The sequence below is a fragment of the Hesperophylax consimilis genome, chromosome 23, assembly GCF_061612785.1.
Source record: "Hesperophylax consimilis isolate HC1 chromosome 23, BYU_Hcon_1.0, whole genome shotgun sequence".
Lineage (NCBI taxonomy): Eukaryota > Metazoa > Arthropoda > Insecta > Trichoptera > Limnephilidae > Hesperophylax > Hesperophylax consimilis.
In genome coordinates this window covers 20,781,503-20,925,681 of record NC_142858.1, presented here as the reverse complement: position 1 = coordinate 20,925,681, position 144,179 = coordinate 20,781,503, and the positions used below count along the sequence as shown (strand labels likewise).

The 144,179-nt window shown below is 34.0% G+C and overlaps 2 protein-coding genes across 5 annotated transcripts in view; both read right to left on the bottom strand.

The window, feature by feature from the left end:
• Positions 1–54,193, bottom strand: part of cu (NADP/NADPH phosphatase nocturnin) — a 62,802-nt gene extending 8,609 nt beyond the window's left edge. The window contains exons 1-3 of one of the 4 annotated variants that reach the window (XM_089645938.1): positions 54,023–54,193; positions 43,004–43,469; positions 300–502 (exon numbers count right to left, since the gene is read on the bottom strand). In XM_089645938.1, the coding sequence (XP_089502064.1) occupies positions 300–502; positions 43,004–43,236 (436 nt within the window). In that variant the 5' untranslated portion in view covers positions 43,237–43,469; positions 54,023–54,193. Of the gene's footprint in view, positions 1–299; positions 503–10,973; positions 11,141–13,109; positions 13,220–22,111; positions 22,504–43,003; positions 43,470–54,022 lie in introns of those variants that run through there. The other 3 variants (XM_089645939.1, XM_089645940.1, XM_089645941.1) reach the window with 3 other exon arrangements.
• A 26,612-nt stretch (positions 54,194–80,805) lies between these two features.
• Positions 80,806–124,215, bottom strand: Dhc1 (dynein axonemal heavy chain 1). The gene is made up of 48 exons (XM_089645712.1): positions 124,144–124,215; positions 123,160–123,297; positions 122,055–122,353; positions 121,606–121,787; positions 121,362–121,522; positions 121,168–121,284; positions 120,809–121,090; positions 120,376–120,700; positions 120,067–120,290; positions 119,818–119,965; positions 119,536–119,717; positions 119,009–119,215; positions 117,740–118,013; positions 114,208–114,262; positions 113,312–113,451; positions 112,579–112,727; positions 112,275–112,424; positions 111,597–111,767; positions 109,876–110,067; positions 104,178–104,406; positions 103,764–103,963; positions 101,530–101,811; positions 101,078–101,337; positions 100,779–100,998; positions 100,451–100,650; positions 99,886–100,361; positions 99,588–99,799; positions 99,210–99,434; positions 98,949–99,121; positions 98,690–98,845; positions 98,388–98,598; positions 98,085–98,279; positions 97,673–97,969; positions 97,469–97,587; positions 96,872–97,233; positions 95,803–96,780; positions 95,217–95,709; positions 94,370–95,012; positions 93,455–94,249; positions 92,993–93,241; positions 91,281–92,849; positions 90,910–91,078; positions 90,641–90,793; positions 89,552–90,527; positions 89,316–89,472; positions 89,041–89,193; positions 87,953–88,085; positions 80,806–81,059 (listed from the first exon to the last, which is right to left on the bottom strand). The coding sequence occupies exons 1-48, from the start codon at positions 124,213–124,215 to the stop codon at positions 80,806–80,808; spliced, it is 14,007 nt and encodes a 4,668-aa protein (XP_089501838.1).
• Positions 124,216–144,179: the final 19,964 nt, after the last annotated feature.

Genomic DNA, 144,179 nt, shown 5'->3' with positions numbered 1-144,179 from the left:
CAATTTTTTTAATACATCTATTTGAATTTAATTTTGTTTTCTTGAATGAATGAATGAATAAATGAATGCATGAAATGAAATCTTGGATGTGGAAATTGACCCATTTACCGACATTTTGGTTAATTCTCAGCACAGTTCACCCTATCATATTTTGTATGTACAATGTTTAAATAGTGGCTTTAATAAAAAAAAAATTCATACATAAAAAATGTAGTACAGTATTTGTTTGTTGGAGTGTAATGTTTATTGTAGTACCTGCAGTGTGAGTTTGTTAAAGCACAATGAGAGCATTATGTTACCTGAGAGGGACATGCGCCTGACGTGTTCGGTGAGGGGGGTCTCGCGGAGCAGGAAGGGGCGGCGCAGAAGCTGGAAGGAGTTACAACGCTCGCGCGTGCAGAAGTCCATGAACTCGAGACGCGACATGCTCGCTGGCACGCTCAGATTGCGGTCCTGGTGGTCATCGTTCAGGATCTTCGGGGCTGAGTTGAAGCTGCCCATCCTGAAAAATAAATGCACATCATTATTGCATTTTAAGTACACTTCTTCTTCTAGTCCCCTTTCGTATCAGAAATTGCCATCATACAGATGATGGCTATGTTACATGGGCGGCTTATAAGAAAGTAGATTGCATTGGAGATTTCAGTGGCAGTGCAATAGAGTTATTAATTCCTGCAACTGCCAGTGATGAGGATATAATTACACTACCAGGTACTTCAATAAGTATATTGACGCTGGAAAGGATAAACAGCATGTGCCGCATAGTGTTTTAGCCATTTATCATTTTCAGCATCCATATCATAATAAAACTAATAGTTATGAAAAAAGTACACTTTGCATAATGTTCATTACTCCAACATTATAGATTTATATACTATGCATAAAATAATTTTAATGTTATGAAAAAGATTGATAATTTTTTACAATAAATTTCAAGTAATAAATAGGAGGTGGAGGGGAGGTGTAGGGGAGGTGAAGGGGAGGTGGAGTGTTGGTGGAAGGGGGGTGGAGTGGAGGTGTAGGGGCGGTGGAGGGCTGGTGGAGGGGAGGTGGAGGGGAGGGTGAGTCTTTTCAAATGTCATATATACGATCATTATATAAAATTTGTATGGTAGTGGTTTTTTTATTTTCTTTTCCAACAGATTCCTACTGTAATTGTTGAATCTAATCCATTTACACTCTGTCCCAGAAAGTCGTAGTAAAAGCGAGAAACTGGTAAATGATAGTATATTATATTATGGTATAATTTTTTTTTCGTTTTTGAGTAAACAAATCTAAAGTTAGAATTTTTTAGGTCAAATTTGAAAAGAAAAGCGGTCGCTAGTAGCCAATAGCAGCTGTTTAATGTCTTTGAAAATGCGCGGAAGCGTAGAAAGGTTCCATTTTTTTTTTTTAAAATTTCAATTTTCAATTCTTATAGACTTCTGATCGAATTCTTCGATAAGTTATTGAGCATTTGAAAAACTATTTTCGTGGGTTTTTGAGATTACTGGAGGTTTGTATAGCAGCTGTAGAAAAAAATTTAATTCAGATAGATTTCTAGTCAAATTCTTGGTAAATTTCTGGTCAAATTATAGGTAAAAAAGTTTTTTTTTTTTCCAAAAGTTTTTATCCCTTTAAACTCTTTCCGAAAACAATGAAAAAATTAATAATAATAATCGAAAAGCTCAGAATAATTTTTTTTTGTTTTGGGTTCTCAATCCACAGTTTCAAATTTTCGGACAGAGTGTATAATTTAAAGAAAATACAACTTTTCTGGCTCTGCTATAGAGTCAAATTATATCCGGGTTTCTTCAATGTCATTTTAACAAACTTCTGCTATTTAATGACTTGGTTTTGCCCTTGACGCCTACTCCCAAATATACACTATTTAGATTATAAATGTATAGCAATTATACTTTGCCCTGAACCATAGTTTAATGCTATTTTTTGCAAACTCATTTATTTATTATGTAGGTTGGGGTCAACTGTGATTTTAAAATTTTATTTCTGGCAGCAAATTGCAACAAGTAATAATTTCTCGGAAGATTTTCAACATTGGATATACCCATAGACATATATACCAGTGACTTGGCGTTGTGTTTTATTCTATTATCTGGATTTTCCAGAACAAGTAAAAATAGGGAATTGCGTCATGAATACACCTCAACACAATAAGTTACCAAAGGGAAAATAAGCTACATTTTTGGGTAATAATAACTAAAATAAATGCTGTTGTTAAATTCAATGAAGAATACATGTTAACGTGATTTTTAAAATAAAAATAAATGAGTCGTTTGCGTCAAGGAAATGGGATTTAACTATGAGCAACACTGTTCATTTTGTCATGACACATAAAGATATTGACAAAGTTACTAGAAACTAAAAGTTAAAAAAAGATAATGTAAAGTTTTACAGGAAAGGGGGGTGATGATTAAAAATATTATAAAATTTTATAATTATATGTTATTGGCAAAGCATTTGCATGTGGGTTATGTAGTGGTCGAATGGGATGAACTTATTTTTCAACAATAAGTTAGCCGTTTGAAATATTTGGCACAAAATTTATGACTACCAACCAATGATTATGTAGGTCACGGGCAAGTCGTGTCTGTAATCAGATCTAAAAATGTGTACCTACGGTTATAATTATTTTAAAATTTGAGGAAATACTATTTTAAGTTTCTGTTATAACGATTACTATACAAAGATAACAAAACGTTTGAGTGATTACACAAGCATTAGCTACGTATACATTTGCGAGCCGAAACGCGACCCGAGCCTCGAATAAGAAATTTTAGTAAAAATATGTTGACTTAAAATTATTCATGTAAATCAAAAAACACCGATTCTGAATTAACTTATACATTTCAATATTTTTGCTCTTAGAATTAATAAATGGTTCCTTAAAAATATTTAAAAGCTTTACTGTGTATACGCTCCATGACTGGTCGAACGAAATCTGATGTCAAATGAGTATGTTTGTACAACTTAATAATTAAACATCTCTTTTTGTTACATGCGTACTTTGATAATAAGAGGGAGAGGTCGCTATACAGCTTTATATTGTGTAGTTAGGTATGTTGATCTGAATTTTTGAGATGATTTGTGGTTGCCATTTTAGTTTTATCGATTGTTTTAACTTACATCGTAGCATCTCCTGACATTTTAAAAGGTTTTGTTAAAAATGAAGCTATTCCATAATAAAATGCAACTAAACTCGTATAAAATAAATGTTAAAAGCTGGGTAAGAAAAAATTTGGAAGTGAGAGAATTTTTCTTTAATTTGCACTACGAATATGATACCTAAAATATGCCATTACCGTCTACATTTAAAAAAATAATTTCTACTTAACTTCAACTTTAACTGTTTATAGAAAAAATTTGGAAGTGAGAGAATTTTTCTTTAATTTGCACTACGAATATGATACCTAAAATATGCCATTACCGTCTACATTTAAAAAAATAATTTCTACTTAACTTCAACTTTAACTGTTTATAGAAAAAATTTGGAAGTGAGAGAATTTTTCTTTAATTTGCACTACGAATATGATACCTAAAATATGCCATTACCGTCTACATTTAAAAAAATAATTTCTACTTAACTTCAACTTTAACTGTTTATAGAAAAAATTTGGAAGTGAGAGAATTTTTCTTTAATTTGCACTACGAATATGATACCTAAAATATGCCATTACCGTCTACATTTAAAAAAATAATTTCTACTTAACTTCAACTTTAACTGTTTATAGAAAAAATTTGGAAGTGAGAGAATTTTTCTTTAATTTGCACTACGAATATGATACCTAAAATATGCCATTACCGTCTACATTTAAAAAAATAATTTCTACTTAACTTCAACTTTAACTGTTTATAGAAAAAATTTGGAAGTGAGAGAATTTTTCTTTAATTTGCACTACGAATATGATACCTAAAATATGCCATTACCGTCTACATTTAAAAAAATAATTTCTACTTAACTTCAACTTTAACTGTTTATTAAACTGTTTATTAAACAGTTAAAGTTGAAGTTAAGTAGAAATTATTTTTTTAAATGTAGACGGTAATGGCATATTTTAGGTATCATATTCGTAGTGCAAATTAAAGAAAAATTCTCTCACTTCCAAATTTTTTCTTACCCAGCTTTTAACATTTATTTTATACGAGTTATTTATTTATAGTTTATTAAATACGCAAAAAACTCCAGTAAAATCATATTAATCTAACTATAGGTACTATTTTTCTTTATAACCACCCCTGTTTTGAATTCATAACTTATAATGCCCACGCACAGGCTTCGCCTTTGTGGGATTTTTTTGTTTATGTCTTATGTTTTGTATAATTATACAGGGTGTATCGGCACGTACCCGACAAACTTTAACCAGCTTTTCCTTAGCACATTTGGAGTAAAAAATGTTATAGGCACTTTGCTGTCCGGTAACATTTTTTTTCAATTAATAACAAAATATGATAAAAAAATCCACACTCCGTCACTGTCATTGGCATTGTTTCTCGTGTTCAACAGCTGTTATTAGCAAGTGTGTCAAAAAGCGTGTTCGCTCTTTCATACACACTAAATAATAATAGCTAAAAATGAGACGAATGGTGCCATGCCATTTCGTTGTGATCGTAAAAGCGCGCTAATGTAGGTACGTACGTATATTATTCAACGAAACTAGAATAAAATATTGCCAGGTGGGTTTTCAAACTTTGACAAAGGATAAAACAGTGGTGGCATGTGGTGAAAATATGAATATTAAATTTTTTATTAAAAAAAATGTCACCGGACAGCAAAGTGCCATTAACATTTTTTACTCCAAATGTGCTAAGGAATAGCTGGTTAAAGTTTGTCGGGTACGTGCCGATACACCCTGTATATGTACCTGTATGTATCAAAAAATTTGCAAAAAAAAAACTAAAACAACTAGCGCGACTTCAGTGTACGGGCTTTTGTCTAACGATGTCTTGGCGGAAATAACAAATTCTAACGTTAACCATTAATTTCAGTATGAAATTTGAATATAAAAAAAAACTTCATTTAGTTAGACGGTAAACATTGATAAACAAAATATACTGAAATTCCTTACTAAATAATAATAAAAAAATCTCCAAACAAAATGCACTAACCACAGGACGTTCAGCTCACGAATGACGTCACACACCCTCCCGCTTCTTACCGATTGTTTTGGCGGGCTTAAAAATATTCAAACTTGGAGAATTAATTTAACCTTGAAAAAAAACTTAAAAAAAACAGTATTTATGTTTGAATGTGGATATTGATGAAAATTTAAAAAAAATCCTAATTATGGGAAAGGAAAGATACAAACGCAAGCGGCGTTTCGCGCCACTTGCTGTTACTTCATTCCTTTCCCATAATTCGAGGCTCGGTTCCCGTTTCGAGTCGCAAAATTTATTCGCGCCATAAGATAACATTTTGTGAAAGTGGATTGAAGTATTTTCCAACCTTTGAAAATGGTCTAAGCAATATTTAGGACTTTTGCTGTGCATCGCAGAACTGGCAATATAACACTATGGTAGAAACGATGTCTAATAAGAACAAACAGTCTCCCAGGTCACCAGTGAGACGACTACCGGAAAATGGACCAGGCGAACTATTTATCCGGAAGATGGATCCGATAACGCGACACATAAAAGTCAAATAAGTAACTTCTAAAGTAAAACACCTATTGTCTAATTGTTTGCTGTTCAACTCTTTGCCCTAAGATTTATCAGCTTTGGACCCAAGACCCAAGCTATTCAGCGAGTGTTGGAAACAATTTATGCTCATCCGCGAGTAATTTATAAATAAGTACGCAGTGAGGAACTCAGAAGCTCGCAGGGAATTACGTTATGCATCGAGGCTAAAATATTCATCTTTTGTCTAACGATGAGCTGGTGTAAGACGACCTGTCTGTTTTAATTATTAATAATGGTAAGTAGCAGTTATTCAAAAATCCGCCTGGACTTGAGTGCGGCCGCAAGCGGAGTAAGCGCAAGTATTCGAATAGAAATCCAACAATGTTAGAAGTATCTCCAATCATAAACTCTGAGGTATTCCTTAGAATCTTAGATCACTATATAATAGTTGAAATTAATTGATTAATTAAATTAATTGACAAAGACACTACCAATACCATGCTATAAAAGCTTTCAACAGTGTAAAACTTGAAATTAAAATTGAGGAAAGTAAAAATAAATTCACACACAAAATTACAAAATGGGTTAAAGAACAAAAAAGACAATATTACGAAAATGTCATAGCATAAAATAAAAACAAAACCTACACGTAACACACAAAACCAATATAAACACACATCACTCACAAACACACAAGATTATTTTCAATGTATTATTTTTTTAATTTTAAATATATTTTTATGTATTTTTAATTTTAAATGTATTATTTTCTCTTTAAATGAATTATGTAGATTATATTTTCATATTATAAAATGAAGGCCTCAGCACGGGCAAGCCACCCAGTGAGGCCTACATTACTGGAAATCTTAAAATGTAAAAAATATTGTAGAAATAAAAAAATAAAAAAATTTTAGACGTAGACGAGTTGAAATATATGTGTTACAATGTAGTTATAGTATAGCTGGATACGGGTAATTTTAAAAGAAGTTTTTTTTATTAAACTTTATTTATTACATTACTTTCGTGATGTACTGTGCCTATCTCACAATCACCTTGTAAAGAAATTTTCTTGGGACACTTCGGAATCTATCACTAAATACAGTAAATTTTAACATCGCTGCAGAATCATAATTTAAAACAAAGATGCAAATTAAAATAAAAACGCAATCATTAAGAGATGACTGTTAGTTATCTTGCAAATACAAGTCATATTTTTTAAAATTTCATATCTTAAATTTGTTTTTCTACGAATTATTTTCACCCGATTTGCGCAAATCAGGCTATATTGATGTTGTAAAAACATACGCCAAAATAGCTACGTAATTATACAATATATAAAAACGGTGCTAATTTCCATTGAAACATTTTTTAAATAACAGTTCAAGGTTGGTTAACAAAGTAAGAAATCCCTAAGAATGGGCTCCTCCCGTGACCCATTTAGTACACCTTAGTGTGCCAGGGGTAAAATTCCGTACGCCGATTGACATTTTTTTCGTAATAAGTAATAACTAACTTGTTTTTTGCGAAATGATGTTTTGTAATTTTTTTTATCCTACCAGATAATGTGTTCATATATTTAAAAAAAAAGTATAATTTGTCTTATGTATTTACTCCAGGATAACTAATAGCTTCAATTGTTATAAATGGTTTTTATTATATTTTTATAAATAAGTGGTCTTTACGATGAAATACTGTACTTGTACTTGGCGTTGAAAATTGTAGTTATTTTTCACTTTCGCAAACATCAAAATTCAAATACAAAAAATAATATATTTGCACTTGACGAAACGACAGTCTATAATAATATTATGTTACTTTATTTCCTTGTCAGGGGAATAAAACATATTTTTGTATGTAGTTACATCCAATAAAACCGGGGCAAATGTGGTTAACTTCTAGCAAATCCACGGTAGATTCTTCGGCACATTACGTACGGGTAAAAACTTACAAATCCACGATGGATTTCTTACTAAGCTAACGGTAAAAACTATATTTAAAGTAGGTACTTACCAAAGGTATTCATTTGGGAGCCGAACCATAAATCATGGGAACCACACTAGAACGCACAAAAATGGTTCGACTCGCAATATAAGAATTCATTAAAATATATATTTTTTTACCATTGAATTAACATAAATTTAACAATATGTTAAAAACATAAGAGAAGAACAAAAGAGAATAAAAGTCTGAAAACTACTTTTTTATTAATTTATCAAAATAAGCTTTTTAAATTGAGTAATTGATTAATACGAGGTGTTATAAAGAAAACATAAACTGGCATATTTACTACGGATGTCACTCGGTAAAGTAGATCATATTTATGTGACAAACTATCAAGATTGGAAGAGATAAAGAAGAACAATAGAATAAACAGAGGACATTATTATTATTATAGAAGACGCACCGTGAAAGAAAAAATAATAGTAGTATATTTTTATTCATGTTGGTGACACAGCTACCGATAAAACTCTGCATCCTACCAGGCAAGGATATACTAATCATAAAACTCATGATAACAGATTGTAAATTATTATGATTATTCCAGTGTGAATTTACATTGCAATATAAATAAAGAAGATAGTCGTTAGAAGAAATACATTTGAATAATGGGCTCGAGGACGGAATGGCGAAATGGTGTAAAGTGTGACTCGGATCTGTGTGACGGACAAAGTTATAGCTATGTGCACACGTTCGAGCATAAAACCATCGAACATGTCTCAACGTGTATACCTTCTCGCTCGATGCGTTTTTGTTCGATATTCAACGACCGTAATTCTTGCGCGATGTACAGCAAAAATTAACGATTTGACTGAGCATCTCGGTGGTATATCTGTGGCGTCTTGTGTCGAGCTGCCGGGCGTGAGGATTCACCAACGAGCATGGTTTCAATTCCAAGTCAACATGTTCGATCAAGCTAAACCGCCGAGCATAAACATACGTGTGTACACAGCTTATGGTTCTTCATAATATATTACCAATGTGGTTTGGTAAAACCCTTCAGTACTTTCATCTATTTTGTTCAGTTTGCAATGTTTTCTGTGTATTTCAAATGTGCTATACACATCTTATTTTTTTAAATTTTCCATAAAAACAAATACTGTTTTTGAAACTAAATAAAATTACCTTTCCGGTGTACGCATATAAAATAATTTATAAATAATAAGATTTAAAAATCAAACGTGAAAAATGTTAAAAACGCTAACCGCATTTTTATTTTTTTTTTTTACTCCAATCGTAGAAAAATTGAGAGAACTCGATATTTCTACGACACATTCGTTTTGTTTGGGGAATTTGTAAGAAAACTTCACTTTGATCTCGTTCATATAATAAAAATAAGAAATATTTTTTAGATTCAACCGATTATTACGATAGCGACGCGAAATATGAATTATTCATTTTGGATATTTTTAGGATTTTATTTGGTATCCGGTATAAATATTTGTAAACTGGAAAGAATTATTATTTCTCTTTCTTATATCAAAATAGTTACATATTTCAGCATTATAGAAAAAAGATAAAAAAATCTTTTATAAAATATGGACACCCGGTCATATATGACCCTCCAGCGCTGGAGAGGTTAAAGCCACAGAATGAAAATTTTACAGGTTACGATAAAAACGAATATTTAAAAATTCGTAAAATTAATCTTGAAGTTTATTTGAAAGTGGTAATCTGATTTTTACAAGTTTGATTTAAATAATTGTAAGTCAATTGTAAGTAATTTCATCTACGTTTTTTTTCGAAATAACCTTAAAAACAAACACGCAGAAAATTATTTTTTAGTGTGGAAAATGTCTTATTAAGCAACAATTTCTTTATTTGTTGTACTTCTAAGACCATTCTATATAAAACCACTGCAAAGTTATTTCCAAAATTTCCATTTCCAAAAATGTGGTTTGACGGGTTTTACCAAATCACAATAAAGATAATAAAGTTGGTTATTGTTTGCCTACTTACAACTAATTACAGTTAGTACTTGCCTGTCCTAGCGCCAGTTCATAAGTAGAATGTGGATAGATATTTAATATTAAATTATTTTTCATTTCGATTGATTGAATTATCTACAACAAATTTTACTAGTTAGCTATGAATATACCGATATTATTTATGTAAGTGAATCCAGTAAATGCACATATAATCACAAGACTTTCACAAAATGTACTATTATTGAGTGGAACTTTGGAAATTGTGATCAAAGAGGATAGGTGGAGGGACAACTTCCTGAATTATTGGTCCTTGAAACACACAGACCCGTGAAAAATAATAAATTGACATGTCTGAGAATCGAACAACTACGACCTGCTTGGAAGGCAATTATCTTAACCATTACAACACTAACTATTTTACGAGTTCACTAGCTTTTATTGACGAGTACCGCCATCTTTGCGTTGAGGTCGGAAACTTTTCAGACCACCCTCGTATGTACTGAAAGTATTTAGTAACAGTAGAAGTGCCTTCCGTACAAATTTGAATAGATACAATGTTCCATTTAGTCCAATAGCACAGCACTCCATCTCACTTAATTCCCTGACATCTTAGATCTCCATCCTATTTAAATGTAAACACAGTATTGTATTGGAAATTTAAGCCTCGATTAGGCAAACATTTGGATCACGAAACATGCCCACAAGCAACTGTGTTATTATTTATTCCATGAAAGAAAGCAATAAGATTGTTTAATAATATAACAAAGAGATTTTGAGTTATTCACTTCACTTACAAAATCCAATATAGGTAATTAGTAAAAAATAAAGTTCTAAAAAGCTGTTCGGGTTGTGGTGTGCTTGTATCCCGAACACTATCTACACGTATACCTACGTATAAACAGTAATAGAGAATACGTAATCTTACATTCTGTCATACATTGATAACTCACTGGCAATGTGATAACCTTTAAGATAGTAGAATATTATTAATCGCGGGAACAGCTTTTATCGCCCGAGAGAAAAAATGAACATTATATGATTTTCCGGTAACCAAGACAACGAACAATCTTCAATCGATTTATTTCATTCGTGACGAAGTAACCTTTCTACCTTCTCACGAGGCATTTGTGTAAACAATATTATTAAAACGCAATGCGACAAAATCCAAGGACGCGGTCAAACTATTGGAAGATTCGTGTTTATTTTGGAGATTACAGCTGATTTTGACAACGTATTTGACACATTGTTTCAATCACAGCATTATCTCTACAAACCTAACAAAAGTTGTTGATGAACTATATTTTTAAAAGTTGTTTAAAGTCACGTAATTGGTATGCTTACTTTTTATCACAATGCACAAATATTACAATATATTAGATAGAACTAAAAACTTTTAAACTACAGCGTAACCACTAAAACAACGCTACATACCCGGATTTTGACGAATACTGACTGTTTATCGCTTTTCCTGTATGTATTATAAATGCTGCAATTAAACTTCGATGTCATTAAACAAACAACATGACCACACACTATTAATTTCCTAGTAATTTTAGACACAATGCAAATTATGCTACAGGTGTTTGAAAAGTTATTTGGAGGTTATGTACCGCCGTGACGTCTTGTCTGATCGAAGTTCCCTGTTTATTCGGTGTTACCAACTTACGGAACTTTCATTTTGCCTACGCAGAAATGCGCCGAGGGGAACTCGCGATTCGCGGTCACGGCCTGATGGGGCAGTGACTACATCATTTATATTATATTTATATATAATATTTTGCTTATGTTTTGTATTATCGTACCGATTTACGAATTTAACTCTCGTTAAAAATACATATGAGGAATAGGTAACTATAGTAGCAAACATAGCATTCTTCACCAACATTACTAACTGATACATCATGTTTCACGCTCATACCGCGGAACTTTGGGACAATCACTCCAATTTAGCAAAAAAATTCGGACGTTTTTTTGTTTATTGATGCCAAGATAAAAAAATTATAAATTTCTTATTTTTGTGAGGTTTTCGAAGCGTTTGAATAAATTACTTATAATTGCTATTTCTTTTCACACGGTTAGCTATTAGATTTGTTTTGCTACGTATACATCTGCGAGCCGAACTGCCGAACTGAACCTCAACTTATGGGAAAGAAACGAAGCAACCGCAAATGGGGCGGAAAGCCGCTTGCAGTTATTATAGTGATATTTTTGGGGGTATTATGCCGTGTTGCTCTACCTCCTTCTTTAGCCAACGTTTCGAACAGCAGTGCAGTGTCTATCATCAGGGCAGATGTGTAATATTAATAAATTACACATCTGCCCGGAAGATGGACACTGCAATGCTGTCCGAAACGTTGGCTAAAGAAGGAGGTAGCGCAACACGGCATAATACCCCAAAAACAAATCAATGTAATACTTTTGGCCGTGAAGATCTTAAATCATACCTGCCGCTTGCAGTTGATTCGTTTCTTTCCCGTAATTCGTGGTACAGTTCGGGTTTCGGTTCGCACATGTATACGTATCCTTAGATGTGGGGTTTTTCATTTTGTTATCCAAACAATGCATTCTTTTGCATTGCTAAGTAAGCTGTAAAGCCAATTTTTATAACATTTTTTTTGGTAATTAGATTTTGCAATTGCAATTGCGGAACCAGACACAAAGTGGACCTTGCTACTTTAATGTCAAGTTCATAAAATTTAACATAAATTTTCTCGTCTTTTATATTATTACATGTATAACGTAATAAATTATTATTTCTTGTCGAATGTGCGTCCTACTGTGATTTGCCAAACACCAAAGTCAAAAGGACAAAAGTTTTCGTACACTGACTATTCAAAATGCATCGTTTGAATTAAAGGTACCTACGCAAGCGAATATCGGATCAAACAATAATAATAATAATGTTATCACAATACTATAAACAAGTGTAATAGTATTTAATTCAACGTATCTTTAAGTTTTGAATTGTCATCCAAAGAAAGATAACAAGGTAAAAGGTTGTTACTAACAACGATGCACCTATAAAAACCCTGGACGGAGCAATTCGAGAACAATTTTAGGTCGCATTGTAAGGGGGAAGATGTATGAAATATCCCATTCCTTGTCTCATCAAATACGTATAAGTTAGTCATACAAGATGGCTACCAGGCATTTTCTCATCACCCTAGATTTGGCTTAAAAGCAATTCAAACAAAATCCCACGAATGCTCTGTCCGGGGCTTTTTTATGTCCATGCTAACAACCCATCTCCAAATTTTTATCCCCAAACCCAGTGAAAAGGGCAGATGGGATAATTATCCAATTTTCTTGAAAATACTCGTAGGTCATGGAGAATCACTGTATTTTCATGATAAATGATAAATTGAGAAATAATTTTTTTATTTGGAAAATCGAAAACAAAACAAAAATAGGGCAAATGTGATTTCCCTAATTACGAAATATAACAGTATTTATTACTTAAGTATTTGCAAATGAACAAATTAAAAGTTTATTATATTTTAGTTTGTACATGTGTGGAAACATGATTAGCATGAGCGTGAGGCAGTTTAGATGGTGTTTTGAGCTCACCTAAGCATTTTGATGAACAATTTGTCAGAAGTGGGAGCCACTTGGCCGTCAGTGAGGACCCGGGCCGGCCGGGGCCTAGGCACTCGCATGGCCGCCTGGGACATTTCCACCTAAACAGAAGTCAGTTTAGCCAACAGTCAGTGCTGCATAGTAAGTACTCCTGTGTTCTTCAGTTAACTTATATATTGACGTTTGATGTTTGTATAAATAAACATATATAATAATAAGTACCCAATATTCGTGTTGACAGTTTTGTGTGCGAGTTTGTGTACTAGGTAACATAAGTTGCCATTATTGTATACCTCGAGGTACCCCATGTGTCCACCAGGTAACTTATAAGTTGGCAGGGTTGTGCTCATGTATGTACCCTACGTTTGCACCAGGCAAATTATAAGTTGGCAGTGTTGTGTACGAAAGTGTATCCACCGGGTAACTAAAAGCCGGCAGTATTATGTACGAGTATATACATTATGTATACATCGCTGCACGGACGTATATATAGCTTTGATAAGGGGGGGGTCCGCAAATTAAAAAAAAATATATAAGGTCATGTTTTCGTGAAAAAAATAGTCAGTCTTAATCAATCAGCCTTTATTTTTAAATATTATATATATAAATCATTCAGTCTCTGATATTTGAACTAAAAATAAACATAACATAATTATCGCTCCTTATTTAAATAAAATCGCTTCGTTTATAACATAAAAAAAGAAATAACATAAAATAAAAGGTGGAAAACAAAATAACTTTTTTTTATACCTAATTTGTTAAGGTACACTAAACAAAAATACTCTTTCATCTTAAGAACAAATAATTTGTTTTAAAATTGAAACACCTTTTATTTAATCACATAACCAAATAATTTATTCTAAACTTTGGTCATATTGTAAAGCACTCTTTTTAATGAACTACAATTATAAAATTAAAATCAAAAAGTATCATCCTACCTACAATAACAAAATATTTTTAATGCAAATAATACTTAATGTATGAAAAAAATAAGCGTTTTCTCTCAAGCTAAATGAAGAGCTTTCATCTTAAGAACAAAATAATTTCTTTTAAACTTTGGTCGTATTATTATGACACTCTTTTTAATGAACTACAATATAATTAAAATTAAAAATTACCTACCTACCTACAGTAACACTAACAAAATATTGTAAATTCAAGTTATACATGAAAATAAATGTAGTTTTCTCTCAAACAAAAAAAACTGACACGAGATTCATTGTTTTACAACTACTATTAATTAAAAATTATCATTCCTTATTTCAAATAAATGGTTGTGCTTTTTTAAATAAGTTATAACTTCTTCGTAAATAATATAAAAAAATAAACAGTATCTAGGTATTACCTGTGTGAACATTATTAACGAATAACATAAAATAAAAGGTAGAAAACAAAATTACTTTTTTAGGTGCACTAATTTCTTTAGGTACCTACCTACACTAAACAAAAAATACTCTTTCATTTTAAGAACAAAATAATTTCCTCTAAACTCTGGTCATTTTGTATGGCACTCTTTTTAATGAACTACAATATAATTAAAATTAAAAAGTACCATCCTACCTACAATGACAAAATATTTTTAATGCAATAATACTTATTTGAATATAATGAAAATAAAAAGTGTTTTCGTGGCTCGCAGTTCAGTGCACCGAACATGTCCGACCGCAGGACGAAATCTCCCGAATTCAGTTTCGGTTTCGGCCGTAGTTTCGGCTGGATGGCGGCCGAAACCGAAACTAAGCCGAAACTCGTTTTTTGGCCGAAACTAGGCCGAAACCGAAACCGAAAGTTCGGTCGGACACTACTTTAAAGTAATACATTTAGTCTTTTACGTTTAATTGCTAACTGATTAATAATTTCTTCGGAATCAAGTTGCACCGCCAGATCTCGGTGTACGCTCATTAAAGCCAGACCAGTAAGTCTTTCGTCGCCCATTTTATTTCTTAGGTAAGTTTTTAACCTCTTTAATGTAGAGAAAGATCTTTCAGGGGTTGCAGTGGACACTGGGAGTGTGGCTAAAATAATTAGAAGCTTTTTTATTAAAGGGAAAAACTGATCATCGCAGTTATCGATGGTGTCGATCACAGTTGCAGGTTTTTGTGCTACAGATTTCCAGTGATTGTGCCATATCTCATATTCACTCAGAAATATTGTGCCTTTATTTTTCCCACCCAGAAATGTTTGTGTAATCTTGTTAAGATTTTCTTTTCTCCTGGAGTCATTACTGGTTTTTTCAGGTAGCAGCATTTGAATTCCTTCGATCGTCGATTCATGTGGTTTAAAACGAGCGTCGAGTTCTGTAATAACATGATCAATGAAAGGGTAAAACACATTTCGTCGGTAGTATATTTCGGCAGTTTCTGCTGCAATATTATTGCGCAGGGTTTGCCTTCCAGTTATTCTTGGCATTACTATATCGCTTGAACTCATCTGCTGTGCTTGCTCAAAAAGAATTGCGAACTGACTTTCGTTCCGAACATTTAGTAAAGTCGTTTTTACATTTTTTGTATATTCGCAAATGTTGGTCAAATCGACATTGACTTTCTGCATTGCTTTGTTAAGGTTTGCTGTATATGAAAAAACTTTTCTCAGTATAACTAAAGAAACAATAAACTGGCTGTTATCCATAGCGATTTGAAGATGGTATGCTTGAGTAGCGACGTCGCTACTAGCAGCATCTTGAAGTGCCCCAAGTGTTTCGCATATAACGGGAACCATTTCTGCAAATCTTTCGACAGCCACGTGTTTCTCGGTCCATCGTGTCTCACAAAGAGAGATAAGCGTTGAATGAGATGAATTAATTTGATCCGCAATTTTCTTCAAAAGTCCGTCGCGAAGCGGTGATAGGCGAAAAAAGTTTATTACGCTCTTAATGGTTCCGATACAGTTACGTATTATTGGTATCTCACATGAATGCGCTAAAACTAAGTTGAGAACATGAGCAACACAGTGTACGAATTGCGCTCTCGGGTATTGCTCTGCGATTATTGTTCTTACGCCCCGTAACCGGCCGCTCATCACTGCAGCGCCATCATAGCCTTGACCAATCCATTTATCCATATCCAAATTATATGATAAGATATGTGATATAACAGTCGTTGCCAAAGCTTGAGCTGAAACATCTTCTACGTGGATGAATTCTAAAAAATCTTCCCGTATAACCGATTTCCCAGATGAGCAGTGTACGTATCGTAAACATAACGCTAATTTTTTTTTTATTAAAACACAAATAACATTGTTTACATCACTTTATTTCGATACAAAATCTCAACATGTTTCATGAACCAAGTTCACTTCATCAGGAGCACAAGTATACTAAAGTTATAATTAAAATTAGGTCTAGAAAGAAGAGGTAGAAGGAGCGGGGAGGGGTAAGAGTGGGGGAGGGTTATTCAAAGTAGGAATTAAAATGTCATTAGACGGGAAAGACCGGGTAATTGGGAAAATATTTAAAATGGGGTTTATAAAAATTTTTTGTTTATTAATAATATCTGCTTTCATATTCACGTGTTTTCTTATTTCTAGGATTTCAAAATTATTGATTTGAGATACCTTGTAACCAGAATGTAGTATTTTAAAACCTGAATTAATATCGAAAGTATGGTCGTTATTTAATAAATGATCCGCAAATTCTGATTCACAGTTTCCCTTTAAAGCCCTAAGATGTTCTTTAATTCTGATCTCAAAGTTTCTATTAGTTTTTCCTATATAAAAGGAATTACAATCATTACAGTTGAGTTTATAAACACCTGATTTTTTAGTTTGACTATCAATATCTTTATTATTAAGAATATATTTTTTTAATTTGTTATTCGTATAAAACGCCGGTTGAATAGTGAAGGGGATGTTTTTATTTATAATTTTGGAAGTATCATTATCTACAAATAGAATTCTACGCCATTGTTTGTTTGTATCTTTATAAATAGGATAAATATAAAGTTTAAAGAATTTATGTTTAATTTTTTTATTTAGTATTTCATCGATCAATTTATTAGGATAGCCGTTATTAGATGCTATTTGTTTTATGATATTTAATTCTGAGATATAATTAGGATCCGACAAAGGAATAGAAATTAATCTATTAAGCATAGAATGGAAAGCTGCGACTTTTTGAGAAAAGGGATGATTTGATGAATGCTCCTTCCCCCCTTCCCGCTCCTTCTACCTCTTCTTTCTAGACCTAATTTTAATTATAACTTTAGTATACTTGTGCTCCTGATGAAGTGAACTTGGTTCATGAAACACAAAGTGAAAAGCAGTTAGAAGAAGTTTTCTTCGAAAAATTATAACGCTAATTGTTCTCGCCGTGATATGTCTTGTGTTTCATCAGCAAGTACAGTAAAAAAAACCAGCCTCTTTGACCCTATTAAGTACTTGCGCTTGAATAGCACTACCACATAGTTCAATCACTTGATTTTGAATTCCTGGTGACGTATACATGGCTCTACTGTGAATGTTTTGTGTTAGTAAATGATTTTTAAGTGCTTCATCGCCAGATCGCGCACGAAAACGAAGAAGTGCTCTAAAACTACCATCATTATGTTCGGGTTCATTTATCCCAATTTCTCCAAAATCACGACTTCCTCTTAGTGCTATTTCTTGCCTTCCACAAAGAATAATTGTTTCAACAATGGCTTTCAATCTTTTTCTGTTCTCTTCGGCAATTTTACTGTTTTCTGCATTCATGCACTCTATAACATCAAACGTTTTTCCTTCCATGATCCTTGCAAAATTTGCTGCCTGCTCAACAGCAAATTTATGATACTTAGTATCTGCATGGTGATCAAAGCTCTCTAAAGCTTTCTTCCAGTAAGTAAATGGCTTACTAACCAAGGCTCCAAGTTCTTGCTGACCACGACCGCCATGCTTTTTTCAAAATAAAACACATACTTTGCAAAGTGCTCCCTGCATGACGTTTGAATATACAAGCCATGAGTACCTGGTAGTCCAATGGCGTTGAAAAGAAAGTTTCTTTTTACCAGTGATAGTGACTGGAAATTTAAATGTATCCGGAGGGGTCCAAAGCTCTTTTAATGCTCTCAGCTTTTCCTCGTCATTGCTTGGAGGATGACATACGTAGAGCGCAATATCATAACCCGTCCTGGCTGCGGCTGCGGACGTAGCCGAACACAAATCCATCCTGGCTGTAACAAAGACATATTTGACTAAAACAAAACAACAGCACATACCCATCTTCAAACAGCTTTTTGGTCATATTTAATTGTAAGAATAATAATAATAATTTGTGACTCTAATACTCTAATCCATACTATAATTAAATCGTAAGCGTTCCGTTTCTGTAAGTACATAAATATTTACAAAAAAAAACAATTCATACGCACTATAATTATGTTACTGAGGTCAATAAAATAGTTATTAAAATTTTTGTCTGTTTGTCTGTGCGTTTGACCACGCTAATCTCAGAAACGGCTTAATCGATTTGTATGCGGTTTTGTTTAACATTTTAGTCTATGTTTCATTCCAATCGGTTCATAAACTAAAAAGTTATGTTAAGAATAAGAATTTTCAACTAAAAATTAAGTCTACGCGAACAATGTCGCGGGCACCAGTTAGTTGTTAGTTAAATATAATTGTATTTCTTTCTGTTAAAAGGCGAAATGATTTTATAACACTTAGGTACACGTCGCATATACACTGAAATTACCACTTGTCAAATATTTTATGCTCACGGCAAAACATTTGTTTACAGAAATTCTCTGGGAATAAAAATAAGAGCAGGATAAAAGTTTTTAAAATTCTAGTAACTGGGTTCCTTCCTAATAAAATAAACAAGAGACTTACCTTTCTTCACTTCATCGTCATCAGTATCTGTGGATGGCCCCGCTCTATTTATTCCTACTTCTTCAATATGACAGGATTCCACATTGTCTTTTGATAAAAGTTCATTGGGATTTGGTCTCTCTTTCTTAGAAAAAAAAACTCAAAAGAGATACCTGATTTGATCGTTTCATACTTTTTAAATGCGACACTTCTTTCTGTATTAAAACAACTGACAACTGCGCAACGCGAAGAGACAAAATAGACTAAACTAGATTCTAGCTTGGTATGGTGCGCGCGGCCGAAACGCGGGCGGCGGCGGCGCGCCGCGGCGGGGGCACTGCCCATTCCCCCGCTCCCCGCACTGTGGCGGACTTAAGAAACTATCGTATTCTACAATCGGCGCGGTGCAATGGGGGGGGTCCGGACCCCCAAGACCCCCCCCTTATATACGTCCGTGCATCGCTGTATGCACTAGATAACTTATAAGTTTTGTACGAGTGTATATCCCATGTACATAACAGGTAACTTAATAGACGACAGTGTTGTGCATCCCTATGTATCACATTGTATGTAATGAGCATGTATCCACAGAATGCACCAGGTAACTTACAAATCAAAAATGTATGTACAAATATATACCCCATGTATGCACATCCTAACTTATAAGTTAACAGTGTTATGCAGAGTGTTATGGGAGTGTTGTAATATTTGCGAGTGTGCATCCCATGTATGCACCAGTCAACCTATAAGTTGTATATGTATTTATCCCTTTTTTATACAGGCATCTTATAAGTTGTTGGCAAGTGTACCTCGCGTATGCACCAGGCAACTTAAAAGTTGCTGCAGCGACCTTATCACTTTACAGTAAAATGTGTTTGATAAAGCGGTAATTTTTTCACGCTTCTAATTTTAAACAAACAATAAGCTACTATTAAAAGGTCATTCTAATATTTAAACTACCGATTATTTGTATTATGCGTCAATTATTTAGGTCACGGCTTCTTTAGATATTGTGTACAATAATCTCGTTTGCGAATAACTATTTATTTTATAAAATATTATAATTTTGCTTTTTTCAGAGTTAAATTATAAAGAATATTATCTTTATTTATTTAAGAGTGAAAGGTCAATATTTACGGACATTTGTTTTAGAGTCTTTCTAAGATTACTTGTCTGGAGATTCGAAAGCAGTTTGAACCAAAATAATGAAAACAGAAATAAATAACGAGTTTTGCAATAAGAGGTGTTATTTTGAATAGCCCGCTATTTCAGTATATGTTTCTATTGAAGCTGTTATTTTTTGACATTTGACAAGTAGAAACTACCCCATTAATAAAAATGGAACGATACACGCTTCAACAACGCATTAAAATTATTAAAATTCACTTGAGTGAATCAAATGCAAATCATCTTGAGTGATGAGGCCCATTTCCACCTCGGTGGCTTCGTCAACAAGCAAAATTGTCGCATCTGGGGCTCGGAAAACCCAAGAGTTATTGTTGAAAAGCCTTTCTTTCCTCAACGTGTGACTGTTTGGTGCGGTTTATGGTCCGGTGGAGTCATTGAACCATACTTTTTCGAAAATGAGGCTGGAGCAACAGTTACGGTGAATGGATTGCGCTATCGAGAGATGATTTTTTATGGCTGGAATTGGATGGTATTGATCTGGACAACGTTTACTTTCAACAAGACGGCGCTACGTGCCACACAAGCAACGAAACCATTGATCTTTTACGATTGAATATCAAAATAACACCTCTTATTGGAAAACCCTGTACATTTAGAGTATTTTCTAACCGGTGATAAGAAAATATGATTTTTAAGTGAATATACCACACAATTATCTTAAACTCACAATCATCCAAAAATAACACTACTCCGAATTGAATCACGGGTACATTATTTTATTATTATTTACGCCAATGTTTACGTTTTGGAAATGATAACATTGTTGTATTTATTATAAATGATTAGAGATATCATTTTTTGTTACGTGTCTTCATTCGACACGTGGTCCTGGATGGTAAGAAAATGAAGATGTGTAGAAATGTTATAAGTCTACAAACCTAGCTCATAAAAAAATTATGTCGTAAACTCTAGTTTTCAATTGTGGTATAATTATAATTACTATTAGGTAATATCAATTTACCAACCACGTAAACAATCACGTTTGCGGTGTTAGCACGCACAACGCAAATACCCGATTTCCAAGGTCATGCAAAGGAAATATAAACATGGTGATCTAATGTATCCAATCTATTTTAATAAACAGGAGACGTAAAAGACAACTATTAATAACGTACGTTAAAAAGTTACCAAAACTCATAAGATGTAGTTATAACCATGGCTTTAGTAAACCCGAGACAATCGAATAAATGTCAATATATAATTATATTGAAATCGGATAAATATTACGCATCAAATAAAACATTCTACCCATTACCTATGTTCTACCTGTGCAGTATTTATATGTACCTATAGATACGTTCGGCTTGTTTTGATATTATGTTGTGTTGTTTTTATAGCTATTTTCTTGTTTATCGATTTCGAATGTTGTTTTGCTGTTTATATTTAGAAACGTATTTACATATTATTAAAAAGTCGCACACCTAGTAGAAAAGATGCGTAGTTAGTAAACATTGAATTTTGAGGATAGTGCAAGACACGACAATTGAATAAATTTAACCCTTTTGGAAATGGACTGTTGGGCTAATTTTTATTATTGTAATACTAATGCAGGAAATAAATTAGACGCTAAAAGTCTAATATCTAAAATTGTTGTAGATGTTATGTCAAAAAATAAATATATTTTTGTGTTGCTACGTTGGGATATATGTAGAAAAAATGTAATGGAATTCTGCCAAGCTAAATGGAGTTATGTCTGTAACTCTGTGGGATAAAGTCTTGTAGTTTTTAAATCAAATTAGTCCTTGTTAAACCTTCATGAGCATTTTTTTCTGATTGTCACAAGGACAATTAAATTAAACATTAATTTGCATTTAAACATTCTGATTTATAAATGTCAAACTCTAGGTACATAAGTGAGAATCTATTTAGATAAAATATAATTCAAATTTTACAAATCATAATATTTATTCGGCTATTATGAATTATGGTCAATATTTACAGCAATAAGATTATTGTACACAATTACCAACCTATTATTTTTCTAATTAAAATATGAATTTTGAATTAATAACAACAATATTTACCTGCATGAACATTTTCACGGCGTGTTCCAACTTGGTACTGGTCATTTTTAAAGACTACTTAACTATTTAAACTGAAAACCAGGGGATCTGTTATGTAGTGAAAAGATAGACTTTTGGCACTTTTAATAATGTTCATTATCGCAGCACTAAATTCACGCACAACCGCGCTCCCTACTTGTCGCAATGGAGTGCTGAAACTCTGGAACTCTCATCACAATGAACTATCTGTTTCCTTGAGCCTTGTCTTGTGTCTTGAGTTTTGTCTGACTCGCCTTGTCTCGCATTCGCAGCCAGAGACGCAGGAAGATAAGGATTTGATGTTAATTCGGTAGACGACCACTTGTACACTATTTTATAAACAACGGATAACTGCCGCGTCGCGACTGTCTACAAACCTTTTATTGTTTTATTTACAAACCTTCCCACTATTCGAAAACACGAATTAATTTTTAAAACTGGTTAAGCATGCTACGCTTCAAATTCGACCAATGGCGTGGATGTAAACAAATTAAAAATATTTTTCTAGCCCTCAATTATGTTTGCGCCGTGGCACAGGATGTACTTATATTTTTGTTGGTTTATCAATTGAGACTTTGGTTTATAGTAATGTACAATGTAATCAATCTGATACGCAGTTAAAGTATTGGTTTAATAGATTTAATAGCCATTTAAAGCTATATGGTCAATAATGTTGTTACATTTTATGTATGAAATATTTAAAGCAATATTACAATATTGTCGATACTATAATAACTATTAAAAACATTATATTTTAACAGTATCGATACTGTAGCTATTTTAATATGCCCATTAATGCACAAAATCTAAAACTGATTTACACGCACAATACAACAAGCAATCTCGAAACCGCAAGCTCAAAGCCCCAAAGGTCTAACGCCGCGATCAGGACCGGGCCTGTGCAGTTTACTGAAAATTTTCAAATCAATAAAATATAGGTAGTTTGTCAAAAACTACAGTAATGTCGAGCTACTCGGAGAAAATAAGCATGGCTGATTTATTAGTAAACGCCAAAGAAGGTTTTATCATCAAAAAGAGTTGCATACGAAAAATAACAAACTATGTTCACCTGGATTCATGTAGACCAATTTTTTTAAATCTTAAACTTCTGACAGTGACGAACATATATATAATGGAGTTATGCCTGTTAGTACGATCATCTCCAGAAAAGTTCCCACAAAAAAAAACTCAACACATAAACACGCTACAAGGTTCACAGGAAACTTATTAATCCCAAAAGCAAACAAAACTATATTTCCAAAAGGACCACACTACATGGCATTAAAGTATATAACAACCTTCCACATAGCATCAAACAAATAACCGACATACTCAAATTTAAATCATCACTAAAAATATATCCTTTAAACAAATGTCACTACACTTTAAATGAATACCTTAGATAAATTAAATCACTCTGTTTTTTTAATTTCTATTTGAATACATTTGTTAACATGTAATTGTTGGCTTATGTAATATAATGTGTATTTGTTGGGTTAGCTGGAAGAAATAGGATGTAACCTATAAGCTTTACCCGTTGTACTCTGTATTTTTGTGCAATAAATGTTTTTTGAATTTGAAATAAAATACTGTTAAAGTGAGTGCAATCCATTTCATAATAAAATATTAGTCTATTCAGAATATATCGGAACACGTATTCATGCAGGCGTCCTTTTCCTGATAAATAAAATGTTACAAAGTTAGAATGTTAGAATTTTTATGAACACGTTTTCCAACATCCTAATAACATGTTCGTGTTCGTGCTTACCTGTCAATTCATTATATGAATTCCTGCAGTCCCTTTTTAGCAGTTATACGAACAATTTGACGAGATTTTCAATAAATTTGCAATATTTCATATGAGTTTTCTCCGTTCACAATAGCAAAAAACTTTCTGTACCAAATTTATAATTTTTAAAACGATATTAAAATTAATAACTTCGAGGAACTCCGAACGTCGGTTAAAATACATACCTACATAGATTGAGGTAAACAAATACCAAACAAACATGTTTTTCAGATTTTTTAAAAAACGATTTTACGATATTTTATGAAGATTGCCAAATATTTACTGTTATGACTAATATACATGATACACACATCTGAAACCTAGGTACTTACATTGATTTGTAAATCACCAATAATGAGGGAAAAAAACAGACCGAAAAATAGTAGATAATTTATTTCAAAGCCGTCATCAAAGCTGCATACATCAAATAAAAAGAATTTTCTTCAGCAATATTTATTGTATTATTCACACAGTTCCTTTGTACATAAGGGTTAAAATCACTTTAAGAAATTTCATCGATTTTAGTATGGGGGACACCGGTGTCCCATCCACAGTTGACAGCGATACTTTTACAGTAAAATATTCACTGAAGAACACGTCAGCGGAAGACTGAACTTCGACCATTCTTGAATGAACCATTGAAGATTGGCAAATGGGTGTAAACTATGAACCCAACATAGATACGTACGTTACATAACTTGAGCACTTGGCCTTCTCTTTATCTAACTACCAAATGGGTTTCAAACTGGCCACACGCCGGTTTTACAGTAATCGCATGCATTTTAATGAAACTTATCCTCACCTTAGTTAGTAAATCTATCATTACGTACTGCAATTTCCTAACAAATTGCTCACATACCTTGAGAATATGGATTTAGTTGAAACCGATCGTATGGAGATCTGTCGGGTTATTTGACGCGTGTTTGGGGTCGGTACTCGTACTCAGTTCTCAAAACTTCGGGTTGAATGTCTTCGAAGCCTTTGATAGCATCTGGCACGGGCGATTCTCCGAAATCCATCGTACGGGATCCGTCCAGCCCTGCGCTGTTGGATTGCGGACTTTCACTCTTGTATTTAATTTACGAGTTAAATGAACTTACGAGACTCACTATGTAACTACGGTGACAGATTATGATTGTTATACATCTCATTTTGGAAACACGCAATCCAAGTGTGAGACAAAGTAAATAAAATTGTCTCAAAGTGCCTTTACACACCACCTGACAACTCGAGGAGTCACGGGTGCAAACTGTTTACTAAAATATAGAGTAACTGCTTGACACCAGACGAATTCCCTGACTCACAACTCACAATCTCTCAGTCAAAACAAAGTATATTGTTTTAATATTATGTGCGTGTTTATTCGGCTCTGCTAAAGTTACGTAAAATAATTATTACTATCTCTCGTGCATGGCTACTATCCAGAGTTGAATTCCCTCGTAGTAAATATTCGCGTGATATGAATAACTGTTGATAATGTCAATGGTCGAAAACAGAGGATTTTTTGTTTTCTTTACATTACTTCCATACAGGACGCTTGAGAAAAATAATTACCCTCAGGGACTATGTCATCTTTGGGGTTGCTGAGTGGTGGGTTTTTTTAAGAAAAGGAAGGAGAAGAAAGTTCTGGAAAGGAAAAATATATGAGGGGTGGGTAGGAATATGGGGATAGATGTGTCCAGGAGTCTCTCCCTATCCGACCCGCCATGCAGTAGGTAGGCAGACGCATCCGCCGCCAGGACCTAGACAAAAGCTCACCCCTTGAACCCGGACACTCCTGCTAAGTCACCATACGTGACGAACAACGTGACCTATGGCAGGGGTGTTGGTTATCCAATAAATGGTTCCCCGGGTGGCGGGTACCAAATCGAGACTGCAGTTTAAGGGCCGTAGTAAGCGTTCAAAGATGGTTTGAAAGAGAGATATGTAAATACTAAAGTTTAAGGGAGCGCACCAATATTAAAAAAAACTATTATAATAAAGTGAAAATTGTGAAAATATTTAATAAAACACGACTTGTTTGTAATAGATCGAAAATCGACAAATGCTTTAATTGCATTTAAAGATACACTTTGAATTTTTTTCATGCCTATAACATTTGGAATAACAGAAAAAGGTGTTTTTAATAATTTTCGGAGCTCACTGATTTTTTTCTATCGAGGGAATTTCATGTAATTGATTTCGGCATAACAAATGTATAGATGTTATCTTCAAAAATAAACTTTTTTTAGGAAATTAAAAACTTACAGGGTTAACGGAAACTTGTTATAAATCGGTAGAAATTTGGTATGCGGGGGCTTAACTTATTCCACAAATGAATTTTTAATATTTTGTATGACTTTTGACCATCTGGCTTGTTCTACATGGACCTCTGTGCACCGCAGGGATCTAATTTGTACTGCATTCAAACTATTTTAATTATTCTTCTGCAAGTTCTATGCCTCGCTGCCATACATCAGGGTAGGTTAGGTACGTTAAGCACTCCGATGACTAGCACTCTGCTAGCTTACTTTCTTTGTTGAACTTTTTTGTTAGCGCCGATCACACCAGTTTTGTTGACTGCGATATGCGTCAAGTAATCTTTTCGTTGAAAATCTGCTTGATATAATGATAAATCTGGTGACTCATGACGAATGAATCACTGTTAGATTTGTGTTTCTTATTCTCACTAAGTGCCACTAAACACCTTTACGGCGAAATCTCTTTATACCAAAATTGGGAATAACATGGCATATTGAAATGTAAATACTTACAGATTAAACCCGCAGCCAACACAATGCGAAATAAACGAAGGATCTAAAGGTGTTGCAGCTTGTATCATAATTATTTGTGGATATTACTTTCAGAGAATTTGAACAATTCCTTAAATTTCAAATTTAATTTTCTAGTTCTGTGAAAGTTCTGTCGTGCAGTCACAGGAATATGAAAATTCTTTTAATTTTACCGATGTAAGTTCTAAACTCTGTTCGAATGCCAAGCACATAGAGTCTTCTCTTATAAATAAATAAATATAATAAACTGTCAAAACACACACTGTCATAGATATTTTTGCAAATAATATAACTTGTTTCAAGAAATATCTCCACGATTTCTGTACTTAGAAAAAAAAATTAAAATAAATAAAAAAAGGAAAAAAAAAGAAGAAAAAAATATATATATAAATTGAAAAATTGTTTAGTGGTTTAGAATTTTTTTTTAATATATACTTTTTAATTTTTTCTACTTATTATGTGCTTCAATCTTTGTAATTAAGTTTTAGGTTTTGTATATAAATACTGTCATTGTTTTACATGTTTGCTTATGTGAATGTGCAAATGTGATTGCTGCAGACTCATTAGTCTAGGGATATTTATAATTGTATTTTTTTTATTTTGTAATCCATAATTAATGTTTTTATAAATATCCTGTTTGTGTCTCAAATAAAAAAAATAATAAAAAAAAATAATGGACCCCGAAATGCTTCACTATTATTGCTAATGTCTTTCTCAGGTGTCACCGACTACTTCCACCATTCACTACTGTATACCACATTTAAAAAACTACATTACATCGACTTTCGCGAGCACAAAAAAAACATACGTAGGCTGAATTTTTTTTATATTAAGATGTGTATTGTGCAGCTAATACGTTATTCAAATTTTCATATCGACAAGTTTTGATGATTATTGTCACTGTTTCAAGATTGGTAGATATTCTCAGTATCGCCCTGCTAAAATACCACCATTCACAAACAAGAAGTTGCTTAAAATGGCCTTAATCGTGTCTAGTGACCATCTGAATAGCCATGACTTCTCAACCTTCCTTTTAACCATCTCGTTCTCTTTCCCCGTTTTTTCCCCACATTTGGGGTTCTGGCTATGGCAACTGGGAACAGAGTGTACGGTATTCATATAAAACAATACAATTTAAGGCGATGCACTACGTCGTGTAATATTTTAAATTAAGCGGCTATCAATAACAACCCTTACGTAGATGGCGATAAGGTTTAAATTCCCCCTTAACACCATCCGCCTGCTTTGATTTATGCAAAAAAACTATTTAAGAAAAAAACATGACCAAAAAGTGCCTTTTATTTTATTGTGTGGATGTTCAGGCATAAATATTAAATTTTTTTGCGATCATTTTATAAATAACTTAATTTGCCACATTATACAATAAAATCATAACCGAAAATGTGTTCGTAAGTAGGAGATTTTGAACTTTAAAGCAGTTTCATGGGCCATATACATTATTTTTTTTCTGGGCTTATAAAAAGACTTATCTAAAAAATACTCCATCATTCCAAAGGCCAAGATGTATTCTACTCGCAGTATTTAATTAAAGCATCTGAAACATTTCTAGGCGACCAAATTTTCAAACCAAAAACACATGATTTTGCTTTACTACGTATGGCATCGCCTTAACTGTACATTTACTGGCTGTTAGTTATTGGCAGACGTATAAACGGCGTTGTTCGGCTTGTGAATGGTTTGGAGTAAAGTTGAGGTTGTGAATTTTAAAAAACTAGGTATAGTTTTAAGGTTAAAAAGTTTATTTGTTTTAAGTACTTGATTGACTCGACCGTGCCATATTTTCATCGGGCGTCTCAGACTCGAAGTGTGAATTTATTGGGACTAAAACGAAATGATGGCGAAAAGTACATTTCGTTTTTAACATTAATTTGAACCTTTTTCGGCCTCCGGTGACCTCAGAGGTCTAGAAGTATATAACGCTGGTACTGTTAAAACTTTAAATACTTTAATTTTACTCCGTATCTCTTTGCAGTGCCTACTAGATAATGTGTAATCACGAACTGAACAAACAAACTTAGACAAATAAATATAAAAGATACCACAAAAAAGTTAAGGACGCTTCATATAATCCACATATACTTACAATATTATGCGTGCGAACTTGATACAACAAAATGTACTTACTTACATAATAATAATAAAAATAATTACTTTCATAAATTATTAGGGCCAAAGATTATATTATTATCTAAAAAACAACATGTTTACTCATAAAGCGGGGGGGCTTATGCCTTACATACTTTGTCTATTGGGGGCACTTTATCTCAATTAAAATGTCACGACGTGATCCCAGCGATACTTTATCTGGCAATGATTGCACTATAATTTAAAACACAGGTCCTCAAACTTATTTCGACCACCGCACACTTTGAGATAAATGAAATCTAGTTCCTCACCATATTTTTTAACTTTCCTTTTTACATTACTGTCTGTTGCGTATCTTAAAAACAGTTATTGCAAATATAATTTTTAAACATGCATTATTATGTAGATAGGGTGGATAGGGTGTGACCAATATCATATTTCTGAGTACAAATAATGTTTCAACGAGAGGAAAGAAAACTCGTACTTATATTACTCGTATATCGTATGATGATGTTGTTAATATCAGGCTCGAATTCACTTAAAACAGCCGTAAGTCGCCGCGTTTAGTAACTTGCTGCTGATTTCTCTTTTTAGTTAGTACCGTAGCTACAGCACTGAATCCGCGTTCACACAAATACGATGATGGGAATGCTATCAGAAATCATCGAACAACCTACGAGGGAACGTTTTAAGGTTCGCGGAATGGGTGTAAGGAGTGGAAACAAAAATCCAAATTTATTTTTCCTTTTCAATATATTCACTAGCTACCCTAATACATTTTTCGGATCTTTCAATTAACTTATGTATACACTCAAAAAAAAAATTTGTCTTTGTCTAAAAAATACGCCGAAACTGCATCCTTCACTTCTTCATCAATTGAAAACTTTTTTCCCACGAAGTTCTTTTTATAAGTTTGGAAAAAGGTAATAATCATTGGGAGTCAGGTCAGTACTGTAGGATGGATGTGGCAAAATATAGAAGCCCATCTTCTGCAGGGCAGCCATCACAACACGGCTCTTGTGAACAGGCGCGTTGTTGTGCAGAAGGAGGACACCTTTGGTCAATTTTCCCTTCATTTCGCCTCGATGGCTTCCTTTAATTGTCTATAATTGAAGCGTAGTAAACTCTGATTATGGAAACACCTTTATCTTTGTAATCGATCAATAGGATTCCTTCTGAGTCCAAAAAGACTGTTGCCATGATTCTCCCAAGCGTATCATAAGCTCGTATCATAACCTAAGGTACAGTTGGAACTTTCTCTTCTGCAGTCAAAATTCTTGGTAGCCATTTTTGAAAGTCGCCCCTCTAGATTTCCTTAACGCCCCCTAATTTTCTTTGTGCTTTCTACTGCCCCCCTGAAAGCCTCCAACGCCCACTTTGAGAAAGACTGATTTAAAATGTGGGTAAATAAATAAACATTGCCCAACAAAAACAACGCTGGAGATTATGTTATGTATTTTGACTTACTGTGGTGACAATGAACAGTTTTTCATTCAATGACTTACAAGTTCTAAAATAACACTTCCGCAAAAAATGCATTAATTCAATCATTAATGCTGTTTTACGTGTACAAATACTTACAAATAATCTGTCATATTTTTAGAAAACATGTCATATTATATCGCATTTAAAAATATAACTTAAATAAGTCAATGTTGGTATTATCTTTGCTCTTCAAACATCTACAGATTTGAGAGTTTGATACTTAAAAATGCAAAAATATGTTTTTTATAATTATAAATGCAAAAATATAATTATTTGGGTGAGGTGACTAATTATTGCACGACCTTTTTCGATGATCCATTGTTTGATCAGCATTTTGTATTTGTTAATATTATTCGATTGTCTTGTCTTGTCTTGTATATTTTAGACGCAATGTACTCGTATTTGAAATTTCTTTGACCAAATGTTGTGTTTGTATGAGTTCTTTGGTTTTGTACCCCGTGTTTACAATATTTTGGGTATTTTCATAAAATGTATTTGTTTTATTTTTAAACAGATGAGTTATGATAGTTTTTGTGTAAATTTGTCGAATATCTAATACATGGAATTTGTAGAATATCTCTGCAGTACTTGTTATTATTCGCTAATTGTTATTAGCAAGTAGACTTCATATTGTGTGTACAATCATCGAATTAGAATACTTGAAATGTTTTTACTTACTTTTACAATTATTCGAATTGATTGAGTATTATTTTTATTGTACCTACCTATACTCACTATATCAACTCTCGGGAGAGTCATATATCATTTCCAATTTAAAAAATGGCAATGTACAGTAAAAATATATTTATTTATTAAGACCGTTAAAAATGCTTCGCATTTACGTAGATTAGAGACAATTTTTTTCATACCCAGTGCAGTAAATAAAAATGCTTGACAAAAATATATATTTAAAATAATAAAGCGATAGAAAAAAAAATATTTTACAGAAAGTCAAAATGACATTTAAATTCAAAGAAAAAATTTAGTTAATAAAACCAGATTTCATGGGACGAAAGTTTTGTTAAAATTTTGGTTTTTTTAATTTCTTGAGTTTTTGTAATGTATGAATTCTAATAAAAGTGTTGAAACATGCTGTATGCAAGCAAATCATATGCGTGAGTACTGTGTTCGACTCGACTCTAGTTGCGAAACTTATAATACCAGTTTCCTTGACTGTTTATAAAATGAATGAGTCAAAATTCAAGAATAAGCATGACAAGTGTATGCGTATTGCAAGCGCTTGATATAATTATTATTAACAAACTGGCTATGAACCTACTTCTTACTAATGTTACAAACTTGCGCAGGAAACATATAACACATTTGTTGAAACACGGACTTTAATTCATTAAAGTTAATTGTTTATAAAACACTAGCTTATCTTACCCGGCGTTGCTCGGGGACTTATAAATGGTTTGGGGTAAAGTTTTTAGGTTGTTATTTCTAGAATACAACTGGGTGTATTTTTAAGGTGGTAATAACATTATTGTATTGTAATAAGTAATGGTTTCACTTGGTCGTGCCATGTTTTTGTCGGACGTTCTTGACTTCTTCAACTATTCGCTTTCAAGTCATACATTCTTCTCACACCTTTTTCTTCGTTCATCACTTACATCGTATTTTACCACAAATAATTATTTGATTCACGTCTTCCTCAGGCATCTCTGACTTTTTCTATTATTCATTTCATGTAGTATCATGAAATCCATATGGTTACTGTTAAAAACTACACTATGACAACTTTTATTGTTATCTACTGTTAAAAACAACAGTCAACTTTTATTGTTACTGTTAAAAACAACTACATTATGTCAACTTTTATTGTTACTGTCAAACAACGGGACAAACAAAGAAACATTAATTATTATACAACTCTTACGACGAAATCGAGAAACATTTTCGAATCACGAAACTACTCAACAGGAGGATTGTCGCTGATCAGATGCTGTTGTATAAAATTATTAACTCTAAAGTTGACTGCCCGGAGTTGCTGAACAAAATAAATTTCCATGCGCCAGTTCGATATAGCAGACAAAATATATTTCTACATTGATAGATGCAATACCAATTCCAATCAAAATGAATTTATGCAAAGGACATGTAACTACTATAATAATAAATTTGCAAATATAGACACTCGTGCTGACATATTCACTGCTAGTTACTATCACTATAGAATTTCATTGTATCACATTCTAACTCATATTCACGACTGTTAAATTGATTGTACCCAATATTTTATAACTTTTCCTTATCCCTCTCCTCCCCTTTCCCGTTCCAACCCAAGTCTATTTAAGTATAGTTATAATCACATTTATTTTATTGCTGTTTATTGTAGGCATATTATAGGTTTATCGTTTGTTGAATTTAAATTCGTATTATTATATTTCTTATTTGCTGCTTTATTCTGTTTTTTTTTCTATTTTTATTAAATATTCTAGTTTACCGGTTAGTTTTATGTTTCTGTATATCTCTATCTGTGAACATTAATAATTTGTCTTTTTCTTTGTTATCCTCTTATGCATATTGTATTCCTAAGACTGTTTATGTTCCTCAAATAAATAAATAAATACCTAGATTTATTGGAAAGTATTTCGAAGAGTAAGGCTCTCGACTAGCAAGCTGGATGTCGCGGGTTCGAATCTTCGATTCATTTATGTTATTTTACAATTTACTCATATATAATAATATGTATCATATTTGCGGCACGTTCCACAGTGAAAAATGCTATCAGTATCGCCATGGTGTTAGACCACCATTCACCAGAAATGGCTTTGCCCGTGTTTGGTGACCAGACACGAATAGCCAGGTACTTCCCTAGCTTCTTTCCCTCCCCACTACTTTCAGCCTCTACACATACCAATCGCATATCACGCCCCAATTCGGGATGCCATAGTCTCACGCTCCAGACGGTTGGGAGCAGTTGGGACTCTTGTGCGGTTTCACATCAAAAAGATACGTGTATCGAGACATATTTAAAAAAAAGATAAATTATCTACCAAACTACCTGTTTAAAATGTGGTAATTTGAGTGTGTTTTTTAAAAATTATTTTGCATAAATTTAATTTAATAATAATATAATAAATTTTATGTATCTATAGTGTTTTTAAACTTTATACCTACATCATGTACAAATAAAAAAAAATATATATATACAAATAAAAATTAGTCCCGTTTTTTATTAATGTGACGGCTATTTTTGGCGTTCAAAGCCATTATCAAACTGTTCAGTTGTTGTTAACCGAGACAGCAAATTTTATAATGACTTCGAACACCGAAACAGCTGTCACATTAATTAAAAAAAAACTGACATAGCCGCAGAACTTAAAAATAATACAGGGTTTTCCAATAAAAGGTGTTATTTTGATATTCAATCGTAAAAGATTAATGGTTTGCTTGTGTGGCACGTAGCGCAATCTTGTTGAAAGTAAACGTTGTACAGATCAATACCATCCAATTCCGGTCATAAACAATCATTAATCATCTCTATATAGCGCAATCCATTCACCGCAACTGTTGCTCCAGCCTCATTTTCGAAAAAGTAAGGTCAAATGAATCCGCCGAACAATAAACTGCACCAAACAGTCACACGTTGAGAATAGAGAGGCTTTTCAACAAAAACTCTTGGGTTTTCCGAGCCCCAGATGCGACAATTTTGCTTGTTGACGAAGCCACCGAGGTGGAAATGGGCCTCATCACTCAAGATGATTTGCATTTGATTCACTCAAGTGAATTTTAATAATTTCAATGCGTTGTTGAAGCGTGTATCGTTCCATTTTTATCAATGGCGTCGTTTCTACAATTTCAGTGCCGGCAACCCGGGCGTTTATTTATTATTAGTTATGTACATACATGATTTTTCTCCTTACCCTCCTCACTAGACAAAGTCTGTTCTGAGGCTGGTAACTAACAATTTCTAATTACATAAAAACAAATAAGTGGTAAAAAAAAAGGAAATATATATATTATAGTAAAAATAATAATAATAAAATAAGAGGAAAATCAGAATTTAAAAACAGAGTAGAAAAAAGAAAATATATAATTTTAGATATTAAGAATATTACTTATCTCTCTTCTTTCTTTGACATTCAACCAGTTTAAAAATCTTTTGAGTACCCAATTCAAATTATTAGATGCGACGTAGGTCTTTGTTTGGGCTACAAACTTATTGAATATATGTGGTGCCAAGTAAGATTCATGTTTTTTTGCAAAATTTGATTTGATATATGGTACTTGTAATTGATTGTGTGTGTTTGCTCTTGTGTTTTGCGAGTGAGTTATGAAGTGTGGTGATATTTTTATGCAGTTTTTGTAGATGATCTTCTTTATGAATAGTTTATTTATGTCTAATAGGTTATTGTTGATCATTAGCTGTTCTGTCGGATGTTGATAAGGCTTTCTAAACATAATTCTGATTATTGTTTTATGATTGATTTTAAGTGATTTGAGATGAGTCTCTGCTGCTGCTCCCCATACTGAAATACCATACATAAGAATACTTTGACAGAGTGCAAAATATATATTTTTTAGCTGAGGTAGTGACATAATGTTTCGAATTGTTTTGAAGATGTAAGAGAGTTTCCGTATTTTTTTTGTAATTAGGTTGATTTGGAGATCCCATTTTAAATTATTGTCAACAGTTAAACCGAGATATTTAATATTTTGCGCATAATCAATTTTGTCACAAACACAGCGTGAGTTAGTTAATGAGGTAACTGTGCAGGGGTGAAGATGAAGTTGTGGGCGACTATCTGGCTGACCAGCCAATGTTTTACTGAAAGTTAAGTATTTAGTTTTAGAAATATTTAGTGTCAGTAGATTATTTATTAGCCATCTATTTACTTCAGTCATCCCTGTTTCCGTGTGTTTGAAGACGTTTTCCCATGATTGGGCTTTGAATAAAATTACAGTGTCATCTGCATAACTGATTACTTTGTACTCTATGTTCCCTAGGCTTATCTCAGTTAGACTGTTAATGTAGATGAGAAACAGTATGGGACCCAAGACGCTGCCTTGGGGTACTCCATACCTGTTGCCTACTTTGTCACTTTCTTGATTATTTATTTTTACAATTTGTTGTCTATTTTCAATGTAGCTAATGAACCATTTTAGTGGTGGACCTGTTATGCCAATGTTTTTGAGTTTTTGTTGGAGTAATTTGTGTGAGATGGTGTCGAAAGCTTTTGCTAGGTCTAAGAACACTCCTAACACCTTTGAACCGCCATCTAGGTTTTTCACTATGTAGGTGGTTAGTTCCGATAAGGCGTCTTCTGTTCCCATTTTCGCTCGAAACCCGAATTGACGGGTGGAGATCAGTTTGTGTTTATCAAGGTATGCGAGCAGTCTTTTTTTCATAGTTTTTTCTAGTAGTTTCGATAGCGAATTTAGCAGAGTGATTGGTCTGTAATTTAAGATCAGCGTTTTGTCTCCCGATTTATGTATTGGAGTAATACAACCTATTTTTAGGTGATCGGGGACAATGCCGAGGCTGAGACTTTGGTTGAAAATATGTTGAAGTAGTATAAGTATATGTTCTCGGAGACTAATCAGTATATGATTGGAGAGGTTATCTGGGCCCACAGCGCAATTTGGTTTGAGAGAAATAATTAAATCCGAGATTTCCTTTGTACTTATTTTGTGAGCATAAAATGAATGATTTGGTTGTATGGTAGAGGATAGTTTGGTTAAAGAGTCTTCTGTTGTGCCGTTTTTTAGAAGAATTTTTTCAGTCAAGTTAGATCCGACTTTTGCAAATTGGGAGTTAATAAAATTAGCCATTTTACCAGGTTCATTTTTTGTAAGGGTTTTGTTTCCATTTATTAACAGTACTTTGATCTTCGAGTCTTTTTTCGGATTGGAGAAAGTAATATCTTTGACGATTTTCCAGTTTTTTTTGGGATCATTTTTGGCGGATTTTATTTCTTTTTTGTAGTACTTGTATTTGGCTTGTTTGATTAATTTATTACAAAGGTTTCTATATAGCAGGTAATTATTTTTTAGTTTGTCATCATATGGGTTTTTGCGCACTTGCATGTGCATTGTGTCTCTTTTATGAATGCTGTTTACTAATCCTTTCGTGATCCAGGGTGTTATTTTTTTTTCTTTATGTGAGTAGTTTTTCGGGGTAATTTTTGTTGTATGTTTAGCAATGTAGGTTCCAACTGTGTTCATAAATGTGTTCAGCGCGTTGTTTGGGTCGGGTTCATTTATTACATTTGACCAAGATTCCTTATGTATGTCCTCTATTAGGCACTTAAAATTAATTTTGTCTTGTACGGAGTTGTTTTTTTCATCTTTTTGTTTCTTGTTATGATGTATGCTTAGTGTAGTAGTGAAATGATCTGTGACCGTTGATCGAATAATAGATGAAGATGTTTTTTTCCTAGTTTTAACAAATATATGGTCAATACAGGATTCAGAGTTTGACGTAATTCTTGTTGGTGAGTTGATTGTCGAATTTAATCCATAGTGAGTAAGTAGACTTAAGTATTCTGTGGTTATTGGTTGCCCGTTTAGTAAGTTAATATTCATATCCCCTGCAATAATTAATTGTTGTGTTTTTTTATTTTTTTCGAGAAGTTTATTTAAGGAGTTGAAAAAAGGTGAGAGATTGTTATAGCATGGGGGTCTGTAGACGGCAAATATGGAGATGTCTGTTCCGAGGGAGATTTGAATACAGTTTGCTTCGGTTAGGTTGATTTCTGTTATTGATGGGTTTAGTGAATCTTTGGCAAAGATTACTATACCGTCGTTTTGATTTAGATGTTTAGTGGAATGGAGAGTTGTATAGTCTTTTAAGTTTAGGTTTGTATACGAATCATCTAACCAGCATTCAGTCAAGATAATAATGTCGAAGCTTATGTTTATTTCGTTTAAGAGGATCGAGAAATTATCGAAGTTCTTTCGAATACTTCTAATGTTTTGGGAAATTATGTTTAAGTTGTGTTTTTCTGTGAACAGAGAATTACATTCTGTCGCTTTGTCAAAAGTGTGTTCTGAGTTGTTAAATGTTTCTGTATCAATATTAAGTTGAGTGATCATGTTGCGGTTGCGAAGATACATAAGTTGATCCATACAAAGTTCACACATTTTGATAGTGGTGGTAAATAATGAGTAATATAGGAGTCGAAATTGAGAGTAAAATTATTCAAATACTTTGGATAATAAAAACTTTTAAAAACATAAAATTTCATGGTAAAATAATTAGAATACTTTGGATAATAAAATAAAATCCTTTTAAACCATAAGATTTGATAGTAAAATAATTCAAAGAGTTTGGATAATAAAAAATATTTAAAACAGTTATATTTGATGGTAAAATAATAGCAGTATTTTGGATAATAGAAACCTTTAAAAACATAAAATTGGATGGTAAAATAATGAAAGTACTTTGGATAATAAAAACCTTGAAAAGCATAAAAATTTTAAAGGGAAATAATTTAAGTACTTTGAATAATAAAAACCTTTAAAACAACGAAATTTGACAGTAAAATTATTCAAATACTTTGGATAATAAAAACCTTTGGTACAATATAATTTGATGGAAAAATAAGTTGAATAATTTGGATAATAAAAACTTTTAGAACAATAAAATAATATGGTAATAATGATGGTAAAATGATTCAAATACTTAGGATAATTAAAACATTTTAAGCAATAGCATTTGATGGTATAATAATAAAAAAACATTGGATAATGAAAACCTTTAAAAACATAAAATTTCATGGTAAAATAATTAGAATACTGTGGATAGTAAAATAGAATCCCTTTAAACCTTAAAGTTTGATGGTAGAAAAATTCAAAAACTTTGGATAATAGAAAATATTTACAACAGTAAAATTTGATGGTAAAATAATAACAGTACTTTGGATAATAGAAACCTTTAAAAACATAAAATTTGATGGTAAATAATGAAAAAATTTTGGATAATAAAAACCTTGAAAAGCATAAAATTTTAAAGGAAAATAATTTAAGTACTTTGAATAATAAAAACCTTTAAAACAATAAAGTTTGACAGTAAAATTATTCAAATACTTTGGATAATACAAACCTTTGGTACAATATAATTTGATGGAAAAATAAGTTGAATAATTTGGGTAATAAAAACTTATAGAGCAATAAAAATTGATGTTAAAATAATTCAAATACTTTGGATAATTAGAACATTTAAAACAATAGCATTTGATGGTATAATAATAAAAATACATTGGATAATAAGAACCTTTAGAAACATAAAATTTCATGCTAAAATAATTAGAATACTTTGGATAATAAAATCCTTTTAAACCATAAAATTTTATGGTAAAATAATTTAAAATACTTTGGATAATAAAAACCTTTAAAGGTATAAATTTGTTGGTAAAATAATTCAAATACTTTGGATAATAAAAACCTTTAAAGGTATAAAATTTTATGGTAAAATACTTAAAAAACTTTAGATAATAAAAACCTTTAGAGCAATAATATTTTATGGTAAAGTGATTAACATAATTAGAGTAATAAAAACATTTAGAATAATAGAATTTGATGATAAAATAATCAGAATAGTTTGGGTAGTAAAGACATTTAAAATAATAAAATTTTATGGTAAAATAGTTAAAATACTTTGGGTAATAAAAACCATTGGAAAAATAGAAATTGAAGTAAAAATACTTTGAAAGACCTTTAAAACAATAAAATTTGAAGATAAAAATGTAAAGATAAAAATGTAAAATCTTCTTGTCAAATGTTAAAAAATGACACCTTCAAAAGTAACATCTACTGAAATAGCGGGCTATTCAAAATAACAGCTCTTATTGGAAAACCCTGTACTGTAACTTTTGATTTATTTTTAACTAACTGAAGCGTACCTGGCGTTGCTAGGGGATAATGAAAGATTTGGAGTATAGTTTTGAGGTTGTGAATTCTAGTGTACCTGAAAACTGAGTTTTTTTAAGGTGGAGGTAATATTATTCTAAAGAATTTAAAAGTTTACTTTTATAAGTTTTAGCTTCACTTGATCGTAAATAGGTTATTAAAAATGGAGTTCTATGAATTAAGCTGGGCCTGGACTAATAAACGTTTTTTTAAATTCTACATTACTTATAAACAACGATTTGTGTATGGTGAACGGTTGTTTGTCAGTTGCGTAAAATTTAAAACAGATTTATTAGCAATGGGGAATAACGATAAATAAGTATAAAAAAAGCTTGTTTTTATCAAGATTGGTTTAAACTACTACAGCGTTTGAGAACTTAGAACCTTGTTTTACCAAAACCTTCTAGATAACAAGGCCGGGAAACTTATTCAATGCAGCCTCCTAACTTGTATGGGATTTTACTAAAATTTCCGTTTAATTTTTTTTCTTATTTATTAAAAAATCTTAAAAAGTTAATTTAAAAATATTTTTTTAAGGTTTCCATATAAGTTATGAGGCTGATTTGATTCAGTGTCCCGGCCTTGTGAACAACTTTGGGAACAACTCATATAGCTATTGGAAATCATTGTATCTCCCTTAGTGAGAAATATAATCTACGCGTGTTATAAATATAAAACACCATGATATTCAAATATGGAAGTTAACCACAGAAGAATTAAAATGTGCACAATTATGAAACCAAAGATGCCAAACGATATTTGAAAAGAAAATGAAACTTCATGAATTTTTTGATTATTATTATTTTTATGTAAAATGACAAAAAAGTTAGGTGACAATAACTATTGTAATATATTTGTCTAATAAAATGCGTGTTTTTATATATTTTTACGTTATCAGTAATTTTAGTTACAAAAAACGTAGGTGAGCCATATTTTTTTTATGTTTCGCATTCATAATTTTAACACATCAAAAATGATATATTTATTTAATAATAAAATTTGAAAGCGAATTTTATCACTAATTTAAGTAGTTTTAAGTTTTCAAATATGTCAGATATATTCTATTTATGCGGAAATAACCCGACTTTCTGTCAAAATATGGCACAGTCCTGAGAGGTCAAGACTTTAAAAGGAGGTTGCCGGTTCTATCGCACAAAAAAATATAGTATAGTTAATCATATCATATATCCTATACATATACAAGGTGTCCGGGGGTAATGTGCCCTAACTTCGGGAGGTGATCTTAGGTACATGATGGTAGAAGTAAAAAATATAAATAACCTTTTTACAAATTCCAATGTTCATTTTCCCATGCAAACAATTCATCTTTTATACTAAAAAACATTAGAATTTTTTAAAAAGTTTTTTTTTTCTACCCCCGGACACCCGTATAACATGGACTTAAAAATTCAACGGTAGAAAAATAATCTTTTTTTTAGAAAATCTGGAATGGGTATATATTGGATGTTTTGTTGGATTATTCGAAAAAATTGCCATCTGGCAATAACTTTATGCTATTATATAAAGCGTTGATAAAATAAATAATTATGTGATGTACACAATCCATTGGTATTATTTCTGAAGAGTTTCTCTCGCTTGACATTATAATATATTTATTATAGTCACAGTGCATTCACCCACGGCGCGGCGTGACTTGTGCAACAGAGATAAGCCATTATGTTTTGAGATATCACTGTTATATTTTAAATTATTTTTATGTGAAAATTATAATTATGCAAATATATCACACAGGGGACCCTGAGGAAAATAATTTCGCTCAAGGCCTATGTCATCTTTCAATCCTTTGGGATGCTGAGTGGAGGTTCTTAGGGGGAAGGAAAGGGAGGAAGTTCTGGGAAGCTAAAAGGCATGAGGGTGTGGTGGGAATCTTGGAATCAATATGTCCAAGAGTGACGGACGTATGATCTATCCCTCCCGCTGTGGCGCAAGGCGATGGGTCAAGAGAGATCACTTGGAGAGGTCAAAGGGTCTCCCCAAACCATCCTGCAGGTGCACGCAGCTGTTGGGCAGGTGCATCCTGAACAAACATCACTCGATGAACCCGGGCACCCCTTCTAAATCACCAAACGTACCGATCCACATGGGGCGACCAATGGCAGAGGTGTTGGTTATCCAATAGTGCGGAAAAATTTAAATGCGTTTTTATTTACTACTTTTGCTCTTGGACCGAGTAACCTACGCATTTCAGTCGCGGGTCTCCCGAACCTCAGGTAGTCCATATCGCCTTGGGAGTATTGATATAAGCTTTTCCTTTTTTATATGCACACGTAGTCATCAAATAAATATATCGCTCGATAAACTAGTTTGCAAAAGAAACATGTTAACCACCCGATTCAAGGTTTTGCGAACGCAGCAAATCCCCTTCAATCACAAAAGTGTTTTGTTGACTCGCGCTATTAACGTCAAAGCAAAAAACATATTCAACTAATTTTTATTAAAGGCTACTGACACTGACACGGCCTGACATTATGTCGAATATATTGTGGACTCACAATAATATTGTTTTATTTCCTGTTTGCTGGATTCAATATGGTTTTAGAGTGGTTTTTTGTCCACCACAACTCAAAACACCGATCTACCCATTTCGAAGAGCTAGGCGTCCGAAATAAGCTCTCAAATTTCTGCCTAGAATGTTTCTTAAGATACTTTGAATACGCGAACTCATTCACCAGCTTAATTTGAGAGGCGATAACCAATACCTCTGCTGTATGTCACCCCAAGTAGTTCGCTTCGTTTGATTTTGCTTACCGGGGGTGCCCGGGTTCATGGGATAAGGATTGTTTAGGTCTTGGCAGCGGATGCCTCTGCCCAGATCATTTTACCTCTCAAGCAGGACATTTGACCCACAGCCTTGCACCGCAGTGGTAGAGATGAATTCAAAAGACCGTCACTCCTGGACACTCTGACCACCTATCTGACAACACTGACAACCCCTCATACATTTTCCTTCCCAAATCTCCGTCTCCTTACGAAGATGATACAGGCATAGAAGGAAATTTTTACAGATTAAAAACTCGGTCTCGAATTAAGGACTCCTATCAGGAAAGGAAAACAGCGCAGGAACGTGAGGAGTGTATGAGTCTGGTAACCCAGGGAAAAATGGAGAGGAATCACGATCCTCACAGGCAACACTTAATTAAAAAACTAAAATTACCACGGTGGAGAATCGATCCCCGATCAATTGCTTGGAAGGAAACTATGCTGAACATTATACCACCAATTATTTTGAGAACGGCGGCATAAATTCATTATATGTACCTACTGAAAACAAGAATTTTGTATTTTTGAATTTTAAAATATTACGTATTACGTATTAAGTTACATTCTATAATCGAATAATTTCGGATGTCCGTGATGTACGTTAGTTATTGCTGAATGAAATCTGGTCATTATTCAAAATTGGAAATGATTGTGCGGAGAACAATTCAGACGAGCGATAAAAAGGTACTATTTTGACCGAAAATTATTTAAAATTGGGACTATAATTTGCCTTGATTTTTCACGGGTCACTAACTCAAGATTCTCACCAGGGAAACCGATGATACATGCTTTACTTTTTATACATACCTAGTAGCGAGAAAAGAAACTTTGTATTCTCACCGTGAGTAAGACCATCTTTCGGAAGTGAAACGTTGCTTGAAATGAGCTTAGCCGTGTTTGGTGACTGGATACAGGTACTTCCTCTTCCCCATATCCTTCTCCTCCACACTATCTTCAGCCTACCCCATACCCCAATAGGGGATGCCAAAGTCTCCCTGGCAGTTGGTACTCTTTAGAAGTATTCACATTAAAAATATATATAAAGTTGAGCGATGTTTCTCCTCAAAGTAATCAAGAAAAACTCACCTGACCAAGTAGAGCAGAATGTCTTTGGGAGGCTCATACTCCTCTGTGGGTCCCTGCTCGGGGTCCCTGCCCAACTGCAGACTGCGCACGGTCAGGCGTCTGCGTGCCGCGGGGGAAGTGAGCAAGGAGACCTGCGCAAGTGCCTCCGCCACCTTTAGGTCCTGCCGTATCTTCAGTATGTGCGGCCTGATGGCGTCTATCTCCCGCTCGTAGTTCTGCGCGAGTTCGCCCATTCTGCACGTCAAGTCTCCCCTCTGCAGCAATTTCAAGGTCACTCTTATTTCCACTATCGGATTTATCGGCCAGTACGAACAAACTTTTCGACACTTTATCTAAATTCACGACAACTTCTCAGAGTTCTTCACCGAAATACGCCGCAAGTCGGTCGAGAGTGGTGAACAATACGTTTGTATGCGATGCGATGTTATTGAGTTTGGCAAGAAGTAGTTTGATTATTTGGATACGTCTGAAAATAAAGAGATGAAAATACATATAAGTTGATAAACTCAAGCAATAGAATAAAATAACATTTTAATCTTGTTAGCTGGCGTTTTGAACTTATTTATATCTATACGCCAAAAAAAGGTTTTACAAAAAAGTGATACATGAAACCATAAGTATACCTACAGTGTACATAGGTGGATCTGTTTTATATAAGAAATGGTAATAATGAGGTTCCATGATAACTCAACACAGTGACAATTCAACACACTTTTAAAAAGTGATATAAAGTCATTAGAAACGATGAAAAAAAATAAAATTTTAACCTAACGTAACGTAACCTAACCTAACCTACTTAACCCAGTTAATAAAGTTTTTGTTTCATCACTTTCCATGACTTTATATAACTTTTTAAAGATGTGATGAATTATCATTGTGATGATTTATCCGGTTACCGCTAAACTATATTTATATTTTATATATGACACAAACAAAAAGTGTGAGTATGTTGGGTCGTTAGTTAGTTAGTTTAGTTGAATTAATGTAAAGAAGGGTGTCTGTGACCTGTGGAGGGCGGCATTAATATGATTTGCATACAAATGTACAGTTTTATTCTAAGATTGATGTAATTTTACATAATACTAGTCCTACAAAAAAGATCACTGCTAGATTCGATTTTGAAAGAACCCCGTGTAAATCCCGACGGTTACTTCAGATAGCAACAGAAGAAATATTGTTAACTAGGCTCTGCGGGCGGCACTTGGTTGGGCTTCGCCCAGTTTAAGTGATACTAACAACAGTAACATATAATAGGTACATATTAGGTCATTCACAGAGAAAGGGTGAGTATATGCTGTAAAAAAATTATTACAATATAGCGCCCCTGAGGTGATATCTCACAAAAGCGGCGCTATACAAATTGTCCAATAAATAAATAAATATAATGTTTACATTTTATTGCGTACATATGCATTGATATACAACGGAAATAGATAAAATAATATAATCTTATTAAACTTTATTTCAAACACAAATAACTAAGTATACTCCGAAGTCAAAAATTAAATATAGATTACAATTGGAAAGAACAAGTGGAAGGAGGGGGGAGGGGTTAGAGTGGGCAGGGTTTATCAGAATTAGGAATTACAATATCGTTAGACGGGAAAGACTAGTTGAGTGGGAAAATATTTAAAAGAGAGTTTATGAAAAAAAAATCTTGTTAATTATATCTGCTTTTATATTAACATGTTTGCTCATTTCTAAAAATGCAAATTATTTATTTGCGATGCTTTATATCCTGTGTGAAGTATTTTAATACCTGAAAACACAAATAGCATATAACCATTAAACAATATATTCATAACACAAATAGCATTTAATAACGGTTATTCTAATAAATTGATGGTTGAAATACTAAATAAAAAAATTAAACATGATTTCTTCAAATGGTATATCTACCCTATTTCTAAAGAGAGAAATAAACAATGGCGTTGAATTCTATTTGTGGATAACGATATTTGCAAAATTATAAATAAATACATTCCTGGTACTATTCAACCAGCGTTTTACACTACTAACAAAATGAAGAAATACATTCTTAATAGTAAAGATAGCGATAATCACACAAAAAAATCGGGAGTTTATAAACTCAATTGAGATGACTGAAATTTCTTTTACAAAGGTAAAACCAATAGAAACTAGTCAGAACTAAAGAACATCTCGGAGCTCTAAATGGAAATAGTGAATCTGAGTTTGATCATCTTTTGAATAATGATCACACTTGATCAAAATTCAGGTCTTAAAATACTTCACACAGGATATAAAGCATTGCAAATAAATAATTTTGAAATTTTAGAAATAGGAGAACATGTCAATATAAAATAAGATATAATTAATAAGCAAAAAGAATCATAAACTCTCTTTTAAATATTTTTCCACTCAACTGGTCTTTCCCGTCTAACGATATTGTAATTCCTAATTCTGATAAACTCCGCCCACTCTTACCCCTCCCCCCTACTTCCACTTCTTCTTTCTAATTTTAATCTATATTTAATTTTTGACTTCAATGTATACTTACTCCTGACGAGGTGAACTTCGTTCATGTAACATGTAGAGGTTGTATGTAATTAAGTGATGTAAACAAAGTTATTTATGTTTTAATAAAATAAATAATGCCATCACGAAGTGATAAGCTTCCGGAAGAAATATTTTTATTAAGCGCTTGTTAATGGTCAAGTAATTTTGCGTATTGTTAGCTGCATATTTAAATATTCGCGCCAGTCATTTGGTTCGTTCTTATACCGCCAGAGGGGCAAAGTGGTCGAATTTTGCCTGCAGACCCCCTATTCGGGATTTACCCGAAACATACGATTTTAATTCGACCAATCAGAGGGCCTAGATCGTCCTGACGCTAGCGTAATAATACTATGATGATGACTATAGATGAATATCAGATGATGACTATAGATTTCAAAATAACAATATTGAATAAAAAAGACGGGTATAATGTATATGTTTTTGCAGACATTAACATAAGCTTATTTTATTACTTTCAGAAAGCTTATTCATGAATATTCTTCACAATTTTTTTTATCTTTTTATTCATATAATATGAATCATGAATCTACCTAAATGTTTTTCCCTCGAATAAATAATACACGTGGAATCTGCTTTTTCATCGTTTAATCCCAACGAACCTTATCTATGAGCGTGTCCGTGTGCCTGAAGTAAAATGTTAAATACACTAACTATCGCCCTGGTGAAAGATCACCATTCAGAATCGAAACGTTTGCATGAAATGGCTTTAACCGGATTTAGCAGCCAGATCTAAATAACCAGGTACTTTCCATTCTCTCTCCAGGCTCACACTACACTCAAACAATTAGAATATGTTGGCTAGTGGGATTATGCAATCCACAATTATTATATTAGAATATCCTTCCATGTAGATTTGAATTTAAAAAATGTCGCCACTGACTAAGTACCTTTTAATTCTAGCCTATTAAGCACCCGCATGTATCTTTTACACTTGTCTGACATAGTATAGCGCCATCTCATTTGCACGAAATGAAAAATTTATAATGATGATGAAACTGAGTTTTATTTTTGAAATTGGGCAGACTTTTGTATCACGAAACACGGCCACTTTGCGTTTATTGTGTTTTTCTTTGTTTTAAGCATAGTCCATATTTTTCAATTGATAAAATATTTTCAAATATCTAAAATCTTTCTGTAACGGATAATAATCATCTAGGATAAATAAGTAGTGAAGTTAACTATGTCAGCACAGAGCGAGACAGCGTGACACAGTTAAAAATACGAACTTAGTAGGTAGATCGCTCCCTGTACTTGGTCTAATAACTTATCTCGGAGTTTTACTGGAAGTCTACCTGATCATACCACATATCACATAAATAACCATAACACTAATTTACAAATCAATACTATCATTAACCTGTCTAGGGCTTAGTAGTCGAACTTATATAATTCGACGGCAGTTGATTTCTGTTGAGAAAAATGACGATGGCCGATTTATCGAAATCCTGTTAAAACCTGATAGCAATCCATTTCTTGATAAAATAATCAATCCATTCAGAATAATTCGGAACACGTGTTCATGCAGGTGTACTTTTCCTGGTAAATATAATGACCAAATGCCACAATATTATATTTTTTACGAATACTTGTTCCGCCATCATAACACATTCGTGTTTTACTGATACTTTGTTAAGAATTCTGTCAATTTAATCGTTAAAGGCCTGCAGTCCCGTTTTCAACGGGAATATGAATAACTTGACCAGATTTTTAGTATATAAGCAATATTTAACATCAGTAAGTACCTCTAAATACAGGGTTTTCCAATAAGAGGTGTTATTTTGATATTCAATCGTAAAAGATCAATGGTTTCGTTGCTTGTGTGGCACGTAGCGCCGTTTTGTTGAAAGTAAACGTTGTCCAGATCAATACAATCTAATCCCGGCCATAAAAAAATATTAATCATCTCTCGATAGCGCAATCCGTTCACCGTAACTATTGCTCCAGCCTCATTTTCAAAAAAAGTAAGGTCCAATGACTCCGCCGGACCATAAACCGCACCAAACAGTCACATGTTGAGGATAGAGAGGCTTTTCAAAAATAAATCTTGGATTTTCCGAGCCCCAGATATGACAATTTTGCTTGTTGACGAAGCCACCGAGGTGGACATTGGCCTCATCACTCAAGATGATTTGCATTTGATTCACTCAAGTAAATTTTAATAATTCCAATGCGTTGTTAAAGCGTGTATCGTTCCATTTTTGTTAATGGCGTAGTTTTTACTTGTCAAATGTAAAAAATGAACGCTTCAAAAGTAATATCTACCGAAATAGCGGGCTATTTAAAATAACACCTCTTATTAGAAAACCCTGTAGTATAAAAATGTGTTTCCGCGTCTGTCTGTTTGTGCGCATAGTTCTTCTAAGCTACGCAACGCATTTTGATAGGATTTTAACTATAATTTAGATAATTTCTTCCGGAAGATTTACATATACAGTACATGCATATCATATTTATGAAAAGTAGAGAAAAATCGATGTTTTTAATGATACGTAAAAAAATATTTTGGGGCGCTTACATTGATAACGCTAGCTAAACCTTATGAGACACATCAAAATAATGTACTGCAGAATTTTATAACTTAAAATAGCCTCACAACCTCAAAACTTTACTCCAAACCATTTATAAGTCCCCCCCGAGCAACGCATGGTACACGTAAGCTAGTTTTTTATAATCATTTAGTTAGGGTATTAATTTTTTTTTCGTCAAAGGATTTTTCGGCAATTTCTTGCAATTTTTTTTTGCAAAGTTTGATCAGATTACGACGTAAAAAATAATAATATCACAGACACTAATATGGACAAGTTATGTTAATAAAAAAATCCGGTTTGTTAATTATGCATAATATACTGGATTGAATAATACATTGTAAGATAATTCGTTGCCATGTTACTTAACACTTTATTATTTATTGATAGCATCACTCGTATGAAATACAATTATTTAACATATTATTTATAAAAAAAGTTTTGGCGAACTAGCACCATTTTTCTTTTACGGGTTGAACAGTTTGTAGGCATTCTATAAAAAAGACGAAGGAAAGAAGTAAAGGCAAAACCATATTTTCCTGGAAAAAAAGTGCCATCTGTTGGACGTAAAAGCAACACGCACTATTGTTTATCTATCTGCACAGACAGACTGAGCCACATCAACACGTGGCGGGGTTTTTTTTTATATATTAACTCCACACAGGAGGCCCTAAAGAAAAAAAAATTCCTCAGGGCCTATGTCATCTTTGGGGATGCTGTGTGGAGGGTCTTTTTGTGGAGAGGAAGGAGTGAACATGGGTCTTGAAGAGTCCCATGTTGTAGGAGGGAGGAAACACAGAGGCCGGCAGTTCGTTCCACAGCCGAGCTGTTGAACTTAAGAACGAATCGTAGAAGCGACCCGTTCTCATGTGACAAATGTCAACCGTGTGTAAATGTTGGGCGCGCTGTTTGGCGTGTATCCCGACTACGCACCGGTGCCGAAGGTTTCAATGACGCTAGTTCCTCAGAGCATCTTCCATTGTAATACCGATAGAACAAGGACAGCCTGTGCTCTAAAGATTGCAGTCCGTTTGTTAAGATTGGGGAATCTATCAAACGGACCGCCCGTTTCTGCACAGAGTCAAAGGTTTTTTTCAGGTATTTAGGGGCTCCGGACCAGAGATGGCTGCCAAATTCGACAGTAGGGCGCACTTGCGATTTGTACAGGGTCAGCAGTTGTGTACTATTAAAGTATCTGCGGGCCCTGTACAGTACGCCCAGCTTCTGAGAGGCCAACTTTACTCTGGCTTCGATGGAGCCCCCGTACCTGAGCTGGTCACTTATAGTTACACCAAGCATATCAATGGAACGCCTGTTCGGAAGATTGCTTCCGTTGAAGGAGACTAGATTATCAATTGGATCCCTTTTAGACGTAATCAGACAGGATTGGGTCTTTGAAACATTAAATTCGACGAGATTATTTTTACCCCAGGAGGAAATACTCTCGAGATAATCGTCCATTCTCTGCTTCAAAGCCCTCCGAGCCGTTGGAGTTTGAATTATAATACCCCCAATTACACCCCCACCTTAGTGATCTTTAAATATATATTTATATTTGAATTTATTTTTTTATTTCCAGAAATTAACCCACTTCCCGACATCTGACATACATACATGCATTATTTTCCAAATGCGGATGAAAATATAAAAGTTAATATACCAAATAAATATCAGATAGAAACAAAAAACAAAAACAACTGGTTTTACGCGGAGAGCGGGATTCATTCATACCAGGAAAATAACTGGGAAGACGTCACGATTAACGATTCAAATACGTGAGGCTGGTCATGTTTAGACCGTATTGACCTTTTACTTTTGTTGTACCTGATTACAAAAACCGTTAAGTCGTTTTTTGTAGTTTATCAAACTTGAAAATTAAACACCCACAACAGTCAACACTTGAAAACTTGCGCACTTAAAAAAAGCAAGTTAATATTTTTGTTATGCTGCAAAGGGTATTAGGCCAAATTATGGACATATTGACATTATATATGTACATTATACAAGTGCGAATATCATCAGGCCGCAGAGGATATTAAATAATGTGTTCATGAAGCGACTGAAGCATAAGTTAGTTCTATGAATAACTTCTTTCTCTCCATTCGCATGTACAAATATTGTTTATACAGGATTTTCCAATAAGAGGTGTTATTTTAATATTCAATGGTAAAAGATCAATGGTTTCGTTGCTTGTGATCAGAGATGTGCTTTATTTCAAATAAATCCATTTCAAATGGAAATGCAAAATGCAAAATGAGTATTTTCCATTTTGCATTTTAAATGCTTTTCTAAAAACCATTTTGCATTTTGCATTTTAAATGCTTTTCTCAATGCATTTTCCATTTTAAATGCTTTTTTGCAACATTCTTCCTACTATATCCACTCATCTTTTTTTCATAAGCCCCAAATATCAGTCGGTCCTCAACCTCCCTATGAGAGATAATTTACATTTGTCAAGTTGCTCCCTGGTAGGAGCCCTGGCAATTTAGTGATATCATTACAAAAAATACTGATTCAAATACTGAACATGGGGCCATGACGCTGTAATATTAACTGCTAAGTTTCTATGTTTTTAGGTTGGCAACATTAGTCCCGCGTAAATTTTTTGTGGTTTCATAATCTGTAGTCGTGGTGAGAGTGATATATTTATGGTCGTGGTGTTTTTGGATTTACCATCATGTAATATGTTTGTTCTACATTGATGTCCATTATTAAATGACAAAATTGTTTAAAAATTCTATAATTATTTTAATTGTTTGACCTGAGAAACCATTTTGCATTTGAAATGCATTTTGAAAATAGGTATTTTGCATTTTGCATTTGAAATGCTTTTCTAAAAACCATTTTGCATTTTCAAATGGAAAAGTTTTGACCCATTTCCATTTTGCATTTCAAATGGTTTTGGGGTACCCATTTTGCACATCTCTGCTTGTGATGAAAAAATGACAGCTTCAACATCTACCGAAATAGCGGGCTATTCAAAATAACACCTCTTATTGGAAAACCCTTTATAAGAGTACTTATTTTTTATTTGTTTATATTTGTTTAACTTATTTGTTCCGATTGGTTGTTGGTAGTTGTGGTCAATGTGTACATTCACCGATGTCAACATGAGAAATAAATCACGTGTAAGCATGTTAGTCCGAATGTTATAATGAAAGACCTTCCCCGGAAATATCACAAATAAAATAGTAAGCTCTTCGTCTTCCTCAGGTGTGTCTACCTGAGAATAATAAAATACATATAATACAATAAAAATAATCATTCGTGCTGAACGCTGTAGAGGTGAGATCTCTCAGGCGTATGTGTGCTAAAACCATAGTTCGAGATAGTTTGAGATATGTGTTGATTCGCAAAGAATGAAAGGCTGATGAGTAAGATTAAGCACAGAGGGACGCTTAAAAATGAATGTAAGAAGAAGAAAACTTACTGATCTTTACATTATTCTTAATGCGGATAAAACGTCATTGTAGCCTCTTAACAAATGAATTGATAGGTTTCCTAATAATGCGAATGTGTTATCAAATGTTTTCGTATTTCGACAATGTATATTATCAGGACAAATGCAGGTGCATGAACACGCGTTCCGATATATTAGGTATGTAGTAAAAGTTTAATAGGAAACGGACTGCAATCACATTTTAACCAGATTTTATTAAATTATCAATACTCATTTTTCTACCTGTACCTACGACAAGAATGTGAATGGTAAAATAAGTCAAGGGCACCCAAGGAAGACATAGCACGATCAAGTGAACCAGATACTTGAGGCGGACTATGTCAAGAGACGGAATAACAGAAGAGCATGTAAGAGACGATGTATGAATGTGAATGAGGCAAGGAGTGTGTGGTGTGACCGAGTAGTTTGGCGGTCTGTCCTCTCTGCCTACCCTTGCGGGGAAACGGCGTGATTGTTAGATAGATAGATAAATAATATTTGGTTTATTTTTCACGTAGGTATGTTGTTTCCTGTAGTCAATACGTTGATGTAAAATGTTTATTTGAATAAAATCACATTAAAATTTAGCATTTTCATTAATATTCATCCACCCTATGCTATTTTTAACAAACTCCACTAAAACTATTCGTATCTGTTAGAATATATTGTGTCTTAACCTTTTGTTGTTTTCAAACTGTTGCGTATAAAAATTCAACAAAAAATATAAAATTACTTGTGTACATTAATCATAATGTTAATTCGCATGCACTAGAACACACCATAAACATAAACCTTATATCGGACGCGACAGACATAATATTATGTGAATTGTTTTTGAAAAAAAAGCCTTAAAACCAGCTACTGATGAATCTTATTTTATGTGTTTATTCTGTGAATAATTATTTCTCACATTTCCACGATGATATCTTTGATAAAATCCTTATTACTCTACAACCGTGGGACTAATGCAATTAATTTTAACGAAATTCCTGCCTCGTCGCCTACCAGGCATTTTAAAATAATGTCCTTTGTTCAACTCTACAAACTCATGAATTACTGTGAGGTATAAAGAATCTAAAATAAGAAATAATAATCTTTAAATAATTACCCTTGTTAAATACATCTAAGAAATGTACAAATTTATGTGTTGAGATTTGGAGCACACATAACTTTATAGCAGGAAAAAGCATTTATAAAATAGTGGAAGGTGCGATTGAATGTAATTACAACATTTCTTAATTAATCTAATGCATCTGAAAAAAACATCAAAAATGGTTTCACGATTAAAATATTTCATAAAACTGTGTTAGTTTATTAATATTTAATAACAACATAAAACAAAATGACCTCTGGGAAGAGATGTTGGCTAATTGACCCTTGAAAGATAATTGACCCTTCAGCTGCCAAGTGCTTACAAATCTACAAGTTGCCTGTTTAGTGTTCATTCATGACTTGTGTTTAACCCTTTAGGCCTCGGAAGGACATTACTAGCCACAAACATCATATTCCATTATGACCTCTGGAGGACACATCTGACCGGGGCGTCAATACCTTATAAAAGTATTTTTTAATTTTTTTCTATAATGCGTAGATATATGGTATGTTCGTCATTGGAAAGATAAATAATTATTCTTCAAAATTTTACAATATTTATACACTATTACATGGATAAAAATTTTTTAAATTGTCAATGTGCATGATTACGAATTTCGGTATTTTTTCATTGACAGTTGAAAGCTAAAAAAATATTTATATTTTTTTATTATATAAATGGTATTATAAGTGAAGTGTCAGTTTTATTACTTATTATTACACAACTACTTAGTTATTACACAAAACGGATATGTTTTAAAAATATAGAATCCCCTCAAAATTATGGACGTTCCGAGTCAAAATGTTATGGTAAGTTTGCTTGTTAAAATTTTCATGTTCGATATTGAAATAATATTATTTAGAAAGATCAATGTTTTTTTTCAAATGAAAATATTTCAAAGATAATTTAATTTAGTTTCTAAAATAGTGTTTCTTTTAAACGACTTCAAAAATAAGTAATATGTAGCACATTTTAGTTATCTCGGGAACATTCTCAAATTCCAAGAAAATTCACCATTTCGTTGGGACTTGTTGGTAATAATATTTAAAAACCTTAAGGGTTAATTTCATTAACTCCTGTTAGATTTATCGTGTATTTTAAATTCAAACAAAGTTTTATTAGTAATTATTAAATAATGATAATTAATCCATTTTTAATTTTGGAAACTCGCTATTTTATTAGAAAGCATTAAAAGACTAATTACACCGACTAAAACAATACGAACACATAATAAATATAAAAGTTTGACAAAAAATAAATTATATGAATAAGAAAAATGACAACGTTTATAAAATGATTTGAATATTCTCACCAATTCATTCGTTCATATAATGATCAAAACACAAAATTTTCTTCCTTTTTCTTTATTATTTTATTGATAAGTTTGGTTAAGTTGCTTTAAAAATAAAATTAAAATTGCATACCGTCACACAAATCTTCTTCTTCAATCGAACTTTATTTTAAAACTTTAAAAAAAATGTTCACATAAAACTTTTATCATTACTGTTTTGTATTCGCTGCGTATAGCGTTGAAATCGCAACCACAATAAGACCCCCCAACTGTCGTATCCGCCCTATATACGAGAGATCGCGCCCGGGAGTAGAGACTGTTAAACGTAACGCGCAAGGAGTGACGGCTATAACTGAGGTATGTTCCGCGTGAGCCTTCTAGGTGGGGACGGAGTCTTGGAGGTCGTTCGGCCGGAGGTCACGCGGCGGGGTGGGACGACAGCCTGCTTCCGGCGGCACGCGGAAACGGAAGACAGAGTCTGCGCTAAATCAAAACAAATCCATTTCGGATTAGATTCGGGATCGATTTTATCAGCATTAAAATTATTACTATGACTTACGGTCAAATTTAACGATAATTGATGTGTTTATGGGTAAGGTTTCCAATTTATAAGATTTGGATCAAATGTATCTATTATTATTACTACAACAGTGTCTGTGGTCGAATTGAATGATAATTTATGTGTGTATTTTTCAGATTTACTATGCATTATAAGATTTGAGATCAAATATATCAATCTCTATTATTTTTACTACAACATTGTTTGTGGTCGAATTTAATGATAATTTATGTGTGAATTGTTCAGGTTTTCTATGTATTTATAAGATTTGATATCAGATTTATCAGTATCTATTGTTACTACTACAACAGTGTTTGTGGTCAATGATAATTAATGTGTAATTTGGTTAGGTTCACTGAATATTTGTGTGATTTGGATCAAATATATGATCGAGTATCTATTTAATATATATGATACGAGTATCTATTTAATATATATGATACGAGTATCTATTTAAATTACTACAACAGTGTTTGTGGTCGAATTTAATATTATAATATCCATTGTTAGTTATTACTACAACAATGTTTGTGGTCGAATTTAATAATAATTTATGTGTAGTGATATTGGTCTGGTTTACTATATATATAAAATTTGGAAACAAATATATCAATATCTATTGTTAGTTATTACTACAACAATGTTTATGGTCGAATTTAATGATAATTTATGTGTAGTGATGTTGGTCTGGTTTACTATATGTATATAAGATACTCGATCAAATTTTAACTATCATATTACTATCAACAGTGTTTTTATCGAATTTAATTATAATTAATGCGTAAAATTATGTATATTTGAGTTTATGTAATATTAGTGTGTTATTTTTGACATACACTTATTCTCTGGTAAATTTATTACAATGTGAGACCCCTGTTTACCAACTGTTTAGTGTGGTATGATCTTTTTTGTTTATTCGTATTATAAATATAATTTGTGTACTTCTTTTCGCGACACCGCACAAGAGAACTTTTTACAAGACGTTTTTAAGATGGTTTTGAATAAATTTAATGATTAATTTTAAATCTTCGATTCGTTTGAACTGTTTAACATAATATCGGCAAAAAGCTTAGGTGGCATAAAAACTGCACACTTTTTTTCTTAAATTTCTTAGTTTACGCAATTATTTTCATATTATCACTTCAAGGAAATAAGAAAGGAAACATTGAAATATCAGTTTAACTGTAATGCGTATGTTAAATTCATATTTTTTCTATTGAAATCTTGAAGGAAGCCAGATAGTGTCAACAACCATTGGCTACGTCCTGCACAACGCGCAAATAACAAATAAATAATGAAGCAGTCAAAGGGGCAAAATAAAGAATGCGTATGAAATCAATTGTCACTATAATATCGAATCGGGTCTACCCAACAATGTTCAAGTATTTAATTACGTGTTCCAACATTCTCGTAACACTTTCGTGTTTTACTGATACATAATTTGTTAGGAAATCTGTCAATTTATTATTTAAAGGCAATCCCGTTTTTGGCAGGAATACAAATAATTTGAACAGATCTTTAATAAATTAGTAATAAATATGTTTTTTTTAAAAGAATAACAAATATTCTCAGGTTACGAATAGTCCGACAATATTTGAAATCTCCTCAGTATATAGTCATATATACATATATGTAATTAAGTTTTCTCCGTGAGTATCTACAGTTCAAAAAGTAAATCTTAATGATTTTTTGCCATATATGGTACTTAGATTTAACATAATGTTATAGTTTTTTGATAATAGAAAATCAATTAAATATGCTAATATAATTTTTATACGTTTTAATTGTGCAGAACGCAATGTAGGTAGGTACACATCTATGGCGGAAAATACAACAATGCATTGTCTAGGTCGTTATGTTTTGCGTGTTATGTTTGTTTAACAGCTTCCAGTGTCCAGTGTTCAGTGTTCAGTAACCATTATCATTCGTCTGAGGTCAATGTAGAAGATGAACGAGCGCGTTAATTATTTCCGGACAATACCTACCTAGGTATGGTTTATTAGGAGTACCGTACTCTGAGCAGACACTGCGTCTTGAGCGAGGACCTTTTCCTTTCAAATTTTCATACATGTCTAAAACTAACAATTATCTTAGAAAGAGGCCTTTGGTTTATTCGCCGAATAAACTTCACAAAAGCTATTGTGACACACATTGTGACACATATTGTGACACATATTGTGACACACAGCAAAGGAAAACAATTTGGGAGGCTCGCTTGGGTACCAATAACCAGCACCTCTGCCATTGGTCATCCCAAGTGGTTCGATACGTTTGGTGTCTTAGCAGGGGTGCCCAGGTTCATCGGGTGAGGTGTGTTCAGGATGCTCCTGCCCACTGAGAGGCCGGTTGAGGAGACCGTTTGACCTCTCCAGCCGAATTCTCTCAACGTCTTACACCTCGATCGATTCACACCTTTTTCCTTTCAATAATTTCCTCACCTTCCTTTCGTTTTAAAAACTCTCTACACGGCATCCCCAAAGTACGTCATCGGGCCCTGAGGGAAATTATTTTCTTCAGGGCCTCCGATTTTAGATGTTCTGATTGAGATAGGTTTATATGTTTAAGATAGATTCCTCGTTCCTCGATGCAGAACCAACTTACCAACATTGCTGTTTCTGTGAAGACTGATTAAGTTAATTAGAATTACTAGTTATAGTATGATCTAACTTTTAACTATTCAGTTTCACGTGTGTAAATAAACCATATCTTTGAAATTTCTTTTAACAATATATCGTGAGAGTTGTTACTTCATGTTCACTTTATACTGAGTAATCTTAATAATAAGTACCAATAACACTTACAAAATTTTACAATGAGATGCTTATTCTAAAACTCTATTACAAAACAAATCTTTTAAAGATCTTTTTTTTATCAAGGCGTTATTTTCTATAATATTATCATTATGTTCCCAGTGGCACGTAGGTAGATACCGCATTTCAAAGAATTATAATGTGGATTTTCCATTTAATTGAGGAAAGTATATCAAGTTTGTGGAGAGTTCTGTCGAGAGTTATTGTTAAAATTATACTCTCAACGAATTTCGCAGAATCCATAAAAGTTGGGGAAAAACTGTTTTTCGTAGCAACACACAATTTTTCAGTCTAATAAGGGTGGGGATAAAAAACCTACTGGGTTAAATGCCTTGTTCACTTGTTCCCTTCTCATTGGAAATGTCTTGTTGACTTGTTCCCTTCTCATTGGAAATGTCTTGTTAGCTTGTTGCCTTCTCATTAGAAATGTCTTGTTGATTTGTTACCTTCTCGTTGGAAATGTCTTTTTGACTTGTTTCCTTTTCATTAAAAATGTCTTGTTGACTGGTTGCCTTCTCATTAAACTTAATAATCCATTGATGACAAGAGAAAGCAAAAACATCACAGAGGGAAACAATGCAGATGTTTTCTGAATTACCAAAAGATTATTGTTGTCATCGCAGTTTCTTCAACTTTTCTTCTATACACGATGTTTATGTTTTTTTTGTGTCAACTTTGTACTCCTCTGTAATACTATATTTTCTTCTTTTTTATAATGTTTTTTTCTCTAAATGAGTTTTCTAACTCATTGTAGGGCTTTTTTGAAATATATTAAAATAAATAAATAACTTCGCAGACATTACAACACAACAAGATCGAAGAAGAAGTAAGACTAGACAAGAAGAGCTAAAATATACAAGAAGATTTAAAAAGATCCAAGAAGAAGGAAGACGTGACGAAAGAAAAAAAAAACCCTCAATCAATTTCTTTATTCCTGCCCTTCCAAAATTCCAATGATGGCTTATTAGGTTGCCATGTTTACCGTTCGATTGAACTACAACCTCCTTCCCATCCTCAGAGCACGTGTTTCAATTCCTAATAAATCAGTGCCCCAGAGCGTACCGGTCGTACCGAGACAGGGGTGCTCCTAGGCTGGGGTGGTACTGTGGAAATCCACATTATGGGTCAATTGTATTTTTGTCTTGTTTTGTTGAATTCATTAGAGATTCTGGAAACTGCTGTGGCTGTGGGATCTTGCCGAGAGGGGGGTCTTTTTTATCTTCAAGGAAACTGTACCATACCATTTTATCATGGAAATTTGAATTTGCACTTTATGGAATGTACATTAAATAATTCTATTAAACCAGTATATTAGGTCATCGGGTAGAACCAAGCATGTCACATATCGTATAGTATTCTCTTCTATGTATAAAATTTCCACATTTTACTATACCTTACCATTGTTTGATAAAAATATGTAAGGAAAACATTACGTGTTGGTAAAAATTGTCACCCGTATGGAATTATTATGATAATCGAACAAATACGCATTGGTGTTATATCGCAACTGCATTTCATGTTGTGACGTAGAGTGTACGAAGTAGTAACTAGTTATAATTTTTATAAAAAACCGTTTTACTAGAATGTCGAGAGCCTCTACATTTATTTATTTAAATGACGCTTTACAAGAGATCTAATACGTAATTTAATGTTGCAAATCGATTGCAATAGTAGAGAGAGTAGTTTGTTGACAGGATATGTGAATTCGACGCATAAAATGTGTTTACCGGTGTTATTGTAAAAAATATATTTGAAAATATGTTTTTCAGGTTGTGTTTGTAATATTATGTTTACATAATAACAACTAATTTCATTTAAAACACGTTTTTGAGCAGAAGAAATATTAATATTTAATTGGATTATTCATAACTTTATGAAGAATTTCATTCCATGTATGTTAATTTATAGATCTTAAATCACAACCAACAAAACAAAAACAGCGTAAATAAAGGTAAGGTTCTTTATAAAGAGAGAAATATTATTAAAAAAAAAAACAAAAATTAAATTCTTTTTAAATATTAAAATTCTTTCTTGAGCACATACATGACTACATTGGCTCGTCGGGGACAATATTAATTCAAATCGGTACTGATCACCCCTGTACTCTTTCTTAAGCATACATAACTCAATTGGCTCGTCGGGGGCCAATGTTCTTTCAAATCGGTACTGATACACCTGTACTCTTTTTAAAGCTCTTGATGACAGGTTCTAATTCTAATTCTAATTATAAAATACGTGGCCCGTGAAAATGACCCGTAAAAATTTGGGATATTCTGAACTCTTCATAAATCAATTCTTATTTTAAAAACGGCAACTAAAATAGTAAAGTTGTATATTAAAAATACTATATTTAGGTAGATACTTTATTGCTTTTTTGAATTCTCCAAGCACTCCAAATTTAAAAAAATGGCATTAAGCAAGGTTTCAAAGCAAAGATATTAGAAGAACGAGCTATGCTATGTTGGCCGCCGGACCGTAGGCGGAGTACTACCTAATTAGGGAACTTTGAATACTATCGGGACGTGTACGCACAGAAATCTGTTCTACGTATTAGTGCGGATACTTTAGCGTAAGCGAAGGTGTGCAGTAGTATTGGTGAACAAAACCGGCGACACTGGGCAAAACAATTTCACACAGTACGAACTGCTCATAAGCACATCTCGTTCTTCTAATATCTTTGTTTCAAAGCAAAAGTTCGAGAGTTACATTTTATGAGAGTTTCATTGAACCGGAGTTACAGATAGACGGAGTCACAACCAAAATCAGTATTTTTAATTCGATTTAGTGGTTTTTCGAAAATAGTTCTACGGCTGGTGTGGGTATGTGGGTACTTGCTTACAACTTTTCCATACAAACGCATTAAGTAGGTACTATATTTAACTGTGTCTTTTGAGTTCTGTTTACAGTCAAACGAAATTGATACGGAAGTAATGCTTGGTGAATTACTTAGTCAACATGAAATGTTTTGACTTGATTGCATCGTAATAAGGAAGTAAAAACAGCATGTATCTACAAACGATTAGGAGTATTTAAGCATTTTCGCCAAAATTTGTACATGTTTTTATTCTTTCCATTCCGTTACTTTCCGGGTCAAGTTTGGTCAATATGCTCATACAATGGAACTAAAAGATTCTTTACCAGGAATTTTAAACTTGATTTTCATCAATGTTGGTCGAAATTTATGAAAAAACTCAAATTAATCTTACATAGCTAAAATTAAATACAAAATATGATTTTTTTGTTTGAATGTAAAAATGGGACATAGTAAAAACACACTTCATAAAATAATTAACAATTGACAAACTAAATAAAGTAAATTAGTAAAGTTGCAGGTTAAAATATATATCTTTCTAATACTCTACAATAACTATGAAAATAAACAATCAAAAACGAGGGACAAGACAAAAACGCAACATAAGTTTGGCGGAAATGCCCACGTACTTTCCAGATAGAGGAAATTTCCATATGCGTTCCAGATAGATAAAATTTCCCATGTCGTCTCATGTTTCCATTTCTTGATTGATTTGTTGAATTATCATATTTTAAAAGGAAGTCAGTGAATCTATTTTTATACAATTAGGTAAGTAATAATTTGTAAACGTATGATTAATTTACGAATAATGAAGTTCGTAAAGATGAAATCAGTGATAAGCCCCAGTGGGTAATATTTGAAAGATATTAATTTAATTCAATTTTAATCGTTTAAAACCTCTCTTCTGTCCTGTAATTTTACATTTTTTTAACATTTACTTTATAATTAAAAAAAATATTGTGTGGAAACATGAATTATTATTATTATTACCAACTAATTTACGTGTTTCTAAGTTTTCATCGCACATTCAAAAGATTCCTGTTAATATGAGTTGCATGTAGTTTGAAAGCAATAAAAATTATAATATAAATTTACTTCCTCGTATAGGAATATTCAAATTGCAGTTATTTTACATACTTGGAAACCGTGTGTCCCCGCGATATAAAATATTGATAACTTTATTTTATTTTTTTTTATTTTTATTTTGTTTATTGCAGAAACAAACAGTACATAATTACATAGATGACAATAGTTACAAAGTTATAAAAGTTAGTATAATAATTGGTACCAATGACATGTCGCTGACATATATACATAGGAGGTATATTATACATTTACGGTTAAGTTACATTTTTAAGTTAAGTTAATTAGTGTGCTGGGGAAGGAGAGAGGTGTGTGTGAGTGTTTGTGTGTGTGTACGTGTGCGTGTGTGTCTGTGTGTGGTTGTATGTGTTATGTTGGCGAATTTAGTGTGCTAAAAAAGTTTTTCTTAAATAGAGGGAGATAATCAAAAAATATATCGGTACTTGTGCTTGTTTGAATTGAGTTGAATGTTTGAAGGATGCGAGAAATAGGGGAATTGGCTGCAGCGTTTGTATTATTACTAGTTGTGTAAAAAAGGTTGGTGTGTCGAGTTCTTTTAGATGGGGTGTTAAAATTTATTTGAGATAGAAGTTCTGAGCAGTCTATTTCGTTGTGTATTATTTTATGGAGAAATGTCATGTCAGCTACCGTTCGCCTGGATTTCAGGGATTGGAGAGTGCAGATATAATTATTGTTGTATTTATAACCTAGGTACTTAATAAATTTATTTTGTATGCGCTCTATATTATTGACATAGTAAGTGTATTTGGGATTCCAGACAGGCGATGCATATTCCAGTGTACTTCTGACTAGTGAGGAATAAAGCATTACTAGCGTACGTGGATTTTTAAATAATTTACTCAGACGCAGTATGAAACCTAACATTTTGTAAGATCTAGAGATATCTTTAGAGACGAAAGTGATTTATTACATTTAAATACTTGAGTTCTTTGAGATAATATAAATATATATATATATATATATTTATATTATCTCATATATATATATATATATATATATATATAATATAGAATTATAATTAGAGCTGTAGTCTAGGTCGCAGACACTAATTACCCATCTGCGAGAAAATTACAAACAAATTTAGGAGAACTAAGGAAAAACTGAGCTTAATACGGGCACGCGGATACGCCCACAATACAAATCTTTCGGTTTATCTCTAGAGTGTATCGTTTCTGAAGTTACTTAATTTCCAAAAGTATTAATGACAGTAATTCGTTCTTCTGATTTGCCAAAAAACTCGATTGCAATTTTTTCTTTGCCCCTGAAATTCGCAACCTTCCGCTGCGGTGTAGCCGACAGACGACAGCTGACAGCCGGCAGCACGCAGCGTCGCTCGGTAATCCATCTTGTGGCCCAATATCTCGACCATATCATTAGCGAGATTATTCGTCAACCCTTCACTGGTATACATGGGTGAAAAAGACCTGGACAGGCCTTTGATCCATAGTCGTTAGATATTCACGTGGGAAAGTATATGTTGACCCCTGACTGGTAAATAATATTAAATATATGTAGTAAAATAATACCCGAACACACCTTTGATCCATCAACTGAAAAGTGGTTATTTACAGACTTATTCCCGTCATTCCTCAGTCGCATAATTGAGTCGTCGACTTGCAAAACCCGCCCTGGAATTTTTCGGAAATCTGTAAATGTCACGAAGTTCGGAACAGCATGAAAATTTAAAGAAAATACCTCAAATAAAGATACACTTGCGTGGGTAGTAGTGTACTGTATGGTGATGTAACCATGGGGTGAGAGGGGACTAGGGACGGGTGTTCCAAACCGGTTGGAACCAGTTTGCCGCGTGCTTTCAGTGGCCACAAATACTTAAAAAAGTTGTTTTCAATTTTTTTTTGTGCCAAATTTTAAGTGCCAGATTTAACACTTTTAACATTTTTTGAGTTACTTAAAAAATACACATTATTTTGAAGGTTATATTTATACATTTGTAGAGCCGAAATTACACGAAATTACTCGATATAAAAAAAATCGGAAAGACCTAATATTTAATAGGTATGAAAAAAATCACTGTGTATCTTTAAATGCAGCATTTGTCGAGAGATTTTTGCCCAATTTCAAATGAGTCGTGTTTTATTAAATATTTTCATCATTTTCACTTAATTATTATTGTTTTTTTTTTACATTAGCGCGCTCCCTCTAACATTCGTATTTACATATCTCCCTTTCAAACCATCATTAACTTTATATTTGTAGTATTATTAGATCCATACAGTATACCGTTAACGCAGTAAAATATAATTTCGTGCCTACACCAGTTGAGTGTTAACCCGGGCGTACTGTAACATTTATACGTTGTACAGCGACAATGCCCTCACCTTGTAACAAATAATATTCCTTCATATCCGAGTTCAACAACCACTATAAGAGCCTCACGGAACGTAGACTACCATTAAAAAAATCATGTTTATAATAGTAAATCAGATCCGATCATAACAAAGTATTATTTTTATTTTTTAGACTGATGTATGTGTTTGCATTTTTATGCAGGACGTGGGAACAGGAGACTAGAATGAAGTAAGTTATTTATTTATTTGCTTGAATGAATTTTTGAATAACATGGTTTGTTATTGATGTCAATTATCATTTTTAGTACGTATAAAATGCAAATCTGAGCAGTTTGGAATCCTAATTTTTTAAATACAATGTTTTTGTTATTCCATAGTTACTTGGATGTATATCATTTCGTATAAGGATGAATGCGTAAGGGTATGAGTAAATAACAATAAAAAAACCAAACCGAAAAACAACTTTTTTTTTATTTAATTAAAATCAAATTTAATAATGTAATTATTAAGTTCTTCAAGTATTTTTTGGTTTTTGTTATTGTTACAGCTGTTTCGGCTTTCAAGGCCATTTTAAAACTGTTGTTTTGGCCACGTTTAGATGACTTATTAATATGATTCTATTTTACCCCCTCCCAATATAAAATAATTGTGAAAATAGATTTCATATTCTGTGGGGGTATTTTGAAGTCTGTTTTCCCCACATTAATGTTATCTTAATTGTTCAATAATGATGTAGCAGTTAATAATTTATTTAAATGTGTTATATTGTTTAGGTGAACATACTTAGAAGCGGGGAATAAATAATTTTCCTTACTTTATTAATAAATGTTATATTAGGGTCATTGGTTCGTTTATTGATTTCTAATTGTTCAAGTAAATTAAAAAAAATAGAAAAAATATTAACCAAGTAAAGTAAGTAAAATAGAAAACAATAAATACGAAAAATAACTTGAAAGTTTTTTTTTTGTTTGGACTGAGGATTGAACCTTCCTTCCCAGGGACTGGCCCTTAACTGCTGTGAATTTTAAAAATTTCTTTCTAAATTTTCTAAATTTTCAAAAAAATTGGCTGAGGACTGAACCTTCCTCAGGAACTGGATAACAGCGATAAAAACACTGAGCCAAATCCCGATTGGTTAGGACCGACATTTATTTCGTATATAAACTGCTGTAATCGCTCATCGAATTTCATTTTCCCACCTAAAGTTGATGGAATGCATTATCGCTGACAACGAATGTATCTGCCGAGTTTCAGCTTGACCGAATGTCGGCAAGTTGATTTAATTTCCACTTTCAAGATTGGCTTTAATACATTCATGAAAACAAAAGCGTAATTCCTGTAACTTCCAACATTTTAATCAGAAAATATTATACTATAAAATGGCTGACAGATACTTGAAGTATCGCCCTGGTTAAATTCTGAATCGTCGGTTGAAATGGATTAAGCCGTGTTTGGTAACCAGATTGGAATATCTAGGAACTTACCATTATCCCTTTCCCCTTACTCCCATTTGAGGGCGCTAAGCTTGCACTGGCTCAGAACAGTTTGGACTATTTAGAGGTATTCGCATAAAAAACTTATCTTCTTCTAAACAAGCTTCATTACTAAGTCATCATTAGGAGGTAGGTATATACCATAATGGATTTTTCTATAGGCCTTTTAAAGATATACAATATTGTAGTACATTATTTTGATATACAGGGTTTTCCAATGAGAGGTGTTATTTTGATATTCAATCGTAAAAGATCAATGGTTTCGTTGCTTGTGTGGCACGTAGCACCGTCTTGTTGAAAGTAAACGTTGTCCAGATCAATACCATCCAATTCCGGCCATAAAAAATCATTAATCATCTCTCGATAGCGCAATCCATTCACCGTAACTGTTAAAAGTAAGGTCCAATGACTCCGCCGGACCATAAACCGCACCAAACAGTCACACGTTGAGGATAGAGAGGCTTTTCAACAATAACTCTTGGGTTTTCCATTTTTATTAATGGCGTAGTTTCTACTTGTAAAATGTCAAAAAATGACAGCTTCAAAAATAACATCTACCGAAATAGCGGGCTATTCAAAATAACACCTCTTATTGGAAAACCCTGTATCTCATAAGGTTAAGTCAGCGTTAGCAATGTAAACGACCGAAAATAATTTTTGTACGACTTGATTGCAAAACCTCGACATTTCCCTACTTTCTATACACATAATATGCATGTTGTAAATGCTTAAATCTTTCAGAAGAAATTTTCTAAATGATAGTGAAAACCCTATCAAAATCCGTAGCGTAATTTAGAAGAACTAAGCGCACAAACTAACGGACGCGGATAGCGACTTTATTTTATACTATTTCTCTCTAGAGAAGAAAAAGGGAGAGATTACAACGGAGCTATCGGCGGTAGTCTATAATAGTGTGTCACTAGAGTGTAGAGTGTCAATAACTGAGTTCAATTGCAAGGCAAAAGCTGCAGAGCAGGTCGGAACTCAATCAGAAGTGTATTATCCAACAATGAAACAAGGTTACATTTTCTTTGCGTGTCAAGCCGAGACAATGAATACGTAGCAGATTTTTAAAGGATGGTGCATTGAATACGAGACAATAATTGAAGGCCTTGAGCTCGTTACAGTTAAACAACTGTGGCACGAGGAATCGACCTTAAACTCGGATATTTAACTTCACCACAATAGTGGTGAAGCTACGATCACATTAAGTTCTCACATCTGTCTGGCCCTGAAAGACATGTACTCGTATCCATGTACCTGCCTATAATAGTTGTTCACACACACTCTACACTATTCTACAGTCTACATGGCGCGGTGATAGCAGCGTTATCGCGAAAGGACGCTTTTGAACTTACCCAAAGGTATCATTAAAAGCGGAAATGGCGTAATTTATTTATTTAACCCACAGATGCTTGTGTTTTTAGATTTAAAATAATGTTCATTTTCGTATTTACGGCTTCATGCAAAGTTTTTAGAAATTTCATGTAGACAGTGACATTCCACTTGTTATATGAAGGTCAAATGTGCAAATTATCTTTAACTTAGGAAAAATACTAAATTTTAATAAAAAAATAACAAAATCACTCAGCCAGCCACATGCAGACCCTCTCCTTTATACATTATTGTGTGTGCACCAGATGAAAGGAAAATATGCAGAATAATCTCAAGCATTTTATTTTTTCTTTTCATTATAAATAATATTTTTAGAAAATACTTGAAATAAATAATAAACAAGTGCATCAAAAATTTTCGCATACAACAAACGCGTTTAAAATGCCACGAAAATAGTGTACTGTGTGACACTCATTAAATCATATAAAATAGTTTAATGTGTGACATTCAACAAATTACAGAAAAAAGCAATGTATGACATTCATTAAGTAGCAGAAAATAGAGTAATGTGTGACTTTCAGAAAACCTCTACAATAGTGTAACGTGTGACATTCAGTAAATCCCAGAACATAGTCTTATTTATGCCATTCTGTAAATCACAAAAAACAGAGTAATGTGTGACATTCAGTAAATCACAGAAATAGTCTAATGTGTGACATTCAGTAAATTACGGAAAAAAGTGTAATGGGTGTCATTCAGTAAATCACAGAAAAAAGCAATGTGTGACATTCAGTAAATCGCAGAAAATAGTGTAATGCGTGCCTTTCAGAAAATCTCAGAAAATAGTTAATGTGTGACATTCTGTAAATCACAGAAAACAGAGTAATGTGTGACATTCAGTAAATCACAGAAAATAGTCTTATTTATGACATTTAGTTAATTACAGAAGTGTAATGGGTGTCATTCAATAAATCACAGAAAAAAGCAATGTGTGTCATTCAGTAAATCATATAAGTGTCATGTGTGACATTCAGTAAATCTCAGAAAATAGTGCAATGTGTGACATTCAGTAAATCACAGAAAACAGTTATTAATTATAAATTTACAAAGACAATATTCTAAATAAAATAGCACCATTTAAAAATAATAGAACACTCAGACAATGTAAACCAAACAAAAGGGGCAATTCAACGTAAAGTTTTAAACAATAGGGATTTTCATCTCAAAAAACACACTAAAATGTTAACTGAACACTTTAACATGTAAACAAAGAAATAATTAACATAATAACACATGATAACGTGACACCAATACACACAAGGCTAAGTTTATTGTAGTGGTACATTTCATATTTTAACAACACGATAACACTGAACACATTCTGTAATTATGTAACATTTTTTTAATATTTAATTTTATAAAATGTTTACGTACAAAAAAATAATGCACTGTATGTATACAAAACAATATTTATACTTATTTTACAATCTGCAATTTTTTCTACAATGATAGGTATGCAGTCTGTCGAAATTTTGAATCCAAACTAAGCAATTATTTGTTTATTATTATCAAAAATGTAACAGGAATACAAACATACATACTATTCAAGGTAACATTAGATATATAAGAACAGTAATCAAATATTAATTAATTAACTAACTAACCATCATGCCGTTTCCCCGCAGGGGTAGGCAGGGAGGACGGACCCCTCCCCCCATACAACTCGGTTGTGGTACACACTCTTTGCCTCATTCACATTCATACATCGTCTCATACATACTCTTCTATTATTCTGACTCTTGACATGGCTCGACTCGAGTATCTAATACACTTGATCGTGCCATGTCTTCCTAGGGCGTCCCCGAATTCTCCTAACATTCACATTTTCGTCATATATATTATCCTTACTTTCTCGCTTATTCGCTCTCAGCGTCCCTTTCCTAATCTTACTCATTTCGCTTACATGATCCTTTCACTCTTTGCAGATCTCCACATTTCTCAGTCGGTTATACATGGTTTTACCACACATACGCCTCGGGGATCTCATTTCTGCAACATTCAGTCTACTTTCATCCTTTCTCTGCCAGTTCCATGCCTCAAATCAAATGATAATTAGTGCATGTTAGAAATAAAGAGAGAATAATTATTTAGTTGGATACAACCTGCCTCAAAAGGCGAACCAATATTGAGGCAGAATTTTCAGCAAAATTAATTAGTACTCTGTCTATGGTTTACCAATACATATAACATTACCATAAAATCATTTATGTATTAATCCTACAAATTAGAATTTCCAAGAAATATTTTGCGTAGGTAGGTACTTAACTTTGTTTTCCACTGCGCGTGACTCGTGGGATAGATAATGTATTAATTTTGTAGTATTTGTAAAATATATCTACTTGCTAGTTTAATCAATATTATTTCCATGGTTATAAAGCTACAAACTACCAGTGGTAACCGTAAAACTCCATAGATATTTGGTTTCTTCAAACGGGTTACTTCCGATAACAATTCACCGAAGAGATAAACGGAAAATGTCAGAAATATACAAAACACTATGTGACGTTGTCGACCAGTACGATGGCATCCGTCCTCGAGGGGTAAGGCTCTCGACTAGCAAGCTGGAGGTCGCAGGTAAATTCCGGCATGCGCAAGTAAATTTCTTTTAATTAATTTGTGTTTTCCACAAATTATTCGTTTAAAATAATATATAGTATATTTGCGGCCGTTCCAGAGTGGAAGATACTCTCAGTATCGCCCTGGTATAAGACCAGATATAGAATTTAAACAATGCTTGAAATTTATTTGTTTGTTTGTTCACGCCCAATTAGGGCTTTTACATGTGATAAAACTAAAAATACATTTGATAAAATCAGAGAGTAAAAGAGATATAACAATTAAAGTACCAATTATAAAAATATTAACTTAAAAACAACAAACAGAGTAACCTATAGAATGCACATTCCTATAAATTTCGATTCGTTGAAAATTTATAAACATTACAAAGCTATCAAGATATATATACAAGACATACAGATTTAGTAACAATGTTTTTATAGGCTGATAGATTCAGTACCGTTGGTGTTCATGTGATATTTATTCCCTGCACTGTGCTGTCGGTTTATTACTGAATTTATTTCTGCTTTGCTACCTGCAATGGTAGGGTACCTTCTGACGAACCGTTCTACTAGGCACATGAAAGTCAATCAGCCTAAGGAGTTCAGGGGAGTCGAACATGTGATTAACAATTTTATAAAGAAAAAATAGATTAGAAGAACATATTCTTCTTTCTTTTAATGTGGCAAGGCATATGGCTTTCAACAGTGAGGTGTACTTAATGTTTTCAATAGGGATTCCTGATATATAATTTAGATTTTTCATGAATATTGTAAAATGGATTCCAAATGGTTGAGTTGGCTTCTGACAATGGATGAATACAATATTTTTAAGTTTTTACATCTTTTGAAGTTCTTAATATGAAATCCATCATTTGCATCACTTTAGTGGTTATATTGTTAATGTGGTAGATACATCATTTTAATTTAGTATAAAATATTATCCCAAGGATTTTTATTTCGGGTACAGATACTTGATTGATAAGACTTGATTGTTCATACGGTATGTGAAAATCAATGGGGTTTTCTTCCTATAAAACCTTGCCGAGTTGACATCACGTTTGGGTCCCACACAGGCGTAGTGTGTTTAATTCCTCGGCTGGCTAAGTCCTCCATCACAACACAAGTAACATTTTCAGCTTACTGTGGTGGTAGTAGGAAATTTTCAAATATTGACAGGTTATTTGTAACCAGGGAATGTTTATCTTTATTTTTAAAAAAATGTTAAAAAGAATGGGTCCTAGATGTGAGCCCTGGGGCACGCCGTTTGTAGCTTTAGGTGTAGGACAGTTGACCTTTGAAGCAGACAGTAAGCTTTCGATTAGACAAATAATTTTTAAACCAGGATAGTACGTTACCGGCTTTGCCAAGTTTCGCCAGTTTGTTAACAAGAATTTTATGGCAAACCTTATCAAACGCTTTGCTGAAATCAGTATATATAGAATCGACTTGTTGTCTATTGGCAAGTGTATTTGTTATATAATTTTCGTACAGGGATAGGTTGGTTAAGGTTGATCTGCTTGAAATAAAGATGGATTTCACGCTGGGGTTTATTTTTAGAAGAATCAATTTTTCAAAAAGCTTGGGTATGGATGATTGGAGACAAATTGGACGATAATTATCAATTGCAGATTTATCCCCGCATTTAAATATTGGAGTTAAGTAACTTTTTTTCCACAGTTTGGGAAAATTCCGTTGACAGAGACTTATTAAAAATATGAACAACGGAATGGATAAGTTGTCTTCACAGTTTTTAATCGAAATGGGTGGAATTTGATCCGGCCCGGAACTTAATTTAGGTTCAAGTGTTTTAAGGTAATTTGCAATATCAGTGATGTTAATATTAATATTAGACAATTGCAAATTTATATCAGAATTAAATTCCGAAATTTGTTCATCTGAAATGTCAGGTTCAAACACATCTTTAAAGAAATCGGCAAACATGTCAACAATTTATTTTATGTTGTTAGAACTCCTTTGATTATGATTCATAGTTCCAGGGGTCTTGACTTCATTTTTTTTCATAGACTTTACGTGTTTCCAGAAATGTTTTAAATCATGATTTATTGTATTTTCGACTTCCATCATATAATTTTTTTAACTAATTTTAGACAATTTTTTGCAAGCTTTTTATAGCGTCACTGGTTCCATCGGCACTCGTGCACGGCTGGGAGACACACCAAATGTATTCCCAGCAATATTGCTCAATTGGCATTTGCAACATTGCCATATTTGCATACACCAGCTGTACTAGGCTTTTGGATGATTTTTAAGCTTCTGGGTCTCTACAAGAACCTAGTTTACTCCTTCATTTTGTGATAAACACCCTCCACCCAACTTCCATAAATATTACATAGATCCTCAGGGAAAACCCTCCTTTTATGTGTTTTTATTTTCATATTATTTCCACACTGGAAGAAACACAGAGAAAATGTTTTCCTGACCTCCTGTGCGGAGTTATATAAATCTACGATAAGAGACGAAGATTTGACAGAGTACCGAGTTATTTGGCAATGATTTATCAATATATATTCAGTTAGATATGTTCAGAAAGTAAGATGGATATGCACAAAGTCTGCGTAAATAATGGATAAGTAGGTTATTTTAAATTATATGTTTCTTTATTATTGTCAGAATTATTAGGATTTTTTTACAGCAAGTGGCTTTTTAAAAACTGTTATTTGCTAAAACTTCCGTTGCCTAGAATAACGGATTAATAAATTATTGGTGGCTTATAAAAAATAACTTTTTAAACCAGAAGAGCCAACAAAGAAAATCTCACAATAACCTCAATGACCTTACACGTTCTCCTAGTGAGGTGTTCACTAAAACCTATTATACATAAATTATTTACAGTACACAACGTACACAATATACACATTAATCTAATTTACACTATATTTACTTATGTAATGAAAAATTATTTATATTATAATCAAATTTAATTAATATTTTTGCAAAATAAATAAATAAGGAATTTGAAAGAAATTTTACGATCTTTGTTTTTTGGAAAATAATTGTTCGTTTGTGAAGCATCAAAAAAAGGCGTTGCAATTTTTTTCTGTAGCGTCTAGAAATTTAATTTCCGAAATAAATAAGGGTGTTTTGAAATATTTCTAATATTCCCGAAAGATCATGAACTACATGAAATCATGTGTGAATTTAAAAATGTATGCAAGCATTTCCATCAATGTTCAAGTATTTATCACTTGACTTGCTAGTTTGAAATAGCTCATGTGCATTGTGTGGAGAGTCTGAACAAAGCTATTCAAAACTTAAAATTAAAACACTGTACATATTACACTCATGCAATTTTAAACCTCACTTAGAAGATTTCACAAGTAAGCCAAAGGAAAAAGAGAACTGAAATCTGGCTTTATATCAGTAATTATTATTTTTTTTTACTTAACCCTAACACAAAAAAGTCGTAAGCCGATAGGTTATAATATCCATGATCATAAAGTGATTTATATATTTTATTTTGTACAAAGGTTATTATTTTTATGACTTATTTGATTTTTGCTATTAATGAAATTGGTATCTGATTAAATTGTAATATGGATCCCATTTAATATTGCCATTTACGATAAATCTATACAATTATAAGTAAATTATTCAAAATACTTGAATGCGAAATTTTAAATATGTAAATAAATATTCATCGAGTAGGCTAAGCCCCAAGTTCAAGGTGTTATGTCCAAACAGAAAGTGGCTTATATGCTAAATATTTAAGTGATTCATTTTATTGTAAGTAAATAATTATGACTGCATTAATAAATAATACCGAATGATTTTATTTAACAAGATTCTGAATATTGCGACTTTTAGTCAAAGTAAACTCTTTTTGTTATTTTGTTATTTAAATCACCGATGTTGTAACACTAACCTTATTTAGAGGAACGGTTGCGCAGCCCTTTTTTAAACAAAACTTAAATTTTTATTTGTGTCAAAAATAATTGACTTTTTTTTAAGGGCGGAGACGATTTACACGTATTTCCCGTGAGCACTTAGGCCATAATCCCATTGTGCTATGTCCCATTTTATCTCAATTTAATCAAGCTTTAATAAAGTTCACCAGGGTTGTCATCGGGTTTGTGGCTATGTCTTCTGGTTCTACTGTATGTCTCCCCAGGTATCTGAGCCTAGTTCCCACCAGGGCAGGACATTGGCACCATAAATGAATTGGAGTCTCTTCATACTTTTCACATTTCCTGCTGTTTCCTGGTGTTTTCCACTCCCAATATCTGCATGTGTCTCCTGAGATGGCAGTGACCCGTTAGTAGTCCTACTAGTTCCCCCAGCGAGTTTCTGTCCATATCGAGTAGTTTCTTGGTTCGTCTAGGGTCTGGTTCTTTTATGAGTACTTTGGATTGTCTCATTCCAGGTGCCCTCTTAACAATTAACTAAAACATTATTTTTGTATCAAAATCCAATACCGATATATGCTACTTTATTTCTTTGTGTTACAAATTCGAAAATATAGGTAAATAAAGAAATCAGACTTTCAGAATTATTTTGTGGATGAATAGAACCAATAAAAAAGAAAAAAAACAAATGAAAAATGTTTTAAAGAAAAGTTTTGACTTGAAGTATGTATTGGTTTAAGATGGTCCAAGAAATAAATTTTGGTTTTGAAATGACAATATGTATAGTTCTTACTGTAATGTTATTTATCCAGTTTATACCCAGCCTACGGTTCCTAATCATCACCTTGCTGGAGAAGATTTGAAATTTAGAACAATAGCAAAAACAATGAAATTGAAGTGCATTTTATTTGAAAAAAAAAAGAGTTTTGAAGTACAAGAAGAAAGTTGTTTGTGGTTATCGTGTACATAATCTTTGAAAGAAGAAATTGCTTAATATCAGCCCTTGAGGTGATTTTTCACAAAAACGGCGCTCTACAAATTATCCAATTCTTTTTTTTTTTTTTTTAAACTTCCGATTTAGTTGTCCGGGTTAAGTCTTCCCCAAAGGAAAAACTTAACCCTTCCACTCACTTTTCCACAAATGATCAGCTAGTCAATCAACACTATGTAAGTGCATTATATAAGTAAAATAAATACAAAACAATACAAGAACAACAACATGTCAAATCACCAGATATCAAATGGGAAAAAAAAATTCACCGTCTCCAGATATTTTCATATCAGAGGGTTCGGCTCGGTAGAACTTCTAACAGGGCCTATAAATCCTACTGATCCCTCAACATAAATATTTAAAAAATCTTTTGTTATCCTACATGTATTCAAAATGACCGACTTTTGCATCTTTATATATAAATTTTTTGATAGATCTAATACGCCTAATTTTTTAATTAGAGAGCTAGGTATAATGCCAGTAGCCGAAATAACGAATGGTAATATTATTTTAAACTTCCGATTTAGTTGTCCGGGTTAAATCTTCCCCAAAGGAAAAACTTAACCCTTCCACTCACTTTTCCACAAATGATCATCTAGTCAATCAACATTATGTAAGTGCATTATATAAGCAAAATAAATACAAAACAATACAAGAACAACATGTCAAATCACCAGAGATCAAATGGGAAAATAATTCACCGTCTCCAGATATTTTCATATCAGAGGGTTCGGCTCGGTAGAACTTCTAACAGGGCCTATAAATCCTACTGATCCCTCAACATAAATATTTAAAAAATCTTTTGTTATCCTACATGTATTCAAAATGACCGACTTTTGCATCTTTATATATAATTTTTTTGATAGATCTAATACGTAATATATCTAATATTATTATTATTATTATTATCATTTAAGTATTCATTCGATGTATTGTGGTGACAATAATCGTGGTGGAAGTCTTATAAATTATATAGTGTTGTGTGTTGCTTCTTGGTAAGTGATTGGTCTCCCTTTTTTTATTTCCATACCTTGTTCTTCCTTATACATACTATCACCCAGTAAACATCATACATTTCGTATCATTTTAAATTCACTACACAGTCCACAATTCATGTTCATCCAAAGCTGTAATTCGAAAACCGTTTCGAATGCAATATAATGAAAGAAGTGTTTTAGTGAATTTAACTAAAAATGCACCTGTATTGGTCTTGTAAATCCTATCCCTTCATACATAAATCCAATATACATCATTCGACAGTCCATAATGTTTCCTTAAATGTTAATTTCTAGAATGTATTTTTTATGTTTTATATTTTTCCTTACCTACATTACATGTATTGGTTACCTATTGTGTAATATATTATGTTATTTAAAAAAATGTTAAATGTTAATTTCTAGAATGTATTTTTTATGTTTTATATTTTTCCTTACCTACATTACATGTATTGGTTACCTATTGTGTAATATATTATGTTATTATTTTTAATGATAAACTAATATTTTAAAAGACATGGATTTTTAAGCATAACACAATGGATAAATATTATTTTTAAGTAATAATTATTAGCCTGAAACAAGTACATAAATTGAAAAAATAAGATAATAATAATAATAAACATAATTGAATAGCATGTATTTTTTTCTCGGGAGATTTTTTGATAATGTATAAAGTTGATTCAGGCCAATAATTATTGCGGATAAATAATGTGTTTTATTTCAATGTACTAACACAAAATATCTTTATAAAATGACATATATAAAACCATGTGGCCTTATCGAAGGGTACTCCAACAACCCCAGTAAAGACACATTCTTTGTATTGCTAAAAACCTTTGGAAGAAATTAATAAATATTGGAAACGACACCTTAAATAAAATTATAACACAACAAATTTTCAAATTTTCTACTAATACTTACGTGTATTTAGTCGTATAACTAATTTCTAATGCTACAAACATATTTACAAAATAATATCGTATTCCCGAAAGAGAAAAAAAAAAATAATGGTCAAAATATACGTTAGGTAAAAGAGCTTAGTTTCCGTGAGAGATGTTTCCAATTTAGTACCTACACTTTATTTTTTATATCTTTTTTTTACTTATGCTACTCCTATTGCTATAATGTATAAAATATTAAAAAATTTAAATTTACCTTATTTCAGTTTTTCAAAATTTTTTTCAGTATTTATATCTTATTTCGAAACTTTTTTTAATGTGCTGCAATAATCTCCAACGATTATAAAATAGCGAAAAACTGATAAAATAACAATTATTATACATCTATAAAACACTAAAATAATAACATTTCCGTCTTTCTGATTTTGTTCAGTACCTTAACCTTAATTACAGGAACCTAATTAAGAGTGCCAAACGGCTGGAGCCAGTGAGACTTGGCATCCCCATTTGGGGTATTTGTGAGGCTGAAGGTAGCGGGCGGAAAGATATGGGTAAGAGGAAGGTGGGGAAATACCTGGATATTTAGATCCGGTCACCAAACACGACCAAAGCCATTTCAAGCAACGTTTCAATTCTGAATGGTGGTCTTACACCAGGGCGATACTGAGAATATTCTCCACTCTATAACGTACCGCAAATATACTGTATATTATTTTTAATGAGTTATATCTGAAATAACACAACGGGATTTGAACCCAAAATACCAAGCAGTTTTCTCATAAACAGATTATGTCCGCAAAAACACCTTTTCGCGACATCGTTTGGCGCAGAGCAGAAGTCCAAGTCATCAGGAAGATCAAAACTAGGGTTCCTATGATTCAACCCTGAGGAGGCAGCTCATCAACTTTGGGCATCATATTTTAACATATTCTCATACCCAACTTCGTGCAAAACATAATATTAGGAAAATTAATGCCGGGTTTGGACTTTCAGTCGCTGATAAATCTCGAGGTTCTATAGAATTAGAAGTTTAAAAAAAATCCCATTGACTTATGCGCCTATTGACACAATATGTCAGATTCCACGTAGGTACAAGGTTCAGCCTTTTAATAAAATAAGCCACTCGATTACAACAAAGTGCGCATTAACAATATATTTTACAAATAAAGGTAATGCGATAATGTAAATGGATTTCGTTGGAAAATAGTGGAAAATAATCAATAACACACAAATCCGGGTAGGTTAATAACAATAATTTAAATCTTACCTCTCTGGATGTGAGACAAAAAAACCAAAACATAAAACCAGGCGTAGTAGCTTCCAGTACTGCCGTGGTTGATGTACATAGATTTAACAGTGTTTAGATCGCATAATTGAGTTGAGACGACCACATAAGAATACTTAAGTTTTTGTGTTGTAATGCTTATGTATACCCTTCCAACAGTATTAAAGAGAATATTGCTACTATTACCTTGCAGAATGTCACTGAGAAAAGCAGTTTGTCATGTTTTCACCTATTAGCCTATTATTACCCGAAAGCGAGTCCTGCGAGTTTGCAAACCATTGGATTTTGTTAGCTACACATAGCGACTATTAGATTTGTTGACACCAAATTTGTACTAAGTTGTAAGAATCAACAGATATTTTTTTCTATGATCTTAATTATATTTATAATTGAGTAGATTACTAAATATGTTACTTATATATCAACATAAAAAAGAATCAAACAGTTTCTTGTGTAAATTGAGCTTTTTCTATCTCCAAATCTTATCAGTATGAAATTCCTTAAGATCTAATATATATTTTTAGTGGAAAAGACCAACGTTAGATTATATATGATACGCTGATGCGATTATTCTTATTTTTATTTCTATTATCCCTAACATTTTCTATTATTTTTATTTGTACCCTAACTTATTTTTATTTTTATCTTTATTTTTACAAGATTCACCTACTTTAACTCCTTTCCTGTATGTGATCATCTACCTAATATTATATATTCAGAATTGGTTATTTATGAAGGGAAGGAACAATTTTAAAAAATGCCTGACATGATTAAATTAAGTTCATTTTGCTTTATTATTATTTTTTGTTTCATTTAAATTCTGCAAAATTTATTTTTAAAATAATTAATTAATTTATCATAATTTTCATCTCTTTCTTATTTTTAGTTAAAGTATTACCTATTTTACAAATACATTGCATTTCACAAAATAATATATTAACAAATGAACATGTTATACATTTATATAATTAAACACAAATTTCGACTACCATAATACGGACATGTGTCTAGTGTGGTAGTCGAAAACCATGTAAAAAACTGTATTCAAATATATTTTATGTATAAATAAAAAAAAATCCTTTATGTATGAGTAAATTTGTTTTTTCCTTTTTTAATCTTAGATTGACTCCCAGTGCGAGAACCACTAGCCACCTCAATTTATCTTCTAATTTCTTCAGCTCTACGAGAATTCTCACTGACGTTTATGTGGTTATTATTATTTATTATTTAATAATGGCGTTTTACTGTTGATTTCGTTGTTTATCTAAAGGGCGGAAATACGCACAACTGAGACAAAAATAATCCCTTGAAACGTAGGTACCTACTCTGTAAACATAATAAATTTGCATAAATTATTTTTTTTTATTACCTTTAAAGATGATAATAATTTCCAGAATGTACTTGTGTAACGCATAAATATTGCCTTTAATATAATATTGACACTACGAGACAAGTAGACATTTTGTTACACTTCTGAAGATTTGTGTAAGAATCAAAATGAGATGAGTCAATATTTATTACACACGTATTTTTATGCTCGTCGTTGCGTCCACACGCTTGGTGGTATATACCTACATATACCACCAAGACGCCAAGTCAAAACGTTATTGTCTGCCGAACATCGGGCAAGAATTGCGGTCCGTAAACAGTGTTGCCAACTCAACTACTTCAATATATGCTAGAGTGATGGGAAAAATATGCCCGAAATATGCTAAATTCCTTTAAAAAATGCCAAAAAAAAGGCAACATAAATTTAATTTTGTATTTGTTGAGAAATAGAGTGATGGGAAAAATATGCCAGAAAAATGCTAAATTACTTTAGAAAATGCCAAAAAAAAGCTAACATAAATTTAATTTAGAAATAAAATCAGTGAAATAAAATATCAATATCTTCATCTTCATTAACAGCAGCTGATGTGGAAGGCTGAGAGACGGAGTCGTAACTTTCTTTGGTACCAATGCAGCGTAGTACTTCGTCAGGAACAGTGTAAGAATAACAGCACTTTCCTGCTCTCTTTAGGCCAAATCTCACGTACAGAATGGCATTCAGGGTTCTCACCGCTAAACGATTTCGGAGTTTAGTTTTGATCAGACTCATTTGGCTAATTACACGTTCAATGTCCGCATTTGAATGCGGCAATGTTAAAATAGACATTGCAAACTGACATAAATCACCGAATGGGTTATTATTAGCTGCATCTTTATATTGCATGACTTCATTCCAAAACTCTACAGTGGAAGTCAAGGATTCCCATTTAATGTGAACTATGTTTCTCCATTGAGACACCAGTTTTTCAATCGATATCATTTTTGTTAGTAAAAAAATGGTTTTTTATTATTTTCACGTTTCTGTAAAAATAAGCCAAATAAATATGCTATATGCTAAAAGCATAATAGTTTTGCTAAACATGGAGTAATTATGCCAAATTTAGCATATAATATGCTAACTTGGTAACACTCTCCGTAAATCTCTCTTGCGTCGAGCCGTTGACTCAACAACGAACAAAAAAGCATCGAGCAAAAAGGTACCTACACACGTTGTGACATGTTCGAATGAACACAAAACCATCGAGCATGAACGAGCGTCGGTACATAGCTTTAGCTCTAATGAAATGAATAAAATGAACAATTACACATTATTATTGAAAATTTCTGATTCTTCAATTATTTTTTCCTCGGAACGAATGTGTAAATCGGGTGCGACTCTGATTTTTCGTTTCATCTCCACCCTTATTAAGCTGTCCTTGCGTGGCCACCGCCCGCTCGAACTCCGGAATTTTGAACAACCTATTTCTACTGAGGAATTTTGACTTAAGAAGTTAATTAAAATTTTATATTATATTTTTTAAGACATTTTAATAATATCTAGTACTCAATAGACAATAATTGTCCATTGTCCGCCGCGTTCACTTCGCGCAAAATGTCAAAGAACTAATCTCATCGGACCGCTTGTCACGTGTTATTTGTCACTTCAAAGTGAAGGTGACCATTTGATATTTTCGCGTCGAGCCGCATTCACTAACTACCAATCAGAGATGTGCTTTATTTCAAATAAATCCATTTCAAATGGAAATGTAAAATGCAAAATGGGTATTTTCCATTTTGCATTTTAAATGCTTTTCTCAATGCATTTTACATTTTAAATGCTTTTTTGCAACATTCTTCCTACTATCTCTACTAATCTTTTTTTCATAAGCCCCAAATATCAGTCGGTCCTCAACCTCGCTATGAGAGATAATTTATATTTATCAAGTTGCTCCCTGGTAGGAGCCCTGGCAATTGAGTTACCATTACAAAAAATACTGATTCAAATACTGAACATGAGGCCATGACGCTGTAATATTGAATGTTAGATAGCAGTTTCTATGTTTTTACGTTGGCAACATTAGTCCCGCGCAATTTTTTTTTGGTTTCATAATCTGTAGTCGTGGTGTTTTTGGATTTACCATCATGTAATATGTTTGTTCTACATTGATGTCTATTATTAAATGACAAAATTGTTTAAAAATTCTATAATTATTTTAATTGTTTGACCTGAGAAACCATTTTGCATTTTCAATGCATTTTGAAAATAGGTATTTTGCATTTGAAATGCTTTTCTAAAAACCATTTTGCATTTTCAAATGGAAAGTTTTGACCCATTTCCATTTTGCATTTCAAATGGTTTTAGGTACCCATTTTGCACATCTCTGCTACCAACTACTTTCTTGTAACCTATGTATCTTATGTAGCATGTACATATTATCTTACGTAGTGTAAAACATTTTTGTAACTAAATAAGAAGTACTATTTTTAACAAGTTTTATTGAGTCGGTCAACAGTGTTATTTATATTTTATATTTATTTGATATCGCACAGCAGGGCCACTCCGCGTAGCGCCCAGTGCCGCGGGTTCTGCTCGGTCTCGAAGTCGATGGACCCCACGTACTTTTGGTCGGTACGCTGGGGCTTTCGGTAGATGGGGCACTCGTACAGCTTGGGGTCCTTGCCGGCCGTGGTGTTGATAGCGTAGATGTATATCACCGGCATCTGCTCGTACAGCACCTTGGGCTTGGACTCGATCAGTTTGCCGCATCTTCTGTCCAGTGACGCCCCTGCAAAATATGGTTTACGTTATATTGTGTGTAAGGCACTAAACAGACTTGGACTGTGGGCGTGGACTTAATTAGCTTGCTTCACCTCCTCTCAAACGAGATCCTTACAAAATAGGTTTAACGCACTATGAGATAGCACAACGAATCAGTGGTTAGCACTATCATACTTTTCTAAACGATGAATAAGAAACAATCTTACTTTCAAAAAGTTCTAATGAATGTTACTAAGTTATAGGACGCTGGGTTCACATTCTTAGACCGGCCTGCGATATAGTCTGAGGGCTGGCATTGAAGAAATAATGGAAATTAACACCGCTGCTTAGGTAATATAATTTTAACGAGAGATAAACATAACCTCATAATTTGTGGTATTCTCAATGGGAAAGACCATAGACCAAGCCCACAAATATTATGTTGTTATATCGTCTGTGACCAACTTTAAAGAAAGTTTTAAAAGATTTTTTCAACCGATCAGAAAATAATATCGTGATGTGATTTGTATGTTTCACCAAAGTTGGGTATAAGTATAAGTGTAAACGAGAAGGAAAAAAATCTTTGGCAAAAACGTGAAAAGCTTTGAACCAGCAGTAGATATAGCAGTGTAATGCTACGTATACATCCGCGAGCCGAACTGCCGAACTGAACCTCAACTTATGGGAAAAGAACTAAGCAACTGCAAATGGCGCGAAACGCCACTTGCAGTTACCTTGTTCCTTTCCCGTAATTTGAGGCTCGGTTCGCGTTTCGGTTCGCAAATGTATACGCACCATTAGAACGTCCGAATGTCTACGTGTTTAGGTGAAATGCTCCATAGACAGTCGGACATACTTACACTGTTATATCCAAATTTTTCACGTTGCAGCCAAAGATTTTCCCTTCACATTTACACCTAAGGTAAGGATAAAATGTACACAGAGTGTTACTTAAGGAAACATTTACTAACAAAAACTATACTTTATAGTTACGGTATTGGAAAAATACAAAAAAAACATTTATTGCATTTTACTCAATATGAAAAGAAGTTGAGATTGCTGTCTTTGTTTCAACACGCCTCACTTATACTTGTATGTTATATTATTGTACATTTGACACAGAAAAACTTATAAGTAACATATCAGGCAAAATAATTTACCTAATAGAATATTGGATGTGTGTATAAGAGTAATAAAATAAAAACGTACTTCAAGGATAAGCTGCAACACAGGCCTAGTCGACATTAGTTTCTAACTAGGCAGTGCCTGTTCAAAGAAACTAATCATGCCATTAATTTATGTTGTTTTATACTTAAAATCAAATTGTAAATTTAACGAAAAAATTATATATTCATTTATATACTAAAGTAATGTACCAAAGGCGATTAGAAGTAAAAAAATAATTAAATTTAGATAGAAAAGCATTAAAAGCGAAGATACAACTAGGTACCCGTAATAAATTATAAATAATCAATCTAATAACGATTTTCCTATTTTTGGATCGAAGGACTTAATATAACCAACATTGGATCCACATGGCTGTGACTTAAATATTAATAAAAGTACAATATTTTAAGGAATTTGGAATAAATAAATAACAATGTACTCAGATGCAGAAAATAAGGAAGCGCATACTTATTGATCGGATTCAAGGGTGTATGTAGCAAGTCCCCAGTGTCAGCCCATGTTATATTGTCCGCATAAATATATTGGCGCATGTGCAATATGTTCATGAGAAATGATCGATCCGAAAATCGTACCACCCCAGTCAAAATAAACAGTTCTTCAAATTTATCTCGACCATTTAGCATTAAGTCTTTCTGTAAATTTGTTTGTACATTACGTTTGATGGTGGCTGTTTTAATGGTTCAGTAAAAATATTTTAATGTTAAATCGTCGTGCCTATTTTGACTTCCTTATTCGCATTTTTTTCATATCAATTGTACGGTATGGTACCTACCTACCTTCTTGGAGAAAATTTGATAAAATTAGTTTAATTGAGATACCTAGTGACATTTTTTAGGAGATTGTATAATTTGATTTTTTTTAATGTAGGTACACAAAATTTTGGTTTATAAGTTAAACTAAGTAGTTATGTATTTAAGTATTTTAGAGTGAAATTTGGATTTGATGATATTGAATAAGAGAAAATTAGAAACGTATTTTTTGACGCGAGGTCCGGTGTTCACAGAACTACTAGTAAAGTGGTTTATGCCGATGTGAAAGAAAACTAATGTAACCAATTTACATAAGACCTTTCGACTCCCAATCCATATGTGACAAATACCACCCAAACAAAAGTGGTTTGCTACGTTTGGGGACTTAGCAGGAGTGCCCGGGTTCATGGAGTGAGATTTGTCTGGGTCTTGGCAGCGGATGCATTTTCCCATCTACTGCGTGGTGGAGAGACTTGTTTAGGGAGACCTTTTGACTTCTATGACTCCGGAGCCGGACTCTCTCGACCGCCTTGCACGGCAGTATTAGGGATGGATTCATACGTCCGTCACTCCTGGACACATTGACCCCCATATTTCTACCCCCATACACCTCATACCTTTTTGCTTCCCAGAACGTCATCTCCTTGCTTTCTCTAAAAATACCCTACACACAGCATCCCCAACGATGGCGTAGGCCCTTGTTCAAGAAAGAAGTTCGAAATTTGAAAACGTTGACCAACCGAAACATAGTTAGACAAGTAGATCTAAGAAAAATATATTTCGGACTGTGCAACCCCCTCTTAATGTATGGTTGCATTGGCTGGGGAGCATCAGGAAGATCAATTCTAGATTCGCTTATGAAGGCCCAGAAATCAATAATTAAAGTCATAATGCGCAAACTAATGTACTTGATGTTCGTCAAAACTATATAAAAAAGGTTATTATCCATGTACATAAAAATCTAGATAATATTGATAAAATTGACCATAAACATATCACAAGAAGCCACACCAGAAATGACCTTATGATCCCAACGAGCAATACGGCAAAGTATCAAAAGACACACACATACTTGGGACCTAAACTGTACAACAAAATCCCCCCTGAATTAAACATAAAATCTTGTAATATGTCCTACATAGGCCCAATAATAACTAAATGGTTGATTGGACTGAGTAGAGGAGAATCTGAAAAAATGTTAAAAAACGTCACATAATAAATAGACATAGACTAATCACGCACTATATGTATCTTCCACTATTCTAACTATTGCTAATACACAATTGAAACATACACAACAGCTCAAGTTCGACTCTATCATAAGATTGTAACGATTAAACATCACAAATTATAACATTAATGAGATATATTATAGACATAGACAAATCACACACTTACTTTCACATAATTTGCCTAGTTAGGAACCAATAACTTCGACCTGATAAGGTACAATAATCTAAAATCACTAAAAATATTTTAATTATATCTTTTATCATTTTGTACTGCGTGTAAATCTAAAGGAATAAATAAATTAAAAAATTTCACCTAAAGTAAGGAAAAATTGACTTTTCATTGGGCACACAGACACGCTCTCACCATTCTTCTGTATTCTTAACCCCTCCAGCGTTTGATGGTCATATATGACCGGGCGTCGATAATTATTATATAAAAGTATTTTATTATTTATCTTGCAAAAATAATTAAATTTTTTGACGTTAGAAAGAAAAATAATAACTCTTTCCAGTTTGCACAAATATTTATACTCGAATCCATTAATAAAATACTATAAATAACCAAAATGAATAATTCATAGTTCGCGCCGCTATCGTAACAATCGGTTTAAGTTTTAAAATTTTTAATTTATTTTTTATTATATAACGAGATGAAAAAGAAGGTAAGGTTTACTTACAAATTCCCAAAAGAAAACAAAGTGTTTTCGAAATATCGAGTCCTCTCAATTTTTCTATGATTGGAGTAAAAATTTAAGTAAAAATGTGGTTAGCGTTCTTGATAAATTTTTCACATTTGATGTTAATTTTTTTATTGTTAATGTTTATTTTAAATGCATACACCCGAAAGATAATTTTATCTAGTTTCTAAAACGATATTTGTTTTACGGACAATTAAAAATTAAGATTTATATAGCGCATTTTAAATACGCAGAAAACATTGCACACTGTACCAAAGTGATGAAAGTACTGAAGGGTTAATATGTCTAAAGTGGGAATATTTTTACTTACATTATATTACACTTTATGTTTATTTGTGAGGGATGACATTTAGCAAAAATTAATATTTGATGAATTCGTTGTTGTTATGAATCCATGTACAAAGGTGCTAGTGCGTGGGGGTGTCAGCGTCCCCCAGATTCTCGTGAGCGTCTAGAGGACACGGGGTTGTCTAGGGGGCGCTGGGTGTTGAGGACTAGAGGTTGCTCAGAGGTCTCCGAGGCTTATGGATGGAAGATTTGATGCACAATAACAGAAAGTAATTGATTAGATCTACGAATACTTCCTATATATAATTTATATTATATAATATGTATTGATATAATATTATCATTTTTATATAGAAAATACAACATTTGTTTTATAAGGATTAAAAGATAACTCTTTTTGGATGGGGAAAATTCGGTCAAAACAATTTTTTTTAACCATCATCAATGCATCTGCTTTTCATTTTTATATACCAATTGGTAAATTCATTAATAATGTAACTTTTTCGTCCGGCAAACCACAGATAATAAAAAATTCCTCAGCTTTTTCAAAATTATTTACAATGTGAGTAGGACCGCAAAACCAGTGAGATTATGAAATTCTGACATGACCATGTTGTGTGGGTGAAGTTATAAAGAAGGGAATGAGATGGAGAAGAGGACGTTGTGGAAGATCTGATCTGGTTCAGATTCAGATCTGGTCACCAAATACGGTTAAAACCATTTCAAGCAACATTTCGATTCTGAATGGCGGTCTTTCACCATGGTGATACTACTCAGGTGGTACATTATATATTCTTATGAATTAATATATTATTATGATATAACACAAATAAAATTAAACTGCGTACATCTGTATTTGAACCCGCGACGTACGGATTCGTAGCCAAAGATCGTAACATCTCAACTACGGAGACCGTCGCTCTGCTATATAATCTGATAGTATTATTACCTGAATGACTGTACAGTTTGATTATTGTAGACGGAAGTGGCGCCCTCTGTTATTTTCTAAAAGAATCGTTAAAGTTTCTTGAAATCGGCTAGTGATATATTACTAACATTATTTCGTTCCGACCGCTCGAGTTTGTTCGTTAAAAACCCACGAACTTCATCCAACTATTATTTCCAACAGCCAGAAACACATTTATTTTACTGAACCAATCTTTCGAAAAATATGATTTCCAACAAAAATGCGCCTAGCTACATCTGGCCCGTTATACTCGGGGACAAGCTTTGAAAGAAACCCTTGTTTAAAAATGTCAAACAATATATACGAGTACTTCCCGGAGACCGATAACGTATCGTGCGAAATATTTTGAAGTGTGTTTTGAAATTCTTAATCATTAAGATAAAGAGAAAGCTTGATGCATAATTCATTTCGTTTATAAACATAAACAAGGGCAGCATTTATTCAGGCGACACAGACAGTCGTTATTTTAGTGTCGGACTCCAACGCTAATGATATCATTAGGCAAATGAAATATGTTTTTAAAAAAGAAACTAAAAGACAATATTTTTGAACTTTAAATGTTCACCAGTGATGTTTATAGTAAAAACAAATGTGTTTTAATCGGTTCCATGACAACTCAACACAGTGACAATTCAAAACACTTTTAAAAAGTGCTATAAAGTCATTAGAAACGATGAAAAAATAATAATTTAAACCTAACCTAACCTACTTAACCCAGTCAATAAAGTTTTTGTTTCATCACTTTCCATGACTTTATATAACTTTTTTTAAATGTAATGAATTATCATTTTGATGATTTATCCGGTCACCGTTTATCATCACTGCCATGGTTGCCTGGATGGAGTCCCCTCTGACGGCCCTCTGGAGACGGGAGATGTGCAAATATCCCCCATAAACGGCTGTTCACACTCATTTTTGTGTTTATATTTTATCTTTTTTCACTTAAATTCCATTTTTTGTGCCTGTCGGAATCACCTATGTTATTACCAACCTTATTATTATTTTTATTACTTATTATGTATATTATTTCAAATATGGAATGTATTGCATTGCACTACCCTTGCATACATTCTGGAATAAATTCTTGTTATTATTATTAATCACACTCTGCAAATTTGTACTAAACAAAATCTTCTTCTTTGTGTGCCGTATCAGGTCCCCCCGACGTTGGCGATCACTCTTGAAAATGTCTCTTTGTCTTGCGCTGCCCGGAATAGCTCCTCCACACTTCTAATGCCGGTCCACTCTCATATATTTCGCAGCCAAGACATTTGTCTCCTACCAGGCCCTCTGCGACCCTCTATCTTGCCTTTCAATATTAACTAAACAAAATAACAACTTTTTTCTCTGAACATTAACCTTAAAAGCAAGTTTATAATTTTCTCTGCTTAATAAATCAAACCATAATTTCCGCTGAAATCATTAGATTTGTAAGTAGGTATTTGAAAAGCTACCTACTTAATTATAAACCATATCTACTTAAAGTGCATTTTTAATTTCAAATAAGGAATTACGCAATTTGTCCAAAGAAACGTCTCTATCATTTTCCTAACTTTCTTCAGGCAGGTACGTGTACCAAACATAATATTGATCATTCCGATTTGAAAGATCACAGAAGGATCCACGCTAGGGGGGTACAACTCCGATCGAAAATTGAACCCGTGAATATTGTGACGGAATGTTGTTGCCTAACTATATCCACCAATGCTATTGCCGTCTCACTCTAACGATAGAAGAGTGAGACAGCAATAGCAAGAAGAAAAATCATCCTCCATCGTTCGTTTTAAAATTAACATTACCTTCAAGGAACAATCCAGCCACATAGACCCCCTCAGGAGGACCCTCATGCAAGTCCTCCTTGTTGTGTTTAGTGATCAGATTCTGCAATACCACCGAGTCCAGCGCCCAACCCTTGTGGGCTCTAGTTACTTCCTGAAAACAGATCAAAATATCTTCATTTTCATGTAAATGTCTAATTTGTGTAGCTACCGTTAAAAATGATTTGATCAGGCCAGAGATAACAAAGGTCGAAGCCATCCTATGTTAGTTTGTCGGGTTGGTTGCCTAAGTTTTCTAATTAAAGGAGTGTGTAATAGAACAAGCTCACTGAGATAATTGCATCTTTCTAAGACCAGGTTTAGAACTTACTCACGATACTCACTTACTCCAGTTTTAATCGTGGTTTAGCAAAATTTTATTTTGTAATGATTCGGTTCTTATAGTAAAACTAGTTTTCTGAACACGGTTGAAAGATGAAACAAACCGGCCTTAATAGTTATTTGGCGTCAGTGGTAGTTATGAATATTAGTAGCATTATTTTTTTTTACTAGAATAATGCAATGTTAAATAATGACTTACCCTTGCCTTGCCCCGGCAAGGTCCTGGGTTCGAGTCCTAGATGTGACCGTATCCTTTTCTAATTTTTCTGTTTCAGTTTTTTAAGAATAGTTAAACAATGAGTTGAAATCTATTTTTAGGGTAGTGTGCAATCGCCTAGTTTAATTGTTTTCTTTGGGATATCAAAACAGTGTTTTCTTTGAAGTAAGTTTGTTCATTTGCAATGAAAACAATGACTCGAAAGCCAAATGTATTTATTTTAAATTAAATTAAATAAATAACTCTGCATACACCGCTACTTAATTAAATAATAACGACATGTTTCAAAACCAATGGTTTCTTCGTCAGAATAAACGTTTACATATTAAAATATTACACGTGTATCTTGATGAAGAAGCCATTAGTGCTGTAACATGCGATCGTTTTTGATTAAATAGTGGTATATACAAAGTTATTTATTTTAATTTAATTAAAATGACGCCTCAAAGTGAATTTGCAATTGTTGAAGAAGATATTCATGTTAGTAATCAATGTGATTATATCTACGCACTTGTCTCATGGCAGTTAAGAATCCTTGTGGATTGAAGAAGCCGGTCATCCAGAAGACATTTGGTCTTCCGTTGATGATCCATTGCCTGAACTGATGGTCTCTCTCCAGAAGCTCCGTGTACCAGAACCCTAGAGTTGCGGACTCCCACGAAACCTGAAAAAACCAATAATGTTAGAGATTCCCAAAAGGAAAAGGCATACAGATATTTGGTGAATTTGTATGTGTTCTTAAAAAATTAAAAGGTTTTTCAATATGTATTTTTGTATATTTTGAACCTTTTGCCATTTATCTGGAATCCTGGCGTCGTACATGGCGTCCAATGACTCCCTTAGACCCTGACTCATCACTATGGTTCCGTCAATAGCCAGCTTGAGATCACAAAGTGTGGAATATACCGTTTGGTTTACTCTTTGGATTCTATCAATTTCTTGCCTGAAATAATAAACGCATTTTTTCGGTGAAAACGTACATCATACAAAAATGTACTCAAACATTTAAAAAATATCATTACCTCAAGAAAATATTCATGGGCAGGAAAGCTCCCATACGTTGAAGGGATTCCTTGACCTCGTGAGCAATATACTGTTTGGGTAGCTTCTCCAGCATGTCTTCAGCTAATCGATACACGATACTTTCTCTCGTTTCACCTCCCTGACTACCGCCTTCCTTGGGCTGCACACTCAAGATCGTGTCCAATATGCCCTTTGCCGTATTTATTTGATACGTGATGTCCGCATTGCTGTGAAGCCCGAATACTTCCGGAGTGTCGGTGAGAGGGAGGATGTTAATGTAGTCTGTGTAGCCAGAAAGGTTTCTTGTAGTAGGGACTTTATAGCCGGTGTAAAACTCAAACTCCGGCTTCAGGAGGACATCACTAAACCATACATTTGTAAAAGTTGTAAGTAGTCTTTTGTCAAAGTCATCAGTTACTCTTCCACCGTATTGAACTTCTCCTAGCATGTAACAAACCGTGGGCCAGGATATTCCTTTCTTAGAATCCATCTCATCTAAATGATTCTGGACAAATTGAACGCTGGCTGCCAAATCAGCTTGGTTAAATTCGTACGGCACGTTCCAGCCTAGCGGGCCAAATTTGCGTCTCTCCTGCAAGACTGTATGCAGAAATGATACAGCGTATAGTAAAGGAGGCCATTGGTTTTGCGCGGAGTAATCGAGCATGTCTTGTGTAACGTTTTGGTATGTCCGCCTCATGCTCGCCCTGATCCCCTGAGGCGGTTCGTTCGTGAACTTGATTGCCATTTGAAGTAGGCCAATGGGGAACTCGCTGTGGACTTCAGTAGTCATCCAAAGGCGAAAGGTACTATCGACTTGTTCCGTTTCAACTAAAGCGTCCATGGCCTCCGTTGAAAAGGGAAGCGAAAGGTGAATGTTTTGGAGTAAAACCCATCCTCCAGAATTCATAGATTCTGAGATCATTTCTCTCGCAACTATCTCTTGTCCTTGGCCCATCGAAACGGATTTCAATGCTAAACAAAACGATGATTTAATTGATGTTGCTATTAGATCATAAATTATTCTGCAAAATTAATTATATAACATATTAAAATATTATTCAACTTGATAATTGAAAACAACTTACGTATTTCCTTTGTCTTGGCTAAGATTGCAATCTGCGCTGAAGGATCTGAGCCGATAGACAGAATACAGATAAGTGGCGTCCTGGCTTCAGATTCATTCCACGTTACTTCCAAGTCCAGGATGCAACCTTCACCATATTCTTTTCCCAGTGATTCTACAAATAATTTCAATGGGGACATTTTCTGACAAGCACGACTAAAGAACAATTTTTAGCATGTTTAAATAAGGTATTTAAACATGTTAAAAAACTTGAATACATGTTATTCTTACCAGCCACATATTTCCTTGCTTGAGATAACGTTCTGTCCGGACTCCAGGATCTAATCAATAAAAGTTTTCTAAACACATCTAACGTCTTCTGATAACCACTGGGAATGTCTTCTTCTTCCGGCTTTTCCTTTTCGTACCACACCCTCCATTCCCGCTCATTGCCTTCAATCTGAAAATTAATTAAGTTTTTATCACAACATCCCATCTTTAAGAACAGGAACTGTAACGTTATTATATCTTGTATACATTACAACCGATTTAAAGGTAACTTTATAATAAAACACAGGTCGTATGTATGATCAAATTACATTACTCATTTCATTATTTATTTCGGTCCTTATATAGTAAATTCATAAAAAAGGTGAGCCTACCTTCGTTAACACATCTATGAACGTCTTAAGTTTGTTGATCTCTACCAGATTTAACCAGGTTATATCAAGAATCCACTTGAAGGGTTTTGGTTGCACGGCATTCAGATCTAAGGAAGCCCCTCCTTTTATAAAAGCCATGACCTCGTCGTGTGAAATCAGACCTTTATGACAATCAATCTTCATTGCCAACATTAGAGTGAAAAGGGCTTTATGCCTTTCGTACAAACTCCTCAACGTGAATGTCCACACTTCTTTCGTTAGGTATTTAAGAATTATATTTATTCTTTCTTCTGTGTCGCTGTTCTTAGTAGATTTTGTAATTGAGTTATCAAAAATTGTTAAAAATTGCTTCAATGAATTTTGGTACATGGCATTAACATTGCTCATTTCGACAATGAGGAAATAGAGAATAGACCCCCGCGCCGCCACCGCCCGGAACTCCTCTCGCGCGATCATGATCTTCTTTTCAGTTATTTCTGCTATTTTCAACTTTTCATTTACCTCCTCTGAAGTTGTTTTGGTAATCTGTAAAACATTAATAAGCGCTTCGTCATCTACCAAAGAACCCTCAGATGAAGTCAGTCTACAGAGAAGATTGCTCTCGAGTTCTTTCATACTTCTTTGGTTCTTCATTACTGATTCAAAGAGTGCAACACGTTCTGCCTCCAAGTCAGCCTTTTCCATCAGAATTACTCTGCCTAGCAACTGATCTTCCAGTCCTTGCATGGTAACGGTAAAGTCTATGATGGACGTCTTCGCACTTATTTCTGGAGAATAAGCGGGGTTCGGGAGTTTCGTCGTGATGTAAAGCATAAATCCTGGCATTACATCACACTCTTTATCACCGACTATTACCTTTTCTATGGAACCGGACTTGATAAAATTCTTTTCAAGGACATTATCAATTACAGGATCGAGTTCTATGTCTACATCTTCGATCAATAGTGGCCTTCCCAGAGACAAACTGTCTTCCAAATGAGTTCTAAAATATTTATGATTCAGAGAAGTAATTTGAAGCTCATTTGAGATTTCTTTATTTTTTATCCACATTTTGCCTTGAGTTTGGGGATCAACAAGTAGTGGATATGAACTAGATTTAGTAACAATAAGTGCATTTTGAACTGATAAGTCATCATTTGGAAGACCCTGAAGAGTCCATTCTGATATTGTGGAATTCTCAACAAGCATGTTGATTATATTCAAATTTTCGGTGAAGGGAATATTTCTCGTTTTCAGAATGCTCATCCAATTAGTTAATAGATTTTGTCTGAATTGTTGATTGTAGGGTCCGCAGTATGACAGAAAGCCCGTGGCCAACACAACGTCTCCTACTAGCCTACCTAGCTGTTCTTTGAAATCTTTACTTTGGAGAGTCCAACGAATCTTTTCTCCACCCAATCCATTAATAAGTGCCGTGGCGGCATTCATTTTGCGAAGGCAAACATTCGCTGCGTCAGTCAAGCGCTGCTTCTCTGAAACTGCCGCATCATACATCTCTTTGACACCTCGGAGAGCCATTTCCCTTTCTTCCAATTGCCGTTCAGCTCCAGCCAAATCGTCCATTGCAATCTGAAAAGCAGTTATTATTACTGTTAAAATATAGTTTGCAACTGTAAAAAAATATGTTACTGAAATACCGTCAATAATAAATGTATCGGCCATAAATTGATTAGGAACTAAGGGTGCGAGATCAAATAAGTGTAAAAGTGTACCTTTAATCGAGCTTCTTGTAGAGTTAAATTAGCTTTGAGTGGAAGAACCTCTCTGTTCACACTATGAAAGAAAGCCATGGCTTTTGTCCAAGACAGCAAACCAGCCACGTCTCCACACACTCTTTTGGCCGTGTCCATATTGTAATCTTCCATCTCAAAATAAGGTAGCAGGTGCTCAACCATCTCATTGTTGATAATATCTTTCGGGTAATTTTGTAGTTGTAGCAGGAACGTCGTACTTGACATCATCTTTAACATTAAAGAAGAAAAAAACTCCTATTATTTTATTATTATTTTTATTGAATGTATTTAAATATTATACTACGGACATTGCGTTATAATTTTAGTATAAAACGTATAAACGCGTTCCAATCTAACGATTACTTCTTCGGGAGTGATTAATCTTTATAATGTTGTGAATAATCTATTTTGAATATTGTACCCTATTATGAAAGTTCTCACCTTAAGAGATTCTGCCCACGAGGGTTTGGGGCACGGACAAGTTGTATCGCCAATAACGGCGTGCAACTTCCGTTGAAACAGTATCAACACACAGTCCATGATGCGCATGATGAGGTGGGGGGGTCGACCCAGCTTTCTCACGGTGGCGATATGGGCGGGTTTAATGGTGTTCAAAGCTGCTTCAGCCTCCTCCAATGCAGGTTTTGCAGCTTCCAGCTTTTCTTCAGCCAAAGCTTTCTCTTCTGCAATATATGCTACTAGAATTTCAGCTTTCTCTTTAACCTTTTGTACTTGGTTTTTAACTATTTCTGCTTGTTTAGCTTTCTCCGTTACTTCGACGAGGACGTGCTCCGCTTTTTGTGATGCAATAGCTAGTTCTTGTTCCATCACAGCTAAATCCTTTTTAAGTATGCCGACGGAAAGCGACGCTTCGGCTAATTTTTCCAACCCTGTGTCCATTCGGAGAGCTCCTTCACCCAACTCTTGCTGTTTCATTTGGTAGATATTTTTGTAACCACCAATGAAATTTAAATATGATTTTGGAGTGACGTGTGTTGCTCGACGGAATCTTTGGAAATACTCAGCAGATGTATCTGAAACTATATCCTGAATTGATCCGAGAGCGACCTGTAAATCAACCTTAACTTCGGCTGTGCACGCAATTTCAAAATCGGTTAAAAAGTGGCTGGCAACAGATACCAATGCATCTTTTGGCCAAGGTTGAAACCAATCTATCGTGCAGCCGGATATAAGAGCGGGGAATCTAAGAGCTCTGTTCCGAAAAGCTTCTCCAACCTGCAATGATAAATTATCCGTAAGTATTTATTGTATAATAACATTAATTAGATATTCAACCTAACTTAACGTAATTTAGTTAAAGTTTTTAATAAGTAATTTAATATAAATCATACTTACTGGTGAAAAGCAAAACACAACATGCAAATTTTGACATGTTCTAGTCATAAAATAGTCCATTATAATTTCATTTGTCAAAGTCTTTTTTTGGTTTTCGCGTTTCATAATAGGCGTCAACTCAGAAATTATTTCGAGTTGCTCGTCTTTTGTGAACAAGTTAGATATTACGCCAGATGAAAGAATATTGTTTAGATATTCTAAAAAGCCTTCTTCCTTGATGTCGAGGTCGGTGAACACGAACGTGGTTCCTTTCCCTTGAACTCCGCACGATCTGTACAATAGTTTCAAATCCTCTAGGAAATTAGCCACATTGTACGACCTTGTAAGGGTTATTTGGAATGTTTTATATCCGGCAATAAAAGACGACAGTTTGGTCAAGGATTGTTTGCCAGAGCCGCCCACTCCCACGAGCATGACGTTCCCCCTCGGGTATCTTATAACCCGCGATATCTTCACGATGTGTAACATTGCGTCGGGGAAGAACACCAAATCCATCCCAGCACCGCGAACCATTTCATTAAACTGCGCCAGAAACATATCGAGGCGCTCCCTCAGCTCGTTGTGATTGAATACAGGCTCGTACACTTTCGGCAGTTCCATATCTGCATCCTCTCCTTCCTCCCCTGTTGGTTCTGGAGCATCTCTGTGAACATATGCAGGTATTTTATTATTGGTTTAAACGTTTCTATTGCTCCTTCTTCACGTTAGGATCGTCCTAACAAAATTATTATTTGTTCTGGTGACGGAAAATTTATTTGTTTCAACAGTTATAGCTTTATTCAACGATATCAAAACAAATATACCTATAATAAAAGGATTAAACGGAAAGTCTTTCAAATAGATTTACCTCATAAAATCAACAAATACAGGATTCCCAAGAGACATTTTTTTATAATCCGACCCAAGAGTTTCATCGACGACGGCTAGTAAGGTTTTATCAAACCAATCTTTATCTGTTTGGAGCGTGAACCGATCGGAGAAGACGCGGGAACATTCGTGCTTCCACAGCAGCATGAGGCACTTCTCCGAGTCGATGACCGTGGAGAGGGTCCCCACCATCCCCTGCCATACCCTGGATAGGTCTCTCAGTGAGAACACGTAGTGAAACTTAGCTGGCGTGGGCAGCAGCGTTCCCCTGGTGCGCTGCCACAAGTCTCGAGTCATTGGAATCATCTTCTTTATGAGACTCCTTACCTCCGTGGCAAACCCTCTCTTTGTGTTGTAGTGACCTTCTCCGATAACTTTGAATATTTTATCAATCGATGAGTTGTTTGGAGTAGGACAGTTAAATATAGCAAACTGCCTTTTCAGACGTGATGGAATATCATTTCGGCCCCCACCTTAAAATAGTTAAATAACAAATATAATCATTAAAATGAAATCGCTCAAAGTAGAAGTAGCTTTGTAATAATTAAAAATATTGCAAATCTTACCGGGTTGTCCCATTGCTCCCAGAAACAGAATATCTATTATGGTGGTGAATTCTCCAGGCCTCTCTAAACTATAAAATCCTTTCATGTCCATTGCCTGACGAACTATTTCGTTTGTAATTTGGTCTCCCCATTCATTTATCTGCGGTAAGTTAATATCGTCAATAAATATCATCATTTTCTTTCCTGCTGGTGGTCCGAACGTCATTCCGCTGCGTTTCTCGACGTAACTCTCAATTGTTTTTTGAAACTGATAAGGACTGGTAGCCGATGAGAAATTAAACGATCTTCCAACGAAAAGTTCTGGGTTGGATTTTTTCATGTATGATTTCATCATGACAGTTTTGGCCGTACCCTGCTCCCCAATCAATAAGACAGCTTTGTCTTGTTTGGCGATTGAGTTTATAAGGTAGTCTATCCGTACATTGTCGACGATTGGGATGAGAATACTTGAATAATCAGGTGAACTATAGTCGGGGTAAACATAATTAGTAACAATCGTCTCCCAATGCTCCCATTTCCCCTGGATGGTGACGTAGAAGTCAAATACAGTTGAAGTTCTATGCATGGCAGAAGTTGGAATATCTAATAAGTCAGCGGCATTTTCTTTTAAATATGCGTCAAACTTATCTCTATCCGTACTGTCTAAATACGTACCAAGGCCCCAAGTCAAGGAAAATATGTAAATTTTATGTAAGTGTTCGCCTGAAAATAATGGAACCTCTTCAGGCTTATCCTTGTCGTCGGCATCTTCCTCGTCGGCTACGGACTTAGCTGATTCTTCGGCAGCTTCGATTTGTGGAGGGACTAGACCTTCCAATAAACTCAGCATTTGTAAAATAACGTTGCACTGTAATATTTCCATGGTTAGTATTAAATTTTGACAACACCAGGTATAAACCTTGCTGAAAGTTTCATCAAATAGGTGTCCAAATACTTCGTTTTCCCTGGGAGAGCGTTTCTTCAACCACGCCCTTAAAACTGGAATAAATATAATTTAGGACGTTCAGTTTTTCTGGAAGTTATATATAATGTAGGTACTGTACTTAAATCAATCAAAACTTTTTCTTACCTGGACTCCAATCTAAACCTGAAGAACTCATGTAAACCATTCCATTCCTTGATACTGTTGCGGGTGAAGCATTGTCAATGTTGTGAGGTTCAAATATAATTTTACAGGTAGGAGCCATTGTCAACCGATCTCCGTTGGCCAAAGTCAACGTCTTGTTGTCGTCTAAAACCGAGTTCAAGTTTTCGATCCAGATGCTGTCAACGGGCCCGTCTAATACCAGCCACACATTATCGCCTTCTTTAAGCTTCAGGGTTTTCCTCCACAACGCAGAGAATATTCCATCCGTCCAGTCATTGGTAGCAACATCAAGGCGTCCAAACATCTGGGAAGCTGTTATTGCCTTCGGATTCATGCGCATTTCTCTATAATTGTTAAGAAAAACAACCATAGTTATATAATAAATAAAAAAAATAAGACATAGTAACTTTTTCTTCAGGACATTTTCATGGACAAAATTTGTAAGCAATATTGGTTAGTATCATATATATTTCAGCGCCCTTGAAGTGATTTTTCACGAAAACGGCACTATATAAATTAGCCAAATTATTATTATTATAATAATTAATATCTAACCAAAAGCAGAATAAGTTGGGTTACCTATGTTGTTCCCCAATTTGAGTAAGTGATTTCATAAGGGTGTGAATACACGTTGTCTTTCCAGCCCCAGTGGGTCCGAGGGTCATTATTCCGTGCCGTACTCTTTGTGTCTCATATAACTAAAAAAAAAGAAATTTAAAATTTCGGCAAATTCACATTGCAAGTCGAGAGGAAAACTAAATTAGTGCTGCAGTAGCATATCACCTGAATCAATTTGAGCACCCAGGGTGGATGGAACACCAACCCTGCTTCCTCAACCTGTTGCTGAATTGATTCTTCCAACTCCATATAAGTGGTTTTCTCCAAAGCTTGGTTCGGGAACAGATCTGCCACGAGAGAAATGAAAAGAGGCTCGTCCTCATCTATCAGTTTGGACAAGTTCATATCGCGAAGTACTCTCATCACTATTGTACTTTCATTGTCTTTAGAGTTCACTCTTTTGGATGCTCCGAGAGTCCTCAACACTGAGAGAATATTTCGTAAGCCGAAGTCATAATGAACCTGAAATTACAAATAGATCAGACGCAGTAAGTAGATCATTTGCTTTTAATTCTAACTTTCTGCATAAATAATTAATGTATTGGAGTATACAAATAGTGCATATATAACATCTTGCCTGTTTTGTAAGCTGCTCTTCGCAGAGTTTGTAAAGGGTGTAGAACTTCCGAGCTAGGGTGATATTTTCAAGAAATCCGCAACTAGCCAATTTTACCCTGATGATAATCTGTCTATCTGGGACCATCATGGCGACTGTACGAAACTGTATTTTCAAGTTTTCCGGGAGCTCTTTTCTACCCGCATATCCGGGGTTCTAGAAAAATATTATATGCACGATTTTTTTAATATTCCTTAAATACACACATAGTCCATTAAATTATGCTTATAGTCAATACATTTTGCAAACACTGTTGAACCTTACCATGGTGATAAATATCCCAAACTCAGGGCACATCTCGATAAGATCTCCGTCAGTGAAATGGAATGACTTCCTTTTCTCTTTCTTGGCCGCCAAAACAACAGCGACTTGCTGGGCAGCCACTGAAAGTACTGGAAGCTCTATGCGGTTGAATTCGTCAAAACATCCCCAGGTTCCCGACTGAGACAATCCTTTGTATATTCTCCCCAAGCCCCTTTAAAAAATCACCCAGATCATGTGACTAAGTTGGTTTTGCCGAACGGCTATAACAGTAAAACTTGTCTATTTTAAATGTGGAATCATACCTGTAGTCCATTTGATCAGAGCAATTGAACACCACAACATACTTAGCCAAAGTTTTGCCCATATCCTTCACAGTTTCTGTTTTTCCAGTTCCAGCCGGCCCGCACGGAGCTCCACCCATGCTCATGGCCAGAGCTTGAGCCAATGTTATATAACACCTGAAAACAATGGATAAATAAAGTAGTGCCTACTTTTCAATTTCGACATAAAAATTATCAATTAACAAGGTAATTGTAAAAACTTATCATCAATTTTGCTAACCTATCTGTCAAAGGAGTAATAACCAATCTGTCGGTACAGCCGAGGTATTCATTTTGATAAGTAAACGTTACATCTGTAACTGATATCCAAGTTTTGTCTGCGTCTTCTTTGAAGTAAAATCTGCACTGTTTCAACCACTCAAAATCAGTTGAAGATTTAATATTCATGCGGCACTAAAAAAATCAATAACACATGTAAGTGAAACGATGCTGGTAATAAACTTTGCTATTTCCAATGCTGATATTAAAGTTCAAATGTTACCAAGGTATCAAAAATATCCCTTTGGTGAACGTGAATTGTAATTAGCGTTTCGAATTTGATTCTCTCTATTTTAAGGAGGTCCCTGGTAGTTTGGTCGATGAGTGTGTTGAGGAGTTCCAAAAATTTGTTATTTGTTTCCGCCATAATCATCTTGTCTACTCTCGCCTGCATAAGTGCGATTTCACCATCTCTTGTCCAAATCATTTGAATGCCCAAGAGACCAATCTGTGGAACAAGGAAATTTAGAAAAAAAAATATTTACAATAATGTATTTTATACTTTTATACTACAACTGGTAGTTACAATCATAATCCTATTTATTTTGACTACTAACATCAGCAAAAAAAAATCAATTGAAATACGGGGCAATTTTTTAACCTGTGCGGGCATCTTTTCTAAGAATGATAGCATAGCAAAATTGGGATCGTTGAGAGTGGTATTTGCAGTTCTGATGATGGAGTGGAGAGACATCTGAGAAGTCTGCAAGAGGGACATGAGCCAAGTTTCCACGGAACCTTCCGCCCTAACTGCCCTCTCCAGCGGGATCTCTTCACCCTCGGACGATATTATGGCAGTCATTTTGTTGTATTCTGGAAATTTAAAACGATGTAATAAATTAGTTCAGAAAATGGGTTACTCTGCATTTATAATATACGGGCTAATTCAAATTCCTCACCAACATCGTGAAACTTAACGTATTTCGTATTATCAAATATAGACAAAAGATGATTTTGTATTGTGTGGGAGTCAGATGCCTGCCCCAAAATTTCTAGTAGCGCGGGATCCGAAACGAAGAAAAATCTAGGGAACATCATTCTCTTCTTTTCCAAGTATCCACTCAAAGACTTTTGACAAATTTCAAGTTGTTCTTGTAAGTGTGGCAGGAGTTGCTTGAGCAGATCATCCCCAACGCAACATGACACTACTCCTGGTGTCTCATGCGCCCGCTGCATGATTTTCTGCCACGACTTGTCGATTTTTGAAAAGCGTTTGGCTTCTTTTGGCAGCTGTTTGGCAATATCACCACCAACAAATACGGCCTCCAGGTATACCCACATGTTTTGCACCAATAACCATCGTTCTAAGATTTCATTTGTGTTGGATAAGTCAAAAACCCATTGCTGAATTTGTTTTCGGAAAGGTGCATTATATCTGTAAAAGCAAATGTGGTTTTAACTCAAAGTTCAAAAATCTTGTGGGACAATTTATAACATTTGTAAGGTTAAAATAATAAAACATGCCTGTTGGATAACAGAGATCCCAGAACCATGAGACTGTCTTCAAGTTGCCCAATCGTTTCTGCTGTGGTGTCTCCTCTAAGCAACAACTCGCCCCGGTTGTTAAAAGTCATGAAAGTCAATTCATGAACCGACCATTCATTCGTTACTTGTCGCAACTTAGCCTCAATGTCCTTTTCTTTCATAGCTGATATACAAATATCCTAAAGTCACACAAATGCAGTATTAAGATTATTTGTTGTGTAGGTACATATGAAAAAAAGTAAGTTATAGAAGATTACAGATTTACATAGAATGAAATATTCTGAATTAGTGTTATATTTATTCTTACTTCTATATCTTCTTTAAATTGTAGCAGAGGAGCTTCGAGGATATTCTTTAAACAGAATCCTTCGCTCTCCAGTTCGAAATTGTATTTGGAGACTTCCATAATCCTTTGCCAATGACGCGGCTTCATTGCCTTGTTTGCCATCAGCTCCAGAAGTGGACACATGTCATTGAAATCGTCAATCGTCTTCTTTAATGCATAAAACGCCGGCCATTCTTTCAACCTAAAATTAAGATTTAAATGTTTCAGAAAAATGTTAACTGAGAAATAAGTTCTCGAAGTTAAGATATTTAGTTTCTCACCCCTTTGGAAGCTTGCGGCATCTGTTTTGGAATTCCATCAGTTCGTTATTGATTTCTTCGATGTTTACCTCCCCCCAAGGTATATCATAGTAGCTGCTAACTCGATCGATGACGTCATTGTACAATTTGTATAGCTTTTGCAGGAGATTCAATTCCTTTCTGATCTGCGCCAGTTCTGGGTACTCGGTATGCGGGAGGCCAAATAGTTCCTCGCCGCTTTGGTAGGTTTGAAGCTTTCGCCACATTCCGTCGAATCGGTTCTGAAATCAAATTAAATAATGTTTTTTGTGTCCTGATTACCAAACTGTAAATTAAGTCACTTTGCAAGCTGCAAGAAAATCCATAAAAATCTACAAGACATTCATGATATTCAAAGTAGAGAAGAAGAAAATGGTTTTCCTCATTTTCTGTAGTCTATAAAAATAATTTAAGCATTCGGTGACAGTATGTACCTGAAAGAGAATGAGTTTGTCCGAGGCTTCCCTGGGCGTGAGGCCAGGCTGCATGGGCCCCGCGTACCGGTACTCGTGCACGTACTCGGCGTTGTCATCGTGGAACTTCTGCAGATTGTTGGCAAGGTCACGCTCGAACTGAGGCTGCATGGATAGCAGCAGCACGTGCGAGTGCAGCGCGCGCGCCTGCAGCTGCTGCCACGTATAACGCAGACTGTCCACTTGCTCCAGGTCCTCGCGGTCCACCGGCAGCTCGTAGCGGGAGATTATGTTGAAAGCTTCCTAGGAACAGATAAAGTTGGGGTAAGTATACGTATAAGTAAACATGAAATTCCGAGATTTTTATTAATTTATTTTACAATTTAAACCTGCTAAACTGCAGACAGACAACACTTCATACAATGACACGGTTAAGTTAATAGGTATAACACGGTTTAGTTAATATAACAGAATAGAAAAAATAAAAATATAAAAATATAGTAGCAGTATAAGCGTTATATATCCAGAGATATGCTTTATTTCAAATAAATCCATTTCAAATGGAAATGCAAAATGCAAAATGGGTATTTTCCATTTTGCATTTTAAATGCTTTTCTAAAAACCATTTTGCATTTTGCATTTTAAATGCTTTTCTCAATGCATTTTCCATTTTAAATGCTTTTTTGTAACATTCTTCCTACTATCTCTATTCATCCTTTTTTCATAACCCTCAAATACCAGTCGGTCCTACCTCGCTATGAGAGATAATTTACATGTGTCAAGTTGCTGCCTGGTAGGAGCCCTAGCAATTGAGTGATACCATTACAAAAAATACTGAACATGGGGCCATGACTCTGTAATATTAAATGTTAGATAGCAGTTTCTATTTATTGCTATCAAGTTTAATTTGTAGAACTCCATTTTATTTTTTATATATTCAATAATATTGTTATAGAGTTTATAAAAACAGTTTATTTAAACAAGTTCTGCTGTTTAATTATTATTACTAGTAACAGTTTGATAGACAGTTTGATAATGCCTTCAGAGGTCGAAACAGCTGTCACGCGTAATAATAATTACACAGCATAACTTGTTTAAAAATAAACTGTTTTTATAAACCCAAAAGCAGTTTCTATGTTTTTACGTTGGCAACATTAGTCCCGCGCAAATTTTTTGTGGTCTCATAATCTGTAGTCGTGGTGTTTTTGGATTTACCATCATGTAATATGTTTGTTCTACATTGATGTCCATTATTAAATGACAAAATTGTTTAAAAATTCTATAATTATTTTAATTGTTTGACCTGAGAAACCATTTTGCATTTGAAATGCATTTTGAAAATAGGTATTTTGCATTTTGCATTTGAAATGCTTTTCTAAAAACCATTTTGCATTTTGCATTTTCAAATGGAAAAGTTTTGACCCATTTCCATTTTGCATTTTAAATGGTTTTGGGTACCCATTTTGCACATCTCTGTATATATCAGACAAGTACAATTGAAACAGTCACATCGAAAGAATATCCATATTTAGCAAACATTGGTAGGTACAATTAACTATATATTTTTAAGTTCCATTGTGAATTCCAATTAGCTATACAAGGGCCTCAGCAGGGCATCAGTACATATCATCTGTGTCCAATAGCCATTTTCTTAGATTATATTTGACTTTAGTGGTACATAAGGTATTATTTTTGATTGACGTTGGTAGATTATTAGATATCTTGGGCACAATATAGTTTAGAGTTCTTTCTCAGTACTTATTGGTGCATTTCGAAACCACTAATCCATCATTTTGAGTGAATCTTGTGTTATGTTTATGGTAGACTCTTTCCTTATACAAGGAATCCGACGATATAATTTGTTAACTTATGATATTATGCAACAATAATCTCTAATAATTCAGATATTTCTGAAAAACAGAAAGTTTTCAATTAAGGTCTAAATTATTTTGATATGACTATAGATAAATAATACCTGTTTGACTTCTGGTTTCGATTTAATTTACATGAATATATTATAATCAGTACTACAACCCTCGAAAATGATTTGCTGCATCCACACTTTCAGTCCTTCTAGTCTCATGGTGTTTCCCAACAGTTTCGCCCGCTTAAATCAAGGCTGCGGTTATTGCCTGCACATCATCCACCTATCAAAGCTTTTACTCCAATACTCCTTCGTACTGCGGGTCTAATAAATAGTCTCGTCCACTTTCTTCCAATCTAATCTTCCTACTTTAATTAAGAAATATTTTTACTTCAATGGGGTCAATCTTCAGTTCCATGTCCACCTCTTGTTCGCGGATCTTCTTCAAGGTATCCATCACCATCCTGACGTCATCCAGGTCTCGGATCGGCCTCTCCAACTTTCTGTTCATCTCGTTCATCACCGCGTATACATAATCCATCTCTCTTTTATACTTCTTGCGCATCGCTTGGCCGATTTTGTGTGTACCACCTAGAACCGAGAAATGGAAATTTTATTTTTAAGAAAATTTAACACATAATTTAACGTACATCAAATAACGATCCCTGTTAACCGTCGATCCTCAGCTAAAAAGTTTAAATTAATTGGTTGCATAACGGTCATCAAAATTTTGTCTATATGTCCGGTAGAGAATTGGAACCGCTATTTGAAGTATGATGATCGATTTTAATTTGTATATATGTACTTTTGATCTCTGTGTGCAGTCCAAACTTGAGTTTGTCAGTGGTGACCGCCAGGCACGAGCAGAAGATGTGCAAGTCCTTCTCCGTGACCAACCGCGCTTCCAGTTCGCTGTGTTTGCGCAGGGACATCTCGAATTCGCTCAGGCCAGACAGCAGCAACTCCCGGAACGTCTTCTCGTTCTTCCATAGGTACTGGTAGGGCCGCCAGCGCTTGATGAAGTCGGTTAACTCCTGAATATTGCAACCGGCAAGTTTTAAAATGGGTATTCCGTGTAATGAACTATTATGCTCAGTTAAATTTATGAACTGAATAACATTTTTATGTTTATTGTTGAAGTGTGTACCCACGACATTTGCTCTGACGAAAACCTATCAAATTTGCATTTAAAACCGGCAAGTAGAATATAAATTATATCGGAGGTGATTTCTTGGGTTATATTTAGTGTATCAACCTAATTATTATTAATTAATTACAATAATAAGTGACATATTTTGCATAAGTGACAGTTGTAAACTGTAAATAATAGTAATCCAGTGACACTTCGGTTGTAACTGCCTTGCGCAGACTTACATAGTTTTATTATAGTTTATAAGTGTTTCACATACTAAATAATTACCTTCTGCAGTTTTACATAGTATTAATATAGTTTATAAATGATTTCACCGATAATAGTGAAAAATTGATTTAAAAAAGTTTTACGTTCCTAATGTCAGTTCTTGAAACATACATACTATAATAGTGCCAAATATCATCATATTTTGCCCGATACATAACGTATTGTGTACAAAATTTGTGTTTATTAACGCTTATACCATCTGTAAAGGATCTCAGGAAAAAAAGAAACATTAAAATACTATTAAGCATTTATTTTGGTAAAGTTAATCGACCCAAAAAAACAAACCATAAGCAATAAATCGCTATCCTAAATCCATAGAAAAAATCACAGATACCTAAAACGGTTTAGACTGGTGACTACTCAAGGTCATCTGAACTTAACCATAGAATATCGGTAAATCTGAGTAAACCATAGAAAAATTCTAAACAACAAACTTTCAGTCTATGGATATTCTTTGAAGTGCGTGACGGTATTTACTGTCACGGGAAAAACAATTCATCGTGTGCTCCTCTGAGTCTGAGGATGATTTAGCTAAAATATCACTCGTACTACAATCTCAAAAAATTATAGTACAGCGACAGGAACTAGAGCATCTTCGAGCCGAGTTAGCGCGCACGAACATGGAGAACTCACTGCCTCGCGTTACTCACATACGATCGGAATCTCCTTTTAGGAACCTCCATTGTGAGCGCCTATCCGAATCAGCAAACCAATTAAGTGTCAACAATGCGCATGAGATGAAAAACCTTTCGTTTAAAAGCAGATGGATTACAGGTGTTAAGGACCCGAAAAATAAAGGGCGCAGGAATTGCAATTCAAACAACCAATTCCGAAGGGGTGGAAAATATCAAAAATGTGAAAGAAAAATTGAACACCAAAGAGATCAAAATGATAAACCCAATGGAAAAACTTCCTAAAATAGTATTATATGATGTACCGAAAGGCGAACCCACGAGTGATTCTGCACTATTTTAAGAAACATTCGACAATAATATAAATGGGAAATGCGACCTCTCCAAAGAAGATCACATGCGTACAATGAAGAGAGTATCCCTATTCGGCAAAAAAGACACCGGCACGATGAATATGATAATAACGTGTCATCCAGAAGCAAGAAAGGTATTAATAGATAGCGGCTTATGCTTCCTTGGGTGGAATGCATGCCGCGCCCGCGATTACATAGGAGCCACACGATGTTTCAAGTACCACCAATACGGCCACACCAGAAAATTCTGCATACAGGAATTAAAAACTTGTCGCCACTGCGCTCTGACCGGACATGTTTTTATGGATTGCCCCAAGAAAATACAAGCTGCCACATGCGCGACCTGCAATCGTTTCAAGAAACCAGAAAACCATGCCACGGGAGATAGAGTCTGCCCTGCACAAAAAGCCGCAATTGATATGCAAGTTAGCTTGACTAATTATGGCTTGTAATAACTTCCACAATGTCTCCACATAATAATAAAAAACGTAGGCTGACTGTTGGTTTTTTAAATGCACAGTCACTTGGTACAGGGTTTGATGATTTATGCATCTATATTAGAGAACATGGATTCGATGTATTAGCCTTAAACGAAACTTGCATTGACGCGAGCAGAGGTACTACAGATAGAACAATTTAGGGCTATACCTTACATCTTTCCCCTCGCCCCAAACGAGGTAGTGTAGGCTTCTACGTACGTCGTGAACTATCTAGCACTATACTGCCACACTAAAACAAATACTTGGCTACAAATATGGCTAAAAATTAAGGCCCCGAATATTAATATTTGTTTAGGTACAGCGTACAGAACTACTTTTTTTGCTTGGTGATTTAAATATAAACATAAATAATAAAAAAGAACCAGACGCCAAGAAGTTAATAGACGCAATGCAAGTATTTAATATGTCGCCAACTGTAAACGAACCAAAAAGAGTAACAGTTACTTTCTCGACATAGATGTGGTATTCACTAATAAACCTGAAGCAGTTGCACACACTCAAATTTACCATTATAAATCTATTAGGGACCATGGTTTGGTTATATGCGTCTTAAAATTTTCCAAACCAAAATATATCCCCAAAACAATACCATATATAAATATTAAAGATATTGACATGAATGAGTTAAACTCAGATCTGGCTAATGGGCCATGGCAACTCATAAACGCTTTGGATGACGTTGATAGTATGGTTACACATTTCAATTTTATTGTATTGAATTTATATTACACGCATGCTCCAAAACAGACTATAACTATTAAAAACAAACACAAAGCTTGGATAATAGATGTCATTAAATACATGATAAAAATTCGAGATCGCGCGTATGCCAGGTATTTAAAATCAAAATTAGAGTCGCACTACATATATTATAAACAATTAAGAAATTTAGCAACCTCTTCTTTGAAAAAAGAAAAAAAACATTAATAATAATATACATGACTCAAAAAACTCTGGAAATCCTTAGAAAACTGCCTTCATATTAAAGATAAAGGCGGAGATATACCAAGGGAGTTGAATAACCCAGATGCAATAAATAATCATTTTATAAACCACAGTCAAAATCTAAAACACAGTACAATTCTATTCAATCATTATAATTCACAAAATCACTTTGTGTCAAACTCATTCTCACTTGAAACGGTTGACGAAACTACAATAACAAAACACATTCATAATATTAAATCAAACGCCATCGGTTGCGATAACACAAGTATCACAATGATTAAACTAATCCTTCCTTTTGCACTCAGCACCATAACAGCAATTATTAACCAATCATTACGGACAGGTACATTCCCAGCAGTGTGGAAAAATGGTTTAGTAATACCAATTACTAAAAAGAAAATAATTTCTAGTCTTAGCGATCTCAGACCGATCAGTATATTACCGGCATTATCCAAGGTACTCGAAAAAGTTGTGTTTGACCAAACAGTAGTATACACTGAAACCTGCGTGATTATACCACGTCATCAATCGGGGTTTTGTAAAGGCCACAGCACTACGACAGCTCTGCAATGCATTTCAGACGATATTCTTGCCTCCACTGATGCAGGCAAAACCACGACTTACTAAGTATTCCATGGCTTGTTTCAAAGTTACGATACTTCGATTTCAATGATGAAGCAATAAAATGATTTCAGAGTTATTTCAAAGATAGAACTCAGCATACTGACTGCAGGGATATCAATGGGGCTCTAAAATATTCAACTGATGTTAAAATAACGCGAGGGGTACCACAGGGATCAATACTAGGGTTATTGCTTTTTGCAATACATACCTATGACATGATGTAATCTATTAGACACTGTATGTCGCACATGTATGCAGATGATACACAACTATATTTATCGTTTGAAGTATGTAACCCTCATCTAGCGGTGGAAATGATAAATGGTGATCTACGTAGAGTTTGCACTTGGGCACAAGAGCATGCACTACTTCTCAATCCCCAAAAAACTGTTGCTTTGTTAATGGGAACTAAACAAAAAATATCATGTGTAAGGAATAGAGGACATGATGTAAAAATAGGTGAAACCACTATTCCCTTTGTTGAATCTGCGCGCAACCTTGGAATAGTGGTGGACGGTAAATTGAGGTATGACGAACATATTAAAAACAAGTCACAGTGGTGCTATTCGAGACTTCGTCTGCTGTATAATATAAGAGATCATATATCAATGAAATTACGAAAGATTATTACTGACAGTCTTGTTCTCTCAATATTGGACTATGGAGACACAGTATATGGTCCCTCTTAACTGAAAAAAAAACCCAAAAACAAGTACAACGAGTCCAAAATGCATATGTCCGATATTGTTATAATGTCCCGAGACGGGATCATATCTCGCCTTACCTCTATTGGCATCAGATTATAAATATGTCGAACAGAAGGAAATTACACCAATTGTGTAAAATGTTAAATTTGATGAATTCAAGGGTTCCTGCCTATCTCAACAGATTGCAGTGGTCCCTTGACTCTCATACACATAGTACGCGTCAAAGAAACCACTTACTCGTTCTCCCCAAACATAAAACTACTGTGTTTGAGGGTAGTTATAGCTATTCTTTTCAATTCGAATATCGACATCGTCGCATTGCTTCAAAAAGCTTTGGAACGAAGTACCATTGTCAATTCGAATTTCGACATCGTCGCATTGCTTCAAAAAGCTTTGCTGCGAATAGTTGCTATTGTTACAAAGAAGGGGATACTTAGCTACATGTGGTTGCGATTATTGTTTATTTTGTTTGTGTTTAAAAAAAAAAATAAAAAAAAAGTTTATTTTGAATTTTTGTTAACTATATTATTAATTTGCACTGATTTGTATACCTGCTATTTCTATTTTTATTTTTATTTGTTTGTGTAGATTTGATTTTTTATTATTAATATTATTTCATTGTTCATTATTATACCTAAATATATATATTATTATTATTATATTGGAGGCACTGCTGAAAACCAGCTGCATTCCCGGAGAGATCCGGAATGCATAGCTGAGCAGTGACCTTTTTGTCAATAGAATTTATGTTAAAAAATATGTAAAATTTATCTACATATTATTACTATTTTATTTATTTTTATTATTACTATTATTATTATTATTATATGCTTAAACTGTCAGTTACAAAGATCTTCACTGACTAGATATTGATCTGTAAAAAAATTGTTTTTCTATTTCCTGGTTTTCTCACAAACTATACATGAACCTTCGGTACTTGCATTATAGACAGCTACGAGCGTATGTCCTATGGGTAGCCTCTTTAACTATTATTTATAGAGCCATATATGAGTATCATCTCCAACTACTCTATAGAACATCAAAAATTTTAATGATGCATATGACAGTTCAGAATTGCATTGATAAGTTTTCAAATTCCATTACGTAAAATTACTAAAAGTCGTAATTTTTTTCAGTGCGAAATTCTGTGACTGACTACCATATATATATATGTACTCCTCATTGCATGGATTACTAATGGAGAGAAATAGTTTTATTATTTATTCATAAGTAAAAGCCCAAAACGGCGTTAATAAATAAATAAAAATGCCCATCGAGCTGAAGTCATAACTGTGGATGTTATGCAATTGTTGGCTTACCTGTTTAACAGTCTGCGTACAGGTGGCAAGGAGGGAGAGGATCTTCCCCACCTCCTTGTTGTCCATGACTTGCGAGTAGAAGTTCTTCGACTGGTAGGCAAAGGATGGCTTCTCCTCGGAAACGAGCCGGTACAGCCGCTTGCGCCGCGCCTTGGGATCCTCCACGGCCCGCAGCGCCTTGCCGCCGCCGCCCTGTTGGTCCAGCCGGGACACTACATCTAGGAGGGCTTGGGAGGAGCGGCCAACTACCTTCTTCCAGCTTGGCTTTTGCTACCAAAGCGGAGCGTGTAAAGCGTGTCAGCGGGGAACCGAGTGCAGTGGTCATCAATAACACAAACAACGAACAACACCAACGAGTAAACACAGATGTATATAAACAACACATTTATATATATACAACACATTAAAATACATAGATACAACATGTAAATAGTGTGACAAAGAACACATTGGTTTGGTTGGCACCGGGTGGGGGTGGTTGGGTGGTCAGTTGGTGCGGGAGGAAGCGCGACGCAGTCAGTGATGTGGACAAGTTGAGTCGAGACAAAACATCACAGTGGTGCGGACAATGAACACAACATCACAACAGACAAACGGGGAAGTGGGTAAAATAGAATAAATACGTTAATTCAATTCATATTTAGTATAAATGTGAGTTAAAACTAACGGAACAAGGATATAGAACTCATAGAAACGCCCCCTTGTTCTAATTTTATTTTAAACGATCGGAAATTTTTGAGGAATCTCTCAATTTTTATTGCTAGACCCTCAAAAATTAATGCCATCCCTCCTCGTCTGAAGCAGCATCCAGGAATTCTATATCGATGCAATGCAAAAGATTTATTGGAATAATGTATAATACTTCCAAGACATGCTCATTGCTCGTGCTTTCATTCTTAAAACTTGTCTGTGTATTTACATCTTTGAACACTTTACTTTACTTTAATTTATATATTGTATTTACAAAATTATAATCATTGTCACTTGCCAAACATGTGTCGATACTTATTTCTTTTCCTATTTTTAACACGCACAATAATTCATGCTTGCTTATTTAAAAACACAAAGATGTGCAAAAGATTTACATATATCTAGTGATTAATAAATTACATTTATCAGTGTGCTTTAATATTTATATAACATTTCATGTCTGTACATTATATACATCATTTTATATTATTTTTAGTCCTAACCATACGCAGATTCGGCAATTTTTAAGAATCGAAAAATTTGATGTGATTATTAGAATATTGGACTGGATCGAGACAACTGAATAACAAATAAAGAAGAGAGTCTGAAATAATATATAATACCATATAATGACACGTAGACTTCCCCCATTGGACATTGATACAAGATTTATATATTTTATAAAGTTAGGTAAAATCCATTTTCAGGGGGCAGGTATCAATGTTAAAGTTTGGGAAACACTGCCGTGCAAGTGGTACTCTTTGAGGGCTTTGAGTACCAATTAAGTATTTTCGTTATCGATGAGATAAAATCCCTAATACCTGCATTTGATATTATAACTAGGTAATTCATATTTGCTCGTTTACTTAAGTACCCACTCCACAGTACAATGAGACATACACAATAGTATGTTCGGGTTCATAGAAAGATAGTTAATTAGCAGACGTCTATTTATGTACCTGCCAAAATATGTAAAAAAATGTATGGATTCACCCGCGCGCGACACTGCCCCACGTTGGGCGCCAGTGTGCCTGTGGGGTGTGTACCTGATTGCCCTTGCCGCCTGTCCACTGACCCACGCCCTTGGCCACGCCGGTGATGCTGCGCCCAGCCGACTGCAGTGCCTCCTGGATGTCGTCTACGCTCGGTCGCACCGACACGTTGGGGATCATCAGCGTCGTGTGCAGCAGAAACACCGGCTTGTTCTTGGCCACTGTAACATAACAATATTTAACAATAGCATGTTGTTATTTTATCGTACATCCTGCAAGGGTTTCACCGATCGGAACTAATGTGTCAATTGCATCTATTTCTAAAATCGGGAACGTGTTTTATCGCGGGATAAAATTGAGTATGGAAATCAGAAGAAGTGACGAAGATTGTCAGTTCCTGGCTCTACAGATTTTATGTTTGGCCATTTAATTGATATTATGTATTTGAAAGAAACTGTCAGCATAGCACAAGTTAGAGATTACTTTAGCAGTGCTTAGTGACCAGACCTGATAAGCCATATACTTCTCGACCTTATGTTTCATCTTCCCGTACTTCCAAATATCTTCCAACCTCACAATCCCCCTAACACGAATACTATAATTACGTTGACTTCAGGCAATTAGAACTCCAGTTCAAAAGTCGAAAAATTTCGATTCAGAATTATATTAATTCAGAACATTTCACAGAGAATCGCCCATCTCCAAAAAAAATCTTATTTTTTTCAACTCACGTCCAAGCATTTCCAAGTCAGAGGCGAACCTCCTCCTTAGCATGTCCAACGAGTGTCTGGTGACCCTGATGAGGACATCGATGACTTTCCGGCTGTAATACCTCCTCATCTCATTCACAGCATTCTTTACCATGTCCTGTAAAAAACACCAGAGATTAATCCATATTTCACTGATAGCTGGAAACTTTTAGACGGTAAGGCTTCTCCTGGAGGCTAGAACTTGCCATTCGAAAGATTTTAGGATTTAGATTTTTAGTTTCTAGTTGAAAATGCATTCAATTGTACGTTACCTGCATGCCCTTGGAGAGACCTCCGCCTGGTGTAGACAACAGAGTGTGAGGCTTGTCGAAGCACTCCCACACGGCGGTCCAGTCCTGCTGCTGGCTGCTGGAGCCAGCGTCATCATTGGCTCCTCCTTCGAAACTTGCACGTTCCTCATCTAAAGGTCAAATATCAATGCACGAGCTGATCATTACATACTTAACGTATTGGTGAATACAGATTATACAACCGCTTTATGCAAAGCACCAGTCGATCAATTTACATCCCCATCAAAGAAAATTTTGGAATATACTATTGGAAATTTATGAATATTTCTAATCCAATAAAATATGGCTTAACCTCTGTATCATTGTTATAAAACAATTTATTATTATTAATGAGGAGGCAGCAGTATAGCGTTTTACGCTTCAACGACTGGCGTGAGACCTGAGGTAACAAAATTTGAGTGCGTGTTTTATTTCCGAATTGTAGTCGTTCATGGTACCCCGGTGGCAGAATTAAGGGATAGTCTTCACAACTTCAGATTGTCCTCATCGTGGAATCCTTGCAGAGTCCAGCTTTCATCATCGAAAAACAGTGAAGAATATGATCGGCCCTATCAATCTCGAATAATACTACAGACCGTTAACGTAGTTTTTTCTATTTTTTTAGCTTTTCTTTTAATGGGACTCATGATATCGTACTAATATCCTCACATTCCAGAATAAAATAAATTATTTAAGAAAAAGAAGTAGTACTTACCATCTTCATTCATAAAATCAAACTCCGGTTGAAGTTCTTCGCTTTTAAACTGCTGAGCTGCTTTCTTAACCAACTCGAGCACTTCTTCTACTGCTTCTTCCACCATCAAACTCTTTCTATTCAGTTCTATTGCAGCATTTCTGCAAATAACATTGAAATAGTCGGTCACAGTAACTATCATCACCAGAAACAAAAATTAATTTATTCACTTTGTAAATAGATTTTAAGGATTCATCATAATGGAAAACCTTTTGTTACATTTTTTTAAAATTATTTATAAACCAATAAAATAACTTTTATTTTGTATAATCCACCTCACTAGGCTGAGCCTGTTCCGAGGTGGCGGGAGTTTAATCTAATTTTAGTTAATCAGAATTTACATAGAATCAGAGATATAAATAAAGGGATACATAAAAAGGTAAATAGTTAGATAAATAAAAAAAAAACAAGAAAGAAATGAAAATACAAATAAATGAATGAGAACAAAAGAGAAAAATACAGGCGTAGAGTGTGTTATAATTTATAATATTGTAAATTTTATTTGTCCGCAGTATACAATGACTTTCCATGAGCGAATTTTGTGTTTTAGATTTACACTTGTTTCCAGGTCTTTAATATCTTTTTCAATTAAGTTGAAAATTTTTGGAGCTAGATTATGAAAATGTCTTATTCCATAGGTTGTACTTATCTTCGGGGTCATGTGTGATGGTTAAGTTTGTCTTTTTGGTTAAATAGAGCTATAAATTGTATGTAAAGTTGCTCTATGTTCAGTACGGTGAATTCCTTAAATAACTGTATTATCGAGAATCTGTAAGGTTTTTTTGTGATAACTTTAATGAAGGCTTTTTGCGCTTTGTCAAGAGGGTGCAGAATAAGGAAAGTGTTATATATTATACCTGCAGGTTGATTCAGTCTTCTCCAAAAACTCTTCAATTGTCCAAGGGTCTTCCTCTGCAGCAGTAAAATCATAAGGTCGATGTTGTTTGATCATTTATATTTTATTGTGGTATCATGCTATAAATCGATTAAATGTTGGAATTAGTTGACGGCTGATGGATGGTGGTTCCTTATCACGCAATGCGACGGGTGGCCCAATAAACCTCCATGATTCACTACGCTATGTACTTTTTATGTCTTAATCATTAAATTCAGACACACAACGGCCATCGCTATTTATTCTCTGTGTCTGCTTAATTTTGTTTTTGGTCAGCGCAACGCAATTTTCAAAAAGGTACACAAATTGCACAAGGCATTGCAATTTATACTTTTTTGCAACACACCACGAACAATAATAATTTTACCATATACTTACTTAAGGCGATGCACTACGTAGTAATGCAAAATCATGTGTTTTTGGTTTGAAAATTTGGTTGCCTAGAAATGTTTCAGATGCTTTAATTAAATACTGCAAGTAGAATACATCTTGGCCTTTAAAATAATCGAATATTTTTTAGATAAGTCTTTTTATAAGCCCAGAAAAAAAGAATGTATAAGGCCTATGAAAACTGCTTTAAAGTTCAAAATCTCCTACTTATGAACCCATTTTATTGTATAATGTGGCAAATTAAGTCATTTATAAAATGATCGAAAAAAAATTAAGTATTTATGCCTGAACATCCGCAAAATAAAATAAAAGGCACTTTTTGGCAATGTTTTTTTCTTGCATAAATCAAAACAGGCTGATGGTGTTAAGCGGGAAGGGTTGTTATTGATAGCGGCTCGATTTAACATGTAGACGACATGTTACACGACGTAGTGCATCGCCTTAATTCTAAACTTTTGTATTTATGCAAACTACATGCAAATATAAACTGGAAAGAAAATCACTAGCGTCTCTTTTGTTTTTATCTCTTGATACGTTTTATGGTGAAATTTAATTTATGTAAACGCCAAAGAATTTTTTAGTACCCATAAGAAGTGCTTAAGAAAATTTCCAAATTCCGGTTATCTGGATTCATGTAAACCCCTTTTTTTAAAAACTGAAACATCTGACGATCACAGATAAATGTAATGGAGTTATTCCTATTAGTACAGTCATCTCCAGACAAATTCCCGCTAAAATACTCAAAACATAAACATGCGACAAGATTTATAGAAAACTTATTAACACCACAAGCAAAAAAAAAATATTTCAAAAAGGACCTTACTACATTGTTATTAAAGTACATAACAACCTTCCAAGTAACATTAAACAAATACACGATATACTCCAATTTAAACCAACACTAAAAACTTTCATTTTAAACGCATGTTACTACACCTTAAACCGGGGGTGGGGAAACCGTTGGCCTGCTGACCACAAAACAAAGATAAAAAATAAAAATACTTTAAGAACGCGAGAAAGGTTTTCTTTCACGGTGTTTCTGATAAATTTTGAGACAAAACTCAGAGGAAGGTATAATCCTCATAGCTTACTTAATTATGCACTTACGTTACTAGAAAGCAGTTAGGCACAAATAAAGATCCCCTTTTAATTTCAAATGATTTTACTATTATAACACCCCAAAAACAAATAACAAAAAAAGATTTTACTATTAATAATAATAATAATAATACTAACAAAAGATTTTTTAAATATTTATGTCGAGGGATCAGTAGGATTTATAGGCCCTGTTAGGAGTTCTACGGAGCCGAACCCTCTGATATAAAAATATCTGGAGTTTTTTTTTTTTTTTATTATTATTTAAAACAATATGTATAATACTTTTTTATTTAACAAAATAGGTAGACCAACAAAGCTGTCACATGCCAGCTTGTCTGCAAGATCCACCGAATCAAATATCTTAAGTCTATGTCTATAACATTGTATGATTATGTGTACATGAGTAAGTTTTATTTCTAAGTAGGTACATTTCACAGATTTTATTTTATTGCAGACATTCGCAAAATATATTTCTAACGAGTAATTGTAAATAAAATAACTGTCGGTGAATTATTTTCCCATTTGATCTCTGGTGAGTTGACGTGTTGTTCTTGTATTGTTTGGTATTTATTTTGCTTATATAATGCACTTGCATAATGTTGATTGACTAGATGATCATTTGTGGAAGAGTGTGTGGAAGGGTTTAGTTTTCCCTGTGGGGAAGATTTAACCCGGGCATAAAATCGGAATTTAAAAAAAATAAATAATTAAATGTGTAATAATAAACAGTGAGTGTAATGACGTACACACATTGACGTAATTACAAAAAAAACTCAACTCTACTTCTTTGGAAACACCCGTAATTTTCGTGTTTTAAGTGTCGTTACCAAATCCAAGATGCAGACTGTGTGCTGCAACAACCCGAGGCAACCATTTTTATATGCTGAGTATAGTTTGATCTAGATATATATTGATCAAAGCTGGGGACTCGCACAAAGATTCAATCTTAAGCTAAAAGCAGTTTTGCCCGAATAAAGCAATGTTTAAGTTTTGTCCGAATGACGTGTTAAATTCCAGTTGCGGATTTATCAGCTGACGCATTTCAAAAAACCGTTCGCTTATTCCGAGTGGAGTATAAATTCTAGTTTCAGACCATATACTGCAAAATTCCGAGGAAAACCATTTGCTTGTTCCGCGTGTGACAATTATTTAGGCTCTTGGACTCTTATGCAGATACAATGAAAGTGAATAATATCGTTATGTAATGTATTTATGTGTAATGTATTAGTTAATTCTAGTTAAATAAGTGAAAAGGTAATTTTCTTTTATCTAGAATAAACAAAAAATTTAAAAAAATCAAAGTTCCAAGTTTAAACCAGTCAGTAGACGACATTAGTGGACGTAACTCAAGGGAAACTATTCTCGTGTTCCGAGTGCAGTTATGAATTTCTTGTAGTGGTCTTATTTGTGAACATGACATTTGGTCACGCATTTTCCTTTTTTGTATTCTTCTCAGGTGTGATGTAAGATGAAATTAAATAGGGACTTAAAATGAGCTGTTTCTATTTGTATATTTAAACCTCTCAAGGTTATTTTCCTTAGTCACTGATTTAAACACTGGAATATTTTAATACGTTTTCTACTTCTTGTGAATTGGGTTAGCTGTAAGAAATTGGACATACCTATAAGCTATACCTTTGAACTTTCTTTATACTAAACAATATATATTTTTTAATTTGAATTTGATAACTTACCGCCAAAATTTTTGGTTTTACACCGGAAAGTTTAGGTGCTCTTCAATGTATCTAAAATGTCGCTTGCATATATTTACCATGGAATGAGAAATGTCTTACAAAAATTTTAAAATGTAGATGCAACCGTCGCTCGCAAAATGTATAATTTTTTCAACATACTTACATCAAGGATATTATATTATTTTGTACCATTACAGGCATTACAATCGGTCACCATGATTCTTAAGTGAATCGGTCCCAGCAACAAGAAAGAAACAGAATTACTGTGAAGACAAAATTTGCAAAAATATTTATTATTTAATGAGATTTAACCTGGCAAAGCATGCAAGCAAATGTCTTGCATGCTGGCGATGACAAGCAAGATGCGGTTGGAGTAGACATCGTGCACGCGCGTGACCAGCACGTCGAAGCTGCGGATGGCGCCGTTGGTGCGGTCCACGAAGGCGCGCCACTCGGGACTGGTCCAGCGAAGCGAGCGCAGCGCTGGCACCAGCAGCATGGAGAGCCACACCAGCTGAGGTAGAAACAGCGGCCGCACCTCCAGCTTCACACGCCGCACAGTGGTCAGGAAATCGTTGATCAGAAACTGGACAAAAATGATAAATTCGAATATGTTATTTGGATGTCATAAAAATTCTAATATTGTGTCATTTATTTCTTAAATTTATTAGGAAAAAGTTACCTACATGGACACGTTTTCGTAGATACTCTAAATATACTAATATTTTATTGGAAAATGGATTGCAATCACTTTTTGACAGGGTTTAAGTAAATCGGCCATACAATTTTTTTTCTGTGTGAGATACCTGTGCAAATTCATGCTGAAGAAAATAAATCCAATCTTACTTACAAGTAATTGATTAAAAAATACAACACTCTTTAGAAAAATCTATCTAAAATACACGTAAATCTGGGTTGGTTTGGAAAAATTGAATAATTATGCAATGAAATGTACACATACAACCTAGGCATTGTATGCCATTGAATGAATTCAAAATAGGTAAATAAGAACAACAAACACATCTATTGCATATTCGAGGTGATCGACCATGCTTTACCTAGATCCTAGGTAAAATATCCAAATAGTTACTCCAAAAAGAAGACTGCGATTACATCATGAGGAACAAAAGTACTTTACTGTATAAATGTGAGAAAAAAAAGGAACAGAGATAAACATTCCATTTTTTCGGATTCACTGGGAGGGAAAAGGGCTCTCCGACGAATTTTATCATTATATAAGACTTAGCGGTTATCAATGTTTCTCTTCCTCCTAAAACGAAGGCAGGGGGGTCTTTTGTATATCGTCGCAGAGCATTATTATGGAAGAAATATTTTTGAAAATCTAAAACTTTCATTTTTCGCAAGGAAAGGGGCATATCTAATTCCCCGGGCCGCACAGAGGGTCGCCGACCTCAACAGTTGGCATCAAATCAGTGGTTATTGTAGACTTCTCCGTTTTTATTTTTAAATGTGGCTTTTCCAATTTGTTAAGAATGACAATGTTGACATATACGTAATGGTATGCTAGAACTTTGACGACTATTCATTGGGTAGATTTACCCGTAGATCGCCCGGTAATACCTGCAGTGAATCATTCACGAGGGTGAAGTAATCCCTTTTGGTATAAAGCGCCTGGCAGACCACCGGAAGATCCAGATTCATCTTAGTGAGGCAATCTGACTCTCGAATTAGGAGTTTGATGGTTGGGTCCAGGTTGACCTTCACCTTCCCAGAGTCGGATTCCAGTGTCAGCAGGGTCTTGTTCAAACAGTCGTCCACATCCCAAACCTGGAGATATTATATAACAGTTTTAATGTATACAGTAATTAGATATTAAAATGATAAATTAAATATACGCAACGAGAAAGATTATTAATCATATTTACAGTACTGACGACGGATATCAAAATTACAAAGAATCGGCAAAAGAAACAAAGTGCGTAGTGTATTCAATTCCTCGGTTGGCTAAGTCCTCCATTACGACAAAAGCAACATTTTTCGCTTACTGTGGTGGTAGTAGGAGATTTTCAAATATTGTCAGGTTATTCGTAACCCGGGAATGTTTGTCTTTCTTTAAAAAAAAATGATAACAAAAGTAATTATTTTACGTTTTGGTTCATCCATAAGTTTTTCATGTCATTTTCATAGGTTTCTAAGGTGTGTGTGACATTATCATATTTCCTCAGTAGATCAACTGTGGCTGGCATTTCCTTTAGAATAGGATGGGTTGAAACGTTGTCTATTTGCTCTGCTAAGTTAAACCTCAAACACCTACACCACTTGATTCGCCCTGAAAACCAAACAAATAAAATTGCATCAACCCTGTAAAACAGCTAGTACCCAACTAGTTAACTTCAAATTATTCCTAATAAGAGGGAATTTTTTTGGACCTGCTATAGGAGGGAAGTTCCTTGGAACTGGTGGGTCATCTTTTTGCTTTCTATACAGTTTGAGTATTCTATCTACCTCTTTTTCACAGTAAGCAAGGACACGATCGTATTTTTCATCGAGCTCCATCAATGGTATTTTCTCGCTAACCTTTATAAAACAAGGAAACCAATTCAGATTACCGCTGGAAAACATTATCAATTTCATACCAATTATCTTGAGATAGATAAAACCAATATGTGAAATATTACCTTTTCAAACCTAACCAAGAACTTGATTCCTTGCGGGGTCTCCCAGACGCTAGAAAAGTTCTGCTCAATGCAATTGCCTATACTTTCTTTTAACGTATCTGTTTGTTCCATAAAATTCTCGAAATCCTTATCGAATTCTGCATTTCGATGGTCAAGGTAATCGTAATTTTTTGTTGTGACTCCTGATTTGGCTTCTTCGAATGTTTGCATTGCTTCTTCTAAGTCTAAAATGTAAAGAAGAAAGTGTTTATTACTATTTGACTTTATTTACATGTAATAACAGCTTTGGTGATCAACAGAATACTATACCTTCTCCAAGCAGCAGGCCTTCCATTCTCTTCTTAAAAAGTGCATTGTAATCATCCACCAAGTCGAACATTGCAATAATCTTTCCCAGCCTCAAACAAAATGTGTCAAACTTTCCGAACACATAGTTTTCTGAGAAGCCAAAGGGCAGTTGATCTGGCAGAAATGGTTGGGACTTGATGAGGGCGTAAGTGGATCGATAGGTTTGATTTAGTCTGATACAACTGATCATCTTTTCCCTGACTATGTCCCTTTCTTGGCTCCAAATCGTCTCTTTGCCACGACACGTTATATATTGTTTGCAAGTCTCTATCATCTGATTTGTTATCTGTAACATTGCATAATAACAACAGAATTACCGAAATTTTAAAAATTCTCCATAATACGTGCAATTTTAAACAGGTTATGACAGCCAAATTCTTATTGTAAAACCAACCTTGACCATAAGAGAAGAAGTCCTCTCAGAAGTGTTATAGAATTGCGACACGCTGTGAATGAGCCTGACCGTCTGCAGCAGGTTGAGGATGGAGTCGCGCATGCGCACTGGAGCATCCAGGTATAGAGAGTGGCAGCACTTCTCCATGACCTGAATAAACTTAGCATTGTCTCTCGCCTCGTTATAACAGAAGGTCATCTTATGATCGGTCTCTTTCCATAACCGCAGCACCTTGGACTGGGCGGCTTGCAGACAGGCCAGGGTAGTCTGGACTTCAGGATCCTGAAATATAAAATCCCTATTATATATCTTTTCTAAAAAACCAACAACTGTACAAAAAATACAAATAAATTAGGCACCTGAAGGTGAGAAACTAGTTGCGAGAATTGGGCCCCTCTTTTTTTCCAATATTCCAATTCATCCTGGGGGCCGCTGGAGTCTACTTCGCGTCTCAGTTGTTCGCTTTCCATCAGAACCTAAAAAAAATCTCGTTTCATTATCTATCCAGCAAGTTAATACCATTATTAAAACTCGTGTTACCATTGCAACTTACCTCCATGACTCGTTTGATCCACACAGAAACCCTTTCTTCAAGAACGGCAACTTCATCCGGCTTTTTGGCCAAAGCTTTAATACTCTCCGGACCTTCTAAATTCCTAGTTAGAATTTTACCATCGTCGAAAATATTGACTTCGTCGCAAACCTCTTCACACACTGAAACGAACCAACAGAAGTTTTCTTTGAGAAACTAAAACAATTTGTATAATAAAATAAGATAATCATATGATCAGTCAAACCTTTGAGTGCACTGCAGAAAGATCTCAAGCCTGGTAGTAGCTGGTTCTTCACCATGGGGCATTTCCCATCTTCATCATCCTCAGTGGAAGGATGGGCAAGTGCCTCCATGTATACACACTCCATTATCCTTTCTATCCCTGTCACCATCCCTACACTCCTGGCATCCAGAATTCCGCAATATCTAAAGAAAACAAAAATAAAATTGCTTGGTAATCAAGTTGGCATTATCATATGATATTTCGGTTTATAACTTTTCTTGTTTACGCTTTTAGAGATGGGGCCTACTTTTAACAAGTGAAGAGTTATATTTCAAAGCGATCTGGATTAAACTAAACGTTTTATTTGCAAGGCGGTTAATTGGCGACTGGACTACAAGTTGCATGTTGAGGTGAATGCATTCATTGCAAAGCGTAAGGGGTTTTATGAAGATAAATGTTATTTTCCTTACAAATCTTTCTGGAACCCCTCCTCAGGCAGTTGTTTCCCGATGCTGATCCTGAACATATAGATGCAGACGCCAGTGAACGCACAGTCCCACCCGTCCGAGAGAAACAGCCTCTTCTTCATGGCTACGGGGGCCAGATTGGGGGGCGCTACCTTGGCTGCCGGCTGCTGACCGGTCCTACCGCTGGTGGTGGCCTTGGCTACGTCCACCGGTGGTATCGACTCCGTGTCACACATATCTTGGTAGAACCATATCAGTTTGTTGCGCATGTGTGGTAGGAAAAGCTGGTTTATTTCATCCAACTAGAATGAAATGTTGTTTTTGGATATTTCTATTTTATAATGCATGCTTTTTACTTATTTGTTTTATAATTCGGTACCGGTTTCGATACGTCCGTTTCATTCAGCAGCATTTTTAAAACTAGCGTTAAGGCGAAGCTTAATGGTAACTCACTATTTTGATTAATCTTTATAACGAATTGGTGTATATTATGAATACCAAAAAAATGCTTGTAGCTTCCTTTTAATAAAGGTTTTCAAAACGCTAGTGGATGACAAGGACGTGTTCAAACCGGTAGCGAATATTAAAAAAAAAGTAAAAAAATCATAAAATAAAACTCTTTAAAAAAAAATGCTCACAAATTTTAACATAGTTAATGCCTAAGTATAAAATATTAAATAAATTCATAAAACGAATATTTTATTTAAGGGATCCAGCATTTTTTTATTGGACAATTAAAATGATATCGACGGAAAAAATGTTTTGACTTCGTCCTTCGATATAACTATGGCATCTTGTCTATTTTTTTTATAAAAGTCAAATAAAAAGCTCCGTAGCAAACTCAGCATCAATTCATCCACGATCGAAATGATGCATTGACTGCTTGTTGATGTGTTTCTGGTTGGAAAACTGTATAAAATGACTGAACGCCGATTATAGCAAACATAACGCGCCTATAGTTGAAAGTACTTAAATTGCTAAAATTACTTTGAATGAATGCAATTTTTTTAAAGTAAACGCAGAAAAAGAGGACATTAAATCAGATCTGAATGGAATTGCAAAGGGTCTAGGAAGAATTTAAAGAACAAGTTGACAAGTGGTTATTGACCATATTCCCCTCGAACACATGGTCCATGATCTCGTGCCTCGGCAGCCCCGTGCCATCGATCAGCAGCTGGAAGGTGAACTCCAGGCGAGGGTCCATCTCCCCGCGCCGCGCTTTGCGCTCGCATTCCTCCCGACGTTTCTGCACACAGAAAAAATTACACACGCTGAGTAATGGACTTTCAACTTAGTCGCTGGGGACCCATCCACCAATTTTTTTCAAAATATTAGAAAAAACAAAAATATTGGGTCGGAGCCACGAGGTTTTTTTTCCATCGGCCACAGAAAACAAAAACGTTGTGGCAATACCCCAATGGTTCATGTTTTCACAAACATTTGGTTCAGTGTTTGGTAACATTGTCGATGGAGATCCGCCTTCGTGTAAGCCTTATCTAGAAAAAACTTTGAACGTCTATAAAGTGCCAATCAATTAATTAAAAAAAGTTCACCACCATATTTAAAATACCAACTAGGTCAAAATTCATTGATATTTTTTACATTAAAATAATGAATGAATAGGTTCACACATAAGCCTTTAACAGGATGTAAGCACAGACAGCGATTCCTGAACTAAGTTAAAAACTAAAATTTAAATATCTAGCGGTTGTCATAAAATTTTTAAATTTAAAACCAGTGAAAAATATCCTATACCAATGGTTGAGCCAGGAGAATTTTCCTACTTCTTACAGCTAACGAAATAAAGATAACACAAGATGTTTTTTGGTAGATTATTGTTGATTTTTACAGCATTGTACCAAATGGAATTCTTTTTTAAACATAGCAAGAAATACCGAATAACAATCGAAGTTTTATGCAAATCTTGTTTTATGTTTATCTTCTCAATGTCCATCACACAAAGTCATCCCAACAACATACAATACGAATGCTTGATCCGAATCAAACCTATTTTTGTAAAAAGTTGTATAAAACGTACAAATTAATGGATTAAATGTGTATTTTTAATTCCTACTAATAATTTACAAATTACCATCAGCATCTCCATCGGATCTTCGTCAGAGTCATCGCTGGACTCTGACACGTGACAACCGTGGACAAACATGATATTGGCTCAAGGGTAGGAGACCCCAAAAACCTTCTTTACCAAAGCACTCGAAGAACTTCTAACAAGACGAAGTTAAACCACAAATCAAACTTAGGTTTACTAAAGTTCACATCCATTGAGAAATTATGATGCCAGGATAAGATCTTGTTTGAAGCAAGAACTCTTCAATAGGCTAAACGATGAACTACTGTCAGTCAAACTAATATACACTTATATTTCTTTCCCGTCCATTAGGAAGTAAACAAGCCGTGAAATGAGTTATAGTGAAGCCAGAACTTCTCACGAGACGAAACGATGAACAACTAGAAATCAAACATAAGTAGAAGTATTTATTATCATGCCCATTAGGAAGATACGATTTTGATCTTGAGTAAAGCCAGAACTCCTCAGGAGACGAAACGAAGAACAACTTTTAATCAAACTCAGGTAAATTCACATAAACGTTCGTCAAGAAGTCGGGATGTAATCAAAGGAAAAGATGTACAACCACCAATCAAACACAGTTAGAAGTATTTAATATCACGTCCATTAAGAAGTTAGGATCTTGATCTTGTGTGAAGCCAGAACTCCTCAAGAGATGAAACGGTGAACAATATTTTTTTAATCAAACTAAGGTAAACTTCATCAGGAAGTTTTGTAGCCGAACTATGATCGAGGGAAGGATGGGTTGGAGGAGCCTGCCTTGCTTGCAAGCGGCAGGTAACTGAGGAGTCGATGGGTGGTGCTGGTTACTACTGTGACACGGTGTGAGTGGCAGCAGCTAGTCTCTGTGCCCAAGAGGGCGCGGGACACACTGATAGCGCTCTTTGCATGCCGATCTAATAACAAGATAATAATTACAAGGGTGGTTCAATTTCTACCCGTTCGTCTAAAAACGCTTTTTAGAAGTTACAACTATTATTTGCAAAATATTCCGTGCATATTTGTACCTATAAAAACTTGGAAAAATAAACAAAAAATCACGGTTTTCTTGAAGCGCAATACGTCACTCGGTTTGTTTATGTTATCGAATACAATTTTATTTCATAAAATATTGATATTTATTTTCATGATGTTTTAATACGAAAGTCACATTTAAGATTGAAACAAGTCTTTAATAAACGTATCATAAAGTAAACCAAATATTCTTTGCTATTATAACATTCTATACCTTAATAGAATTTATTTTATATTAATTAATTAATATCATAAACACGTCATACCTCGATTTAAGTCAGGTCTTATACAAACCTAGTATTCATTCAACTATTACTACACTAGCACATATTTCTTTTAATCATGTATTGTCTCACTGCACTGTGTACCACTGTATGCTTATAATCCGATGTATCACTCTATATGTATATACGCCATTTTATGGCGTATAAATAAAAAAATGAATCGAAGATTTGTATAATTATTGTATAATTTGTGAAGCTGAAGGTTTATGAAGAGAACAAATCAGGACATTGAAAAATGCTGCAAAATGATAAAGAAAAAATATTCACGAAAATAAAAAAAAATTATAGGTAGGTACTTTGTCGCTCGTTTAAATTCTTGACCCCAATAAAAACTCTTTCACTTTCATAGAAATGCAAAGAAATGTTAACTTGATTCCCCTCGCAAGAATAAGACTCTTTCTAGACATTTAATCCATCAGAAGCTATCCCTCTATTCTAGTTGCGGTTTTCTCCAGCAAATTGCATGCCATTCAATGACAGAATAATATGACGGATTAATTCAATATCTCTATGATACGCAATCTTCCCAGACGATGAACACGTACTTGGTTCGTATCGAAATTGAATTTCCATTTCATGATTTTATTTTCCGAAAAATGTGTTTAACTTTAAACATGTTTAATTAATTATCTTCATTTGCGTCAGTTAATTAAATATGTCACATGTGATATATTTACAAAATCATCTCCGAGAGATTCATTCCTTCCTATTTCAGTATATGGCGTCACATGAGTGATATTTTGTAGAGTGATATTTTGTCTGCTGCATACGATCTCTGCTGGTTTTGCTTTATATTTAACCCCTTAGGCAATTTTGGGAGACATTCTACACAGGCTACAAAAGACCGTAGAGTCACGATCTCATAAAAGTTATACTTCTCTTTTTATTTTACGGTGATAAATATGGTTTAAACAGTGTTTTAAGAACGAGAGAATACGGCGCTTTCAGTGTTGCATTTAAAAATTAACAATAAACGCTCCCGAAAAAATTGAAATAATTCAATGGAACAACATTTAGCATTTGAAAAATATTTGTCAAAGGTATGCAAATTTTTAAAAATTATACCTTTGTCTAATTAATTGTGTTTTTTTTAGTTTTGTTACAGTTTACACGATAAAAACCACCGGTAAACAACTTATTTTTGTATGAGATAAAAAAAAATATCTCAATTCAATTCAATTCTGTTTATTTATTTCAAAAACATTTCAAAATTGTTTATCATTTCAAATTTAAATGCATTTTTAAAATATTTTTGTAATAAGAATTCTTAGATTAATATTAACAGTGTGTATATCAACTATACCAGTAATAATAGAGCTTGCCTTTTAAAGGAGGCTTCATTGATGCTAAATATGTCGAAATCCGAATTGATTCTGTTCAACAGCAAGATTGCTCTCTCCACAGGCATGACCATTGGCAAGTTAGTTCTGCAGGCCGGGAGATAGAATAGTCTATGTTGTCGGTGACAGTGATAACCATTGGGAACACAGAAATGAATGCTCTCCATGATGACCGAGTTTTCAAACCATCCACGAATCAGTCTAAAGAAATATGTAGCAATGCGCACATCCCTCCTGACCCGTAGATAGTTCATTCCGAGTATACTCAAAAGAAAGTCAGTGGGATAGAGCCACGGATAGTAGCCATACTCCCTCATATAGAGAAATCTCAAGAATTTCTTCTCAGAAAAATAAGTTGTAAAACTAAAATCTGAAAGAATCTTTTATCTGCTTTCAATAAGAGTATTTTTTTTTGAAATGCGTTAAAAAACACCAAATTTATCTGTAATCAAATGAAGTGTGAAAATATTTTTCGTGTAATTTATGGAATTTTGACAGTTATTTTTCTTCTTTGACCGGTCAGTGGCTGAGTTGGCATCGCGTTGGATCCCACTCTTGTTTTTTTGTCAACATCGCAAAATGTTAGAGGTTTTAGCGATAAACTTAATATTCACAGAGCTTTAAAAAGCCAAAACATTACGTACTGATAATGCATTTAAATATAGCAGAAACAATTTTGCTTATATACTTTGAAACACCCTAAATACACCAAGAGCAGGTTGCATGTTAGCAGAGACTCCGTCGTACATCGCCCATTCCACCAGGCCATTGTCACCGAGGGAGCATGAGGCATGAGTAGTAATACTGGCGGTAATTCCCTGACTGGCGGAAGCATGTTACAACCTACAGCCGGGGGCATTAAATTTGATGATATAATATTTATTATTATTGGCACGGAGAACCGCCTCTATATTAATTAATTTAGAATGATTTTATTAGGGCCCGCAATCATATTTCATGACAATTTATGAATTGCAGACTTCGAACACGACATAATCAGATTGCTTAGAATGCAAATGTATTTAAATGTTTCATAATTTCGGCTGTTAATTAATTTAATTTGTTTTCAACTAATTTAATGCCGGTTTTATTGTGATGGTTCCTAATTTTATGAAAGCCTTAGAAGATATCAAATTAACAAAAGCTTGCGGGACAGTTTCCCGCGGGACGCCTTTTCGCCAACATCTTAAATTTACCGAATCAGTGAGAGAATGCAAAAATCATGAATTAGACATAATCCACATTAGGTTTTAACCATTTTTATTAATCAACTAGCTGACGTGTACCCGGTTTTGCCCGACTTTTCTCTACTTTTAATAAATATAATATCCAAGTATTATTTATATAAATCTTCCGGAAGAAATTCTCTAAATGATAGTGAAAACTTTATCAAACTCCGTTGCATAGTTTAGAAGAACTAATCGCACAAACATGCAGACGCGGATAGCGATATTGTTTTATACTATTTTATCACGATGTAGTAACTTGTGTTCCTAAAAAAATTTTCAAATTTCGTCAATATATTATATTATTTGGTAATATCAATTATATTCTATTATATTCGTAAGAATTTACAAAAAGTTTATCAGGAAACGGCCTGTAATCCCGTTTTGTAGTTCATTATATCCTGGGATGGTATGTTTACAGACTATTCCCGAACATTTCATAACATTCCAGAATGTTCCGGGATGTTCTGAAATGTTGTGGAATGCTCTCGAATGTTCTGGACTGTTCTCGAAATTTCTAGAGGGTGAAACTTCTTACCCTTATTTTCAAAAGCACGCCCTTCAGGTAAAACGGGAACATTCATGGATGGGGGATAGAGGGCTACCACACCATATAACTCCCTTGATCGTAACGGGATTCGTTTTAGTATCACGCACATTGTACACTTACTTGTATAATATATATTGATTATTAAAGTGGTTAAAACTAAGTGTTGTTTATTTTAAATTAAAATTGTGCCACATAATAATTTTACTGTGTTTGAAGAAGTAAATAATCATATTTACCGCCCAACATAAAGTTTGATTTTCTTCCTAAACACGCTCATTAAATGACATAAAAGCATTATTAAAATAAATACTGGGATTAATAATGGCATTTCCAATTACATGTGTTTCAATTACGTGCGAATCTACGGGCGAAGTGTATGGAAATTTCTCTAATAAACAATAAATAGCGTTAATCTCAAGTGACCTACGAGGTAAGTAAGGTCCTGTATATTATCTGCCTGAACATAATATAAATAAAAATAATGTATGTACATTCTCACGCAGCATCACGTTCATAGGTTAAATGCATTGTACATATATTTATTTATTTATTCATTTTCGGGAAATCGACAGTTTACATTTAATCAGTTTGTACATAAGTATTATACAGGGTGTATCGGCACGTACCCGACAAACTTTAACCAGCTATTCCTTAGTATATTTGGAGTAAAAAATCTTATGTGCACTTTGCTGTCCGGTAACGTTTTTTTTAATTAAAAAATTACTATTCATATTTTCACCACATGTCACCACTGTTTTATCCTTTGTCAAAGTTTGAAAACCCATCTGGCAATATTTTATTCGAATTCCGTTGAATAATGCACGTGTGTACCTATATTGGCGCACGTTTACAATCACAACGAAATGGCACGGCAACATTCGTCTCATTTTTAACTATTATTATTTAATGTGTGCGAAAGAGCGAAGACGCTTTTCGACATACTTGCTTATAACAGCTGCTATACACGAAAAGCAATGCCAATGACAGTAATGTAGTGTGGAAATTTTTATTTTTTTTGTTTTTAATTGAAAAAAAAAATGCTACCGGACAGCAAAGTGCCCATAACATTTTTTACTCCAAATGTGCTAAGGAATAGCTGGTTAAAGTTTGTCGGGTTAGTGCCGATACACCCTGTATAATAAAATAAAACCAATTATGGATTTCCTAATTGTGACTTTAACTGAGACAGCATAATATGGATTAAGTTATTTCAATTTGTGAGAAAGGAATATGAATTAAAAAAATTATACAAAACAAAAGATTATATAAAACGAAAAATTTACAAAAAAATACTTTTATAGCCATGGAGAGAGGTTGTAGATATAAATCAAATCATAATAGAGATATAAACAATAGAGACATAAACATTATTAACTAACCATCGAAGAAATATTCTTTTATCGACCTCTTGTATTTGGTAAGTTCGCAACTGAAAATATCAACCTTGGATAATACGCTATTGTAATTATTGCATAGTCTGTTCAGGCAAAAATTCTGCTTAGAGTTCGTTTTGCTTTGAACAACTCTGAACAGGACACAAGAGCGTGTTGAACGCGCAGGTACATTGAATGGAATCTTGTTTAGCAACTCTGGGCATTGAATATTATTGTTAACTACTTTATACAGGAATAGTGCATCCTTATGATGCCTCCGTACACTCAGTGAATCAATTTTAATGTATGAATCTGCCTCTGCATATGATCGACGACCCGGTGGATGCAATCTGTTAGCCATAAGTTGATATTAATTTATCTAGTCTATAGATAGTAATGAGTTAGATCATTGAAATATATTTGGTTTGCACAACACAACTACACTTACACTGTAGTGGTGTGGTTTAATCAACTAACGACAGAGATGAGGTTAGAAGCGGACTATAATAAATTTAAAAATAAAATATACTCTACTACCTTAAATAATTTAGCGAATTAGAATCACGATGACATCTCATTAAATTATTTTATATATTATTATGTAAACAACAAAAATCTCTTCACTTTATATTTTTTTATGATATCATTTCTGTATACATATGTATGTTAAGTTTATATTTTATTTTTAATTATTTTCCCTTACACACGAGTGTTAGATTCTCGTAAAGGTAAACATGTTTTATTATAATTTGAATATGTTTTAATTATGTAAATTTAAATAAATATATTGTATTTTATAAAATTAATAAAAAAAAATTTTTAAATATGTTTATATATAATATATTATATGTACAACTCCCTTGAGTTGATTTTTCAAATCAACCAAATATTATTATATTAACCATGCGGTGATCAAGGTTATAAATATAATTATTTTTGTATTTTCGGTAAAAAAAAAATGTTTTTTTGGGTTTCTAGTTTAATTGCAACTGAGAATATATGTGAACAATCTATTCTGCTAACAGGTTCTATAAAATTTATGATCACAGGGAGGTGTCAAGTATCTCAGATTATTTAAGAAAGTTTGGAAGTGAATTAACCGTGCAGTAGAAGGAATGAGAAGATTGCAAATGACGCAGTTAGACCAGGGAGTATGTATTGTATCGTAAACAAATATTTATGAAATGTAAAATGTTTGATAAGAGGTAACGCCCTTGAGGTGATTTTTCACAAAAATGGCGCTATACAAACCGTCCAAATATTATTATTATTATTATAAACGCAGGAGTTTCTACAGGAACCTGAAATCGTTTTACATAATATTTTGTAAAATGACCCCTAAACACTCAATAATTGGTATTCATAAAATTACCCATGAAAAATCACAAGTAGCTTGAAAAATTCTTGACAAAACAGTTTTACGTTTGAAAATTGCAATGAATATAATATTCCGTTAAAAATATTGTATGAATTTTTCAAACAAACACTTCCAATTTTAAAATCATAACTTAAACTCAAAGCAAATGTTCTGGATTTTATTTAATAAGACTTTTACAGAACTTGAATATTAACCCTCTCCTAGTGTTTTATTGAAGAAGTTAGGTCATTGCTTCAAAATGAGGCACATAACATTATTCAAAGCCAATAAATAACTACCAGAGATGTAAAGGCTGATAGGGATATTGAAGAAGGGAATCTTCATAAATGTGGAACTGAAGGCGATTGGCATCGAGAAAAAAATAATAAAATATAGCAGTCCACAATGGAGTGCTGATACATGGAGAAAACTTTATTAAAAATCTGGTCAAATTATTCGTATTCCTGTTAAAAACGGGACTGCAGGCCTTGAACGAATGAATTGAAAGGTTTCCAAACTGTCGGTAAAACACGTGTTCATAAAAATTCTTATGTTTTCGTATTTCGTCTTTATATTTGTTAGGATAAGCGCCGCTGTGTGAACACGTGTTCAGATTTATTCTGAATGTACTCTTAGTTTGTTAGGAAATGGCGTGCCATCACGTTTTTAATAATTTTAATTATGCAGCAATATTCGTTTTTCTCCAAATATTTTATGGTTTTGTGGTTATTTTGGAGAACCCTAAAAATTCATTATTATTGTGTATCACAGTTTGAAAAAGCTTTCGCAAGGCGAAACACTTGTCATTCGTAAACCCACGTTTAACGAAATGGTTTTTGTTTAGCATCGTTTAAAATGTGTATCACTAGTTATTTATTAACAACTTGAGCGGGCACTTCGATGAAATCGCTTCTATTTCTGCACTCGACATAAAAATTTGATTGTTTTCTTATGGTCCAATCAAGCGGAAGAGACTTACCATTTGGCTGACGAATTTCGCGAGACACATCATGTTGACTTCGGCTAGGACAAACTGGTACTGCCAATAAAAGATTTTGAAGGTCTGGCATTGGTTTGGGGAACATATATGATGGCACAAGTTGTCACACGATGGGCTAGTGACAACACTGAGACACTGACAGGCGATACGGCCCGCGGCGCGTGGCTCGCAGCCCGGTCACGGGCGGCCACAGCTCAACTCGCTCAACTTCCAACTTCTCCTAACATGCGACAAAAGAACGAATATTTTTTTTCCGCTTTGTCATGATCCCTAGATTAATGTTTAATATGAGGCCTCATGGCGTAGTGGAAGAGTTTTGCCTCTAGGCCTAAAATAAAAAAAAAGGGTTTGCTAAATAACTTCTGCAAACATGAGTCGTAAGAACGATTTTTTTTTAAAGTTGTCTACAGTTTTTGGGAAAGTATTCACTCTGGGATGAAAACAAATTTGCTAATGTTTAATGTGAAGCTCTTTCACTTAGCGGTAAGAGATTTAGCGCTGTGTTAAGAGATTGTGGAATATCCTCTGGGAGTAAATCCAAAATTAAATTCTATCGTTCGACAACAAGGATGTTATTAACCCCCTTTCAGAAAATGTTATTCTTGTGAAAAGGAATACTGTAAATTTAGTATCTAATATATATTATAGCTTCTACAAATTAATATGAAAAACTTTTTCATGAATAATATTAATATTTTAAGATTGGTGTTTTCATGAATTGATTTTTACTAAATTAAAAATAGTTAATTTTACTTCATCGCCCTGGGATTAGGGCCGGCTGGCACAATTGTAGCAGCCCACTCCGAGCGCTGACTTACCAAGAAGCTGATTATACGAACAACTATACATCGCCCTTGAGGTTTTATTGACGCCAGGCGCCATTTGGCTCAGGACCAACCCTGCCTAAGATCCTGGTGATACTGCCTTATATCTGATCTCCTTTTCCAGTTAGCTACCTACTTATTTTCCCTAATGATGACTTTTTCCTCACACGCTCCATTATTGGAGGAGCAATGGCTTCACTGGGTCCGGTTTATGGAGACCGAGACGTCTAGGTTTAGAAGAAACCAGTTGACTGTTGACAAGAGTTCTAACTTCTCCCAAACGTCTGGAGCCAGTGAAACTATGGCATCCAGAAGGAGGTAGGGAAGTAGATTGACATTCTGATCTGGTCATCACACATATTAATCAACCTTCTAATTCTGAATGGTGGTATTTCACCAGATCTATAACTTCCGCTCTCGAACGTGCCGCGAACAAACTAAGTATATATTATTCAAAAGTTGTTAAACAACACAAATTAAAAATCTATTTTACTTACACGCGCCGGGATCTGAACCCGCGACCTCTTAATATAACTTTCTAAAGATATTTTAGTTTGTCTAATCAATCCATTGTATACCGATTCTTTCTCAAATGCCGATCAAAATAACTAATATTTAATATGTTATAATAAAATAATAAGACTGGTACAAATTATTCTTAGTCTACGGTTTATATATATATAACATATTGGGGAGGGGGAGGGGGGTGGTCTACAAGGGATTTTATCAATTATATTACATTAAATTTATTAAAACCCTTGTTATTGTAATAACATTAAATTGATTAAAACCCAGTAATTGTAACTATATTAAATTGATTAAAACCCTTGTTATTATAATTACATCAAATGGATTAAAACCCTTGTAATTTTAATTACATTAAATTGATGAAAACCCTTGTAATTGTAATTACATTAAATTGATTAAAACCCTTGTAATTCTAATTACATTAAATGGATTAAAACCCTTGTAATTTTAATTACATTAAATTGATTAAAACCCTTGTAGAGCACCCCTCCTCTTCCCCTCCCCTATATGTTATGTATATAAACCGTCGACTAATCAATTTAATGTTATTACAATTACAAGGGTTTTAATCAATTTAATGTAATATAATTGATAAAAACCCTTGTAGAGCACCCCTATCCCCCTCCCCCATATGTTATGTATATAAACCGAAGACTAAGAATAATTTGTACCAGTCTAAAGATGGATTTATCGAGCTCAAACCGGTTACGGTCAATAAAATTACAATTATCATTATATTATAATGGATTCCACCATGAATTGTCAGTTTCAAAAATAGAAAAACTAAAAAGAAATATTTCTAAAAAAACATTGTTACAGTAGTTTTTCGGGGTGCAATTTCGCAGAATTTGAACCGAACCTACCAAAAGATATGGGCCAATATCAATAGCTCCGGAAAATCATTTTTCAGAAGCAATTTTGTATGCTCCGTTATTTATTTGCAAAAAGAATGTATTCAGAAAATACCAATATAATGGTATGAATTGTGAGCCAAGTCAGAGACAACCGATATCAAAGGCAATAAATGTATCGAGTTGTCGAACGATAATAACGGTTATCAATCTATTTGTAGGTTTATTCTTGGTGACACAAAATGTTTTCTTTACTCTAACGAACTGTACTTCTTGTTTAGGTACTACCCGGTTCCGCCCGAGTGGTGATATTATTTTGTTGAAATATTTTTTATTATATGGAATAAATTAATAACAAAAGCTGAGAGTGAGCTTCAAATAGTTGCTCTCACCTAGAAAAAACAGGTTTGATATCTTCTAATATACTTCTAAATATCTATTGGTTACGTCAATCACAACACTAAGAAATACCTTCTAGAAAAAACAGGGAGATCATTGTTATGGCCGAAAACAGTTTGAAACCATTACACTTAGCTAAGCAAGCGTCCAAAAGTGGAACCAACCAAATATTAAAAAAAACTAATATTTATTTTTAATCCACACAGAGAAAAATGAGTATTGCCAATATATTAAGAACATCTTCAAATTAATGGCCACCCGCATTAAACCGGGAACGCAGTCCTTTACGAATAAATTAACAGGTTTCCTGATAAACTTTTAGTAAATGTCGAATATATTATTAATGTCGGAACACGTGTTCACGAAAATTCTAATATTTTCGCATTTTATATATTATCAGGGAAAACGCAGGTACATGAACACGTGTTCCGATATAATAGGGAATTACTAAAAAATATCAGGAAACAGCCTGCAATCCCGTTTTTAACAGGAATACCAATAATTTGAAGAGATTCGGAATATTAATTTTCTCACTGTGTACCAACAATAGACGACTTCTGTGCCGGAGTTGTAGGTTCTTGGCTTTGAATCCAGTGGATTGTTGATTCAAAGTTTGGTGGGTAAATCTGATTATCCGGGCATTTCTAATACTTTCTTTTCTCCTTTTTCCTGCTCTACATCCTTTATTTCTTAGCTTTGCAATATTCCCCAAAAGCATTATGGCATTAACCCTCTGGTTTCGGCCTCTTTGGACTCTTGTGCAGTATCACATAAAAAATAAAATTATTTATTTATAGTTTAGAGCCCCTGCCTGTAAAGTAAATACAACGTCAGACCTCCAGAAAGCGAAATTAGATCAATAACAGTTTATAAAGTGACTTTATTTATATTTTTTCCAACTTTCTTTCAAAACTAATCACTGGCGGCTCGTAACTTTTTAGTATGATAGAGTGCTAAGTTTCATAAAATTCGTGATTTCGTTTAGTCCAAAACAATTTGCGTTCAAAAACATGTTTTTTTGTATAGATTTTCAGGAAATTTCAGTTTCGCAGTGCACTCAAAATCTTCGTACAAAAACCGAATTGTTGGAATAAAATTAAAATCATTTTTGACTAAACAACATTAATAATGACGAATTAGTCAAACTTAGGACTCAATAATCACGAGCCAACTACAATATTAAATTAATATACTTTTTTAGGCATTTGCAAGACTTAGAAGTTTATTTATTTTGACTTGGAATAACTTAGTGAGTAAAACCTCAAATTGTAATATTTAATTATTTAAGACAATATGAGCGAATCCTAAACGAAAATCTGAAACAGAAAAATCAGAAAAATATATGGTCATATCTAGAACTCGAACCCAGGACCCTTGCCTTGCCGGGGCACCAGCATCTACGACCACCTACTCTTTAAATTACATTACCCGTTTTTTACAACTGTACCCAATAACAATAATTATCATTTATCACCCTCAAAAAGAATCTCAACAACTATTATTTATTATTTATTTGTGAAAAACGGTGATTTCAATAACATTTCACAATATTTACCATTCCAATTAATCATATGCATTAATCTATTTTATACATTTATTAAATCATCATCGTGTTGAAAATACTTCTAATCTTGAATTCATTGAGGTTTGACTGAAACATGTCTAAGGAAGGTGATTTAAAGCGTATTCATTCTCCCCAGAAGCATGAGCATTGGTAGTTTGGTCCTGCCTCTTGAAAAAGTAAAAAGCCTGCGCTGCCTAGCTCTGGTGAAGTTTTCGGGGTAAACGTAATACGCTCCAGAACATCAGGATTTCAAAAGTCCTGAAGTCCAGAAGTGGACTCTTCTGTCATGGGGCCTTTAGAGAACCAAGGAAGAATGAATTCCTCTAGGGAACCAAGGATGAGCGGATAAGAGCGACGAAACCCTCTTTCATCGTGGGGCCTATAGGGAACCAAGAAAGAGTTGAGAGGAGAGATGAGGCCCTCTACCCTCGTGGGGCCCTCAGGGAACCAAACGGAGTGGACTCTTTCGTCGTGGGGCCTTCGGGGAACCAAGGAGGAGTGGAGCGAAGAGATGAGACCCCTTTCCCTCGTGGGACCTTTAGGAAACCAAGGGGGGGTGGAGAAGAGAGATGAGGCCACCTACGCAAACTCTTTTTTTTTGTGGGGCCTTCGCGGAAACAAAGGGGAATGGAGAGGAGAGATGAGGCTCTCCTCCCTTGTGGGGTCTTCAGGGAATCAAGGGGGAGTGGAGAAGAGAGATGAGGCTACCTCCGCGAACTCTTCTTTTTGTGGGGCCTTCACGGATACAAATGGAATGGAGAGGCTCTCCTCTATCTCTATGAGACCTGGGAAGACACATTGTGGAACCAGAAGACATAGGAATATATCCAATGACAACCCTTGCGAACTTTATAAAAGGGACCGGGTGACTGTTAAAGGAATGAGGTAAAATGGGAGATAGCACAATGGGCCTATGGCCTTCGTGCTCACGGGAACTATATGTATACCGTCTCCGCTCCATAAATAAATAATAATAATAATAACATAGTATTTATATAGCGCAGTTTTGTGTTGTTTCACTTCAAGTGCGCTTAACTATAATAAACTTAAAAATAAAATTTCCTATTGTGTTCTTTAAAAAAAAAAATAATAATAATAACATAATATGAAATAAAGAATAAACGGTTTACACAAAAGCAGAGAATAAAATTTAACAATAACAGTGCTATTTTAGTAGAGGGCAACAATAAAAGACAATAACAGTGCACGAAAAATAAGAACATTAAAATTAAAATATTATATAAAACAGGAAAGCATTAAAATATTATATAATAGGTGGACATTAAACATAAAAGTACAATAAGGAGGAAACCGAAACCAAACAATTTCCGGAAACTTCAAAACCTGGCTTATTATAGTATATTGAAAAGAAGCTTAGATTCATTAGAATATAAATGATTTTTATATTATTAAATATGATTTTTTGAATAATTTTGTTTTTAAAACCCGTTTAAATTCAGCCAAATTTTGTATATTGGTAAGGGCTGGGGGAAGTTTATTCCAAATGAGTGGGCTAGCAATAAAATAAATAATAAAATATATAATAAGATTCCATGGCAACTCAGGACAGTTCAATTCAAAACACCTTTGAAAAGTTATATAAAATCATTAAAAGTGATGAAAAAATGCGTATGAACTTAATCTAACGCAACAAATTTAATCTAGTTTTTTCCATGACTTTAAATCATTTTTCAATATCAATTTCAAACAATTTTGTGTTGGAATGTGTTGAATTGAAACTGTTTTGAGTTGCCCGGTTACCACATGGTAAATATCAGTTGGTACATGAAATACTTTTATTTTTATTTTTGGAATAACTGAATGAGTAAAACCTCAAATTGTAATATTTAATCATTGAAGTAATAAATATTCATCTTTGACTTGTAGAAAATTCAATAGATGTCGCACATTAAAATGAATATATTTATCCAAGTCACTATCTAGATCGTATTTAGTTCGTGAAGAAACCTTGCAATAATACATAAAGATAGTAGCCAGTAAAAATATTCCTTAAGAAAATTATAATGATGTTGATAGTTCTTAGTCGAAATATGATATCGTCGCCGGAAAGGGAAAAGGGTATAAGCGACAATTTAATAAAAAATTAGTTGAACATATAGTTTCGATTAGAATTTTTATCTATTTTTATCTATTTTTTTACTAAATTGTCGCTTAGGCCATTAACGCCTTTCCGCCTTGATATAGTTAAACATGACGAAGAGTATAGGGTCGGATTAGCTCGTTGGTAAAGCATATCCCCGGCAAGACTGAGGTGCTGGGTTCGATTGTAGATGTGATCGAATATTTTTCACTTTTTAATTTTCTTTCGAGAATCGCAAATATTGTCTTTAATGATTAAATATTACAATAAATACTTATGTTACAGAAATACATATCCGGTTCTTTCACAGCTAATTATTTATGCTTTGATGCAGAACAGAAGTTTTGAAGATATCGAAAAAGTTATGTATTAGCAGTTCGGTGAAATCGCGTTACTGTTGAGTGATAGTCATACGAATAGTCAGTGTTAATTTTACCGAGGAAAATTTTTAATAGAAACGGAAATTTATAATTATTTTTTCACTGCTGTACTATGAAAGATTGTTCCCTGATAACTCAACACCGTGACAATCCAAAAACCTTTAAAAAGTGATATAAAGTCATTAGAAACGATGAAAAAAAATTTAAACCTAACCTAACCTACTTAATCCAGGTAATAAAGTTTTTATTTCATCACTTTCCATGACTTTATATAACTTTTTAAAGATGTCATGAATTATCATTTTGATGATTTATCCGGTCACCATGAAAGAAATAGCTAACATATATGTTTATTTAAAAAATAACAATAATTTTATTGTACAACTTAAATGTGTATTGCGCTTTGTCAAACTTTATTTTTTCAAACAAGCAGATATTTCTCTGTTGTCGAAATTTGCAATTTTCAACGTCTATTTAAATAAAGATGGCCTTTCATAAACGAATTAAGTTTTCTTATTATTCATCTTCTCTAATAGTTCATTGTATTTGCTCTTAAAGATTATCATAAAATATTGACTCCTAGTGATTATTCACTTAAAACAACCTTTTAAAACGGTTTTATAGATATTTCTCTTAGTGAAAACGCTCCCCTATTTCACCCTTATTGCCATGCAGTTCGTAAACATAACACATAAGTATCTAGGCAACTAAAACTATATTAATTTGATAAAAAACATTCTGTATCATCTGATAGAATTAGATATAAATTGATCTAATTTGTCGAAAATACAAAAATCACAAACATATAAATATAAAATTTAATGAACAAATTTCTCTTGGGCTCCCAAATTCAACGTTTCGACATGCTGTTGTCTAAACCAAAAGATCGTTAATTTTAATGTACAACTTTTATACCTGTAATAATAACGATAATTTCTGTAAAAATACCAAATAATTCTAGTTCTAGTAACGTTATTAAGCTGTAAAAATTCGTCGAAGTTATACATTCAGTAGGTATATATTCTAAGAATAACATAATAACAATCTACCTTCGGAGGGCGTCCGCCATTTTTCCCATTAGTTTTGTTCTGACTGTCAAGTAGTATTTTAGAACCGAATTTTTGCAGAGTTTTCTTCCTTTTTGGGGGCTTTTTCTCTTCAGTGCTCATTTCACTAGCAAACAGAGGCCACCTGAGGCGATTGCTGACCGATTTTAGGAACAATTCGATAGTTCCCGAGGAAAATCACTATCCACGATTCTGACACTATCAATATGGAAGTGTTTGACAGCGCCCTGACATGGTTACGACTCTTATTGACATAATGGTGTTCAAAGGGCGCCCTGACTTTTCATTGGCGAACGGATTCATGAATGAAAATATTCAATTTAATATTATTTTATTAATCGCGAATAACAACTGTAAAAAATGATTCGCTAAAAGTTTAAATTAAATTAAATATATTATTTTTTTATATATGTACTTTAATAACAATCCTTATAGTGTTCCGCAAAATATATACATTTTAAAGTATTATTATAGCGCATAAAATATATGAATAACAATTTATATTTTATTATTTGACTACATGGGATTTGAACCCGTATTCTTTCAAAATAAAACACGTGGACCATAATTTATACGGAGCCAGCTCGATTTTCTTCAGAAAAAATATTTTGTTAAATACTACATAGTTAATGCGTAGCTGAAAACCGTCTTACTATTTCTTGACGAATTGAATTCATGGATCATTTTAGTAGATCATAATCTTTGTTGAATTTATTTGTTCTTTTCATTATTATTATTATCTAAATGTTCAAATTGTAGAAATAATTATACTTACACACCTTTTTTGAATATATAGGTTTAAAAGTTTTCGTTCGCTTCCTAAATTTGTAACTACATATTTCCTACTAAAGTCTATTCTAAAACGTACCTAAACTATGTAAATACTTACCTATTATAAATTATAATACCAATTCAGTTTGTTGTAAATAAATTTGTTTCTTCCATGTTCTTAATTAATCTTATTTCTATCAAACTATTTGTATGTTTACTTCTATGTATTTTCACACAGTTGTTTCTCTGTATCTTGAAATTTAATTGTAATATAAAAAGTGACCAACTTAATTTAAGTACAATCTAACTAACTTTCAATCTGTCTAACTTTAACAATCTAACTAACTTAAATTACAGTATATGCTTTTAAAACCAATACGTGGCTAAAATCGCACTCAATGAGTGAAGCCTAAAAGATTATTTTTTAAACAATAGAGTATTCAACTACGTTGAAAGGTTTCCAGTCCCTCTGGGTTTTGATATAGTTTCGGTATACACACTTGTCTCTTAAAGTTTTGTTCCTGTTTTGTATACTGATGCATTGGTGATTATCCAACCATGTTTTACAGTAAAAGAAGAAATGTTTTTTTACTCGAGAAGTCCTCAGAAGTAGGTAGGTATGCACTTTCATGGTTATTCGAAACTATGTATATTTTTGGAGTTACCGTAACTCTATTAATGGAGGTCTGAACGAAGATCGGGCTAACAAAAATTTTCCAAGGAAGCGAAGCCAGCAGTCCACAATGGAGTGCTGGTACCTACCCTGACGCATGGAACTGGCAGAGAAAGGATGAAAATACACTGAATGATGTGTAATGTATGTGTGTTAAAACCATTTATGACCGAGTGAGAAATGTAAAGATCCGCAAAAGGGTATAAGGAGGTAAGCGTAATGAGTAAGATTAAGAAAGTTATGCTTAGATGGTTTAGATATGTAGAGCGAATGAGCGAAGAAAGGAGACTATAGGAGAATATATGTGAACGGTAAAGATAAGAGATGGCACGATCAAGTAAATCGAAGTCATGTCAAGAGTGAGAATAATAGAAGAGTATGTATGAGACGATGTATGAATGTGAATGAGGCAAGGAGTGTGTGCCAAGACCGAGGTGTTTGGCGGTTCGTTCTCTCTGCCTACCCCTGCTGAAAACGGAGTGATGGTTAGTTAGTTACGTATTTTGTTAAAATGTTTCTGGATTTCACCCTGAGAGGTGGAGAGGAGAGATTCAAGGGTATTCTAGGCCATCGTTTCTCATTATGATGAGAGGGAGGGGGAATTTACATATTAATTTTGTTTAAATTGGTAAATTTCAAAATGAAGTGATAGATTGGAGTCGAATGCAGACATAAGGTGTAGCATTTTAATGTCCTAAAAAAAGATCGCAGATAAATGGGGGAAAGATTTTTTTCAAAAAATAACCCTAGCTTAATTTGTTATTAAAAAAATAGGTCAAGATGTTAAAGTTGGCGCGGCACGACCGACACATCCTTGACTCGAGGACAACGTGTTGCTCGAGTAGAAACCTAAAGTGGAGACCTAGAAACTAGAAAGGAAGACCTTAGTGAATTCCTGAACTACACATCTTGGGTAGAAGTTACAGAAGCTCCATCTGACGACATTAGACAATTATTCATAGCTTTATAAATATGTCTAACAATGAGTTGATTTAAAAAATCAAGTAGTACAATGCATATATTTTCAAATGTCTTTTGATGTTGGGAATATAAGAATTGAACCTTCCTACCCAGTAACTGGAGTCAACAACTCTACCAAAAGAACCAAATACCAATTGCATAAAACCGCCATTTATTGCGTATTTTACCTGCCGTAACGTCATCAAATTCAGATAAATGTGTGTGTGTGTGTGTGTGTGTGTGTGTGAGCGTGCGCGCGTGTGTGACAACGAGTCTATCTGCCGAGTTTTAGCTCGATCGGATCTCGGGAAGGGGGTTAGTATCCGCTTCCAAGACTTGCAATCATTCACCAAAATCAATGTGAAATTCAAATAACTATATTTAAAAACTTAGAAACTTTTAAACTCCATCAAATCGACGATATGTCAATTTCGAAATTTTGGCATTTCAACGATAACCGTTAAACACGTTTTAGATTTTTGTACAAATTCTGCTTATCAATATATCAAGCAATAATGTCTTCTTATTACGCGTATCAACAGTTCGGTTAATACCTGAGAATCGGTGACCAGACAACCGAATCTGATTCTCCACCTTTATCTTCCCCATGTCCTTCTCTTCACAACTACCTTCAGCCGTACAACGTACCCCAATAGGGGATGCCATAATCTCACTGACTCTACTTGGTTGTGAGCAGTTAAGACTCTTGTGCGATATTCACATGAAAAAATTCAATTTAATCAGCGTTTAACGGACACCGTTCAAATGCCAACAAATCATATAGGCGCTGATCGCCGATTTCATCGCCGATGGACATTTAAATGTGATTGAATTTGGAACAACCCAACCCAATCGATAATACTGCAGCATAATGAATTCACTTGGAAGAAACAAGGATTGGAGATAAGCTTAAATAACTAGGTATATAGTAACTATAGTTGCAAGGGTGGTTGCATTACACACCGCAGTACCCGGGTCGGGTGGTTATTGACCAAACAACATCGGAGGGGGGGTTCACCCCCTTCCAAACGCAAATTTATTATGACATTTCCTTTCTGAGACTTATTAATAGATTTGCTATTTCAAATTTCCTATAACTACATTACTTATCTTTAATTACTTCCCAACACTTGGTACAGCTTGTACGATCGAGGTATTTTGGCGTTGATAATATGGCCGACAAACCGGTGGCATCATCGACCAAGCATATTATATACATTATTATGTCGAGACGTGCCATGGATTGAGGAGTTGAGGGCTGATGTGACGCTAGGCAAGTATGAAGGCTAATTAAGAAGAAAAATTATATGTAACACATACCGCAAAAAACCATCGATGGTCTCCAACATTGATACGAGAGTTGTCATTGAGTAAAAACTTTGGCCGGATTTATCTTCAAACATAAATAGAACATGAAAGAAAATAATGTAGAAAAGCTGGTAAAAATGGTTTGATTTAAGAGATTAATTTCGAACATTTTTAATAATAATTTTAATATTAATTAACATTAAGTTGATTATCTTACTTTTAGCCATGATTTAGCAAATTTTATATTTAGCTGAAATTTTAATATATTTTTACGGTGATCATATTAGCTATTATTTTGAACTGTTCCTAATATTCGTACCAGTGTTGTTGGTTGAAATAGAAAATGCGGAATAGACAGTTTTTTTTTAAATACAGGGTTTTCCAATAAGAGGTGTTATTTTGATATTCAATCGTAAAAGATCAATGGTTTCGTTGTTTGTGTGGCATCTAGCGCCGTCTTGTGGAAAGT

Bases quoted from the DNA above. Each gene is read 5' to 3' on its own strand.
- Dhc1 (XM_089645712.1), bottom strand. From the start codon at position 124,215: ATGTTTGTCCACGGTTGTCACGTGTCAGAGTCCAGCGATGACTCTGAC. The intron at 91,079-91,280 runs GTAGGCTCACCT...ATTAATTTTCAG, and splicing joins TCATAGATGTGTTAACGAAG to ATTGAAGGCAATGAGCGGGA. The intron at 89,194-89,315 runs GTTCAAAATATA...TGGTTTTTTCAG, and splicing joins TTCCAGATAAATGGCAAAAG to GTTTCGTGGGAGTCCGCAAC.